At 36.6% G+C, this 144,179-nt stretch overlaps 5 protein-coding genes across 6 annotated transcripts; 4 read left to right on the forward strand and 1 right to left on the reverse strand.

Moving 5' to 3' along the window:
• The first annotated feature begins 9,913 nt into the window (after positions 1-9,913).
• Positions 9,914-14,726, forward strand: LOC594617 (nucleoside diphosphate kinase B). Its single transcript, XM_030980960.1, has 4 exons — positions 9,914-10,153; positions 11,678-11,779; positions 12,739-12,798; positions 13,365-14,726. The coding sequence occupies exons 1-4, from the start codon at positions 9,944-9,946 to the stop codon at positions 13,533-13,535; spliced, it is 543 nt and encodes a 180-aa protein (XP_030836820.1). The 5' UTR covers positions 9,914-9,943; the 3' UTR covers positions 13,536-14,726.
• Positions 14,727-18,501: 3,775 nt separating this feature from the next.
• On the reverse strand, positions 18,502-30,822 carry LOC594619 (kelch-like protein diablo). Its single transcript, XM_030980962.1, has 11 exons — positions 30,718-30,822; positions 29,574-29,962; positions 28,492-28,650; positions 27,515-27,643; positions 26,153-26,348; positions 24,837-25,072; positions 23,895-24,056; positions 22,987-23,193; positions 22,249-22,385; positions 20,584-20,723; positions 18,502-19,477 (listed from the first exon to the last, which is right to left on the reverse strand). Exons 2-11 carry the CDS (start codon positions 29,722-29,724, stop codon positions 19,252-19,254), a joined length of 1,743 nt encoding a protein of 580 aa, XP_030836822.1. The 5' UTR covers positions 29,725-29,962; positions 30,718-30,822; the 3' UTR covers positions 18,502-19,251.
• A 3,264-nt stretch (positions 30,823-34,086) lies between these two features.
• On the forward strand, positions 34,087-71,325 carry LOC585290 (myotubularin-related protein 8). The gene is made up of 15 exons (XM_030980963.1): positions 34,087-34,395; positions 44,160-44,276; positions 49,472-49,634; positions 52,605-52,762; positions 53,303-53,431; positions 54,560-54,694; positions 55,078-55,210; positions 56,209-56,318; positions 58,261-58,386; positions 59,069-59,319; positions 62,099-62,233; positions 62,926-63,052; positions 63,765-63,920; positions 64,714-64,929; positions 65,848-71,325. Exons 1-15 carry the CDS (start codon positions 34,336-34,338, stop codon positions 66,106-66,108), a joined length of 2,277 nt encoding a protein of 758 aa, XP_030836823.1. The 5' UTR covers positions 34,087-34,335; the 3' UTR covers positions 66,109-71,325.
• Positions 71,326-72,813: 1,488 nt separating this feature from the next.
• Positions 72,814-104,454, forward strand: LOC591416 (cyclin-dependent kinase-like 5). Its single transcript, XM_030980964.1, has 13 exons — positions 72,814-73,585; positions 76,576-76,610; positions 81,689-81,734; positions 91,646-91,727; positions 94,091-94,145; positions 95,133-95,188; positions 95,773-95,837; positions 96,825-96,884; positions 98,530-98,620; positions 99,397-99,586; positions 100,230-100,310; positions 100,579-100,745; positions 103,062-104,454. The coding sequence occupies exons 1-13, from the start codon at positions 73,549-73,551 to the stop codon at positions 104,338-104,340; spliced, it is 2,244 nt and encodes a 747-aa protein (XP_030836824.1). The 5' UTR covers positions 72,814-73,548; the 3' UTR covers positions 104,341-104,454.
• An 853-nt stretch (positions 104,455-105,307) lies between these two features.
• Positions 105,308-112,703, forward strand: LOC762557. 2 transcript variants are annotated; one of them, XM_030980965.1, is made up of 5 exons: positions 105,308-105,470; positions 106,236-106,368; positions 108,494-108,572; positions 111,041-111,193; positions 111,579-112,703. In XM_030980965.1, exons 2-5 carry the CDS (start codon positions 106,250-106,252, stop codon positions 111,921-111,923), a joined length of 696 nt encoding a protein of 231 aa, XP_030836825.1. In that variant the 5' UTR covers positions 105,308-105,470; positions 106,236-106,249; the 3' UTR covers positions 111,924-112,703. The 2 variants fall into 2 exon arrangements, with proteins under 2 accessions (XP_030836825.1, XP_030836826.1); XM_030980966.1 differs by having other exon boundaries at positions 111,044-111,193.
• Positions 112,704-144,179: the final 31,476 nt, after the last annotated feature.

Below are 144,179 nucleotides of genomic sequence, written 5' to 3' on the forward strand. Positions count from 1 at the left end.
CGGAAATTATATACCACAACCAGGGGCGTCGCCAAAGGGGGGGGGGGGGGGTGTGGGGGTTGCGACACCTGGCAGGATATTGTCGGTAAAATTGCGCAGCCGTCGGGAAAAAAGAGTAAAGGGGAGAGAAAAAAGAGAGGGAAAAGAGGGAAAGAAAGAAAAAAGAAAAGGAAAAGAAAAGAAAGAAAGGAAAAGAAAGGAAAGAAAAGAGAAAGGAAAGAAAGAGGAAAAAAGAGGGAGAAGAGGAAAGAAAGGAAAAGAAGAAAAGAAAGAAAAGGAAAAAAAAAGAAGAAAAAAGAGAAAAGGGAAACAAAAGAAACGGGGAGTGAAGAGAAGAGAGAGGGGGAGGTAAGAGCCTGAGAAAGGAGGAGTGGGAGTAAAAGAAAGGGGGGCTTGTGGGTGGAATCGTCTCGTCGAGGGAGCAAGAAAGACACGGGTAAATATGTTGCTATACCGTGTCAGCTGTGTCGGAATTCTTGCTCGATCCTCGTGTACTATATCAATGCAGAAGTTTGAAGTCGGTGAGATGTATATTGTCGGTCGGCCGACAAGTTTTTTCCCCTACAAACTGTGACTTTTTATCCGCTGTGACGACTTCGAGAGTGACTACAACTACAATACTTGTATTTTCTCGAAGTTTCACTTTCCTATAATATCAGCTAAAGAAATCAGAGGTTTAAAATTTTTGGAGAAACTAATTCAAACAAGGGTTAAGAGTCAACAACGGTACGACGAATCGTCTTCCTTTCTGTATATTTTGATGAAACGCAAAAATTTCAGCGCTTCGCGCGGGAGAGGAAAACTTCATTTAGACGAGTCGAGAACGGTTCAACGAATCGTCTTTTTTCTCTCATAATTTAAGGAAACGTCAAAGCTTCCGCGCTTCGCGCAAGAGGGGGGAAACTGAATTCAGATAAATGGAGCTTCATAAGAGTCGAAAACGGTGCAACGAATCGTCTTTTTTCTTTAATGATTAAATCAAACGTCTAAGCTTAAGGGGGAAACTGAATTCAGACAAGGATTAAGAGTCGAAAACGGTACAACGAATCTTCTGCTTTCTCTAATAATTTAAGGAAACGCCAAAGCTTTTGCGCTTCGCGCTAAAGGGGGAAACTGAATTCAGACAATTAGGGCTTATTAAGAGTCGAAAATGGTATAACGAATCGTCTTCTTTCTCTAATAATTAAATGATACGTCCAAGCTTCCGCGCTTTGCTCGGGAGGGGGAGAAACTGAATTCAGACAAGGGTTAAGAGTCGAGGACTGTTCAGCGAATCGTCTGCTTTCTCTAATAATTTAATGAAACGCCTTAACTTCCGCGCTTCGCGCGGAAGGGGTAGAACTGAATTCAGATAAGGATTAAGATGAATTCAGATAAGGATTAAAAGTCGAGAACGGTTCAACGAATCGTCTTTTTTCTCTCATAATTTAAGGAAACGTCAAAGCTTCCGCGCTTCGCGCAAGAGGGGGGAAACTGAATTCAAATAAATGGAGCTTCATAAGAGTCGAAAACGGTGCAACGACTCGTCTTCTTTCTTTAATGATTAAATCAAACGTCTAAGCTTAAGGGGGAAACTGAATTCAGACAAGGATTAAGAGTCGAAAACGGTACAACGAATCTTCTGCTTTCTCTAATAATTTAAGGAAACGCCAAAGCTTTCGCGCTTCGCGCTAAAGGGGGAAACTGAATTCAGACAATTAGGGCTTATTAAGAGTCGAAAACGGTGCAACGAATCGTCTTTTTTCTTTAATGATTAAATCAAACGTCTAAGCTTAAGGGGGAAACTGAATTCAGACAAGGATTAAGAGTCGAAAACGGTACAACGAATCTTCTGCTTTCTCTAATAATTTAAGGAAACGCCACAGCTTTTGCGCTTCGCGCTAAAGGGGGAAACTGAATTCAGACAATTAGGGCTTATTAAGAGTCGAAAATGGTATAACGAATCGTCTTCTTTCTCTAATAATTGAATGATACGTCCAAGCTTCCGCGCTTCGCTCGGGAGGGGGAGAAACTGAATTCAGACAAGGGTTAAGAGTCGAGGACTGTTCAGCGAATCGTCTGCTTTCTCTAATAATTTAATGAAACGCCTTAACTTCCGCGCTTCGCGCGGAAGGGGTAGAACTGAATTCAGATAAGGATTAAGATGAATTCAGATAAGGATTAAAAGTCGAGAACGGTTCAACGAATCGTCTTTTTTCTCTCATAATTTAAGGAAACGTCAAAGCTTCCGCGCTTCGCGCAAGAGGGGGGAAACTGAATTCAAATAAATGGAGCTTCATAAGAGTCGAAAACGGTGCAACGACTCGTCTTCTTTCTTTAATGATTAAATCAAACGTCTAAGCTTAAGGGGGAAACTGAATTCAGACAAGGATTAAGAGTCGAAAACGGTACAACGAATCTTCTGCTTTCTCTAATAATTTAAGGAAACGCCAAAGCTTTCGCGCTTCGCGCTAAAGGGGGAAACTGAATTCAGACAATTAGGGCTTATTAAGAGTCGAAAACGGTGCAACGAATCGTCTTTTTTCTTTAATGATTAAATCAAACGTCTAAGCTTAAGGGGGAAACTGAATTCAGACAAGGATTAAGAGTCGAAAACGGTACAACGAATCTTCTGCTTTCTCTAATAATTTAAGGAAACGCCAAAGCTTTTGCGCTTCGCGCTAAAGGGGGAAACTGAATTCAGACAATTAGGGCTTATTAAGAGTCGAAAATGGTATAACGAATCGTCTTCTTTCTCTAATAATTGAATGATACGTCCAAGCTTCCGCGCTTCGCTCGGGAGGGGGAGAAACTGAATTCAGACAAGGGTTAAGAGTCGAGGACTGTTCAGCGAATCGTCTGCTTTCTCTAATAATTTAATGAAACGCCTTAACTTCCGCGCTTCGCGCGGAAGGGGTAGAACTGAATTCAGATAAGGATTAAGATGAATTCAGATAAGGATTAAAAGTCGAGAACAGTACACCGAATCGTCTGCTTTTTCTCATAATTTATGAAACGTATAAAGCTTCCGCGCTTCGCGCGTGAGGGGGAGAAACTGAATTCAGACAAGGATTAAGAGTCGAGCACGGTTCAACGAATCGTCTACTTTCTAATAATTTAATGAAACGCCAAAACTTCATCGCTTCGCGCGGGAGGGGAAAAACTGAATTCAGATAAGGATTAAGAGTCAAGAACAGAACACCGAATCGTCTACATTTTATAATAATTTAATGAAACGTCAAAGCTTTCGCGCTTCGCGCGGGAGGGGGGAGACTTCATTCAGACAAGGATTCAGACAGTCGAGCTCGTTACAATAAATCGTCTTCTTTTCCTAAAATTTAAGGAATCGTCTAAGCTTCCACGCTTCGTGCGGGAGGCCTACCACCGACACCCCTATAATTTAATGAGCGCGCGAAGCGCGCTCTTTAAGGGATTCGCTTGCTCACTACTGCCCCTCCCTAAAATAAGATCCTAGCTCCGCACCTGCATTAAAATATATAGCTTTGATGTCCACTAAGTTGACAAAATAATCCGTATCTGTATGTCGTCGAGGAAAATTATCATTTGCGCATATGCATTTACTATAGATAGTCCATAGGAAAAACAATTTAGCCTTAGAAATTTGTAGATATTGGGACATTTAATTTTGTCGGTAATGGGTGGCTAGTTTTTCCTTAATCGTTGGCCTCTACACCCCCCCCCCCCCCCACTGAAAAAGGTCTAGCGACGCCCCTGGAATGGGGATGCGTTTTTAATTCCCCGACCAGAAGACGGAAACAAAAAGTGATAAACCTTTGCAAATGACGCAATCCTTTTTTTGAGGGGGAGCAGTTGCAGAAACTTTTAAGTAACAGATAAACTTTTTTCAACCTTGAGTCGACCTTCTTTCAACAAATAGTGATTTTTTTTCTTTCTTGGGCACAATCCTTTTTGGTAAGCGATGGTATATAGCGAGAGAGAGAGAGAGAGAGCTCAAAATGTAGACTTATCATTACTATTGAATAGCATCTTCCTGCTTAATTTCCTCCTTCGTTAAATGAGCATGGCAATACCATAAACTAGAGAGCGAGCATTAAACCAAAGAATTATTTTCAACAATAATGCGTATCAAACAGAGCCTGCTGCGGGACGGGTCGGGCACATTTATAGTTAAGCCGATGTCAATTTCATTTTTAGCGAACGGGCGGTTTTAAGCTTATTATATATTGAATAGCATCTATACCTGCCTTCCGCCCTTCTTCGTCTGACTTTTAGGAGCTGCACATTCGTCAAATAAATATGTTAAACATTATAATCACGAGTTAGCGTAGCGAGTGAGCGACTTTGTTTGCACTTCTCTTTTGATAATAATTATAGGCATATGTTTTACATAAGTAACTGTGTCTTCTTGTCTCGTGAAAGGGAGTGCACAAACACATTTAAGGATACGTTCTCTGTTTGTTTTTTATTTGTTAATTTGGCGAACAAGGAAGGTAGGTTATAATCTTGAATAGAATTTTTCTACATTACGCGCCTTAATTTGAATCAAATGGGCAAGTATTATTTCAGGATTTACTGTGTATTCCTTGTTGACGAACGAGGTTAGCGAATTTCCATCCTTTTCATATAATAACTGAAAACCATCTACCTGCTTACCACCCCTTTCCTTAATCAATGATTATTTCACGAGCATGTAGTATATTGCATACTCCATTTTATTTCTCATTTTCCCCGACGTGTCCCGACGCCGCGTCGCGACGGATTTACCGTCATTAATTATACCGACATCGCCCCGACACAAAGTTATAGGCCAATGCAAAAATATGGAAATATGTCGCGGAGCAATTGTCGGCGAAGCAAATGTCGGCGGAGTAAATGTCGGCGGAGCAAATGTCGGCGGAGCAATTGTCGGCGGAGCAACTGTCGGCGGAGCATTTGACGTCGGAGCAAATGTCGCGTAGCAAATGTCGCGGAGCAATTGTCGCTTTTTGCGGAGCATTTGTCGGCGGAGCAATCGTCGGCAGGAGCGTCGCCACCTGTCAGGATATTGTCGGTAAAATTGCGCTGCCGTCGGGAAAAAGAGAAAAGGGGAGGGAAAAAAAGAGAGGGAAAAAAAGAGAGGGAAAAACAGAGAGGGAAAAAAAGAGAGGGGAAGGGAAAGAAAAGAAAAAAAGAAAAGGAAAAGAAAAGAAAGAAAGGAAAAGAAAGGAAATAAAGGAAAAGAAAGGAAAGAAAAGAGAAGAAAGAAAGAGAAAAAAGAAAAGAGGGGGGAGAGGAAAGAAAGGAAAAGAAAGAAAACAAAGAAAAGGAAAAAAAGAAGGAAAAAAGAGTGAAAGGAAAACAAAAGAAACGGGGGATGAAAGAGAGGAGAGAGAGGGGAGGTAAGAGTCTGAGAGAGGAGGAGTGGGAGTAAAAGAGAAAAGGGGGTTGTTGGGTGGAGTCGTCTCGTCGAGGGAGCAAGAAAGACACGGGTAAATATGTTGCTGTGTCGGGTCAGCTGTGTCGGTATTCTTGCTCGATCCTCATCAATGCATAAGTTTGAAGTCGGTGAGATGAATATTGTCGGTCGGCCGACAAGTTTTTTTCCCTACGAACTGCGACTTCTTATCCGCTGTGACGACTTCGAGAGTGACTACAACTACAATACTTGTATTTTCTCGAAGTTTCACTTTCCTATAATATCAGCTAAAGAAATCAGAAATTGAAATTTTCGGGAAAACTAAATTCAGACAAGGTTTAAGAGTCAACAACGGTACGACGAATCATTTTCCTTTCTTTATATTGTGATGAAACGCCAAAAATTCCGCGCTTTGCGCGGAAGGGGAAACTTCGTTTAGACGAATCGAGAACGGTACAACGAATCGTCTTCTTTCTCTAATAATTTAAGGAAACGTCAAAGCTTCCGCGCTTCGCGCGAAAGTGGGAAACTGAATTCAGACAAATAGGGCTTACTAAAAGTCGAAAACGTTACAACGAATCGTGTTCTTTCTCTTATAACTTGAGGAAACGTCAAAGCTTTCGAGCTTCGCGCGAGAGGGGGAAACTGAATTCAGATGAATAGGGCTTAATAATAATAAGATTCGAAAACGGTATGAGGAATCGTCTTCCTTTCTCTATATTGTGATGAAATACCAAAAATTCCGGAAGGGGAAACTTCATTTAGACGAGTCGAGAACGGAACGACGAATCGTCTTCTTTCTCTAATAATTTAAGGAAACGTCAAAGCTTCCGCGCTTCGCGCGAAAGTGGGAAACTGAATTCAGACAAATAGGGCTTACTAAAAGTCGAAAACGTTACAACGAATCGTGTTCTTTCTCTAATACTTGAGGAAACGTCAAAGCTTTCGCGCTTCGCGCGAGAGGGGGAAACTGAATTCAGACAAAATTAATAGGGCTTATTTAGAGTCGAAAACGGTACAACGAATCGTGTTCTTTCTCTAATAATTTAAGGAAACGTCAAAGCTTCCGCGCTTCGCACGAGAGGGGGAAACTGAATTCAGACAAAATTAATAGGGTTTATTAAAAGTCGAAAACGGTACAACGAATCGTCTTCTTTCTCTAATAATTTAATAAAACCAAAACTTCCGGGCTTCGCGCGGGAGGGGGAAGTGACTCTCTTGCTCACTACCGCCCCTCCCTAAAATAAGATCCTAGCTCCGCGCCTGCATTAAAATATATAGCTATGATGCTGACTAAAATTAAGAAATAATTCGTATATTAATGTCGTCGAGGAAAATGACCATTTTGCGCATATGCAAGTCCTATAGATATAGTCCATAGGAAAAACAATTTAGCCTTCGGCCCCAGGTTTATAGGGTTGACTTTGTAGATATTGGAAATTTAATTTTGTCGGTAATTGGTGGCTGCTTTTGTCGGTAATCGTTGGCCTCTACACCCCCCCCCCCCCACTGAAAAAGGTCTAGCCCCTGATCGTCGGCGGAGCATGTGTCATGGAACCATTCTGACCCCCTCCTAGACCCATTCCCGCTTGCATGGTCGCTCTGCTCCCTCGCCGCTTACGCTTCGCTCCATCGTTTTTCGTTATATTTCAGCCCGTGTGATTTTGTGCCCCCCCCCCCGTTAAGAAATTCCTGGATCCGCCACTGATACGTGACAAACAAGCGAGGGGAAACAGTATGATGACGTTACGGTATGCTAATAGGAAAGCACCCATATTGTATTGATATAGCCTGATGAGCCTGTTGAGATTGTCTACCCTGAATTTTCTCATTTACAGGTTCATAGAATGTTGTCTGCTTGTGATCTTCTTCTATTTCATCTTCCATCGTGCTACTTGGTTTGATTTATGTCACATAAAAATTATATATACTATTGATATTATATTTTTGAATATATATTATCATCCTGATATGTGTATGATCAGAAAAGTGGCAGGGCAGACTTTCAATGTAGACGAGCTACATATGCTATTATTTGACTCCTTTCGTCACCTTAACTTGTCTGATGTTTTGCATATAAATACAATGCTATCGAGACATATATTTTCCCGGAATAAACCCCCATTTTTTTCACTCGTTTAATTTGTACTTAGTTTAATTAATTATCACAAGACGATGTATTATTTATTTTGTAAACGCTGTGATGTAGTTGTATAGTTATGTAGAGCATTATGTGCTATAGTTATGATGATCAATGTTATCATTGTCCATGAATTACATGTTCAAGATTTTACCATAAACATAATTCTGTATTGAGAAATGTATTATTGCTGGTGTTATTGCTGAAGATGATAACATTACAAACTTCTGTCATATATGCCCCCCAAAAGTTTTATAGCACACTAGACTATTCTTGTTTGACTGATTTTGATTCCTACATAAAAAATTATAGAAGTTAATAAATATACACTGCCTTGAGAGATTCTGGTTAAAACTATGCGCAAGAGGTGACTCCAATAGCACTATTTGCTGAGGGGCGCAGCCCCGAAGCAAATGGTACTTTTGGAGTCACCGAGGCCCATAGTTTAACCAGTACCTCGAATAGAAGGCATGGTATATTTGTTTTATATCCTGCATCAAAAAATTATTTAAAAAAAAAAAAACATTTTTTGGAGAAAAAAAAATTAGAACAAAAAAATGTCAATTCTAAAAAAATTAAAATATTTTATTTTCATTAAATTAAGATTTGAAAAAAAAAATTGATTCAATTCAAAACAAAACAAAATCACATTTTTTTTCAACTCTCAAATAGTAAACCAAAATAGTACTCTCATATAGTACTTTCTAAAAATAAGTCAAATATTTTTGGTCATGTGACGAGCTCTCAACCAATCAAAAGCCAACAAATTTTTGATGCAGGATATAAAAGTTAATACCATATAGATAATGATCATATAGCACCGTTCGAAATTAGAAACACCCTATACAATCGGTATTATATCCTGCATCAAAAAAAAAAATCATCAGTCCAAGGATGCCTCTTTATTTCCTTCTTTTTTCTTTTCTTTTTTTTTTCTTCATTCCTTTTTTATGACCCTTTATATCCTTACTTTATTCTTTCCTCCTTTTTCTGCCCCTTTCCCTTCCCCCTTTTTCTGTCATTATTTCTCCCAGATTTGTTCCCCTTCTTTTTGCCGGTCGGGAGGGGGGGGGCGGCCGGAGGGACTCGGGCAAGTGGCCCCTGAAACGCTGGATCCGCCACTGAAATGTGAAAGGTGCGGAAAGAGGCGAGGTGTCATTATTATATTGTCATAAAGAGAGTTTTGTTTAAAGATAAAGACCAGTTATGGTCATGCGATTGCATTGTGAAAGGAACGTTGTGGAATCGATCAGAAAAGGTTGATCATCTAGCATATAAGTATTGGTGTGTACTGCAAGGTTCTGGAATCATCAAAATGATAAGAAATTTGGCCCAGTCTTCGTAAAGTTACAAGTACTGTACACAGAAAGATGTAATATGGGACTATGCACACGTGCGCGAAACGTGCGTTTATCTCTCACAGGCCAATAGATAAACTAATTTACCAAATATATCAATACTTAGTAGGCGGTTTCCCGGTAAAATTGTTATCATCATGTATTAGTCAAAACATATTCTTTCACATTATTGGTAATAATTGAGCTTCCATTTCATTTTTTGAAATTGGAGCGTTTCCAATACTGGTCTTTACCTTTAAGCCTCAAAAAATTTCCATATACCGGGTCGCGCATATTTTTTAACACAACTGTTTAGCAGTTTTGCGAAAATATTCCAAAAAGTGCTCTGGTGAAAGAGTCTAAATCGTCAGCGCATTATGTATGCGTCGTGCAAGCACGTACCTAGGGAAGGGAAGATGATAGAAAAGGGGAAAACAAGGATAGTGGAGAGGAAATGGAGAAGGAAAAACAAGGAAATACATAAGGAAAGAGAAGAAGATTAGTCAAAGTAAGAACATAGAAATACATAATTGAAGAGCTCAGAGGATCATAGATCTAACCTAAGGAAAAACAGAGAAATTCATAAAGAAGGAGAAAGGGAATCTATCAGATTAAAACAAAGAAATCGCATAACGAAGGAGAACTGGGGGATAGATTGAAGAAAAAAACAAAGAAATATAATTATAACGAAGGAAAACAAGGATAGATTGAAGAAAAAGAAGAAATACATGACAAAAGAGAAGAGAATACATTAAAGGAGAACACAGAAATACATAATGAAAGAGAAGACAAAATATAACGAGTATGTACACATGTACAGCTCCAGCAATCCAACAAAACTGCTAAGGATAATGCTAGACTCTGTCTCTAGTCGTTTGCACAGTATATTTGACTGAAGTGGCTAAACAGTTGTGTAAATAAAATATGCGCTACCGGTCGCTTTGCGGCGGTCAAAAATACCAATTAGGGGTCACGTTTATACAAAAATCCCTACAAGACTATCTGCAATGACGTCACTTCAATGCACAAGCGCATTCCACGTGTGTACTACGTACGCACGCATACGACGTACACACAAAGACGTACCTATCGATCTCTTCCGGGTTTCTCATGATCTTCATGTTCCACGTATTCCACATGGTCTGTACTCTTCTCTCAGTATTTTCTGCATTTTTTAACACGATGGCTGAAGTACCAAAGAATGGCGAGAGGACTTTCATAATGGTGAAGCCTGACGGGGTACAGCGTGGACTTGTCGGGGACATCGTCCATCGCTTTGAGAAGCGTGGATATAAAATGGTCGCTGGGAAGATGATGAAGGTAATACAATTTACATACATAACATGTGGTATGGGATCACATGGGAAGGAAGGGGGTGACGCGTGGCCAGACTCGCCGGCTAGTCTGGCGGCTGTTCTCGCTTGGCTAGAAATAGTAGAATCGGAACTAGCAAGGGCTGGGTGATATGATAGAAACGGCAGTAATGAAGAAAATCAATTGGGTATAAATTGATTTTTCATCTTATCTAATTTTTAAATGCCCCCCAGTGACCCCACACTAATAATAGGGCGCTGGTCCGAGAATGAGGATCGTCCTCATAAACGCGGACAAAATGCGTCCTCATAAACAAGGATCGTCTGCATTTTCGCCGACGTTTTTTTTTCATCGGCGCCCTGCGGGTTTCGGGTTACCGGACCGCCCGCTGGCAATGCCAAATTTGGATTCCCCAGGGGAAATTAAGCTTAGATTCTAGGTCTAGTTGACCGTCTACTTTTATGGGTTGTCCGTCTTTCCAAGCATTTATTGCTCATAATGTGAAGGTCTCTGTACAAAGTCAATGTAAAATAGTCTACATCAAGAAAATCATCCTGTAATCCATTTTTTGCATCGCCAATGTGCCGATCAAAAATATGGAACATCTGCTTTTTTGCAGACGAGCCTTGTTTTTGAAGACGCATTAGTCCGGGTTTACAAAGACGATCTTCGTTTATGAAGACGATCCTTATTCTCGAACCAGCGCCGCGCCCCTACTGAATATAGACTTTAGAAAAATTAATAGAGTCTACGGTAGTCTATAGTTAATCAACTGATCAATGCTTATCATCATGATCATTTATAATTTTTCACATATTATTGAAAACATGCCGTTGATATTTGTGGCGCTAGTTCAGAAGCACATCCAGACTTTGACCCGTAAATCTGGCGTGGAGATACCCTACTAAAACAGGTCCATATAATATCTACTAAATCTTCATCAATTGTTAAAACGTGCTGTTAATGGCCATGATTTAAAAGTTGATGTGTTTGTAATATTGTTTTATGTCAAATTTCTCCTATTTTTTGGAGTATTATTTCTAAAAGTGAAGACTTATAATATTCATCTTGTGGGATTCACTGCAAACTACTGCACAATACAATTGCATACCGTACCTATGGACGCGCGTGTGTGTAATGTAAGCGCCCGTAATGATGAATTGCTTAGATCCTCATTAAAAGTTGAAAAGCAATTCATCATTACGGCGCGGTCGCTAACTTCACACAGGCCAACCCGCACCCCACCGTCGGTACAGTATGCAATTGCGAATTTAAGAACCAGCGAATATGTTTTGGGGTCGCTCAGCACGAAAAATTAATCACACGAAAATAACAGCATTTACAGTAAAGGGCTAAAGAAAATCCCTGATAAAATACAAAGAAGTTAGACTGCCACTATTACCTCGTCATGAGGATATTTTACTATACTGGAGTTTTCAGCAGGGTAAGAACAAAAGTAAAAACCCTTTTTTCTTCGTTCATGAACTTGTTTGAAAAACTTATTTAAAAAATTGTTCTTTCTTCCAACAGCCCGATGAGGAACTCCTTAACGTTCACTATGGTGACCTCAAAACTAAGAAATTCTTCCCTGGACTTATCAAGTTCATCTCCAGTGGACCAGTCTTTGCAATGGTAAAAACCTTTATAGACTACATGTATTTACAATGAAAAGGAGGGAGGCAAGTGGGGGGGGGGGGGGGGGGGGGGGGGGGGAGGAGGGGGGCCTAGCGTAAGTGAACTAAGTGAGGAGCACTACTAAAATCTAAACTAGACACAGGGTTAAGACCTTTGTTCAAAATTGGGTTTAACAAAGGAAGATGGACTGAAATCCATTTCCTTTGTTGTTTAAAGTGATTTTAGACGCACGGTCAGGGTTTAAATTATTTGAATAGGTATCAAACGGACCATTGATTTGACTTAAACTAAATTACCCATAGGAAGAAAATATTAATTTTTCTTCAAAGGAAAACCTCAGGTGCTACAAAGGTCTAATAATCATCTGATGATTATTATCATTTATGATTAAATGATTATTAGACTATATGGAAAGAAGACGAAATGGGCATTAGACAAACTGATAATTAGACGAAATGAGCAATAGACCAAATGGGTAGTAGACTTATTGTTGATTAGACCAAATGAGTACATGTATTAGCCTAAAATCCTAAATGGTCATCAGACCATATTATGAGACCATGTGGATTGTAGATGGGCTGGGTGTAGACCATATGAAAATAAACTAATTGGGTAGTAGACAAACTGGTTGCAGACCAATGGCTACAAACCCTATGACTCAGCCCCACCCACCATTTTCAGATGTTGAGTTAGTGCAGGCAAAGAAATTAGTATTTCTGAAGCTTGCATAAATTATATGAGTCCTACTACGACTTGCATCAGATGAAACGTTGAGGATAATGATCATACACTGTGCTTTTACTATTAATCAATGTCATTTTCCATGATACTTGGTGATGTAGGGGCATACACAGAGCAGATACATGTACCTTGGACTTGTGATTATTCATGTTTAATTTCTGTTTACCTGGCTGATGTTTCACTGTTTCATTTAAAACTTCTTGTTTCATGATCAGGTATGGGAAGGAAAGAATGTCGTGAAGCAGGGTCGTGTAATGCTTGGAGAGACTGACCCTGTGAGTAGAAAACTATTTCATTATTTCCAGTTTTTTTTAATATCATTTTCATAGAAATCACAGAAGAAGTCATAAAGCGAAGATAGAAAGTTGGTTGAAGGGAGAGGAAGTAAATAAAGTTCAAATTGTATGTGTCTGGGTATAGAGGGCAGGGGGCACAAATTAATATTCTGGTAATGATTGATAAAGAGAACTTGTAGTAATGAATCATGCTTAACTTTTCCCCCCAGTTTCAATATACAGTCAACCTTGTATAAGTTGACCTTCATGGGACTGAATGAAATTTGTTGCTCAATGGCATACATTAAATTATTGCCAGGTAGGACAAACATTATGGCTTGTTCTACCAAACAACATGGACTTTATGCAATTCGCATTCTGAGTAGTAAAATATAATCATTCATACCGGGTTTATGAGATAATTTGTAATAGCTTAATTTGTAACGAGGCACTTCACAAAGACTTGTGTTTTAAATTTGATTACCTTACAAAAATGGCCTATTACATGTACTTGTATATTACAAGCCTTCTGTGATGTCTCCTTCTTTTTCCCTTGTTTCCAACAGCTTCTTTCAAAGCCTGGATCCATCCGTGGGGACTACTCAATCGACCTCGGTCGCAACATCTGCCACGGCTCAGACAGCGTGGAGTCGGCCGACAAGGAGATCAACCTCTGGTTCAAGAAAGATGAAGTCATGGACTACAAACTCTGCACCGAGGGAAATGTATATGAATAGATCTAATGCCGTCTGGGCCCCATCTTACAAAGAGTTGTGATTGATCATTCAATCGCAACTTTGCAGTCTCCCATCTCTTAACTACATAGTTGCGATTGATATCAATCGTAAATAAGTTGCGATTGATATCAGCTCTTTGTAGGACGGGACTTTGGTCTATACAATTCCTTGTTAAATTTATGTTCCCTGTCACAATGTCATTCACAGGACTTGCACTATTTAAAGATAATCATGTGCTCAATGTAATTCTGCTGTCAATATATGATTCCACTTGTAGAATGTTATGTTGTGTTTAAAGCACAATTTGATGTAATCTCTGTGCCTAATTTAATTTGTGTTAGACACAAACCAAAATTCATTCCAAATGGATTCATGTACATTGAGATAGACTACAATGGATTTTTTGTGCAAATGTAGCGAACAATTACCGTGATTCTTGAATACATGTACATGTACAGTATGCCACTACAAGCTGTGTGGATGTGGGAATTTTATCGCCCAGAAAATCATCATGAATTAGACAATGACGGTCACAGTACAGTATATACCACAGTCTGCCATTTTTTGTTAGATATCTTGTTTAAGAGAGAGAAAATACATGAGAAAGTACACCAAAAAAAATTGTAGTATTTGATTTTCATTTATTTCTTTGTGCTTAGCCTCTTCAGAGATAGTAACTATCTATACATGGGTAGATAAAGGTCATTAGTACAAAACTTTAAAACCCATCAGGACGACTTCTAAAAGTTATTTAATCATTATTCATATATGCCTTGGCGGTACATTATATGACACACGGGTGGAAGTATTCTTTTCAAGAGGGCAAACAAAATGTATTGATGAAGCACCTCCATCACTTTGGCAGTGATTATTCTAAAATGCAAAAAGCAGGAAGTCTACATGTGTAAAAAAAAATCTGTGGATATTTGGACGTCATTTGTAGAATTGCTATCTCTGAAGTGGCTTATTACGTTGAGATGGTTTGAGAGGGTCTGAGCAACATTTGTGGGGTACTGAAGCAAGCTCAATCCATATTGTTCAGGTCAGCAAGATAATTAGAAGGAAAAAACACAGTAGGATTCATCTCTCAAAATATTGTATTTTATAGTCACAATTTCCTTGTGTTGTGCATTTTGTAACTGATTATAAAGCTGAGGAATACATTAGCCAGTTGAGAGTTCTCTCTGTGAACATTGAAGTTTTGTTTAAAAGTTTCTGTGTGAAAATATCCATTATGGTCCGTCAGTTATAAACAAAATGGGGGGGGGGGGGGGATAGAACATTTGAATTCCTGTTGTCTTCACCCAAATGAATCAATTAGTAGCTTTGAGCTAAGCTATTCTGTTTGAGAGAATGAGCGTGTGTGTGTGTGTGTGTGTGTGTGTGTGTATCTTCTAAAGGGAGTTATGAGCTCTGGTAATAAGGCCTAAAATAAAAACTTGTATAGAGTACAGAAGCTGTGACGTCATAAGAATCTATTTTTAGAATTTCTCAATTTGTTCTTCATTTTCCGAAAGGGCATAAAAAATAATGTCCAAATGTCGAAAACCAATTGAATATGTTAAGTATTGGCTGAGATATGACCATCTGAATAAATATATGTCCTATGTGAACTCAGTGTTATATACTCTGGCTCCTAGTGGTTAGGAGCCAGAGCATATGCAACACTGAGCTCCTATGGGGAGTATATTTAATCAGATGGTCATATCTCGGACAATACTTAACATATTGAATTGGCTTTCAACATTTGGACATTATTTTTGATGCTCTTTCGGAAAATGAAGAAAAAATTGAAAAATTCTAAAATTAGATTTTCGATGACGTCACACTTCACCACTCTATTGCTCTTTGCGACCGACCCAAAAATCTGAAAATCTACGGTCGTCATTTTAAAAAGGTTTTTTTTTTTTAACCGTTTTTTATTCAAATCTTACAAAATATCGGTCCAAAATGGGTGACAAAAAAAAAAGTTCTGACAGACAGACCCATGTTTTGGCACCCAAAGGGCAATACAACAAGTTTTTATTTTAGGCCTAATAGAAATATTGCCTTTATACATAATCAAACAAATTAAATTAAAGCAAACAATGGTTTTGAAAGAAATTAGCAAACTAGAGGTAATGTTGATGCAAGTTGTCCCTCTCATATATATTGGTGTGTGTGGTGTGTATATTGAAACTTATATATTTCGCCCTAGAAGATCTTTATAATGCTGCGATTCAGATTGACTCGTGTTATTTTAATATGAACTCGATATAAGTGCTGCTGAGGGGGATTTTTTTTTCTAATTTCAAAGTAGTGTTCTGCCACTGAGCATCATTATAAAGTGAGAACAAAGTGAGAACTAGTATATTATAAAGATGTAAGAAATCTACGTTCTTGAAATTTACTCTCAATAAAGGACTACAGACATCAACATTTTCTACAAATTTGCCTCAAATTTTATTACAAAAAGCAAATCGACAAATGACATACAAGACCAAAACTTATGTCGGAAAAAAGGGACATTTATTAATTCATCATTTTGACAAATTAATAAACAAGTCGATGGTATCTGTGAAATACACATATGCAGGCAGTACATGACATGTACATGGATAAATGCATTATCTTTTTTTTATATTATGCCAACGTGTAATAAATATTATGACTCCTCAATACTGAAATATAACAATAATTTTAATAGCACTTAAACAAATTATGTTAATATGACAGACATAACATTTAAGAATGATTGAATGATAATTTCATAGCAATTTAATATGAATCCATGATTTCATATTTGGAAAATGTTTTTGTACTCGCATAATGCAAGATAGTACAAATACACATGAACTATACTTTTAAAGCAGCACACAGTCATAATAAAAAAAAAATGGGAGCATCAAACGATGTTAAATTATCACAAAATAGCTTGACAAATAGCCAGTCATCAGGAGACACACAAACTAAAGAGGCAAATGGTAGTTTACAATAGTTTGTCCATCTTATTTTACATCTCTTTAAATTGCATAAAACTTGATTTCTAGACGATTATAAATTACATATAACATACATTTACATGTTCTTTATTGTACATTTTACACAATTCAACGTCCCCCAAATAGAAATAATGCTGACGAGGATAGATGAATAGCACTCTTTATATTCATGTACATTCACTCTGTTTCAAGGAAGCTCCTTTCTCTAGGGAAGTGGAATGCTCTTGCACAGATATCAATCGAAGACAGAACAGCGATAAACACCGTTCCCAGATAAGCCTTAACATTTCTAATAAGGGAGGGGAACCTTGGTATAAACAGCTCTAATATAACAAGGTGATTTCGCTGGTCCCCGCTCTGACATGATGGCTCAGTGGATAGAGCGCCTGCTTCATGAACGGGAGGTCTTGGGTTCGAACCCTGGCCGAGTCATACCAAAGACTTATAACAATGGGACCTTCTGCCTTCTAGCTAGGTGCTCAGCATATTAGATTGAAGAAGGGTAGTAATAACATATTATGTTATGCAGGGCCCGCTGTAAGAACAGTTTCATAACTGAAGTGGCTACCCTGGGTAAATAAAACGTTAATATTCTTTGTTTTCTTACCCTGATATAACAAGATAATTACCTTGGTCCCAAGATTTGCACTGGACATGTAGTATGGTGATTAAGGATTCTACACCAAATGTTATAATTCAGTCATAACGCTTGTGTGATGTTATTCAACAAAAGCAAATGACAGCCTCGGTGCCCATGCCCACTAGGTGTATTTTTTATCAGGTTTGTTGCTTATTTCTTGACTTCATACTCATACTGGAGTCCGTTAAGTCACAGAGAGCTGGATAATGAACTTGATAAGTCTTGTTTGTTATCAAATTATTCCGTGACGTGTGTGCAAAGCTTATTCACGACTGCACTTGCAAACATGACTTAATTGCATAATATCATGTGTCATCTTGATGGAAAGACTAAATGATTAAATTTCTATAAAACATCTTCCAAGGATGCTTGGAAAATCATATCATTTGCAAGGATCATCTACTTTTGTTCTGCTTTTGATTTAGAAAGATTTAGTTAAGCTCTGGGAATTTTCAGATTAAATATTGAAAACATCAGTCTATTCATCATTCAAAAGAATTTGTCTTCTTACTGAGCTACATGTACATGTATTTCCACACTTCTTATGAATGATCACGGCAGACCTCAATACACAATCGTCAATACAAGTTGTCAAGTTGGAGAGCAAAACAAAAATGCTCAATGTACAAAATATAGACAAAGTTAAATTAATTACAAAATACACTCCACTTGGCAAGTACAAGCTAATACAAATTAAGCTCCATTCACACACAATGTGGAAACCCATCAACAACAAAAAAATATTTTAAAAAAAACACTGCAGCAAATCTTTGCCTGTAAATGAATAACAAGAGACAACATCCAGTGGGACCCTGTAACAACAATTTTTTTGTATTCAAGATAGCTTGTTAAAGGCCCACTGCACTACTTGTAGCTACTTGCGCCCTCTATATAACAAACAATGCCCAATCGGTGACCACTGGTCCCCCATGATCCTCTTTTTCTTATGTTAACTGAGAGCTGAGTTGATGAGATAACCATCTGTCCAGTGACCTTGCAGGGCAGTCTAATCCCTCATGTAAACTACGCCAGATAAGCTTTAAATCATGATGGCTATAAACAATACCGGTAGTAAGAATGTAATGTATGGGACATTCCTTGAAATAGCTAACAAATTTGAATTTGTAAGCAACTTCTAAGCTCTATGCTCATCTTATTTGATTTTGCAGTAGTGTTTTTTTTGGTAGTGAGTTTCGGCTTTATGTGTGAATGGGCCTTTACCATCGCCTCAAAGATAGGAATTGCATACTGGTATCAAATGGAAGAATAGTGAAAGACATGACATCTCGCCTCTTCCTCAAACTGATATTCATCAGGATATAATAACACAATAATATTAGAAATAGAGCACCATACATTTATCATAATATATTCAAACAATTCATATATGACATGTTGGGTGGTCAAAAATAAAATGAATACTGACCAATCCACAATAATACTCAAATAGGAACATAGCATCCAATCTACTGGTATACAAGCCACTGCCCTAGTTACCACTATCATTGAATGAAATACACACAACTTAAAGATTGCAGTCGTAATTCTGTGTTAGTACACTCTGGTGGCAATATGGTACATGTATATGAGAAGAAGTTCAACAATCTGAAACACTTCGGACTTTTGCAACGTTTCCTGTGTGCAAGTTGTACAGTTTCTCTCCTTCTGATGGCATGTGAGTAGAATGGCTAATTGTGCAAAGGACCTGATAATAGCAGATCTCCTCACGTGAGGCGTGATGGCTCAGCAGTAGATCAAAGGTCTTGTAACTGGGAGGTCTCGAGCTGAAAACTAAGTTGATGCGCTAGTGCCCTTTGGTAAGGCATTAATCCTTATTACCAAGTCCCCCGGAGAGGGCTTAAAGCTGTCGGTCCCCTGGTTGCTTACTTACAAGCATACACATGCTTTCTTAGCAGTCAGGTAAAACCAACCAACCAACAACATGACGTTTTAATGGATCTGGACCACTGGCTATTCTGTGAAGGGTTTCTTGCACTCAGAATTTGTCTGGTCATATCCTACCCTCCTGGAACTTCATCTTGTTCCTTGCAGATACAAATTATTTCAAAGAAGCCAATATGATAGACAAGTAGAATCAAACGTTCGTAACAGGAATGTTGGTAAGTATTGCGATTCCAACCACGGCTCGACTCGTGCCCATGGGTTTGTTCCGGTGCCACTCCCCCGAATGATCGTCGAACGCCTCCACCGTGTTCAGGTAGTGCACCCCGTCATGACCCCCTACCGCATACATGGTAGAGCCCAGGACGCTGACGCCATGCCCACTCCGACACTCTAACATTGGAGCCATAAATGTCCACCTGAAGTGGGTGAAAATCATGGAAGAAATTTTTAAATGAACAAATCTGAAGAAGAATTGCCAGAGTAATTTTCCTTCTATAAGTTAATTAAAAACTTTGATTGGAGATAAAAATGTGCATAACTGTGCCAAAATCGTTACAAAATTTGTGCACAGACGATACTGTAGATTGCTGTATTCCATACCTGCCAACATTTGAAAATGAGAATTAAGAATTTTTAGCACGGTATGTCTTCGAAAATAAGAAATCTGTACCCTTAACAGGCGTTTGGATATGCAGCGGCAGTGTAACTGGCAATACGCGGTAAATCTGTGCAAAAAAGCGAATACAAATTCGCTGCTTAATCATGCAGCCCTTCAACGCACGCAATACGTGAACTCTCACATCGCGGCATATGATAAAACAAGCTTAATTTGGCTTAAGCAACCCAACAACAACAACAACAACAAAACAAAAAACAAAACAAAACAAAAAAAAAAATCGAAATTTTGAAAAAAAATGAATATTCCGGATTTTGGGGTCCTAAAAATCTAGAAAAACAGAATATCCGGATTATTCGGAAGGGTTGGCAGGTATGGCATTCCTATTACATACTAGAAACATTAAAGAAGTAAATTTCAGGTTCAGGAACCCAAAGCTAACCCAGATATATTAGAATATTGGTGGTAATTGTGTTCTTTCAACTGGTGGCAATTAAAAGCAGTGTTTTTTAAAGTAGCCGGTCTATAAAAGAAACATCTGATAAAACTAACGTCATCCTGGGCCCTGTCCTCAAAGGAGTTATAAATGATCCAGCTATATCACAAGACTTTCAATCAATCACAAAACTTACAAACTTCTGTATTTATGTAAATCTTTAGTACAGACTTGCAATTGATTAATTCAATTGTGATTAATTTGAACAAAATCACAACTCTTTATAAGACAGGACCCCCTATTCCCCTATAATAATAATAATAGTTATTTCTTATAAAGCACTTTTCAGGACCAAAGGTCCTCTCAAAGCGCTTTACAGATATATTATTACCCCGGTCATCGGATTCAGGCTTACCCGCACACAATATATGCACATTCTCCACTCCCTGGGGAGCATTCACTTTTCTCACCTGTCTTCCTCTGGGTAGTATCTTTCGACTGTGTTGAGGTTTGCCTGGCCATCGTAGCCTCCAGAAGCATACAGTCTGCCCCCTACTGCTCCCAGGCCTCCTCCACCTCTCTTGGAACTCAAACTGGCGATGGGTAACCACTGCAAACAAAACCACACAACAGTTTCATTAATAGTCTTAGCAATCTGTAAGGGAGGGGTGATAGGGAGCACTAAAAATATATATTTTTTTTTTCTTTTCCTCAACCACCCAACCCAAAATTCTGGGGAAAAAGAAGGCATCTTAAAACATTCCCCCACTTTTGGTTAAGAATAGGGAAAAATAGGGAAAATAAGGAAAACATTTGGAAAACAGGGGTAAAATCGGGAAGTAAAAAAAAAAGGAGAAAAAAATCTATTTAAATTGGCTAATTATTAGGCCTACTGTAAGGTATTCCTCTGCACTCTTTGAACTCAAACTGGCAATGGGTAACCACTGCCAACAAAACCACACAACAGTTTCATATAGTCTTAGCATTCCGTAAGATTTGCCTTGACATGATAATATGCGTATCTGAACACCTACCCCCTGGACATTCACCCCCCGGATAACCACCCCCCAGTCCACTACCCCCTAGGACAACTACCCCCTAGGATAGTTGTCCAGGGGTAGGTGTCCAAGAGGATGATTGTCGTAGGTAGTAGTTGTCCTATGGGGTGGTTATCCGGGGGGTGGATGTCCAGGGGGTAGGTGTTCTACAACCGATAATGTGTGTAGATAAAACAATGATTGAACATATCGATCTATACCCTTCTGCAATGAAGAGCATGTATAAAATTGCTCAAACAGTTTCAGGCTTTTACCAACAAATTTCAGGTTGTGTCACAGCTCTGTTTCGAGTGTATTTAACCGATTATTGAGGATACAAACTTTCTGCACCTCTTTTTGAATGATGGGAGAAGTTTCAATTGCTGTAGAGAACTGTTTGGCTTGTACCCAGTAGATAAAGATTGTAATTGAAAACAAGTCAGAAGAAATCTTGAAGCCAGCAGGATTGAACCTGCCATCTACTGCTTGCCGGGCAGTGACTCTACCACCAGGCCATCACTGGTCCATGACACAGTCACAATGAATAGAAACAAATACCCAAGCTCTCCTAACTCATTCTGACTTATTAAAGTGACTTGGTAACATTGCCTCAGATTCTGAAACAAAATCCTGGATTTAGCTCATGCTGCAATCATAATTATAAACCTTTAGGTCAGTCAGGAATCCCATGACTTTTACAAGCCGATCGTCTGTCTGATTATCAAGATATTTATGATTGGAAATCAAAATTTTATTTTTTGTTTTTATAACAGTTTTTATGACACTACAGTCTATTGGGGAAAATGAGTATGGTAAAACCGGGCACTCAAAGATTTGTACTTTTTTGAGGCACTTCATGATCATTTTGTAGTACAATTTTTTTAGGGCTTCAATATTAGACCATATCACAGACACTGATAATACATAGGAACATCTCAGATTTAACATTGTTAAACGATGCCTTTATTTTTATATTCATGATTCCCCATTAGGACAATAACTTTGAATTGTTAGGCTTACAAATAGAGGAAAACCAATTGGTACGCCTCAAAGGAGATGTGCTAGTCATGTCACAGAGGCAATCATACAGGTTCTTACCTTGTTCATTCTGAGGTCATATTTCTCGCATTCCTGAAGATAGAGAGTACCGTTGCTACCTCCTGTAGCATACATGCAGTCATGGAGAGCCGCTACACCTGCATGGCGACGCTTGCCCTCAAGACTTGCTATCCTTCCTGAATTCACAACATAATTACAGTGAATAATTTGAACAGATAGATAAAAAGAAAGGCATCTTTTGATACGTCACAAGGTTGCCAATTCAATAACAGGGTAAACTTCCACTTGAAGCCCATCTGTAATAGTTTACAGGAGGGATTAGACCACCCTGCATGGTCACTGACAGGTAGTTATCTCATCAAATCAGCTCTCAATTAACAAAAGAAAAAGAGGATCATGGGAGACCAATGGTCACCGATTAGGCATTGTTTGCTATACAGAGGGCGCAAGTAGCTATAAGTAGTGCAGAGGGGCTTCAAAATATAAACATAACAGAAGCATGCATTCTGCTGAATTTTAATGTGTGTTTGTCTCCGAAGTAACTTCTATGACTCAGAAATCAAGCCCATACCCAGTTACGCACAAGTAAAGATAAAAGATCAAAATATCTTTTGCTATGGTGGTTGAATTTTCCTCTAATTTGATTTTCATGCTGCTTTCTTCTTTCTGCAATAATTCTGCAACATTAGTTGAAAGAGCTTCAGAAAGAATCATATTAGAACAAACAGATAGTGCAGACAAGGTAAAAGTCATAAAATGTAAGTATAGTCTACTCACTCCAGCGGTTTGTACGGGGATCATAAGCCTCTACTGTATCAAGGACAGTGGACCCGTCGTAGCCACCCACTGCAAACAGCTGTCTATCAAGAATAGCCACCGAGTGATAGCGTCTGACCTGGTGCATAGATGCTACTCTATGCCACATCCTGGTGGCTGGGTCAAACATCTCCACTGTGCTCAGGTATTTGCCTCCATCGTTTCCACCTACATGACAAAAAAAAAAAAGCAAGATTTCAAAGAAATAATGAGTTCCAGTGTATATTTTGGTTCCTGCAAACCCAGTTCTGCTCTAGGTCATTATACTATAACAAGAGACATTCACATGTCAAAAAGAGCATACTAATTAGTCAAGGTTTAAACCCGGACTAAGAGTAGATCAAGGTAGTTGGTTAAATGTGTCCCAACTTCTTCATCCCTTTAAAATTAACATAATGCTGTAGCAAAATAAACAATCACAATCACATCATCAGAAAATCATTTTATATTCATACCATGACTTTATTAATTCCAGTTAATATAAAGAAGTTGACATTTAACATGAAAAATTGAATATGCACAATTTAATTTGCAATGCTCAACAAAAAGGACCTGTATATTAAAGATAAAGACCAGTTATGGTCATGCAATTGCATTGAGAAAGAAACGTTGTGGAATTGATCAGATGCGCGACACGTGTGTTTATCTCTCACAGTCCAATAGATAAACTAATTTACCAAATATATCAATTAGTAAGCGGTTTCCCAGCAAAATTCTTATCATCATGTATTAGTCAAAACATATTCTTTCACATGATTGGTAATAAGAGCTTCCATTTCATTTTTTGAAATTGTGGCGTTTCCAATACTGGTCTTTACCTTTAACAAACATGGGAGATATGTGTATGTATTTATCAAGTGCATACTCACCTATTGCATATAGCTTGCCATCTAAGGCAGCCACTCCCACTCCACTCCGAGGGGTGTTCATACTTGCTTCAATGCTCACCCTCCCACTCAGCAGATTGAGTCTCTCTACATGACTGAGGGAGTGTCCTGTGCTGTCCATCCCTCCAACACAATAGATTGATCCTAGTAAAATATAATACACACACACAAGATAAATAATAACATGCAATTTGTGTACGGGCCACATTACAAAATGTGATATCTTAATGCAAGATACATCATTGAGAGTGTAATCCCCTGACAAAAAGATATGATCGTGACATCATCATGTGGCTAACTAGCCTTCAATAATTTTATCCATGATTTTCAGAGGTAATGCTCAACTAGTCAATCTTGTTGTCTTTGTTAGTGTTTTTTGCTACTTGTTATTTATTCATTTATATGTTTATCCATTCATTTATTTATTTCTTCATTTTATGTTTTAACTTCATTCATTAATTATATCTCAATTCTACTCATACAGGATACAGACAGGAAATAGAACACAATGAAAAATGAAAATCTTCTCTTACAAAAATGACATAGGTAATTATTACATTTTCAAAAGTATGTATATGTTTACAAAATTGTAGTCAACATACAAAAAAAGACATAGATCAAAATTAGCTCTTCAACACACAAAATGTCCATCACTTTGCTTTAAAAAAATTGAAAATAAAACAGAAATTTTCATAGAGTTGACGGAGTGGTATACATCGAGGGGTCAGTGACACAAAGACATAACTCCATATTTTGCCAAAAAATAATCAGAAAAATGTGGGCTTTCCAGGAAACACAAAGACTTAACTCCACCCAACACCCCATTGAAGTCAATCGCTACTGAAACATAGACAAAATGGCCAAAATGGAGTTACGTCTTTGTGTCACTGACCCCTCAAAATGTAGGCCCTGTGGAACACTCACCTACTGTTGACTTCCTAGGAGTGATCTGTGAGGGCCTCAGTGAGTTCCTTCTCTCTGGTAGCATGTAGTAGTTCTTAGCTTCATCCAGGAGGTCCCTACACTTCATGTCTTGCTTGATAAGATCTTCGGCCTCGACGATGTCCACAAGGAACCTTGGAGACAACAGAGGCATCCGCATCTCCTGAAGGAGTTCAGCAATGTGGTCACCTCGGCTGGCTTTGTCATGATAAACCCATCTTAATATAAAGTATAAAGAAATGAGTGAATGTAATTTGAACATGTATGCATTTTCATTTCTTGAAGGTATCCAGTAAAGATAATTTCCACTTTTATTTGTAGTTATGAACCTGTCTGATATAAAAGCTACAATAGACCAGTTTGTCATTAGCACATGGTTCAGATGACCCCAAATATCCACAGATCTTTTAAACATAGATACATCCCACTTTGTGTTTTTTGGAATAATCACAGCTAAAGTCATGGAGGCAATTCTTTGTTTGCCCTCTCAAAAGGATTACTTCCACCTCTGTTCAATAGAATGTATCACAGGTGCATGCATGGATAATGATTACATAACTTTCGTGAGCATATATCCAGTATTAGTCTCATGGGTTTTACAATTTTGTAAAAGTGACCTTTATCTGCGCATGCGCAGATTGTATCTACAAACTGGTCTATTAAAGAAATTGTTGTTCTCAGCTCTTGACGGAGTTCTCCAATGTGGTCCCCTTGACTGGTTTTTTCATGTTGAACCCATGTGAAATAGAATAATTGTAAAGGAATAATTTGTTCGTCTCTATGACTGGCTTCTCTTTTACAAATACGCAGGCAATAATCATATTTTCTTGAAGAAGTTCAACAAAAGTTACCCAACCTGCTTTGTCATTGATAAACCCAGATGATTTTACAGTCATCAGGGAATAATTTTCCTCAAATTTTTTGATTAGCAATTTCAGCCGATGGATAAATATTTCAAATGAAATTCTGTACATTTCTATGGAAGAAAACTGCTACACAAAAGATATTTTGTATAGCAGTCATGCAAAAATGCATAGCAAATTGCGATGCGATACCAGGAAAATTATTCCCTGGTCATGTATTATAAAAATGGTCCTTCTCATCTCTTGAAAACTTGAAAACGGTCATTAATGTGGTAATTTTAACTGACTGTTTCATGGTAAACCCATGTGATAGAATCATTACATATAGATCAGTAATCAGCAGTCTATCTGTAACTCTGGTCATCAGGGACGATTCGTTGACACCTAACAACGACACATTTGATTACGAACACAACTGGGCATACAATTACATACCTTATTATTGCATTATAGACTTCCTCCTCGCTTGCCACATTTAAATCCTCGCTTTGTAGCAGCTCTGAGAGTTGCTCCTTGGTGAGTTGTAGGAACTCTTCTTCATACGCCACCTCATTGAAGTGCGTCACTGCGTAGTGTCCCGAGGCCAGCTTGAGATCTGTACACGTGTGAGCATCTGCAAAGTTTCTTATACCTACAGTGACAAAAAAAAAAAAAATCACAGATGGTTATAAAGAGCACACATTTAGACTAGGCCATTAAACATGTAATGTGATCATGGCTTCCATTATGCCTTATGCTAGAGTAGGGTGATAGTGAGCACTGAGCAGTATAACTTTTTTTTCTTTTTTTCCCTTAATCACCCTCCCCCTTGACTTAAATATTCTTTTGTAGGGTACAGGGGGAAAAAAGGCTAACAACATTCCCCCCCCCCCCCCTTTTTGAGTAAGAAAATTGGGAAAAATTCAGAAAAATAGGGGAAAAAGGGGTAAAATCTGAAAAAATCAGGAGAAAAAAATATATATCAGGAAATCCATTTAAATCTGGTAATTATCAGGCCTGAATCTAATCAGTTCATTGGCTCTGCAAGATACATGTCCTGAGTTGGATGATAATCCGTCCATCGGTTCTAATGATAATGTGCTATTTTTGCATACATAATGAGCCCTGTGACCTTTGACCTCATGACTCCAAAATCTAAGCAGTACATTGACTCTGCAAGATACATACTGTACATGACCCAATTTTGGCGGGAATCCATCAATCGGTTCTTGAGAAAACGTGATCGAGAGAACGGGACGTACGGACGGACGGACGGACAAATGGAAAACATAATGCATCTGGCTACTTCGTTGCGGAGGCATAAAAACACCAGACTAGCAGTATAATACAGAATGTTCTGATATAAGCAGTGACAAGTAACATGGATACAAAGATATTGCTTCAGAAAACCCAAAAGGGTGTGTTAGAGACAACCACAAAGGTGTTATCAAGCATAGCTCTATTCAATGGACAGCCGAGGATTAAGAATCATCCTATTCAATCGATCCTTTGAGAAAGTAGTCTAATCTTTGCTTAGTTGTACAGTGACTAACAATTGAGGATGTACCATGAGATGGGATCAATCATCAAGGTCTCCCCATGAAATTACAAAAATCATTTAATCCAGTACAGCTTAAGTTGAGATTTTACTCTAATCTTTACTTACTCATACACTAGCTAACAAATGGGTATGTTTCATGAGAAAGGCCCCCAGTCTTACCAACAGTGGAGGCTAAGATGAAAATGTTCTTAAATTTGTGCCTAATCATACCATGGCTAAAATGAAGCATGTTTCATGAGAAAGGATTACGGTCTTACCCAGACAGTTTGCAGGATGGAGCTGTTTCTTGAGGAACTCTGAGCAGGAGGCTTGTACGTCAGGGAGCTGCAACATGGATGCCGTGTTAAGCAAGGCTTGCACAGTGTCTATGTGAATCATTAACTCACCTGCAAGCAAAACATTGCAATATCATATGATATGTGATTCCACAGAGAAGCATACTTTGAGGGGTCAGTGACACAAAGACGTAACTCCATTTTTGCCATTTTGAGAATGAGAGGTTTTATGTAACACTGAGCACTTGGGCCTTAAGGAGTTAAGTCTATGTTTCACTTGCCATTGACTTCAATGGGGTGTGGAGTGGAGTTAAGTCTTTGTGTTTCCTGAAAAGCCCACATTTTTCTGAACATTTTGATATCAAATACTCATTTTGGCAAAATATGGAGTTACGTCTTTGAGTTACTGAACCCTCGACTTGATAAATAACAAAATTTGTGAAAGACTTCTTCACTCAGGGGTTTTTGTTTCTCATTTTGCATTGAAGCTAAAAACAAATTAAATACACTCTTATTATAGGACTATCTGTGTTACCTACATGTAATAGTTGATGCATATTTTTCTGCAATACTACCAATCAGGAACGTGTTTAAATAAGGCATTCTCAATAAGTTTATAATCAGTTTGCCCCCCAATATAATAGTTACTGATTATAACTACTTCTTTCCAACCAAATATTGAATCACTTCCATATTCATGAAGATAAAATTTTAAAGTAAGATTCTTTTTAATTCACACTTGATTTAAATTTTTATGAATTTCATTGAATGAAAAACATCTAAAAAACATTTTACTCCCCTCAATACATGGAATATAAAGTACAATTACAGCACTATGTTGTATTGCCTTCTGCAGTGTTTTCCTTTTTCAATTTTCCTATTCAACTTAATTATTGCACAAATTCTAGCGATCCCCTTTTTTCCCCTGACATGATGAATCAGATGTAAGATGTTCTTACCTGAGTATGCATAGTCTATGAGTTGTTCCATTGCCCTTGGTTTGACCTCCTTCATGGTGATCTCTGCTAGACCGGCCTCTTTCATCTCACCCGTGAACATGGTATAGAAATACTGGCAGAAGGATGCCAGAACAATCCGATGCGCAGGTATCCGCGTTCCTGCCAGGGTATAAGGAAAATAGGAGATTTATACGGGGATGCCAGTTAGAATTTATCAGAGGGCCTGAAAATTACCAAGAATGAGCTATTTGTTCACAAAAAGCCTTAACTATGGTCTGAAAATAACTCGGCAGGGCCTGAATTCAGGCTATTGCCTGAAAACTGGCATTGTGGCGTGCGCCACAACTATGCGTTGTGGTGTGCGCCTGTAATCCAGCTAACAGTGGAAGTTACAAACTGATTCAGCCGAGAACGCAGGTTCGAAACTGAGTCACGTCTTTCAGATGGTGACGTTTAAAGGTCGGTCCCCAGACGTAAATAATCATATCTGATTGATAGTTGATGCACGTCTGTAAAAAACCCAGTACACTCACTCACTCACTCACTCGCATCCCTGGTTATACATTTTGAAGTCACAACAAAAGCTTGTAATTATTTTCTAAGTCTAAACACCCCATGAATGACCCCAAACGACCTACGCAATTAAAGTCAGAGAGTGGAATATGCAGAAAAGTGGGAAATTGGGGTAAAAGAGAGAGAGAAGAAAGAAGAAGAAAGAAAAAAAAAGAAAAAAAGAAAGAGAGAGCAATAGGAAAGATCTGTGGATAATTAGGGGTCATTTGTACAAGTGATCTCTCTGATTTGGCGTATTCAGTCAAGAGAAGATTAAAATACAGACCAACAGACGGATATAATGTATGTACATGTATCCTACAAAAATAAACTACTTTTGAATTCAAGAAGTGTCTCAAAAAAATATATGAGACATAGACCTACTTAATGCAATACCATTATAACTTGACAAAATGAAAAAAATTGTAAACATTACTTCAATGACTACCAGAGTAGATCTACCAGTTATTTTTTACCTGGACTAGATGGACATTGACTGTTCTACTGTTTATATCCATGAACCATCTTACCTTCAATATCTAAGATGACATCACATAGCTTTCCAACCTGCCTCAGATCATCCATGGTACGCAGAGCCTGGTTGCCATAGAAACTGTCCGCTCTGTGGATCATGACATCAGGACTGCCCCCATCTGCTGCTAGCTCATCAAAGTCCATCATGATGACAAAAATGTGTCTCTTTTTTTGTGGGTGTTTACCAAGCAAGACTAAACTTCATTTGCTTTCCCCCAATACAGTGCGTATCATCTAACACACATGTTGAACATCAGATTGACTTTGCACACAGATACATGTACATCAAAATACATGAAGAGCTTGTTGAATTCTGAACTCCTGATCGCAGTCTTTATACAAATACTACAATCTCTCCTTCTCCGCCATCCTTGCACTGGAAAATCTGAAAAATAATACAGGTTTTTCTTGTAAGTAGAAATAATTAGACCTCTGCATACAGGAAATAGGTAGCACTGAGCCGAGTACACGTACATTGTACATTCAAATGCCAAATATCTTGTTCTTATTCACTGGCTCTTTCCAGTCCTCTTTTCTTTATTATTACCGCAATACTGGTAATCAAAATACAACTAAGAATCGTGAACCCTACACCCGCCAAAGAAAAAAATGTTTGCAAAAATTACGAGGATATCCTTGTTTATGTGGACGATCCTCATTCTCAGACCAGAGCCCCAACTGATGACCCCTCCCCCCTCCCCAATCAACGCCGTTTGGCATTGCTACACTCTCCACTCCATTTTATTTAAAATTTTATTTTATTTCAATAAACAAAGATCTTCATGGACTTATTATTATTTCATCTTCTCAATGTACCAAAAATTATTAGAAAACTCTAAATAGCCTTTGACTAGTTGACTTCAGACCCATGCATTCATTTGCTATGAATCACAACACAAACAATGCCCCGCTTTATACACGCACAATGCATACCTTGTTGACATGTGTACTCGCTCGCTCATTCAACCGCAAACAATCCCATTTCTATCCAATGTAATGTGTACAATCAAGCTGGTCAGCATAGCTACACACTCGCAAGTAAAACCTTGTCTTTAAAATTACATTACATGCATGAAAATGATGCAATATAGACTAATATGTCTGGCAAACATAGGGCACCAGAAGATAAATTTAACTTACTTCTTATTTTCTGGAGACAGTATAAATCAAAGTTGTAGAAGTTGTGTCAAACTCAGCTCAAAGATACACCGTGGGATAGGAGCTCCCAACACTCGTCGCGTCGGACTGTACTGCTGCTGATTTCCGGTTTCGGTACAAAATAAGGGATAGTCTTACAATCTCTTCAATTTCATTTTTCTCACTTCATGAAAAATATACTCGTGTATTTGGCCTTTTCATCTGTTACAAAACAATTAAAGTTAAATTTATATAAAATTCAATATTATCAAAACATAAATATGATAATCCTTTTAAAACAAAACATTTTATAAGTTCTGAACATTACATGCCAGAAAATAATTAAAAATGAGTGTTTGTCCCTAAGTTTATATGATGGCGCTATTACAAAATTGATCATAGAAGAAGTGGCAGATGGTCGCTGTCATCTCAAACTATTGATTTCGGTTGTTAAAATCTAAACATATATCATAATATTAGATATATTATTATCATTCTGTCAAATATTATTTTGGACTTTTTTCAAATTTTGAAATAAAGATATTTTTTTTGATAGGCCTGAAATTATTGAGTCATCTAGAAACTTTATAAAACGAACAAAAGGAGGGAAAAGAAAAGAAAATAGACACAAGAACAAAACAAAACGAAAGACCAGAATAAAAAAGGAAAAAGAAAAAAAAAGGAAAGGAGAAGAGAGAAAAAAAAAGAAAAATTCAAAATAAAAATAAATGACTATAAACAAAGCAAAACAATATACAATGAGTGGTGTAGCATATGTCTCACGCGGCTTTTAATTTTTTTTTGGGGGGGGGGGGGACGGGGAGCTTGGAATTATTTGATAGAAGAAATGCGAGAAAACAAGGCCACAGAGTATGGACATAGTTATATTGGAAGTGATAATCTCTTTCTTTCAATTTTCACTTTGCCATCTTCCTTTCTTACCCCCCCCCCCCTCCCCCGCCCCCTCTCATCTCTCTCTCTCTCTCTCTCTCTCTCTCTCTCTCTCTCTCTCTCTCTCTCTTTCTCTCTTTCTCTCCTTCTCAAGTGGCACGTATTAAATACATTTTTTTTTCTGAGTGCGTACACAACATTAGAAGTTCAAAATTATTACATTATTTGTAATATTATACAAGCATTATCAGCTGTGGGATAGTGCCAAATTACCCATGAAGGGGCACTATAGATAGAGAGAGAGAGAGAGAGAGAGAGAGAGAGAGAGAGATAGAGAGGGGGATACACATTGGTCATTGGCCTATAAGATAATAATGTGAATATGTTATGAGACTGCTGATTATAAAGGAGATTGTCTAGGCGTCTTCTTTCCTTTTTCTTTTCACTTTCTCTCTTTTCCTTTCTGTATTTTCTAACCTTTTCCCCAGTAACCACGCGATGGGGGGGGGGGGGGGGGGGGTAAACATACATTGATGAAAATGTCACTAAAAGAAGTTTTACTTTTGCATGGGTTCTTTGGGGGATGTGTAGGGCATTCGAATTATTTCTTAACTGAGAGGGAAAATTTAAGTAATATGAAAAATATAATAGATTCCGATGTAGATAAGCATATTATGCAAATTTTACTAATTTCAGTTTATCTGAAAACATCACTATCCAATAATCACAGACTCAGATGCAGCGGCGGAGCGACTTCCAAAGCGGGGGGGGGGGGGGGGGCACGGACAAAAAAGGGACATTCTCTGGAAAAAAAGGGGCTCCTTCAAAGGGAAATCTCAAAGCTAAAATATACAATTATTTTAGACAATGTTATATACCCTATATTGTGATTACATTATCAGGGATGATTTAAATATCTGTTTCTCGTTATACATCATACAAGATATTCTTCAAGCGTTATACTTTGCAGTTGGATGTGATGGTCATCAAATTCATTTGCGAGCGAGGACAATTTTTAAGATTTGTGAGGTCGCAGTGCGAAAAATTACATCTTATAAAGAGTAAAAACCCAATTCTGATGGGGTTATAAGCACATTCTCATAACGGAAGACTGAAAAGACCTTTGATAAATTACATAATTATAACATCTATAACTACGAGCGAGCGTAGCGAGCGAGCTTTGGGTGAAATTACTTTCAGTCGCTTAAAATTAGGGACACAATTAATGATGACAGGAAAAGGGGACACTTATCGAAAGGGTTAAGACACTAATTAGAAATGAAAAAAGAGTACGTGTCAAAGTACCAAGGCTAATTATCAGAGGTGAAAATGGGGCACTTCTTACACCTTAAAAAATAGGCACGCACCAGGGATGAAAAGGGATTTTATGAGAATGGGAAATGGGCAGTTTTCGACGGAAAAGAGGCACCCATCAGATTTTTATAGGGGCATTTATGAAAAAGGGATAGGTTCCTCATCAGAAGGGAAAAAGTGCACATATCATTGTTAAAAGGGTAATTATCAGAGGTGAAAGGGGGCTTTTATGAGAAGGGGGAAGTGGCTCTTATTAAAAAGAAAAAGAGGCACATGTTAAAACAAACGGGGCACTCATCAAAGATGAAATGGGGTAATTATAAGAAGGGGAAGGGGCACTTAGTGAGAAGGAAAAAGAGCATTTATTAGGAAAGAAAAGGGGGACGCGTCAAAATAAAAGGGGCATTTATAAGAGATGAAAAGAGCACTTATCAGGAGGGGAAGGGACACTTGTCAAAGTAAAACGAATATCTCTCAGAATTGAATAGGGTCATCTATAGATATGAAAAGGGGCACTTATGAGAATGAAAAGGAACTATTTTCATAGATGAAATGGGGTATTTATGACAAGGGAAAGGGGCTCTTTTTATATGGGAGGAGGGCACTTATCATAAGGAAAAGGGGCACTTTTTAAAAAGGAAAGGGGGCCATGTGAAATATAAGGAGAACCTCTCAGATTTGAATAGGGCAATTATCAGAGGTGAAGGGGCGCTTACCATAAGTGAAAAGGGGCGATTCTCATATAGGCCTACCTGAAAAGGGGAACGTCCTGAGATTAAAAAAGACACTTATGAGAGTACACTTATTGCAAAGGAAAATGGGAACTTGTCAAAGGAAAAGGGGTACGTATCAAAATAAAAGGGGTTCTGAATGTACCAATGTTTTTGAAGTTTTGATGATCCTCGTAATTTCTGTGATCACGCCCCCTTCATCGCAATATGTTATGCACTGCTCGATCTGGGTTTGTTCCGGTAGTGCCAATCTAGCGATCTTATCTGGGATGGAAGTTAGGGAAATGTATCTAATCTTGATAAAAATACAATGTTGAATTGATGCAATTAAAAAATATATTTTCGGAATTTTAAAAATATTCAATGAAATTTTTTGAATAAACATCAGATATGTATTTATTTTTCTGTGTTTAAAAGAATAACAGTCATTTTGGTTAAAGCCATAGCGCCAGCAGGAGTTATCAGAAAAGAGCTGCTGTGAAGTGACTCTATGCGGTTTTTCAATGACATTAGCATACGTGGAAATCCTTACGGGAACCGGATAGGCCTTCACGCCGAACCTCTTCGCGTCGACGACAGCCAGCTACCTTGTGTATGTATGAATGCATGCACAGCTGCTTTGCGGATTGTGTGAAGCTGTCTTATCTGACCAGCACTTAGATTATAGACGTAAATTTCTCATGTAATGCCGAAGAGGAGGACCAGCCGAAGTAGTTCCGTTATGGAATATATAACAACGCCAAAGGTAACTATCAATTCGCTAAATGATATCAATAACTTCAAGTTCTATTTTTTTTGGAACAAACTTGATGTTGAAACTTCTTCTTCTTCTTCCCGAAAATACTCTAGATCTACCCAGAGGACTGTACTTGCACTGGAAGAAGAAGAAGAAGAAAGTGCAGGCTCTATGAAATGGAAGATTAATGCACTGTAATTACCACCTTTAATTTTATTCTTCATGTTCATGTCAAAAACTGTTAGACTGTTAACCAATTCAACACTTGCCTATTCAAAATTGCTTTAGGGGTCTAATATAATGTTATGATAATTAACTGACTCTGTTCACTATATTTCTTATGTATTGACTGTAATTTGTACTTTTTTGTAGGTTTATTTGCATTTGTTTTTGTTGTGTTTATTATGTAATTGTTTATCATTGTATTTTGTTTGTTATAATTTTATTAATAGTAGTAGTACTAACTAGCGCTTAGACTAGAGACTAGTCACTAGAGTAGAGTCAGTTAGAGACTTTGGTGGTAATTAAGCGCTTTACAAGCACAGTTTTTACTAGGCCTATTTTATTCTACCTTTTCTACCTGTCTTTTCGGGCTCCTTAGGAAGACAATGTCTTGTAATGCCCTCCCATAGTTCATCAGTACACCACTGCAAAGAGTTCGTTCCCAATAGATCCATTGCTGGATCTGTGGGAAGACTCACCAGGATTATCACCTGCTGGGCCTATAACTAAACTTGTCGAGCTGTGTTAAAAGATGGGCATCCACCTCTGATTTAAATCTGTTTATGGTTGGTGCATTCACTGCTGACATCGGTAGTTTGTATACTTGCGGATGTTGAGATGTGCACGCTCCTTGTGTTTTATTATTAGTCTAGTGATGACTGATAATTGATAACATTAATGTGATGATATGTCTGACTATGTCTGACTCTGGCTGAGTCTGAAGACTGATGCTTGATACCATTACAGTCTTCAAAATACTAAAGGGCTTAGTAATAGTAAGGCTGGACCCAAGTCACTTCTTCACCTTATCTCTCAATACTCAAACCCGAGGACAAAGATTTTCAAGGAAAGGTCTCGTCTAAACATATTATGGAAATGCTTTTCAGCAACAGAGTGGTGTCCGACTGGAATAGTCTCCCTCAAGAAATAATTGACTCGAACTCCATCGATATCTTCAAGATGAGACTGGATAAGCACTGGTGGTCTGAGCGATTCAAATTAAGTTAATTTGATATGATCAAAACCGTCCCAAATAGTGCTGTAGTCAAACGTTTAACCGTCCGGTATCCGACCGCCCATGGCGGATTCCGTTTTCGGTTTTGTTTTTCCTGTTTTTTTAAAATTTTTTTTTTTTTAAAGTTTCGATTATGCCCCTCCACCTGGCACTATGCCTGGCAATGTCTCCCAGCTTAGTAATCGGTGTGATGACTTACCACTTGGAAACTAGAACAACACTCCAATTTGTCTGTCATCTTGGTTTGAAAGTAATCTTTGTAATAGATTCTCAATATATATTCATCCAAGTTTAACACATGGTGTACCACAAGGTTCTATCCTAGGTCCTCTACTGTTTTTAATTTACATTAATGATCTTACACATTATTCTAAAACGACATTGTTACTACTATTTGTGACTAGTTCACAAGCACAAATCGGCGCCTTCAGTTAAATTACCTTGCAGTCCTTCCCGCTTTTTCACACGGCCCCCCCCCCCCCAAAAAAAAAAAAAAAAAAGTTTTTTTTTATTATTTTAAAAAAAAAGTTTTTAAAAAAAAAATTTCAAAAATTTATATAAATCGTTTAACCGAAAACCGTCCGGTTTTGACTGGCGGTTAAACGGAATTGGAGATATCCGTGATGTTACAGCACTAGTCCCAAATCTGCGCATGTGCAATAAGTTAACTCTAGAACGTAACCAACCCTGAAGAAGTGACCGAGGATTACAGGATGTACCTCTCCTCGTATCATGATGATGATGATGATGATGATGATGAGTGTTGTCAAAGACAAAGTCGACTAACACGAAGCTATACTAGAGTAGAGAGAAAGACACATTCTTTAGAGTTTATACTTTACTATTTAGTTTAAAACTAGCCTACCGGTAATTAACTACCTGATTTTTGCTGAAAATTGTGCCCTTGCTGGGTCATATCAGGATTGTCAATATTTGAAGTGTCTACTGGGAGAAGGGTGAATTATATTGCTTCTCTTCCAGTGTTTGTCAAGTCTGGCTTTAAAGCTGTTAAATCAAGGTTGCAGATACTACAGACTCAGGGAGGGAGTTCCAGGCGTTGAGGACTCTATGGCTAAATGAGTCTTGCCTGAGTTTGGCTATTGTGTGTGATGAGATCGGCAATCACATACAAACTGCTTTGCACTTTGCAATTGCATATGTTATGTATGAAGTCTGAAATTAAGACTACCGGTATGCATGTCTTGAGACATGATATTGTATGTACCGGTATACGCATTGCCCAATGTACCGTGCACAGTTTCCATTGATGCCATGAACAAATAAAGGCACACTACGATCATGTAGTTTCACAGAACTTTACGAATAAGTCTTTAATTGTCATCATCTTTTGGCTGAATGTTAACATTGAACATTGAGAAAACATAATTGCGTACAGTTGTTGTTGTTGTTGTTGTTGTTTTAGTTTTAAGGGCGTGTGTCATTCAATTATGAATATTTACGCCGAATTCAAGTTTTTTAATAATTTTGAATAATTTTAAATGGAAGCAAAACAAAAAGGAGGGAAAAAAAAAATTGACGCTGTTCAATTTTTCGCATTTTGCGAACCTTAACAGTAACCTCCCTTCACTAGCCTCTACTTCAGCCTGGGGCCCAGACAGCCTGACCCTGGACAACCGGACCGGTGGGGTGCTTCGGCCGACAGCTCATCCCACTTTTTTCCCTTAAAAAAGAATATGGGTACAGCTTACAATGATCTAATAATGTTAAAACAAAATAAAATAGGGTTAGGGGTAGGGTTACTGGGTTAGGTTCAGGCTGCTGTTGCAAAAGGAAGTCTTTTCAAACATGGGTCGAGCTGTCCGCCGAAGCACCCCACCCTGGACAACTCGACCTGGTCGAGTTGTCCAGGGTATTGGGTTGGGTTGTCGAGGGTCGGGTTGTCTAGGATTCTTAAGTCTCTGTATTAAATGTAAGACTGTATAGAGGCGGTCAGTGGAGCCAGACTCAAGAGTCGAGGAACAAACGTCGATATCAGAGACTGAAGCTTTTGGTCTAGGGGAAAATATGAAATTCGATATTGATATTAATATTACCAAGACTTTATTGGTACTCGTACCCTTGTGTGAAGAGTGATGTAACATATCCCAAAATGCATTCCTAATCACCCATTGGATTACAATTTACCTCAGAGTTTGCTAGTGGCCTCATCTTTCTACTCATACAAAGCACTTTAAAGTTTGAAGTAGGTCAAGAACTAGACCAAAAGCTTCAGTCTCTGACATCGACGGTTGTTCCGCTGAGTCTGAGATTACATCTGGCTCCTCTGACCGCCTCTATACATAGCCTGAAGTACGTTGTATGGGGTAGTGTGTGGAAGGAATGGCTCGGTTTAATCGAGTAACTCTTGTCGGTCATCTTGATTTGAGTTAATGAATATTCATTTTTTTTCTTCAAACGTCCAATAGCTACATGTACGTACAATTCGGTCTGGCTGACCCAGTGATATTTGAATATTCATAAACCCGATATCAAACGAATGATCTGATTGGCCATTGGCTTTGTTTTGGTGAGTTGACCCGGAAATATATCGACCCGGTTATGTCATAGATTACAGTTCAAATACATGAATCATTGGTTCTGAGATAAGTAAGCCCGTAAATTTCGCCATTGGAATTATGTAAACAAAATTTTATGAACTTCATATACATTTGTAAGACAGTTCTTACAGTTCCGGTATGTCTGATTTATTAATCAGACAATTAGATATACAGTGTGTAAATAAAGAAAAACAGGGAGAAAGTTTTTGTACCAGATGTTGTATTCTCAGCCTGGTAAAATGTAACTTCTAATTATACTGATATTCTTTTGAAAAGCCGCTTATCAATTGATTCTGACTGAAAAATGAAAATTTAGCTTGATTTTGGTAAAAAATAAATATAAATGATAATCCTGTTTGCCGAAAAGTGACAGAAATTACCATATTGATGTTGATACATGTAGGGGGTAATTTGACCATTTCTTTTTCATGTAGCATCAGGGCACAGTTTTGCGTAGACTAAGCCCATCAAATCTCCTTTCCTGATAATATCAATTGAAAAAAATCACCCATGGCCAAAAGTGACCATTATAGTAATTTTTAGCAAAAAAGTGACCCAAACAGCATGAGTATAGAGACTGATACTTTTGGAAAGAGTGCACAACTTTACCCTGTATAAGCTATTCAAATCTTCCCCACAAAAACTTCTGATAAACCTCCTTTCCTCCTATGGTACATGTATAACTATTAACTGTGCACAGCCAATATTTTGCTTTCGTTTTGTGAAGGATGTTTGTATTTGATTGAAGCTTGATCTATAGATTGAACAAGTACAATGCAGATTTACATATATGATTGGTCTGTAGATCAGATGTAACAGTCACATGATTGCACACAAAATGCAACTAAACAGGCCATGTTTCTCTCTGGCCATGTACATACATTGATCAGATGAAGGAAGATACTCAGGAGCGTAAGCCTACTTGTACATGATGTACATTATGATACAAAACATCAGGCTAGGCAGTAATATTAAAACAGGAAGTCCACCTGATGTTATCTTGGTTTTAATAGTTCTAAGCAGAAAAATGTGAGGAACAGTTCAGTGAAAGTTTGATCAAAAATCGATTGAAAATAAGAAAGTTATGAATTTTTTAAAGATATGATCAGTCTAACACAAATTGGCAACTCTGTGATATGTCTGTCAAGCTCACCTCACATACTGTTCATGTATGCTTTGTAGAAAAAAAAATTGGGGGGGGGGGGGATTTTCCCTCAATCATACATGCACCTAACAATAATTATTGTATGTTTCTATACAATCCCTGTATGGAAAAATCTATCCCATCATCAATAACAAAGAAAAAGGAAAGTTTATGAAATTTGTCTTCGTTAATTATGGTGTATTTAAATTGTATTATATGAAAACAATTGTGAAAGAAATATGATATGTTTTTAATAATAAATTATCATGCAATTCAGCCGAGGCTGCGAAATGATGATATTAATAAATTGAACACCTCTAAATATTCATAACTTTCCTATATTTGATTGTATTTTTTTGCTCAAACTTTCACTGACCTGTTTTTCTCAATTACTGCTCCTATCAAAACCAACTTTTTACATGTTACATTAGGGTGGACTTCCCTTTTACTGGCCACAAAGTGAACTTCAAACAAAGTACCAGTATTCTGCATCAGAAACCAATTTATTCAACATTAAATATGTACTGCTGTAGGCTTATTGGATCATTAATTCTTAGGGTAGTATAATGGATTCTTTCAAAAATACATTCAGCAAATGTATTCAACATAAAATGGGTTGGCTTACTGGTAAACTGGTTTATTCTGGGAGGGGGGGGGGGGGGTGGGAGCTATTATTAATGGGAGCTTTTAGAAAATGTATGACGAGATACAGTTTGCACATAAGAATACCCCAAATGTAGTGTACAGTTCATTCAATGTGATTACTGTATTGTGTGTATATTTTGTCTGCAGACCAGCCTGTTCATGATGCTGAGTCTCCCATGCGATGACTCACTAGCCGCATGCACCCAGGCTAATTTGTTTTTGTGTCATGGGGTAAAACAGTGTGACAATGAGAGAGAGCTAAAGAAGAGAGGCTGTATGAGTGATATGCTGCTAACGTACTGCTAATGGGCACATTTGTAGCTGTTTGAAATGTACAGTTGAACACTAGAGTGCTTTTGAGATAAAATGGGTCGGTAAATGTTCATGATTCAGCTTTCGATCAGAAAATATTGGAAAATTGGCACATAGAGGCCTTTACACAGTGTATTGGAGTGTTCATGTTTTTCAGAGTATGGCTATGAATTCATAATATTTTCAGGGTATTTTTGGATATCCTCCAGAAAATATAAAATGACAAGATCCAGAGCTATTTTTAAAGAAGCTATTTATGGACTTTATTGTGAGAGAAAGAGAGAAAAAGCATTTTTACGCATAAAATGTTGTTATGACTTTCACCTTCACACAATCTTCAAGTAACATACGGTACATGTACATACTTGTAAATGTTGCATGTTTTTTAGTTGATCGAGCTTGATAAATAGTTGAAAATGAGTGCCTAATTGTCCAGTTTGTTATCTTTATTAAACAAAAAGTGCACCAATAGTCAATACGTAATGAATTGATACATTAAGCTGTTTGTGAGATTTTATGTACAATTACTTGGGGGGGGGGGGGGGGGAAGGGAGTTGAAATATTATTAATTCTTTCGTGCATTTTTACTACATGTATTTCAGTGCCTAATTATTGGATTTACAATAAATGTACCGGTAGTCTGTTTAGAGCCAAAAGAGCATTGACTCTGCAAAAGTGTAGGGCCTACACATGTAATACTTTTTTTTTGGGGGGGGGGGGGGGGCTATTACATTGCAGTCTGTGTACAATACAATGTACACTGTACACACGCCGCATCCTGCCCAGTATAGTGAAACTACACTTGAAAATAATATTCATTTGATGAACATGTATTCAAAAATGTGACGTAATAATATACATAAATACCCCAATTTCATTTTCATTTGGAAATATCCAAACAGTTTCCCATTCTTTATATCTTTTCTCTCGCAATTATTATTGTTATTAGACAATTGTTGTTATTATTTGAAACATTTTAAAAATTTGGTTTCCAGTTTTTCATGTACATACTGTACATACAGAAGTTCCTCCAAACATGACAATAACAATAACAAAAAAGAAGAAGAAAAACAAAATTCAACTATAAACAACTCTAGATGCATTTAATAATATCCCTTGTCCTGTAGTATTTGGTTTTGATACAATTTTCTTCTATTCAAAACGGTTTCATTAGATCTTTATAATATCTTTCATCTTGCATCATTATTAAATATTTTTTGTGTGTGGTTTCCAGTTGTTCATGTACACCCGTACATGTACACATGAATGTACAGAAGTTTCTCCAAGCATGACAGAAAAATAGAAGAAGAAGAAGAAAAAACAGATCTTTCAAGTACATGTATTTGACTAACAACTCTAGTTTCATGTAATAAAATCCATTGTTCTTTAGTACTTGGTTTTGATATGATTTTCTTCTATTTAAAACCGTTTCGCTCTCTTAATATTATCTTTCCTCTTGCACTTCCTTTTTTCAGATCATGTACTATGGTTTTGAAAGGTCTGTCTCAAATTGAGAAAATGATTGCCTCATTGAAATTCACTTTCAGGTGGCAAACTCCAGAATTTATTTTTTTCCTATTTTACTGCATCTCAAAAGTATACTGTATACATTTGTAGGAGCATGAAAATCCAGACAGAACATAATGTGCATATGTTGTGTTACATTCACCTCAGAGTGATCTTTGTCTTCAACAAGGTTTATTTCAGGGGTTGTACGATACTTGCTCCTTCAACAGTTGCTCTGTGATAATTTCCTGACACTATTAAATCAAATTCCGAACTTGAAACCTGGACCCAACACTAAACATAACCTCAAACTTAACCTAATCCTCGGGCAACCCTAACCCTAACATTATTCTTTTGATAAAATGAGCCCAGAGCGGAAGCAGAAGCAGAAGCAGATGTCAGAGCCCCGTATTAGGGATTTGCGTGAATTTTCATTCTTTGATTTTGCTGGTAAACAATTATGGGATCAAAATTAGCAGAAAATGTGATTATTACATTACAAATGTGTATAGTAAGCATACCATTACATGACTAAATTATAACAAAAATTAAATTTTGTAATGAAAGTGTATAATCCAAAGTCTTTAATTGGACTGATTTTTCTAGATTTATGTTATTGAAGGCATATATTGTGAAACATGTTATTTTTCATGTTTAAATACCGGTAGTCAAATGTGTATTTCATGTACCTGTGTATACAACATGAAGTCTCTAAAGCAGATTGCTTAAATCCTTCTCATAAATTCAATGCCAATTATTAATTAGTTTTCGTTTCATACTACCCGGTATGTGCCTTTAATACACCGAACACTACATTGTATAACTAATGAGTCTACTGTACTCACTATGTAGAAAGCAGATGGCAGAGATTGCATGAGTATCCCACATGTGCATGTACAGTATGACTTTGTATAAAAAAGTACTGAGTGGAAATCATTATCAATAACAATCCTGACGATAAACAGAATTACAGTTTACAACTATATTATTCATACTCTAATACCGGTATGTGAAAAATTGATTTGTCCCGATTTATGTATCTTAAAAATGTGACATACATGTACCAAAGCTTTAATGTTCAAGTATTCAACAAAGGCCCTACATGTACAGTACATAAACCAGTCCACCTTTCATTTTTGACTCTCATCTTGAGTCACGAAAAACACAAAAAACATCAAATTTACAAGGGGTATGAATTTAGTTGTTAACTTTACACTGTACATGGAGCTCCACAAAATGCTCAAAATACCTGAACAAAGTACATGTACATGTATATCGGTATGCAGTATAATGTCTTGATTTACTCTCGACTTTTTCAACATTTAAATATATTTGACAATTAAAACAAGCATAAGTTAGCATATCCTTGAAAGATTATACCAGGTTTAGGAAATTGTATACCGGTACTTTCAGTCATGATCAAGCTCTTGCCAGGAGATAACAGAATGTGCACACTGAATGCAGGTACATGAACCTGTACATTTATAAATGTCTATTATTAGCCATGTTTCTGTAATGGGCCGCTCTGCTGCATGCCTGAAGCTATGAACAAATATGATGGGGGTTAAGATGATTTGCCTCTCAAGTCTTTAAAAAACATCTTGAGTGAAAAAAGGGGCCTCCAATGAATAAAGAATTCTATCAATGGGATGTATTCAGAGAGAAAATTACTTACATTGTATCACTTACATGTATGTTTGCCACCCTTGAAATATGCGGCCAGGAACCAGGGACAATTCATTTTCAAAAATTGCCCCTGGTTCATGGGGATTTAACCGTTTATTTCAAGGGTTACATGTTTGTAATACATGTGTAAGCCTCAAAAGAAAATTTGTTAAAGATAAAGACCAGTTATGGTCATGCGATTGCATTGTGAAGGAAACGTTGTGGAATCGATCAGAAAAGGTTTGATCATCTAGCATATAAGTATTGGTGTGTACTGCAAGGTTCTGGAATCATCAAAATGATAAGAAATTTGGCCCAATCTTCGTAAAGTTACAAGCACTGTACACAGAAAGATGTATATGGGACTAGGCACACATGCGTTTATCTCTCACAGTCCAATAGATAAACTAATTTACCAAAAAATATCAATTAGTAGGCGGTTTCCCGGCAAAATTTGTATCATCATGTATTAGTCAAAACATATTCTTTCACATGATTGGTAATATAGAGCTTCCATTTCATTTTTTGAAATTGGGGCGTTTCCAATACTGGTCTTTACCTTTAATAGTTCCGTAAGTAGCCTTTGGAGATGAAATTTTAATTTTCGCCTTGAGCTCCAAGTCTCCAACCTGTAAAGAAGATAGTCAACAACTCCTTGCACTTGACTTATTTATCACCAATTTTCCTCTCCGTTTTTTCATCTCAGATTGAGAACGTTCGCCTGTTGGATCGTTTCAACTCCCGCAAGCCGTCCTCGGGCACGCTCTATCTGACTGCTACCCATCTGATATTTGTGGATCCTGCCGGCAAGAAGGAAACATGGGTAAGTTTACACAGGACGGACAAGGCAGGTTGGATCATTTTTTTTTTTGCCCCTGTGTGGAGCCGGCCGGAGAAGGATTCATTGTGTTAAATCTTTCACCTTTGCAGCTGTCTTTGAGCAGATTTTTAATCTTTCTTTTTTACATGACATTTCCTTAATTTATAATATTAATAATAGTTGGTTCTTGTATAGCACTCATGTCTGTCAGACTTGACACTCCCTGGGTGCCCCTGATTATTACCCAGGCTTTTTGTTGTTGTATATATTAACATTTATTTCCTTCTCAACAGTACAATATGAAACACAATGTATATACATATGTATATAAATATGTAACATGGTTTCAACTTTCAACATAGAGTATACAGTAAATAATTCTGATACGGAAGGAGGCGAAAACCTGGAAAGCATAGCTTGAGTTGGGAACGCCCGTAATATTAAGTTAACACAGCTACCGAGAGAACATGATAGATATTATTATGAAAATTACATAACAGAACGTTGCTTTATAAAAGCAAGGGTACCATTTATGTGTTTTTTCTTTCATACACCCACATTGAAAGTGGATGCACCCAATGTAGAGCTCAAATATATAAAAACCAATTGGTACCCCCCCCCCCCTAGAAATAAAAACACCGTAATAATATTGATAATTAATAAAAGAAAGAAAGAAAGAATAGCAAATAAAGATGAAACAACAAGTCTTCTGTGTTGGCTTGAGTTAGTAGTCTAAAAGCACTTGGAGAGTATACTTCAAGTCAACATACAATGTATATGTACAGTCATGCTAAGGCCATGATTGATTTCTTCTCAACTCAAGTACATGTACACCCCACCCCCCCCCCCCCCCCACTAAAGGTATACCTGAAATGTGAAGGAGTGTGAAGTAGACTTGCAGCGAGCAGTAACCGTAAAATGGCACACAATTAACATTGTAATCAAATTTCAGACAATTACTGGGGAGAAGTTCTGCTTGTGGTTATATTTTTAGCTCAATGCTCTTGGAAACGATGATTAGCAGACGTGGCTAGTGTGGGGTAGAGAAGTAAGAGAATTGATTGACAGTATCCTGCAATATATTGATAGAGCTTTGCATTCATTAGTTATTAAAGTATTGTATCCCCCTGCATGTACAGTATGTAGGAAAGAGCCTACATTGTGCCTAATATGTACTGTGCATTGAAAAACAATCTGGCAATTTACAACACAAGGACATTTTATGGATGGAAGTTCTAAATATAATCTTAATAATATTTATATTAATAACAACAAGAATAACAAAGATTATGATGATGATGATGATGATGATGACAACAAAGAAGATGATTATGATGATGAAAATAATAATAATGATAATAATGATAATCTTAAAATCCTAAAATAAATGAGATAAACACATTTTCCATCTTTTGAAACGTGTCATCTTCTGTGATTGGCTGCTTTGAAGAGGCTAACCTCTGTTTTAGGAAACTGCCACATTTGGAGTAAAATGGTGTTTTTCCTGCAAAATATCCTTCCTTCATCACATTTTCACTTTGAAAGATGAATACCATGGAGACACCGACCTTTTATGAGGACTGTGTATCTCATTTGAATTTGAAATTACTTTGAAATTCCTTGTGCGATTCCTCTGCCTGCACACCTAAGTTGCTAACCTCTTCGGCTTGCACTTCGTATTATTAAATAGAATTCTTATTATGCTTCATTTTATTTATTTAACGTACATGGACATGTATGAATCATGCAGTTTGTATTTGTATTCTACTTCTTCCTTTATTCATCCTTCAATCAGCTGTGAATGCATGCATTTATATATCCTACAGTCGGGACAACTTAAAAACGACCATGAGGCATGTCACTTGCATTCAGGCTTTAAAACCACCAAAGTATCATGTTTCCTGTGTGATAATATGTGTAGTGCATCATTGATTATTAATGGGAAGGATAACAGGAATAGAAACATACTGTAGCCCTACAGTAGTATATGTACTGTACGTTCATACATCAGCAGTCAACAGGGATTTTGTATTTATAGTTGTGGCCTTCATGTAATGTATTTGAACAATGATACGTTGCATGTATACATGTACATACTTTACAACATTTATACAGTACAGTATGTGTATATGTGCATGTATTAAAATAAAATGTGAGATCTTCTGGCCTACATATTGGAGAAGAATACTGGCCTGTCTTAAATCTTGAAAACCATATAAGGAAGGGGGGGGGGGGGTAGCGGAATAAAGAATGCTCTTGTAGAAATGTCAAGTGTTCTACATATTACCGTGGTGTTTATAGAGACCGTGTTGGTTTTATGCATTTACTAAGCACCAGACACGTTTTATAACTGATATAAATATGATTATCATTATTATTATGATGATTATTATTAGTATTAGTAGTAGTTGTTATAATTATGATTTTCACTCTGTATAGCAATAACATGTTGTACATGTTTTATGATGTGAAAATACATTGTAGAAGAAGATGAACATTGTACTTCAGCTTGAAATTGAGTTGACGTCTAGCTGTGCGGCTGATTTTGTTTGTCAAAGCAAGACCAAGCCCGTAATGTAAGATGATACCATTTATCGATTGCACAGGGATGCAGTCAGACTCAGAGGATAGGAAAGAATGACCACATCAGAGTCAGCAGCACTAGCTGTGAATGATTCACCCCAGTACACTGATATGTACATGTGTATATTTCCAAAAGATTGCCTCGTTCTCTCTTTCCCTCATATCTCATCTCTCCCCTCTGCAGTTATTCGCACTTTCACAGCGCCTGCTTATTCACGTCTATTTTTTCATTTTTCCTGTTCATTCTCCCTCCTATTCTCTCCCTTTTTTTCCTCTCTCCTTTTTTATCCTTCTCTTTTTCTCCTCTGTTTATCTGTTACATGTACCATACATGTAAATACTTTCCCCTTCTATATCTCTCCATACGCCCCTCTCTATTAATAGCTCATTTTGTATCGTTCACTTGCAGTTAATAATTAGGCCAGATTCAAAGTACAGAGTCAAATAATTTATTGAAATCAAATCCTGACATAATAGGATTAAGATAGTAAAAAGTAGGAGTTGTATGCCATGAAATGAATGCAACAAAGCACAACACTGAATGTTTTTTATGAGAATTGCTTTCCACAAAAAGCAACTGTCATATTACTTTATAAAAGAGTCTGGTTAAAAAGGCTATATTTTGTATGAAAGACTTTCCTTCTGAACATAGTCGTTAAAGTGTCGCTCCAATATCCAAATACAATCTATTATTGCCAAGAGCTCCTTTCATTTTATTACCTTTAGAGGTTCATTGTTTCAGGCATTGAGACAAGCGATGGGCAATAAGCAAGAATCTTGAATCATGTTATGGGCAATAAGCAAGAAAGCACAAATTTGTATACAATGCCACATTGAAACTAGCTGCACTAGCGGTGAAAGTTACTGAGTATCAAGATCACCATCACTACTATTGAAACCTGTTATATTTGGAATCACCAATCCACTTCAATTTTAAGTGCAAATGAGGATATAAAAATAAATACAAAAAGAGGAATGACATTTAAAATGTACATTTTCTTTCCTAGGTAAGGGAGGGTTTTGGTGAAGAATGCCAACAATCTCGTTATTTTATTTTGTTAATGGTAGTGTAAAGGTAATACAAAGTTTTGGGAGATTTTGAAAATTGGGTGGATAGTGAGTCTTTACAATTTTGATATATTTGGATGCCCCTGTGGATGTATTATAAGCACTAACAAAAAATAGCCCCTAAAACACTTCTGTTTTCGTGAAAAATTGAATATAAAAATTTACCGGTGCTCCCGGTAAATTTTGATAAATTTCAAATAGCGCCTATGGCCGTACAATGGTAGCTGCGACCATGAAAATCTCAGAATATGTAGTTGGGATATATAATTTCCAAACGGGAATAGCTAATCGGTCGATTTTAGTCAAGAAACATTGTTTCATAGTTAAATTAATATCTTGACCTTGAGAGGGAGCTATACAACATAAAGAGTTTATTATTTATAATTTCATAACTTTAGACTCGATTTCAACCGCGACAACGATCAATGTATATTGTAGGAACGTATATGCTTCCAATATGTTAATTTGAACCAAATTCATGAACCCATACCAAAACTTTGTAATACCTTTAACTGCAAATATCTATCCATTATCTACAGTATCTATCTATGGATCTATCTACAATACATGTACATGTATATTTCTATCTATTTATATGAAGCTAAATATTGGAAATTTTTCCAGTTGATTGTTGGGGACTGTGAAGCTAAAATTATATTTGAATATTCTCTGTACCGTATAATAACACAAAATGTATGCATACTGTTTTCTTGGGAATATGTGGACTTTTGCGAGTACAAATCTAACCTGTCACATTTAGTAATGGTGTTGCACATTAAAAACTTTACCTTGCAGAAGGGCGCATACAATTTCTTGTCAAACTTTTTGAACTGTGTAATATTGATTACTGATGTTATGCTTTGGACAATTTATTGACTGTAAAGTATAGTGTTGATGGTGTCACAGAATGGTAAAAAAATGTACATGTATTATGTTTTAAAAATGTATGTCTTTTAGCTGGCTTGTTGCCATTCATTGACTCTCTTCAACTGGCTACACAACAATAAGTGTAAAATTTAGTTTAATTTACATTAGGTTATCATGGATTTGCTTTTAAAAGTACAAGCAGGATTTTATTGCAGTGATTTTATCACATCCATTTAATGTTCATAATACCGTACATATATATTTTATATTTTCCCAGAGTTTTTTTTTAGCCTTTTTGCCCTCTATGGATGGTAAAATCCTAGTTTATGTTGAGACATCAGATGGTTCAACGTCAAAAAAATAAATTTGTTGTAAAGATGAGCTTGATAATTTATAAAATATATGATAAAAAATACAATTTCATTGTAAGAATGATCTTGGTAATAAATTATATGATCAAAAATACAATTTTGTTGTACGAATGAGCTTGATAATTCAAAAATAATATTATCAAGCATGAACATTTCTAGCTTTCGAACGCTAAATTGCCAGTCGCTTGTCTCTATTTTTGTCACTGACAATATATTCCCTACATGAGATACGTACATGTACATGTACGTATCTCAATTAAATTCCATCCCTTTCTTTTGTGTTCTCTCCCCGCTATTGTAAACACACAGATCCTTCACATGCACATTGGCTTCGTGGAGAAGCTTCCCCTGACAACGGGGGGAGCCCCCCTCCAGATCCGATGCAAGACCTTCCAGGCGGCGACCTTTGTCATACCCAGAGAGAAAGATTGTCAGGAGATGTACAAGTCACTGCAGAAGCTCTCAAATCCAGGTGTGTATAAATAAAGAGTAATAATAATAAATTGGACATTTTAAAGAAGGCAGGCGTAATATACAAAGGGTTGCAGTTTAGTTTATTTCATATTTCACATTCATTTCATAAATCATTAAGCAATAGATAATAAGAATGAACAAAAATGATTCTTTCAAATGAGTGTAAAAATACATACATGTACAATAATATCAAGCCATGAAAGTAATAATATAGTCTAAATAATATACAGAGATATAAATGTAAGTACAATTGCGTGGTATTTAAACTGAAATTAGACAAAATATGTTTGACGTGAAATATGGGGGAATCTAGTAAAAAGCTAAGCTTGTAAATAATAAGAGCAGTCGATCTTCTTATCATTACAGTACGTTCAATAGAATTTTTTTTTTTTTTTAATTTAAAATAAAAATAATAAAAAATTGTCATGTGGTGTCCATATGTTAGGAAATATTGTAGGGTTATGAACATGACTTGACATCAGAGCCCTGCCTTATCTTAAAAGAGTTGTGATTGATCCCAATCAATCGCCTAATCAATCGCAAGTTTGCAGTCCTCTATCTCTAATAATTATGAACATAGTTGCCATTGATATCAATCGCAAATAAGTTCTGATTAATATCAACTCTTTATATAAGAAGGGTGGCCAAGGGCACTGTTTCATAAAATTTGTTATCAACAACAAATTTATGCTACATGTATATTCCTATGACAAATTTGCTCTTAGCCAATCAAATGCCACAATTTCATTAGCTTTTAACAGTATTTTGTAACTTGTTATTGATAACAAGTTTCATGTTTGGCCTCATCCGATTTGGAACAGGGCTATTACAATCATCAGATATATACAACATGTACATGTATGTACATTCATATGTGGTTGGCAATGCACGGGACAAAAGAGCTTGGACTCTGCCAGAAATAATAATTGAATGAGCATTGTATGAAGCACCTTTCAATAGGTCACGTGCACCATACATCACTTTTATTTGTAGAAGGATACAGGTTTGTTGAGATATTTTAAAGTAGTCAATTAAAATATACCAGTATTTTTTTTTAAATGCCAAGAAATAGCGAACATTATAGTTGCATCCGATTGAAAGGATTTAAAACTTACATGTACATGTACATGTCTGTATGATAACAAGAGGATGCTGATGTAGATTTTAGACAAGTGTACAGGTGTTATGTTTCTGGCTGCTAAAATGAAAGTGAAATATACTGAGAAAAAAATGTGGATAACATTGGTACATGTATTCCAGCAACTGTGAGTTGATGTATTATAGTATTTTTTACTGCAATGGGTCCATTTCGATTTCAACCCCAACGCAAATCCATCTTTGAAAAAAAATGAAAGTGAAATATACTGAGAAAAAAATGTGGATAACATTGGTACATGTATTCCAGCAACTGTGAGTTGATGTATTATAGTATTTTTACTGCAATGGGTCCATTTCGATTTCAACCCCAACGCAAATCCATCTTTGAAAAAAAATGAAAGTGAAATATACTGAGAAAAAAATGTGGATAACATTGGTACATGTATTCCAGCAACTGTGAGTTGATGTATTATAGTATTTTTACTGCAATGGGTCCATTTCGATTTCAACCCCAATGCAAATCCATCTTTGAAAATGGGATGGTTTTGTGTTCTGCAAATGATGCTCTTTGTGCAAGTCATAGTAGGAGCTGTTCAATGCAGGCCTGTAATACAATCCCAATTCCGGTTCAACTCTGAAAAAGCGATGGCGTGGTGTTTGGTCAATGCAAATTACAGCCACAGTCCTGGATGTACATGTATACTTTGCTCATGATACATTGTTTTTGTCTAAGAATACGGAGGTGGTTGATTACCTGTTGATCTTTTAGAGTGCTTTGTGCGAGCTATTGCTGAGGCATTATTTTCCTTCTAGTTGTGCTTGTTGGTGAGAATGGCTGAATGACTAAACCCTAGTCTTAACATATAATTACTGTTAGTGATTTTATCTTGTCAGAGTGTTTTTCAGTGAAGAAAATGTGCTGGAAATTTAAAAGAATACAGCTCTTGTTTGATATGAAGAAAGCTCTCAACAAAAAGATAATATTGAACTTTTGAACCAGGGATTGCATGGGATGATAACATTTCTCACGGTTGGATGATAACATTTCACAGACATTTTAAAAAGTTTCTCTTTGAAGAAAAAGTATAAAATTAAAATAAAATTCAAGTGATAACCATTAATGTTATGAATCCTAGATGCCTCTCTTTCTGTTAACGATGTAGACTGTATTGCTTTTTTCGTCTTTGTAATAATAATGATGATAATTGAACGCGCATAACACATAGGCATACTAGCACGTCTCTTTGCGCTTTACAAAACAGAATACAGAAAGAGTGGAAATGATGGAATTGTTTCATAATTGTGAGATTTTACAAAGTGCTTATTACTTATGTTTTAAAATACTTCTGAATTATAACTCTAAGGTTTTTCCGGCACGTTATTCCATAAAAAATAGTGGCTGCATGTGAAAATCACCTTTCCCTGTAAGATTTTGTCATAGTTTGTGGGGACATGAAAAAAGACTTTTGACTAGAGCCCAGCATTCTTTCTGGTTGGTTGCCGTGAAAGGTTGACAGGAATGTAGGATCTGTGTTTATTCCTAACAATCTACATGTATAAGAACAGGGCCCCGTATTATAAAGACTTACGATCAAGCGTAAGTTTAATAAATCAAGCGTAACTTTGACAAATCAAGCGTATATTTGATAACCCATGTTATAGAAAAGTTACGCTTGACATCAAGCGTAAAATCAAGCGTATCTTTTTAAATCGATCGTTATTTTACGCTTGATTTTTTAGCAAGCGTAAAGTTATAATAAAAAATGGCAATTGATTGTAAGTAAATGAATCAATCTTAAGATTGATCTTATGCTTGATCTTTATAATATGGGGCTCTGATTATCTGTGTTCTTTCCATCCATCCATACAGCTGAGCTGGAGGACCTGTATGCATTCCACTACAAGTCTGCTACCGTTGTACCCACCATGGTAACGGGTTGGGATCAGTTTGATCTGCAGGCAGAGTATGCACGCATGGGTATACCTAATGCACACTGGTGTAGCACAGCCATCAACAAGAACTATGAGGTGAGGCCAGCTGCCAACCATTCCTATTTAGTAATGAGGAATATAATGCTTTGTATTTTATTAGCATCAAACAAATGTCATTAAACCAAGATTCTTCTCTTCTATGGAAACTAAATACTCTGTATTCTTACTTTGTCTTGCTTCATACTGTGCTTAATACGTAGTAGGCTGTAGCTGAGCCGACATAAAAAGGCGCTAGAGCATTCAAGGAATTTCTTCCTACCGGGTACCCATTTACTTCAACTGGGAGATTAATGACTTGCCAAAGGATGTTAGTGCTGCAGCGGGACTTGAACCCCAAACCATGTGATCCACAGTCCGGTGAAATATCCACTAGACCACAAAACCTCTATATTTAGTAACTGCTCTTTATAACTGACATATTATTGTTTGTGATTATTATTATATTGGCAATTAAGAAGTGTTGAATGTCTTTTTTTGCATTGAAAGTCTATTCTTGCATAGAATCAGTGAACAATTATTGAAACTTAAATGTAGTTATCCTTTTGTGTTTCTTATCTTTTCCCCCCTGTAATGTAGATTTGCGACACGTATTCAAGAACTCTCTACGTCCCTACGCATGCCAGTCCACCAGTCTTAGTTGGTAGCTCTAGGTTCAGGAGTAGAGGCAGGTTACCAGTCTTATCATATCTACATCAAGAAAACAATGTGAGTTATCATCTTTTACCGTTAGCTCTAGAGAGAGAAACTAAAAGATTGAGGGGGGGGGGGGGGGGGTGTTTGCCAGCACACCAGTCTTAGTTGGTAGCTCTAGGTTGACTAATTTTGGGAGAATGAAGGGATACATACTTAGGGCTGTGCACAACAGTGTAATGAGGTACCCGAGTACACTCCCAGGCTCACAGGCGAATACTCGAATATTCGGACGCCATGTTTTTTTATAATTTTTTTTGAATTTTTTTGAATTTTTTTGATTTTTTTGAATTTTTTTTGAATTTTTGGATTTTTGGATTTTTTTTTTTGTTTTTTTTGTTGCCACTACCATACCACTCAGCAGTTTCTCAGGTCCCTCGCTGAAAACGCATGCAACTTTACTTTGAGTTGCAGTTGAAGGCGCCGATTTAATAAGAATAATAACAGTAAACAATGCCGTTTTAAAAACCAAAGATGGCAGAATAATCCATTTTCCTCCAAGTCCAAACAGAAATCTGGACTTTTGGTCCCATTTTCTGAAAGGTGAGTTTGACAGTGCTTGAGTTTGGAAACATTTTTACCGACGGTACCATGCCAGCGGACGCCGCTCTTCCTGGCACGGGTAAGCGTGGGCCTGGACATTTTTTTTTTTTTTTTTTTTTTTTTTTGTGGCCGAATATTCGGGTACAAGAAATCGTACCCGAGTAGTTGTCAACCGTGCGGGTACTCGAGCATTCGACTACCCGTCGCAGCCATACATGTATAAGAATGATGGAAGATGGTGGGTGGGGGTGGTTGAGAGAAATGATTAATTAAAATCAAGAAACAGATGGACAGGTGGATGTATAGATGTAAACAGATAATCAAATAGAGAGATTGACATTACAGTGTAAATACAGGGAACAAAGAAAGTTATACAGCCAAGTTAACCAAGTCTGTAAATCTTTATATTTATCATAATCTTTGTACATAACATGAAATTAGAAGGAAAAAAAATATAATCAGTTGCATTATATTGGGATTTTTGTGAGTTAAACATATACTTCCTCATATTTATTAGCAGCATCAATATTGCATCCTCACAATCGTTATTTGATGATCACGAACAAAAAATTGATGTGTCATTTTCTTTCCCCTCACCAGGCTGCCATGTGTCGATGTAGTCAGCCATTGGCAGGGTTCAGTGCTCGTTGTGTGGAAGATGAAGAGATGTTACAGGCTATCCTCAAGGCTAATCCAAAGTCAGATGTCATGTACATCGTTGATACAAGGCCAAAGGTAGGAAGGACAATGTCTGATTATAGACATCGTTTAACAATGTTAAATCTGAGATGCATGGCCCTACATCTTATCAGTCAGTGTCTGTGATATGGTGTAATATTGAAGCCCTAACAAAATTGCGCTTCAAAATGATCATGAAGTTCCCCCAAAAAGTGAAAATCTTTGAGTGATCAGTTTTACCATACTTCCTGATGATCGTTTCTTCATTTACTTGTTTACTGTTTGGAATGTGCAAATGATTTTCGTTTAGTTTTGTGCTTTGTATGTATTTTGTATTCGCTGTTTTCATTACTATGATTGCAAGGGGAATCGCTGTACTTTATTGCAAGCCCTAGCCTCTGGCCTTTTAATGCGTTTGAATAAATTGAATTTCTACTTAGATTAATGCTATGGTGAACAAAGCCTCAGGGAAAGGATACGAGTCTACAGAAGTCTACAACAACATCAAATTCAAATTTCTAGGAATAGAAAATATACACGTGATGAGGAACAGTTTGCAGAAGCTTATTGATGGTAAGTTATTCTTGCAATATGTTAACACTTTTAAAGGTTAATTTCCAGTTTGGGTAATTTGAATTCAGAATTAAAACAATATGTCTAGAAAAGCTGTTGTACCATTCCATTTAATCATTTTAATTCTAGTTTTTCTTATATAAGGTTATTTGGGGCTTGCTTTGACCAGATAGGCAGTACATGTATTAAAAAAATAGGAGTAGAAGAAAAAAAAACTGACAGAAAACCTCCTAGAGTAAAAAGCACGGACAGGGATAAAATGTAGGAAAAGGTACAGTTAAACCTGCTTTAGTGACCACCTGTCTAAAAAGAAAACCTGTCTACAAAAACCACATTATTTGTTTCCCTTGAAAATGGTTTCTCATTGAAAAATGAACTGAAGGAACCTGTCCACAAAGACTACTTTTTGGTAGAGTAGTGGTAGAGCAGTGGTCTCTTAACTGAGAGGTCCCAGGTTCGAAACCAAGTAACTGCGCTTCTGCCCTTCAGCAAGGCTTTAATCCTCATTACCAAGTCCCTTGGAGAGGACTTAAAACCACCCATCCCTTGGTTGCTTACTTGCAATCATATACATGCTTTCTACAGTCTGGTAAAGCAATCGCCAAACAAACATCATTACAAAAATATCATGAATACTATACATGCACCAAGAGTATCTGACAATGAGTGCTTCACACACTATGAACATGACTGACAATGAAAGCGGACAAAATATACAGTTCCCCAGGTACACAAAGGAACATCCCTTCACTGCTATTATATAAAAATGTGTAGAACAGGTGTCACATGCATATTCACCTTTTTACAAAATAGCAGTGAAGGGATGTTCCTTTGTCTACCTGAGGAACTGTATATTTTGTCCGCTTTCTTTGTTCGTCATATTCATAGTGACATGTACATTGTAGAATGACTAATATTACTCCTACTATAGTTTTGTCCTGCCAATACTTGATGACTATAACTACAAGTATTTAATGTATTTCTTTGTCCTTCTCCAGTGTGTGAGTTGAAGAATCCCTCCATGGAAGCATTCTTGAGTGGTCTAGAATCAAGTCAATGGATGAAACATATCAAGGCTGTACTAGACACATCATTATTCATTGCCAAGGTAAGTTATATAGTCAATGGATAGAACATACCAAGGCTATACATGTACCATACTATGGTATGGAATGAATCTTTGTATGCTAAAATGTCAGCTGATGAATCGTTAAGAGTGGTTTTCCTTTCAATTTCAGTATCAACGACACCAAATTTTCAACTACAATATTGTCACTGTCCCATTGGATAGAATTATACCACTCTGTTATTATTCTTTTATTCCCCCATCAGGAAAGAAAACTACCTGCCTCTATACCCCTTGTGAGAAGTACTTGACACATTGTTTGCAAATTCTGAGAGATTGTGAGAGAATGGTTTACATGTAGATATTTGGCATATTACTTCCTTTTTATACTTATTTGAGGGAGCTGCTCAGACTCTCGTTCGTCTTAAATTGGAAGTCGTCCCTGATACTAAGTTGCTTTTTATAGAAGCAAAAAAATTAGAGGAATGGGTCATGTAGTGATTGCTTGAGCAAATTCCGATCAAAGATAAGAAAGTCATGAATTTTGAAGGTGCGATCAGTCAAACACAAATAAGCAGCTCTGTGACGTATCTTGCAAGTTTGTCATTAAGTCACTACCGGTAGTCTGTTGTCTATGTATTATTTTTCTGGTTATTCTCCTGATGTATGTAGGCTATTGCTGATGAAGGACTGTCGGTGCTGGTACACTGTTCAGACGGCTAGGATAGCTATAGATGATGTATGTTTATCTGATTTACATGTTGCATCTTTTAATTTGTAGGCCATTGCTGATGAAGGACTGTCAGTGCTGGTACACTGTTCAGACGGCTGAGATAGCTACAGATGATGTATGTTTATCTGGTTTACATGTTGCATCTTTTGATTTGTAGGTCATTGCTGATGAAGGACTGTCAGTGCTGGTACACTATTCAGACAGCTGGGATAGCTACATAGGGTTATGTTTATCTGGTTTATATGTTGCTTCTTTTAATTTGTAGGCCATTGCTGATGAGGAACTGTCAGTGCTGGTACACTGTTCAGACGGCTGGGATGGCTACAGATGATGTATGTTTATCTGGTTTATTTGTTGCATCATTTAATTTGTAGGCCATTGCTGATGAAGAACTGTCAGTGCTGGTACACTGTTCAGACAGCTGGGACAGGACAGATTATGTATGTTTGTCTGATTTACATGTTGCATCTTTTAATTTGTAGGCCATTGCTGATGAAGGACTGTCAGTGCTGGTACAGTGTTCAGACGGCTGGGATGGCTACAGATGATGTATGTTTATCTGATTTACATGTTGCATCTTTTAACATGTAGGTCATTGCTGATGAAGGACTGTCAGTGCTGGTACACTGTTCAGACAGCTGGGATAGCTACAGATTATGTATGTTATCTGGTTTACATGTTGCATCTTTTGACTTGTAGGCCATTGCTGATGAAGGACTGTCAGTGCTGGTACACTGTTCAGACGGCTGGGATGGCTACAGAGGATGTATTTTTATCTGATTTTAATACATGTTGCATCTTTTAATTTGTAGGCTACTGCTGATGAAGAACTGTCAGTGCTGGTACACTGTTCAGACAGCTGGGGTAGCTACAGATGATGTATGTTTATCTGGTTTATATGTTGCATCTTTCAATTTGTAGGCCATTGCTGATGAAGGACTGTCAGTGCTGGTATACTGTTCAGAGGGCTGGGATAGCTACAGAGGATGTATGTTTATCTGATTTTAATACATGTTGCATCTTTTAATTTGTAGGCTACTGCTGATGAAGAACTGTCAGTGCTGGTACACTGTTCAGACAGCTGGGACAGGACAGATTATGTATGTTTGTCTGATTTACATGTTGTATCTTTTAATTTGTAGGCCATTGCTGATGAAGGACTGTCAGTGCTGGTACACTGTTCAGACGGCTGGGATAGCTACAGATGATATATGTTTATCTGATTTACATGTTGCATCTTTTAACTTGTAGGCCATTGCTGATGAAGGACTGTCAGTGCTGGTACACTGTTCAGACGGCTGGGATAGGACAGCTCAGACGTGCTCTCTGGCGAGTATCATACTGGATCCCTACTACAGAACTATACAAGGCTTCCAGGTAAGAAACAAATATTTCAGTTTGTGGGACTGTAGTTAGCAGGGTGACATTGAGATACATGTTATATTCAGACAGTTGCAGGTAGGTGCATCAGTTCAAACTCTGATATTAAAGAATTTCTAAACTAGTTTCAAGAATATTTAATGATTTTATTATCTCCTGGAGAACTGAACAGGGCAGCCTTTTGTGTACATTTACAAGGAGAGATAGTTTAAAAAAGAGGTAGGCAATGTTTCACCACTAAGTCCCAAAAGGCTCTGTATAAAGAATTGTTCAGGGAAGCATTGAAATACTTTTTTTGAGAGAGATATTGTAAGATTCCCCAATTTGTTTAAGTGTGTAGATGATACTACAGTCAAACCTGTCTAGAGCGACCACCCACAAAAACACAAAAAGTGGTCTTGTAGACAGGTTGGCATTGTTGGTCAATATCATGGGTTATCCTGGTCAACCACAATTGACAAAGAGTGGTATAGTGTTTAGTCAAAATAAAAATTAAAAATGATTCTAACATATTTCTATTTCTTTGGCCTCTGGTCGCATTAGGAAGGTGGTGGTTGTGGACAGGTGGCCACTATTAAAGACAGGTTTGACTGTACTTTCTAAAGTGTACTGAGCATCCCGGAGATGGATATATAGCGCAACAAAATATATATGTAGCTATTCTTTTTTTTAATCATAGGTGTTGATTGAAAAGGAGTGGTTGGCTTTCGGTCACAAGTTCCTGCACCGGTGTGGTCTGCTTGCGTACGACCCTCGGGAGGTGTCGCCAGTCTTCACCCAGTTCATTGAGTGTACCTGGCAGCTGTGCCAGCAGTTCCCCTGCGCGTTCCAGTTCAACGAGAGGTTCCTCCTGGAGCTCCACGACCATGTCTTCTCCAGCCAGTTTGGCAACTTCCTGGGCAATTGTGAGAGGGAGAGGCAGGATAAAAAGTGAGTCCAAGTGCAGTGCAGAGCTGCCAACCATTACTGTTTTCCTGGCATTATTCTGTTTTTTTCCTCCAAATTACGGTAGTACGTTTTTTTAATCATTATTTTTTTTTGACATTCTGTTTATCACACGACTGCCCTAAAATGTTGATTTGATCTCAAATTCAATAGAAAACTAAGGTTAAAACATACTTGAAAACATGGCAAAAACAGCATGAGGAATGGACATTTCTGCATTGAAAGTCTGTCGCGCGTTTTTGTAAGTTTTGTTTGATGAATCCCTTTTTTTTGCCATCACATTTCCTTTTTCAAGTCACAATGTCAACAGACTGAATACGTTTGAACTTGAAATTAATTATCCAATAATAAACACATAATAATAGGTATAAACAGTTTTGAACAATAACACTAAAAGACAAAGCCTGTTACCTTTGGACATATGAGAAACACCTTGTGGGTACATGGAATAAAGGAACAAACTTGAAATGTTAAATTTAGTAGAGTTAATTACAAACAAAACTTTAATACAATTATATGAATGGATCGAAGTATAAAGGTAAGTATCAGATACTTACCAGTTTATTACATTTTACTCATTTAAAAACATTACATTATTCCAAATGACCAATAACCAATTGATCAGGAGTTTGCAAGAAGTTGGTTTGGCAGTGAGACCGAGGTTTAAGCGTTCGTCAAAATCACAGAATCCACATGATCGATGTGTCTTATACCCAGTCATCTGGACTAGACCAGCACCAGACAGGGAACAGACTTAACAAAAATAATACATTAACCTTAATGACCAAGAACCTGTCAGTTGGGAGCTTGCAAGGAGTTGTTTTGGCAGTGAACCCCCCTTTGACCAGATTCAATCATGAATCTTCTTATGTGATTTCTTATTTCATCAGATTATAAAGAGTTGCATGAGTGGCAAATACCTCCAAACTAATCGAGTCAAGGGGGGAATTTAAAATTAAAAAAATTATGCAATTTTTCCTCGTTCAGACAAAAACACTTACACCAAACTTTACCTAGATACTATTTCAATGAAATAATGAAAGCATCAGTTCAATGAACACTCTGCACGTCAAGAGAAATTAGCATTCATTTGAAGCCTAAATTCTTTTGTTAGCAGACAACAGTCCTCTGAGCGGGGAATTTCTCCTTCTCGGTAGGTTTGCATGGAATTCCAGTTGTAAACTTGTATACAATTGGACCTTGTTAAAGAATAAAAATCCCAAGGGATTCCTATTGTTGCTGACCCAGTTTGGCTTTATTGAATAGAGTTGTAACAAAGTTGGCATGGATGCGTCCTATTGTCTGAATTGTGTAATTGAAACATCTGGAGGATATGTACCACATCCCCAGATAATGACCAGGGACCCGTTTCACAAAGCATTTTTTCAATGACAAATGACAAAAAAAAACAGTGGCAAATCTGCTGATAACCAATCAGAAGCAAGGATGTCAGTAGCTTATAACAAAAACTGTCATTTGTCACTGATGACAAGTTTTGTGAAACACCCCCTAGCTGAAACACTACTCATGTTAGATCATGGAAACCTCCAAGGACAGTAGTCCCTGGAAGATAATTACAGCCATCCTAGATCCATGGGTCATTGTCCTAGGGGTGGGGGGTATTTAGTTGGTTGTCGTCCAGGTGGGTTTTTTTTCTAGTGGGCTAGGGAAAGTCATGAGGAAGTAGTGGGTGGGGGGGGGGGTAGGGTCATTGTCCAGCTGATTATTAAGCTGAATTGTCAGTTGTCTATATGGTAACAGTCAGTGCGGTGTATGGAGAAAGACTAATACTGCTTTCAAACTGGCTTCTATCGGAGTCACACCGATGAAAATACCACTTGAATTTTCCTTAGGCAAACAAAGGTGAAACTGCCGTTTTCTCCCTGTCGCTTTCTAACTGCCGGTGAAATTCACTTGCTGTGGCGAGCCCTTGCCGGAAGTGAAGAATTATTGCGTAATTATTAAGCCCGCGCTCCATATAGCTAGCATGCAGCATGTTCAACCATAAGTCAACAAACACAGCTGGTTACGATAAAGCGCGCGTATACTGCGACCTTTGACCATTTTAATCGCTGTTTTAATCGCCTTTTTCTCCCGAACGCTTTCTAATTGGCCGTTTCATCGGTGTCACACCGATAGAATGAGAATTTAATCGCCTTTTTCTCTTCTTTTCATCGGCTATTTAATCGCCTCTTTCTCCTCCGTTGCTTTCTAACTGGCCATTTCATCGGATGCGTCCGGATGCATCCGATGAAAATCAGTGCAGTTAGAAAAGGGTATATAAATGGTGAACATCTGGATTGCTTATTTCTAAGTACATGTACTTACATAAAGTTAGACTTGTTTGATTTGGCCAATGATTGAATCCAAGCTATGCTACATCCACCTTGTCAACAGCAACAAAAGAGAGAAAAACACTTTTTGGATACCATCATCCTGCAATACACCCACAATATTTGAATGCCCAGACACACATTTTAACCCTACGCCCCAGCTCTCTTGAGTGTTTAACCTGTCTAATGAAGGGTACACCAGGGACCCGCTTCACAAAAATCAGTGTCAAAGCTGCTGATAACCAATCAGAAGCAAGGATTTCACTAGCTTATAACAAAAACTGTCATTTGTCACTCATGACAAGTTTTGTGAAATGGGGCCCAGATGCCCGATCTAGTTGCTTCTGTATTTTAAAGAAATTATTAACAGTTCTGACAAAACCTTAAAAGACTTGTTGAAGTTCACCTATGGCTGTTTTTTTGTTGCTTAGGTTGTCCCAGAAGACATTCTCTCTATGGCAGTACATGCAGGCTCGCATGTCAGACTACATCAACCCACTCTACAAAGCTAATCATCCAAGTGCCAATGGTATCCTCAAACCAAACTTCAGCCCTCAGATGCTCAAGTAAGTTTTTTTTTAAATTTTTTTAGCAGATGTTTCTGCAATTATTGATAAATCAAATATAAAACATTCCAATAACAATAATAGTATATAATATTGATTTACATAAAGATTGACAACTTAAATACACATATATAAAAATGCATATATATATATATAATTGAAAACTTAAAAGTATTGAGGTAAGTAAAATAATCAAGATAAATGCAGAGGCCAACTATCATAAGCATGAATATTTGAGTCATACTCTTCACATTATTAATATAAAGGTATTTGATTATGGACCCATTGCCTGCAAGAGCCAAGTGGCTGGCTCCCTGTATAAAAGCCTATAGGAATGAATTTAAAAAAAAACAGTAGTCAGTCTGGGGTTAAGAACAGAGTACATGTAAATATTTTGATGACTCTTTTTGCAGATATGTTAGAGATCTAGAATTTGTAAATGAATTTGAAGAAAGAAACCTGCCAATTTTTTTGAAGATTAATGGTTTTCGCCTTTGATTATTTTCCCTTCACACAATAAAACATTAATCTATATAACCTGCCCCTGGAATTTGTTTCTACATGTACAGTATCTATAAAAACTCCATTCTATTAAAATCATTCCCAGAAAAAGCTGCCTGAGTCTGCTACACTTAACCATGAAATTGGCTATTAAAATATGAATTTCCTTTGTTTAATTGTGAATGTTGTAGATTCTGGCGAGGGATGTACAATCGGTATGAGAATGGAGTCCATCCCAGGGAATCGGTCACAGATGTGTTGAGTGCCATGAAAGATCACAGTACTTCACTAGCAGACCATGTGCAGTTCTTGGAGAATGTAAGTGGACGGTGTTATGTAATGATTAGATAATTATCTAAACAATATGTATTGGTTACATATTGATTATTAAAACAATAATTATTGACTAGGTAATAATCATCCTACACCTGTAGGTTCAGCTCCACTTTCCACGGAATATGGGTTAAATATCATAGGTTGCGGACATTGTTATTTTCAAATTTCATGTATGAATTTATCATCATCATCATCATTTTCATCACCATGATCATCGTTTAAAGTCAGTATTTCCCATGCTGTGGAATTGGATGTCTTTTATATTCTTGATAGTCTTGATGGTTAACTTGTGATTTAAATGTTGCGATTGCATCTGTTTGCATCACTAAAATTTGATAAGTATTATTGTGCAAATACTGTCAATTATTTCAACCATTTCCTTATCTATATATTTGTATTTTCTATTGTTCATACTGAAATTCAACTTTTTTTGGTTGCAATTGATAAATCATTAAGTGATTGAAGTTTGTTAAAGCCCCACTGCACTACTTATAGCAACTTGTGCCCTCTATATAGCAAACAATGCCTAATCGGTGTCCATTGGTCCCCCATTATCCCCTTTTTCTTATCTTAATTGAGAGCTGATTTGATGAGATAACCACCTGTAAGTGACCATGCAGGGAGGTCTAATCCCTCCTGGCCAAACTAGTGCAGCGGGGCTTTAAATGAAGGGTTTTTATCATCATTGCTACAGCAAATCTCATCACTGAAGAGGATGCTGGCCTCTGAGAGTGTGAGCAGAGAAGAGAAACCCGATACCAATCACATCTTTGAGAACGGTAGCACCCAGAATTCCAATTCACTCGACAAAGACACCACAATATCAACCAAAGATGACATCTCTAATGAAGTAAGTCTTTTAAATCATGGTTGGTTGAGCCTAGCCATAGTACATAGATAATAGTATATCTGTAAAGCACTTAGAGACATCATAGATGTATTAAGCCCTATATAAAGTGGAATTATTATTATTATTAGCCATCACAAAACTCTAGGTTGGAATATATTTTTGATAAGTTCAAATAGTTTTCAATGATGATTTTCTTAATTGCAAATAATTATGGATGATAATTGTACTAGGAGCTTGTCTCTAGTTCTGACATTACATTTGGAGAGTAAATGGCTAAAATGGATTCTAACTTGTTTTGCAGATAATAGAAAGGTTGTACATGTATAAACCAACAAAAAAGAAAGAGAGTTATGAAAATGAGCTAGAAATCACATTCGCTGCATACTACAACTCTCATCGACATGTTGAACATGCATGTTATGCATCGGGTCTAATTATTTTTCTTTATTCAGTCTTGGATCGCGATAATTACTACACATTTTACATACAATCAATATGAAACATTGTAATCATTGTAAATGAGCTTATATCAATTTATTTGATAAAAATGTAATAATTTGATTGTAGCACATTGTTATTTATATATTTATGTATCAGACTTCACAGTTTATTTGACTTTATGTCAATCTGTTTGTATTTGTATTTTGTATTTGAAATCCTACCTAAGTTTGGTTGCAATAAACAAATAATACAAAATAAATAAGCTGGTAGAATCACTAAAAGCTGGAAGAATTACACAATCAAGAGAAGTTTGTAGTTATGCACTTGTGTCCTCTTGTACCCCTTTGACTAGAAATGTGACTCAAGTGCAATCAGCAGTGATGACACACCGGACAATGATGTGTCCTCCCTGAAGACCAGTCCATCTCTGAGAAGGGATGATAGCAGCGAGGTACTCTCTGCATCCCTCATGAACAATGCGGTGGAGAGTGTAGCTACGGAGTGGCAGAGCTTCAGGCATATAAGACAGTGCTCCTGCTCCTCTCCGTTTGACTACTTCAGCAGAAAGGTCAGCATTTTAAAGAATAATAATAAAAGTACAGTTCTTATAAAGCGCATAATACATTTGTTAACATCTCTATGCGCTGCAGAGGTGTCGTGGTCGAGTGGATATGTCAGCGAACTGTGGATCACAAGGTCCGCGGTTCAAGTCCCACTGCGGCACTAATGTCCTTTGGCAAGACATTGATCTACATTTGCCACTCTCCACCCAGGTGTTAATTGGGTACCCGGTAGGATGCGAAAGCTAAATGTGGTTTGATTAGCAATGGCGCTTGTAAAATGGCGACTGGCTGGAATGCTCCCCAGGGAGTGGAGAATGTGCATACCTTGTGTGCAGGTAAGCATGAATCCGATGACCGGGGTAATAATATATATCTGTAAAGCGCATTGAGAGGGCCTGCGGTCCTAAAATGCACTATATAAGGACGAACTATTATTATTATTATTATTATTATTAGGGAAAAATGAAAAACAAAAAGTAAATACTAGTAAGAAAAAAGAAAATATACTGCATGGTAATATTCTACACAGCATGGTCAAATTCTACACCGAAGTACCTGTGTGTAAGATTTATTCACCTCTTATTAAAGAGAATAGCTTGGTGTTGTGGTCTGTTCACTTAATTCTCAATTAGGAGGTTTGGGGTTCTTGTCCTTGTCTGGTGTGTATGTCCTAAGACCAGGCATCAAGCATATAAAGTTCTCTCCTATTAGTTGATTGGGTTTTAGGATATGTTTTAAGGTAAGTGTTAGGGTTAGGTAAACTGGGGGATCCAGGGTGGGAGTTAGAAATATGATGGGTGTTAGAATTTACCTTGGAGCAATTGTTGCTGGAGCATGTTTGATGCAATCAATATCGTTTGTCATTGTTGGAGTCTTGCATTCCTTCATATTCCTGATATTTGCATTTTTTTTTCCCTTCACAGTACCACTGTTGGAAGTGCGGTGAAGTCTTCTGCATCCGTTGTATAGACAAACAGACCCAGCTACCTGGTCACGAATCCCAGCGTCCTGTCCCCGTCTGTCGGCCCTGCTACCGGGAACTCAAAGCGGGTTGCTCGGAGCCCAGCACACCCTCACGCTCTCCGTCCGTGGGACTCTCACCCACGCGCATCTTAGCCGGGGGTCCATTATCGCCGTCGTCGCCCATCACAAACGCGTTAGGAGCCATCCAGATTCAGGAATAATGAGAGGCCGAGCTCCAGTCACATCGGAGAGACCGACACCGGACTGACAATAACTAAACAACGCATCACATCACCCCGATGTGCGAGATTCATCGATCATTGGTCTGTTTGGATTCAGGTTTTGAGATGTGCCTGGGGTATGAGTATCATCATGACATAAGGAAATCCTCAGCTGGTTATCTAATATTATCTATAGAATACAGCAGAGAGTAAATCAAATATATTTTTCTTCTTCTTTTTTTTTCTTTAGTGAGGCTTTCACATTAACTTTACAGTCTTTTCCATTCATTTTCGTTTACTTCTGCTTGAATATGAATACATGGTTAGAAGGCTCAGAAAATCTTGTATCTTCTTACTCATTAATAATGACATAGAATTTCGACTTTCTTTCAATGAACATCAGGATCCAATACATTTAGAATTGTTTTTATTTTTAGAAAATGTACAGACAATGCCAAAGTTTTGTTCAGAGGTTGCTATCAGAAGCATTTCTATTCTCTGAAGTTTTGAGGGATGAATTTATATCTGGTGCTCTTTCTTTTTGTAGGTAGTGAACAAAACAACTTTTCATTGATAAAAGATCCACCAACACTTTGAAACGTGTGCCAAAATAACGCAGGCAACCTGAGGGGTGTTTCACAAAGCCTTTTTTCAATGACAAATGACAAAATCAGTGACAAATCTGTTGATAACCAGTCAAAAGCAAGGGTTTTAGTAGCTTATAACAAAAGCTGTCATTTGTCACTGATGACAAGTTTTGTGAAACACCTCCCTGGTCAAGGTTTGCATTGAAATTCTAGAGGTCTTTTGCTTCCCTTCATGCTTGGCTTGCCAGGGGGTTGCCAGCTGGGCTACCTACACAGTTGCTTAGCTTGCCAAATTCAGTGTTTGAGGGCTTGTGCATTGCACAGTGGAGGATAACATTCATTTTGTCTTTATTTTGTTGGTGCAACTTGGAAATTGCCCTGTGATATATGTTAGATGGTTTACGGTGCCTGGGCTGCTGTGTATGTTATGCCTGGCTTTAAAGAGTTGTAACCTCATCAGTGTGTCTGTGTGCAGCACACAATTCTCGCTACCGTAACTAGGGTATTTGGCAATAAAGGGCAGTACCTGCCATGGGTATGTTAAGCAACGCCACTTTAGTTTCCCATACAGATGCAATGGGTCAAGAACTAGAAAGTCTAATACAAATTATAGTTTCAGAACCAATAAACTATAAGTAACAGATTATGATGGTGCCTACTTAGAGTGCATGAAACCTGAACCATAGTTCAGTAAAATAAGGAATTAGTTAACACTGCTGTGAATTCTCTTTGGAAGCTGGAAGAAACCTAGTCTTTAATATCATCTTCCCAAGTATTGTATCTGTGCATGTGATGACCCGCGCAGTGTGGGAGGAAGGTCGCCATCTACTGTCTAACATCATATTTGCGCTAGGGTCAATAGGTCAATAGGTCGATTCTACTTGGTTGATTGATTGGTTGGTTAGTTGATGGATAAACTGTGTACATGTACTTCATCTTATTGCGTATATCATTGGATAAATGTTTCACGCACAATTACTGAAAAAAGGACAGTTTGTTCTTTCACACTGTAGTTAGAAGCAAGGTAGGAAGGAGAATGTCTAATACGCAGTTGTTGTTTAACTTTTGGAGATGAATGGTGTTAAATCAGTCATAAAGGAAATGGGAAGCGCTGTTGTATGAAAGATGATAATGATGATGATGATTCCCATTAAAAATCTGCATGATTTTTTCTCACTAAAAATAAATAAGATTTGTTGAAAATGTTATCAATATTATTTTTACCCCCTTTCATTCAGATTAATAACAGTTCAACTTCCTTCTCAAGACGTCTCAAAAACTCAAGATTATCTTTAATTTCATTCGAGAATTCTTACATAGCAGATTAAAAACTGCTCACTAATTATGTGGCTGAAGATGGGAGATCACATGGCATTCAATATTAAATCTCTAGTGGGATAATTATTGTGATATTTTTGTATGAATCTAATGAAAAAAAACTTGCCAAGTCTTGTATGAATATGATGTAATGTGAATGTATAATAGATATTTGACTATCGATATGAGCTAACATTCCCAGTTTACAAATGAGTGAACCTGTAATAGATAAAAAAATATGTTGAATTTAAAGCAATGTTGCATTATTTTTGCAAACAAATAATTTTTCAAACTTTGGTCAAGTTTTGATTAAATATAATGACCTTGTTATAATGTTTATGAAGCCATGTGTGATATTGATAAAGTTTATGAGAGCGTAAGTAATATTAATGAGTGTGTGTTTGTATCAAAGCATCATTATGTCCTGTAGAAGAGCGCAAACACCAAAAAAGAAAAACAAATATACAGAGAGAAGTTATCACCATTCACTGTTAGCACTTTTCGGGCAACTTGTATGGAGTGGAATTCGATGTGCAGATGCAATGTAGAGTCATAGAAAGATAATTCTGTTAAAATGTGTATTTCTAGAAATGTCAACTGCTACTCGTCTGTCTGTTTGCACCCGCCAGCAGAGCACATTATTTGAATAGAGCCGTCCTGTATGTGAATAGCAAGTAAACATTCCCTAGCAAAGGATTGGAATTAAGTCTCATTTCCAGCCTGCATGCTAAATTATAGAAACATATTATTAGGTTAGAGCGAGATGGTCATCAGTGTCTATGTGCAGAAGGTCATTATTCACTGACACAAGACTTGGTGGGAATATCATGATGGGTGTACAAGTCTTGCACACAGCAAACACTTGGCCCCATTAAAACAAAACAGTCTCTCAATGAGTCTTTGGGTGTTGAAAATGAAAGATATTGACTTTAATGGGTGGAAAATGCAGAGCATTAAATAAGGCCTGTTGGTCATAAAACTGAAGGCTATTCCTGGCGATTGCCAACACCTTTTATTCGGTAAACTCCCAAATGGTGTCGAATTCCCCATGAGAGCCCACTACTGTACGTCATTAAGATTAAAAGTGGAAGAGCAACAAATTCAACAAATGATACTTTTTATTCAAATGGTACACTCTAAAGATGACAAATTTAATACATCTGTGTATCCACTTCAGTCGGTATAAAGTCTCTATGTTACCTTCAATGTGCATTTTTTATTTAACATGCACCAAATGCGCTCATGAATTATATGGACTGTGATCATGGTATGGATGGAATCCTGATCATAATCAAGAGTGTGCAGTAGGAGACATGATATCATGCTTTCTGTAATAGGTGGATCCACTCTAAATCTTTGCTCTCTCTCTCCAAGTATGTACTTTGAAATGAGTAAAGTCATAAGATTAGAACCATTCCTATCCTATGGGTACAAGTAAACCAGTAAAAAAACAGAAATTGCAACAAAAAGTTATTCTACGGTTTCCACCTTGGATGCCATTTTGAGAAAGAAAACAAAAACCTTCCAGGGGTTTGGTTTTCTTTGATTTTCTTATGTTGTCCCTGAATTTCAAACACTACTGGAAACCGTTGAAAAACCTTTTGTTGCAATTCATTTGGGAGTTGGATAGTTTTTCCATAAATTGACCGGATTCAAGTATATTGCCATAAGACCGTGTGTTACGGGTGAGATGAAATTTCACAAAGGAGTGGAGCATAGTCTCATTCATCTAACACGCATGCGACGGTCTTCTTGAATTGCATGTTCATTACCAGAACTGGAGATGTAAGATTATTTTCAAACACAGCACCCACTTTGGGGAACCACTTATTCTGTGCCAGATGATAATGGTTTTAGGTTAACACCGTACTTTAAAAGGGTGTTAACACCAAGCACCCAATGTGTATAAGTGTTGGTAGCCTTCCTTTTGGAACGCCTATTTTAGTGCAATGTAGCTAGAATTTGTTTTGGTCAATTAAGGATACATTTGTATTGTGCAAACAACCTTATTTTCATTTCAGTGTATTCATTAATGTAGCATTTGATGACACTCAGTCATTCTTATCTCTTTTTCTTCAGGTATTACTGTTCTTTCTCTGCGCAGTTTGAGCTTCAATGTTTTTTCTTTGCAATACTTATCATTGTAAAAATGTTAACATTTTCTCACCCATCAAATGCACAACAGATAATGCTTTGCTGCACATAACCGTGGCAAGCTTTGGAATAATCAATAATGTTTTAAGACACAAGGAAGATGGCCTACTTAATGTTGTCAATTCTTTGAATGAATTTGACTGAGGAAATTGAGATTGGTACATGTATGACATTGCATATCATTATAGAATTGCCAATTGGAGATTCCCATATCGATAGTAATCTTAACTTACCAAAATTCATAGCCTAATTACTTGTCTTATTTCTTTTTCTTCTAACAAAAACATTTATATTAAGTTATTTCACTGATTTGTCTGTTTCCTGTCTTTCTGAAATCATTTGTTGATTGATTGATTTCCATTCAACCCAAGACCTGTGCATATTGAAAGGGCAAGTTCTCTGTACCCTAATCATTCAGCATGCATGAAGGTTCATTGTTAGCCATTTAGAAGTGTGATGCATTTGTGTTCTCATGTCCAATACACACTTTTTCAGGTTTATTTGAGTCCATTGTGGATGTTTTAAACCATGTTTTATCATAAACTCCTTCATGAATTTGAGTTAGTTTAGTTGGAAGATATTCACTGATCAGTAAAGGAAGTGCTCGCATGAAGATAACCTTCTGTTCATTCTTTGGAATATGAATGATGTTACAATTCTTGTGCGCTATGCTATCTTCATTGTCAATTTAATATATTTTCATGTGATAATCTAAAAAAAGACCAAATAAAATAAAACCATAATGTATAAAAAAAAATATTAAAGAATGCATCCTTTGTTGATAAAGTAGGAAGTTTGATTATTTATTCCATGTAAATTGAAGAAAATGGCATTTTTCGGTTTGTCATGATTCTAATCAAAGAAGTGTATTTTAAAATATGTAAGATTGTGCAGTAACTTGTTGATATAATTGAACACTCATGACTCATGAGAGAATAGATATTCTTTGAAGCAGTGTCATTTGGTTTGTTGTAGACGTTTCTAGCATATCTTGCAGAGCAGTATGAATCGTTGTGTATGTATGCTTGTAAATAGAAATTTAAAAAAGATTATAAATATATATGTTCTATGGGATTCCTTAGTTGATGAAATCTGTGAGTTTACAGAAATTAAATGAATATGTCATAATATATATATATGTATAGCATATAAACCCTAACTGTCCTGATTTGTCATCATTAATTTGTCATGTTTGTGTTATAGTGATGTGAATTCATCAAGAGATGGTCGAAGGTCGAATGAAGAGTTGCTGCTTAACAAGAGAAGAGAAGGGGAGGAATAATATTTACAATAGGGTGAAAAGTGAAATTAAGACAGCATAGCAGATAGATAGATCAATGAATGTAGATGCTGATAAACACATGTATATATATATATATATATATATGTACAGTCTTGATTTCTGCTCGGAGTTTGAATGATGCTCCATGAACCAAATAAATTGTTTTACAAATTTTTTTTCCCTCAGGGCTTTGTCAAGTAATGATTTTATTTGACTTGGACAATTGTTATTGTTATGCTTCAATTTCTTCATGTATGGAGCGTAATTATTTCTTGTATTTTTGTATATATATATATATATATATATAGAGAGAGAGAGAGAGAGTGTGTGTGTGTGTGTGTGTGTGTGTGTGTGTGAGAGAGAGAGAGAGAGAGAGAGAGGGGGGGGGGAGACAGAGAGACAGACAGACAGACAAGGGAAGAGAGAGGGAGAGAAATGAGGAATAACTTCAGGAGGATAACCATGCATGGAATGACAAATGAAATGTGAAGAAGGTAGGAGAGTTATAGATTAGGAAAGCAAAACGACTAAGGTAATCACTGTGGGAATGAGAGAAGAAAAAAGAGATATATATATGTTTTTTTAAATACCGGTAAATATTTTAATGAAGATTATTGGGAGAACATTGGGAAAAACAGGCTGAAATAGTTGACGAAAGACCTAGGAGCGAGAAGAGAGATATGAGAATAAAAGTACGGGTAAAATTATAGAAAATTGTAAAAGAGTGAATGCGTAGTTTATGCAAGCAATAAGTGTAAAAGAATAGAAGGTGAATAGTGAAACGGATGAATTTGTGGGTTGCTTAAAATCTTAAATATTTATATTGGACATGAATACAATAATGGAATGAGGTGAGTTTAAAGCTAATTTTGAGCTTTGGTATGGGAATCGTATTTTGAGAGAAAATTGCTATGATTTCTTCTGGATTGTTTATCCTGCAGTAGATAGGTTGTTTGAAATAGTGTAATAAAAACAAACCACAAAATTAAACTAACCACACTGGGCATCATCTTCAATAAAATCCTTAACTCCCATTTGCACATAGTGACCTGGTGTCGTGCCTACTTAGGTACCCGGATTTCCTTTTCTATATTTACCAAAACTCAAGTACTGTATAATCTATAACTACAAGTATAAGGAGAAGTGAAAAGGGGTACAACAAGGGAACAGAAAAAGACATATTCATGGCGTGACAATTGAGCAGAGGATAGGATGAAGGCAAATCTTAATCTCGAATAAAGACACATATTTCCCAAAATCATTAATTTCTTTAAAATAATATTTCAATTTATAAATGTATAACAATTCTCTATTATCTTTGAAACTCTCAATGCACAAAATTAGGATTATTAAGCACGCCAACTGGAGTCGGACTATTGTACAGTGTTTGTTGGCAAGGCGGAGTTTTGCAACTAGGAACGCTTCGGCGTAGTAAAGTTCAAAGAATTACATTAAATATATTCTGGTATTTCACCATTTCATAATTTGGATTGAACAACACTCTTGTGGTTTTTTCCATTGAGAAGGAACGAAAGTTGGAAGTGAACTGAAACATATTGGATATCACACAGATTACCTGTTACTCGATGAAAACAACCGCCGTTTGGACTGCAAGTCCGCTTCAATCGTTGCCTGATCTGTGAGCCAGACTCAGCGGCGCGGAAATCGCCGTGAACTGGTAGCTCCGCCAAGACTCCGACAGACACAGGCCGTGTACTTCATCGACTGAGGTCGCCGGACGTGAGACTTTTAGATTTTGTGTTGGGCCACTTTAATTTATGAATGAAAATTCATACATGAAGCTAATGCGATGCAAGAAGTGTCTACAGATCTAAGTGTATAAAGACAGAGGAATCACATTGACATTTTCAACTTGTTTTGAGGGATATTCTTTCAATTCAAATAGAAACTGTCAAATAAAATTGTTTCTTCAAAATGGACAGTGCCAGAAAATGGCAACAGTTCGCTGACCACCCCGTCACAGATGGATTGATTTACTTTTACAGTGGAATTATCAATATTACAATGCAGAGGCATTTGTGAAACAAGACGTTCAAATAGATCTATCAGTATCAGAGACAGAAAGTGTCCACCAGAAAGATGAACAAGTATGAGGTGTTGGGCATTGTTGGGGAAGGTGAGTAAAGTTTACAGTTTCTTTTTTTTTTCCTTCTTTTTTCTTTCCTTCAGCTAGTATTAGTGACTGTTTAAATAGCAAATGTTCAATTGCTATTAAAACCAATCATTAAAATGGTAGTTCTTGTGCAATTGTGTAGACCTTAACTTGTGAAAATAAGAAATTCAATTGTATGAAGGGGTGACCAAAGTTTGTGAAGATTTTGACATATTATAAAATGAGATATTCAATCTATGATTTCTCATATTCTACACAAATTTATTTATTTAAATTATTACCAAATGGACGGCAAAGTTATTTTACTACAAATTGGTTCAAATAGAACATTTATCATCAAAGGATTACAGAGATTTTGGATTGGCGTGATGCTGCAACTAAAAAAGTCATCAAAACATCAAGACCTTACAGGGGTTTGTACAGGGATTTATACCAAAAAAGTGATCCTTAAAAAATAAGGTAATATCATCATTTGCAAGGCAAGATATATTATCATACAATTAGTTGGTAGAAGTCTACTAGGCCTACTTTTTACTTACCCCGGTACAATTTTGAGGAAATTTGCTCTAAAAATTAAGATTTTCAGACCCTGGCCATATCGGTAAGTTGATAATATTTTGGAGCGGATGCAATTTAGGACTGCAAAATTTGCTGATCTTTTGTCAATATTTTCACGATTTCGCAACAATTCCAAAGAAACTTTTGTCTCTGTTCCTCTTTCCATTGGTGATATCAGATTTTCAAAATCTTACTTCCTTTTGAGATTGCGAACTTAGGTCATGTGCGAATTATGGTCACACGTTCAAACTGAACATACTACATGTAGGCCTAGCACTTTGTAGTAGGCTCTGCTTGGAGGGAGTCAGGCTATAAACTCAGGCCCAGAGAGGCGGGGACAACTCCGCTCGCTGCAAAAACAGTCATTTTTTTGCAGGTATAGGGTTAGAGTTCAGGTAAAATGACCAAAAAATGCCTGCTTTTGCACCGGGCCGAGTTGTCCCCAGGTCCGAGTTAGCTTGGATCCGCTTGTAGCGTACTGTGCCCAGTCAGACTTTGGCAACTCAAATTTTAGTTACAGGTACGTTTAAAAAAAGCCTTAAAGGTCATGTAAAATTAATGGTCATCTTTGATTACACATTAGAGTTCAGAGTTAAAAGGCAAATTTAGATAAAATAATATTTCTTCAGTTATATTCTAGGTTTTATCATTCGTTTTGATATAAAATATCTATCATTTGACCCTAATGATTTTACAGACATTTAAAAATGTTGGTTAGAAATATGTTACAAGTTATTAACATTCACCTTTGAAAATCATGAAGTAATGGGGGTTTTAACACCTCTATGAATCTAACTTTTTTACACAATATTTAGTTCAGAACTTTACAAGCATTCATATAAACTACATACTCCTGAGTCTTAATATGAATTCTGATTTTATACTATTGCAATTTTGGGTTAGATTGTATTTCACAAATATGTGACCTGAATATAGTTTAAACAATAGGAAGCAGATGATATATGTGTTCTTCAGTTCTGTTAACACTGATACTGATTACTGAGGGCTTCTACTCATTCATATTAATTGTACTGAGGTAAACCAGTCTCCTCCCATCTCAAGGCCACGCCACTATCTACATGTATTGATACCTCACATCTAATCCATACCCCAGTCAACTCTTAGCAATCCCCTTTACACTAAATGAATTAGATTAAAAGAGTGGATCGTTTAGAAACCATGGGTGCAATGCCTGCGCCTATTGATTAATGCGGAGAGGCCCTGGATGGGTGCACATCTCAAATGGGGTGAGGGGATTAAGTGATCATTGTGTTATGACACGGGGGAGCGATACAGTACCCCTGTATGATGGAAGGGGATTGATTTAAATTGGAGTAAGAAAGTATTTGGAAGCCTTTATCAACATGTTGAATTGTTGATACTGTAGTGTGGAAGATTTTGAGCTACAGTGTAGGGCCTACTGTAGGGGCTTATCACGGAGACTGACATCCTTATTTTGGGATCAAAACATTCATACATGCCTACAGGAAGATTGATTGAAACATTATTTGTCATAAAACAACTTGTTATGAGCAGTTTCTCTTGGAACTCCCTTGCAAAAGAAATTATACAAAACATAAATTCAGCACTGCAGGTGTTTTTATAAAGTCTGTACCTTTTGAAAGATACAAGATTTTGCATTCGTTATCATTTTTGCAAAACTTCTCAATTCAGAGTAAGGAGGTTTTAAAGTTTTGGCAACAACAATAAAATTGTATCCTACAAAAAGTGATGGAACTTTAACCTACTAGAATTTGTTCTTAAAAGTGAGAAATATGTATACTGTATATACATACACACATATTGAGAGCTAAACCTGCTGTATCAAGTGAATCCTCAAGTATACCTACAAAAATATGTACATGTACACATGTACAAACCGACTCTATGTACCTAATTCGCTCGGTTTGATCCTACAGAGTATGAGATGTTTTGAAATTAACGATTTCGAAAACGTCCTTTCAAAATTTCCAGCCAATTCTTGCTCTTTATAGATCCTATGCCTACATGTACTTGGCTAGTATTATACATCTGCCAGTTCTACTTCCATTTACTGTTTCGCATTCTGAATATATCATTGTCTACTTGTGTGTTTCTAGAGACACTGAAATCTTTTGTTATTACTCTGGTATTGAAGAAATCTTTTCTTGAACAGAAATGATTGAAGTAGTCTTTGAGTATTTGTATTTAAAGAGATGTTGATGATTGGAGCAATTTCTTGAAATATAATTAGTCGGGCAATTGCCATGCATACATTGTGTACGGTACATTTACATGTACATGTACATGGAGATGTGTAATTTATGACCGACTGTACACTACAATTGGAGGGTAACAAAGAAACTGTAAGAGATATTAAATTATTGGTTGATTTTCTTGACCAAAAAGTGTATTCATCCATTCAATTTACTCTTTTATTCTACCCCTTTTTTCAGGAGCTTATGGAGTGGTCATGAAATGCAGACACAAGGTAAGATTGTTTTTTATTTTTATTTTTTAAAACACTTTTAGAGGCTTAATTAACACTTAAACACAATCCTTGGTTTGAGCATCTGACTTGAAATGCAAATGTCTCAGGTTCGATCCCTGACATGGATTTGGCTAGGCATTGATCTGGCATTTGTCACTCTATACCCAGGAGAGAAATGGGGACCTGGGTGGTGTTTCACAAAGATCCTAAGTAGAACTTAACTCTAAGTTGGACTTAAAAATTATGGAAAGCCATTAGCATCTTTGAAAATATTTTGTAAAAGTTATTTTGAAAGGCATAAAATGTTGATTCAAATCATTCATATTTTCTATCATCAAGGAGAGTTCATGTTCTGGATGTGGAATTTATAAAAAGTCTAAAATACTTGAATTTCTGCTTTTGAATATATTTCGTTTTAAGACTCCAATGGCTGTCCATAATTTTTAAGTCCAACTTAGAGATAAGCTCAACTTAGGATCTTTGTGAAACACCGCCCTGGTACTGCTGGTACGTACATTGTAGGATGACGAAATCCTCTGTTAAGCCATTATCGCATAGAGATATGAATTGTTATTTTCAGTCTTTGTCCCAATTAAATGTCATTTGGGGGCACTTATTTTTCCATGTATCATGGTAAAGTATAAGCAAGCTCCTGTAAATATTGCAATACAGTTAACGGTATTCACACTCTTTAGCACAATAGGTAGCCAGGCTTTGCTACTTTCACCAGGGCTTGTAATAAATGGATTCCGCATCTAAGAGGGCCCTTTGAAGCAGTCCGTTGCACCGAGAGTCTTTTTTCCCCCTATCATAATCCCGTTAATCCCCCACCCGGACCGCACAGCTCGTAAATCTCACTCCCGAAACTGAGTGACATAGGGCTCGCGAAATGCATTGTTGGAAATACACATCGGCTGCTATCGACAAAAATGGCGGCGTACAGTAGGGAAGAGTATTTGGTAGGCGACGATTTAGACTTTCTGACTGATTTTGAGGAAGATTTTCTTGAGCCTGGTGTATGGGAAGTTGGAGACCAATACAAGTTATGCACGTGTGAAATTCCATCAACGGAAAATCTTATTCGTTGCAGCGAACCAGAATGTACGGTTAAATGGTTTCATCGTGAATGCGTAGGCCGCTCCATGTAAATAGGCAGCATTTGAATACATGAATAGTCAATACACTCACAACATACAGTACAAATGCACATAATCATCCCGATGCGGTTGATCGGCAAGTTTGACAGTAGACTCACAATTTTAATTTTTAAATTATTCTTTCTAACATCAGAAAGTTGAACAAATTGTATTTTAATGCTCTTTAGGTGTCATCAATCGTCACTATAGTACTGCCTTTGAATGAAATCAGTTGAGTTTTGTACAGTGGTGTTTGAAATGTTGAGAATCAATAGCACAACTTTCAATACACGGCCAGGGTAGAAATGCAGCTATGTGTGTTTCCACCAACAACATCCAGCATGTACAGCCCAGCGAGCACGGCGGCTTTCGCGTCGCCGGCCCGTACTCGGGGTGAAAAGTGGTGATGAATTGACAACTTCTAACCCTCATTAAACCAAATGCGCAATTATACAACACAGTTTCATTTAGTTATTTTAAGAGATAAACTTATGGACTACCTTCCTAGCTATGTAAAAATTTCGGAAACTTTCGGAAAATGTCAATAATTAGAAGAGAACGTGATGATGATGAGAAACTTGCATTCACTCTAACTCACGATTTCCTTGGTCGATTTCGCTGGTTCAGATGGCTACGTCTTCAGAAGAGTTATCCGAGCACAGCGAAAGCATTTGATAACCAATAGCAGGTTGCCTTGTGCCATAAGTTGTCGATTTTGTATTTTTGTCTGTTATAGCTATATACATCTTCAATGAGTATGACGTCATTTTCTCGGTGACTCGCATGGCTTCAAAGCCTTTTTTTTACGACCATGTGTTTGGAGAGCTTAGGGAAGCAGGCCGCGTTGCGTAACACTTCGTAACATTTGGATCGCCAGAGGGCATCTGTGGTCTGATAAGGGCGGCTGTTGATGGATTTGATGGCTGAAGAGGGTTACATTACTTGTTGTTAAGCCAAGTTAATCTTGAATATCTTTCCCTCGGGAAATTCTTTCGAGACGGATTCTCCATTTAAAGTCTCACCTCCCTGCTTTCACCGACAACATCATGCCGTTATGTTTGCTTATCAGATTTATTTTCACCTGTGCTAGTATTTGCTAGTCTAGCTGCTAGGCTCACAGATGTTTCCCTTGCTTAATGAAAATTTTACATTCAGAGTTTGAAGAAAGTAGACTAATATTTAGCATCTCTGAGAGGCTATTGGATACTTGTGATTATTCTTTGAATCCAGACTCTCTTAAAAAGTTTGCATTTTCATTGGGAAGGGTGAGTGGTTGGAGAAATTTCACCTCACCTGAAAGTAAGGCTAGTACAATGTATATTGGCAAACTTTGGGCATACCGATGTGAGAGGGAATTTGCTTAAAGAGCAATCCAATCCTTGTAATAAGTTCATGTGTATTAAAGAAGAAAAATTACGATAAACAGAATGGCGAAAATTTGAATTATATCAGACCGATAATAAGAAATATATGAGAATGTTTGAAAAATCAGATCACTATTAAAGTCTATGGATGCAAATCTCAAATTGGCTGTTTGGTCAATAAATTGTGACAAAGTCACAGATATCTCCCCCGTTTGCCATTTGCAAAAATATCATTCAATTCTGCTTTTAAATACTCCCAAGTTCCTTCTCCCTTGGGGCACTGCTGAAAAGGTATTATGAAGAGTTTATTATTACAGGTCCTCTAAAAAGAAAAGACCCCATACATTTGTGAAATTTTTTAGTCATTTTGTGTCATGTATTGTATTTATTAAACTCCATTGATGTACATCAAAATTCTGTTTGGAAACACGTATATGGAACAAATGGGAAAGTTGTCCACCACACCATCACAGAGAAACGACAGATTCAGTCAATTTGAAGAGCCCATTACTTTCCCCTAGAGTAGTTTGCTATCAAGGTTAGATTTCCCTTTAAAAATAGACTAGTACTAGCCAAATGAACAGTCTGATACAAAGCTGGGAGAGTTTTGTAAATATTGGGTTGAGTAATTAGAGTTTGATTTAGAATCACTCAGCCTGGCCCTTTCGCTGAACGTCGTAGGATTGTCTAAGTACAAATATTAGACTCTTTATTTCTATATGGCCATTTTTCAGTATGGGCATCCTGATTTTTTTTTGGTGGGGGGGGGGGGGGGGGGTAGGGAGCATACAGTTTGTACACATTATTCAACTTTTTTGTTTGCAAATCCATTTTGGTGTTTGTTTTTCATTCTGATTTCCTTTGACCTTTCAAAGCAGCAATGATGAAATATATTTCACTAGTTATTGAGCGTTTAATGATAATATTTTGTTCTTTGTAAAATGGTGAATTCATGTGCAGTACATGAAGTTAGAATTAATTTGCTCGAAATTATTTGTAAATTCTGAATATTGAAAATGAAAAGTGCTACAATGTGGTAAATTTGCATACAGAACAGTACGTTGATGTGAAGGAGCTGTGTACAGTACAAGTTTATTACCTTCAATTTCATTTTGCTATCTTACATGTAAGTCCCTCAAGTAATTGATATTATGTAACTAACTGATAACAAACAACTGACACTGTGTGAAACAATATATGTTCATGTACCAGACACTCCACTTGCAAGACGCTGATTAAACAGTATTAAACATATACAGTATGTACTCTGTAGAAAACACTTTAAAATACATGTATCTCTTGTTTTTATACTTCTGTTATCTTTATTTCAGTGTGTTTGTACCTGAAGAATCATGTGTGCTTTTGATCTCACATGATTGCGATATTTTGCATCTTCGCATGTAATTGGAAGATAAAAGAAGTTGCCTAGCTACAGGCAGATAGCCTGTTGCTATATTTGTAGAATGGTTATCTCGGTAATTAAGTGATTATACAGTCCTTTGTGAAGTTTGTGCCATCCATATTTCTCAGATCAGATTAATTATACCGTTCTTCCATTGCTCAATAATTCACATCAAACAAATCTACTTTTCCACCAATTATAAAGCTTTACGGGTCCATGCACAAAATGAAAAATATATGCGTTCAAAAAGCTGTTCATAATGGGATAATTTATGCATTGATGTACATTTTACATACATGTACATACGTTCATTTCACCCTGCAGTAATTTTAATTTTGCGCAAATGGGTTGAAGACTCAAAAGGGTAGTTTGGAAATTATGCAAAGTGTGTGTTTATTGTTGCTATGGAGTTGATAAACAGTCAGTGTGTTCATATTCACTAGCATACTTTTGGGTTGGATTTAAGGATATGAAATTGCTCTGACCTAGATATTTTTGAAACAGTGTGAATACCTCTCGTTGTTTGGATAGTGGTCCATAATCACCCAATAACGACTATACGCAATTTCTTTTGAAAAATTCTAACATACATGTATGATGTTATTTCCCCCCTTCTTTACTCTATTTTCTTTATCTTCCTTTTTTTATGTAATCTTGATTTTAAGTAAATTATGTATCAAAGTTATTGTAATTTTGTATTTTCAATGGTCGGCAATACATCAACATGTTATGTCATGATAAAGGCCATATCAGCTCCAATACGCTACATCTTTTGGTTTTACACTAATCACTGTTGACTTTAATTGCTATTGTTTAAGGAGCTAGAGTATTTGTTTATGTCATTATGTAATGTACATGTAGGCCTACCTTACATTTATAGTTTGAAACGATAAATTAACTGAAGGTTAATGAATGATTTTAGTTACTGTAAGTAAGCTTGTAAATTTGTAATAAACTTTATTCTCTGACTCCCTTTCCTCTTTTATCATTTATTTCATGGTAATTTTGCATAGAATTTGCATAAAACAGGCATACGTGTAAAACTATGTAAATTTTCATCTTTTATTCCTTTTGTTACAAACCTCTTATAGTTTTCATTGTCTACATTGTATGTGTAAAGTGTTTGAGGAAATTTGACTATAATCCTTGATTTCTCTCAAATTTATTTTTCTGCAGGAATCCAAAGAAGTCATGGCTATCAAGAAATTCAAGGACAGTGAAGGTATTTAAGAAAAATGCTTCAAAAATTTGTTTGTATAGACAGCATTATGCAGTTGAAATATTGCATTTTAATACCACACTGTAGTACATGCTTAGAGTGTGTACCGTAGCTACTGACAATAATTACGCCGTTAATAAAAAATCAGGAAAAAGAACCCCTATTGTTAAAGGTGCTGTTGAATAATCAGAATAACATGTTTACATTCATAAATGACAGTTAAAAGTGTCTTAATGTATGTGTTGAGTAGTTATTAAACAGATCCTTACAAGCTCCCATGAAATAGGCAGCCCCCCCCCCCCTAACATGGAATTAAGTTCAATATGGGTTTCATGTGCTGGTTTTATGTTTTCCTTTATTTTCTTCACACTCCTTTAATAAATGTATACATACATTTTTTAAAGTGATTGGGAAACATTAATTTTATTTATACATCAGGGGCTGTTCAATTTGCATTTGATGAGCATTTTAAATGGGTTTTATTCCAGGTTACAGATACAGCAAGTTAATATCTGAATTATTCATACCCTTACCAAGATTTGTAATTTTTAAAGTATGTGAAAAACAGAATTGTCCTGACTTTATGTTCATTGAGAATGTGACATATTAGAGCTTACATCTAAAAGTATTCAACAAAAGCCCTAGTTCAACCAGTTCCTGTTTCATTCTTGATACGAAAAACACAAAAACATCAAATTTACAAGGGGTATGAGTAATTTAATTGCTGTACAGTGTACTTTGTATCTCTTCTTATACATCTGGTTAGGAAAAACTGCAAGAGAATGAAATGACCATTAGATTGCTAGTCTCCGTGATCTTTTTGGCTATTACCATGCTCTTCTAAGCCATAATTGATGACTTGTTATCATCACTTTTGCCAAGCAATAGCATTGTGGTATCAAAATAATATGCAACAGCTTGAAAAAATTCATTATCTGCATCATCATAATAAGTAATAATAATTTTCAATTTCAATGAAAACAAAAACGTTACTGTTATGTCACTTCTGGGAGATTTTCTATTCTTCTGCATTCTGTTTACTTGAAATCAGGTCTGTCATGTACAGAATTTATCTGAATAATGATTCATTTCAATATGCAAAAAAGTTGACATCACATTTAAAAGTACTCTTTATTAACTTATAACAGGATTTGATACAAAAGGTTGATTTTGTTATTCTATAGTAGCAAAACAAGAAAACAATCTATATGCGCGTCTTCATCATCTCGAGATTGCCAAATAGCCCGCTATTTCTGATTTGGGAAATAATCCTGAAGTAACTAATCGCGTCTTCACTATCTCGAGATTCGACCTCGAAACTTGAAACTCGACCTTGAGAAATTAGCTCAAGATATTTTACTCAGCGTTAGCGCGTATTGCGAATCTTCGGTCTAGTGAAGATGCACAGGACAAATAGCTGGATATTTTGCCAAATAGTGGGATATTATGTAAACTATCCCAAGATATCTTAGGATGACAATCCTGACCAAATATCCTTCTAATTGCTACTTCGGTCTGATGAAGACGCAAATTAGCTGGATAGTTTGCGATCGGGATAGTTCAAATAGCTGGATATTTGGCAATCTCGAGATAGTAAAGACAGGCCTTATGGCATTTTGACAAAAGTTTCCAGCCAGCTGATCATGCATATATAATAAGTGAACATTTTCCTCTCCAGTAATTATTTCTTTGTTACTGTAGATCATTTTGTGTAAACAGGAAAAGAATGCCACAGTGACAGGCAATTTTTTATTTTTTAGTGAAACATTTCATCCTGCGGGGTGTTTTTTAAAATTAAATTGTTAAATTAACCCATGTGCATGTACATGTTACGTACAATGTAAAAGGTCTTCTAATACATGGCAGACATTCCTATGCATATTTATGACCCTAAAATATGTAATACCCTACAGTATCTGTAAATTGATTGCAGAAATTGATATTGTAAGGCATTCCCAACTCTTATTATTATCACTTTTATGATAGTTGCCAAGCAAACTTGGCCTTCAGTATGGGTAGATTGATCTACTCAATAGGGAAAGGTAATTATGAGATGTTTGCTATGCCGAAAATTGTTTGCCGACATCTGCAGTTGTTTACGTTTGGACCATGCCATATTTGCTTTCCATACTGTTTAAAGGCTACCAACCACCCAATATATTTCCACATATACTTGTATTTTGGGGGTTTGGTACAACTACAGTGTACATATTTACATGCATAGTACTGTACATGTCCGAGCTTCTCTCAATGAAAAGCAAAAAAAGAGGATTCGTGATTGCACTAGTCGATACACATGAACATATACATGTATGTAGTCGCTTGCATAGAATATAGGGCCCACAGTGTGTGGGAACTGACATTGTGATAATCTTAGCACTTTTCTTCATAATCTGCAACTGTTAAGCCATAGATAACCAAGTCAAGTTGTTTTGAATTAAATTTTTGTTGAGGTCAATTCTATACTTTCTAGCAAGACACAAATCATTTTTGTAGATAATGGTACCCTTTAAATGAAAGGTACTCTTTAATTAGTACCCTTTAATTTCAGGCTACTTGGGTGAAGCATTATGATGGGACATCCTGTATACGCCAATCAAACAAACACAATGAAATTTGCGGAGCGTAGCAACTGCACATCAATGGAAGCTTCACTAAAGCGGCTACATTGTACATGTACTGTATGTGCAAGGGTGCGTTCATTGGCTATTATGAAGCCAGAATGTGGAAAGTGAAAGCCAATCGGAACTGTGGTTTAAAACTCACTTTATCCCATTTATACTTTTTTTTTAGGAAGGAGTGGAGAATCAGATTCTATAAGTATAATATTTGTAAATAAATCTCTTTCTATGAAACAATCTACTAGCACAGACTCTACTTCAAAGTCTAATGTAAGATATAAATTTTTTGGCTTAAGCCATGGTTTAGAAAGTTTATAGGTTTTTTTGGTGTACACAACAAAATATTCCTCTCTGGTTCTTTGTAGATGTCTAAAGCCAAAGTAATTCAGATGCTACAGTGTCACTGTGTATGATGAGAAATTTTCATGTAGGTTATGTGCCTGCAGAGTCTAGACTACATGTATATGTAGCTGCACCATAAAGTAATTGCTACATTTATTCATGAAATTTCATATTTCAGAAAATCTGATTTTGACCAAAGTATGAACAAAAATACTCAAAACTCAGTTCTATGATCTAAATCAATGATTTCAATATGTTTAAAGCTTAATGTGAGAATGCAGCTGTTTTTCAAACTAAACGTGCATCAGAACAATGAAACCTGGCTGAGAAAAAATTATGAACACAGCCTTATAGTCAACATTTTCTGCAGGATCAACTTAATGGAATCACAAAGCCTGATGAAGAGGAGGATGTCATTGCACTCTCTCTCTATCTTTCTCTCTCTCTCTCTCTCTCTCTCTCTCTCTCTCTCTCTTCCTCTCTCTATTCTCTCTCCTCTCGCTCTCTCTCTCTCTCTCCCTCTCTTTCTCTCTTTTTTCCTTTGAGAATAGAACGTAGACACTGCCTCTTTAAGAGAGATGAAAATATGAGTGATGATAAATAGTGTCAAGGCGACGGGTTATTGTGTTGTGAAATATGTCAATGATTTTAGTCCCGGCCACTGCTCTGGTATATGAATGAGAAGGAGAGAATAGTATACAATGTCCAAACTATAGAAAATGGAACTGGTTACAAAGGAAGATTATTTTACAATTTGTTTGCTTGGTGGGGGGTAGCACCACTAGGGCAGATTTCATGTACAAGTTATGTATACGTACACAAACTTGCCTTAAACATCTTGGGTAGAGCTAGTATCTAACATATGCAGACAAAGTTGCATTCTTGGAAATATTCAAATTCATCTTTTATATGAATATCTTTAACTAACAAACTCATTTTGATAGAGTAATAACATAACAAGCGTTTAATAAAACTGTATGTGTTTACCAGCGCTATATAAATGTTAGATATTGTGATTTTTAATTAACATTCCATTTTTCAAGAAATTATGATGATGAAAGGGTTATGCATGTGCATACCAGCATTTTAAAAGAGCCAAAGTACCAAAGAGAAGAAAGACAGCAGGTTGGTATAACGACTTGAAAAGGAAAAGATATGTTTAAAGATGTCGTCATAGCAACAGGATGCAACAGCAGCTGCTGTTTGTGCCTTACAAGGCAAATGATCTAATTAGCAATGGAAGGGGGCGATGACTGAGTGGCTAAGGATGAGCGGAATGAGTGATGATCGGTTTGCCTACGGAGTACTAGAAACCTGAGCTGATAGAGGGCTGAGAAAGAGCAGGGAGGTGGCAGGGATAGAGGCAAAGGTATACTCCAGATTCTGGAACGTGTTATTTTATTTCATGATCGCAAATCTCACCTGTTCCCTCCGAAAATAAAGAGAGCAAAAACAAAGAAGGAAAGGAAAGAGAGAGTGAAAAAGAGAGAGAGAAAGAACAAGAAAGAATGGAAAATAAGCAAGAAACAAACAAATGAAGAAATGATTCAGGCTATGAAAAAAATTGCTACACCAATAAGTATACTTTAACTTTTATTTTCAAATATTGGATTTTTAACTAAATAAGAAAATATTGGCAGTGATATGTGTTTCCAAAGGGTATAGAGAAGCAATAGGGTCTTTATTTTTATCTTATGAACTAAAGAGTCGGTGATTCAAGGGGAACCGGGCCCCTCATTCTCTTAAAAAGATTCGCCCATCTACCTGATACAAAAAGAGATGAGAAAAACTGTGAGCGTATAAACCTTCTGTTCAAAGTTGCAAGATTTATAACATCACGCACCACATAGTTTATTCTGACCCCATTCATAATTTCCTGGGACTATGTCAGACCCATTGGCCCGAATTCACAAAGGAGGTTTGTCGACAAACCAAGGTTTATGTACGTCATATGACGCGTTTTGACGCGTTTTTTACAAACCTGGTTTGTAAATAACAAAAGGAGGTTTGTCGACAAACCTCCTTTATGAATTCGGGCCATTATGGCTCTGTTAAAGGTAAAGACCAGTTATGTTCATGCCATTGCATTGTGAAAGAAACGTTGTGGAAAAGGTTGATCATCTAGCATCTAGCATCTGCAAGGTTCTGGAATCATCAAAATGATAAGAAATTTGGCCCATTCTTCGTAAAGTTACAAGCACTATACACAGAAAGATGTATATGGGACTACCCTATATCTCTCACAGTCCATGAGAGAAACAAATTTACCAAATATATGAATTAGTAGGCGGTTTCCTGGCAAATTTTTTATCATCATGTATTAATCAAAACATATTCTCTCACATGATTGGTAATGAGAGCTTCCATTTTATTTTTTTGAAATTGGGGCGTTTCCAATACTGGTCTTTACCTTTAATAGAAAATATTGAAATTAGAAACTAAAGAACTGTATTAAGTTCATTTTCTCCTCTGCACAAAGTTGTTTATTTACCATTTTAAGTTTTTAGAAGGTAACTGCCATCCTTCCACTCACTACTTTCATTATTACAAGCAGAAGCAGACTTAGTAAATATATTGCCCTTAAAGATAAAAAAAACATATTTGACATGTTTGTATTTCAAATTTAGCACTGTATAATTTCTTGCAAATTATATTGCTTTGTCTTGTCGGATAAAAATATAATTCAAAATTTCTTTTAAAAGAAAAGTTTAAATATGTGTTGAAACTTTGAAAAGAGCCAATTAGTAATTATTTTATGGTTGATGCTGTAAATGTAAAGGACGGAAAAATAAATCATGGACCGATATCTTAGTGTATACAGTAGGTCCATGAATAAAGGGAGCTGGACAAACAAAGACAGGTTAAATTTGAATAAAGTCTAAGGTGTTGATATCTAATTCCTGCCGAGTACCTAGATATCTATTTCGAGTGGAATTTTGACATGAAACAGCCCTCAACAAGTGACAACATAGCATGCAGTATGTACACATAGAGTAACAAAACATTGATGGATACTATAGTATAGGAACAATAAAGACCAGTTCATCTCACTTCATGATTGCTGGATCCATATGACACATGGTTTCATTGCTTGACATAGTATTAGTAATTCACTTGGCAACCTCTTTTTTTTATGAACTGCTAAATTATAAACCACATACAAGATTAGCAAGTACCTGGTGTAAATCAGCGCTTCTCAACCAATGCATATTTACCACACAATTCGTTCACCACTTTCTTATGTCATGTCAAGTATTATTGTTCCTCATGTTTTGTAAGGTGGGCCCCCAAATATTTATATTAGCCAAAGTGGGCCTCGAGTTTAAAAAGTTTGAGAATCAATGGTGTAAATCATATTTTAATGAAACTGTGTGATTGCATGATCGAGCGCTCACATGCAACATTCCTTACAATACACCAGATACTGGCAACCAACCATGTCATTAATAGATTTAAAAAATATATTCTGACTAGTTTCTGTTTCTAAAATATACCCCTAAAGCTCTATTAAAGGTACTATGTCCCTTTTGCAGCCAACCTCAAATTCTGTAGAACTTTGCAGGAATTATGAATATGTCATGTATGTCCTATCTGTGAAATGTAAACGTTAGCAGTGTCCTCATATTCAAATTATGCAAGGAAACCCGTTTACTTGCTAGACTTCACTGTCAGACACTAAGTGACTGACTGGCCTTTTTTCTTCTTTGGTAATAACATACATGAAAAAAGTTGTAAAGGGTACATGAGCATTTGTCTACATCAATAACCCACTTCTTGTGATGGCCAAGATTAAACTGATTGAATCTTTGCGCAGCATAAAACGTATGACCATTTGGTACAATTGTCTGAAAATCAAGACTATTACTTTTGGGCTCTATAGCCCTAAAGTCGATTTGACAACTAATAGTCATTATTTTCCCACTTGAAGACATTTTCAAGCCCCACCTTTTTTAGGGAATTTCTAAATTAGTATTATCTTTCAAATGCAGTTGGAATTTAACTTTTTCATTTTTTGGGCCTGCAAATGGGACATAGTACCTTTAATCTATTAAAAGATGACTTATGAAATATTGAGTAGTTGGTGAATAAACTACTTTAATTCAATTGGCAACCTCTTTTTATGAATTTCAAAATTATAAACGATAGGCTATATTACAAGCTTAGCAACGTTCATGGTGTAAATCATATTTTAAAGAGACTGCGTGACTGGGCGCACACATGCAGCATTCCTTATTCCTCCAATGCATATTTGCCATGCACTTGACATTATTTTTTATTTCATAAATAAATATTGATCGCTTGGATGATGGGACCAACCTGAAGAGACCCTGATTACACTGGAAGTAATTGCTAGTACAAGCGAGACTTACAAATGTATTTCGCCTCGCTTTATTTCATTGTTCACATCTCGTAAAGCGCATACAGTCTTGCATAATCACAAGGGCAGTTGTCTGAGAGATGGCGCAATGTTAGTAATTGATTTTGACAGAGGCTGTAAAGCGGGTGGCTTGTGGGTCATTTACACTAGATGGATAGTGCAATCTAGATCTTGTTATCTTGATGGTGTGAAGTGGGCTTTGACTTGATTTGATTTGATTTGATTTGTTTTTTGATAAAAATAATAATTTAGAATACAATAAGCATTTTTCTCACAATAAATCATAAATAAGCAAATACATACTGTATATATAAATTGTTATTTTCAAAAAACGAAATGATATACTGTCACAAAATACTTAATTTCCTCATACATTATAAAACATTATAAAATGATTTGCTTGGCTGATGAGCTTCCACCCATTCATGCAATGATTTAAAACTCATGTTGCAAGTAGCTCTTTATATGCCTTATTTTGGGCCCTGTTTCATAAAACTTGTTATCAATAACAAATGCTAAATTTCTATGACAAATTTGCTCTCAGCCTATCAAATGCCATGATTACACTAGCTTATAAAAGTTATTGTAACTTGTTATTAATTTTCATGAAACATGGCCCAGATCACTATTCACCACCAAGATGGTCTGATCTAGTGTGATCTAGATCGTGCTTTCTTAGTGTGAAAGGGGCCCTGAATTGACTTTCGGTCAGGGGATCTCAGATATCAATGTTTGATCTTAGATACTAACGTGCCTGTTTGCCTTGTAGCAAACATCATCATTACGAGGTTCTCAGAAGGATGCATGCCAATTAACAATGTAAAAGCTATAGGCTTAGTGAGGTACAAAATGCAAATACAGATTATTAAGATATGACCATTGTAGCTGTTTGAAGATCAAGTGTTAAAAATTTGATTTTTTTAAATCATCTACATGTATGTGATAATTGTATCCGATTCTTGAGTGAGCAAACATCCATCAATATCTGTGGGTGTTTCCCCCAATTTTATCTTTTTGCTACAGTTTACATAGTTACATTATCTGTGAATTGTAATTATATGAGATTGAATTGACTGTATGAATATGTATATCTCAAAGAGTAGACTTGGATGTATAGTTTAAGCAGATATACAGGTACATGTTTATGCCGCTGTTTACTTATTCAGTAGTTTAATATTCAATAAGTTATTGAATTATTTGTAGTTCTACTTTGATCTATTATATATATCTTTGTTCATATTATACATGTGGACCATTACATTGTAAATCATATTCATATCAATTTTATGCAAATATACATGAAATTAAATCATTTGATAAGACAAGGCTCTCTGTGTTCAATTTCTCAATATGATTAACAATAAATCATACGTGTACAATTAACTTCCATGCTTATTGACATTATCTTTAATCACAACTTTAACAAAAAATAACATTTAGCCCTTTATAGCATTGAGGGTGTGTTATTTTCTCAGCTGATTGGGCCATTTAATGGATAAGGTCAAAATAAAAAAAATAAAAACAATCATAAAGTTACACATTTTTGACTCACTTGGTTACAAGGTGATTCTCTCATTTTTTTCATGCAAATGAAAATTGAAGTGATCGACTGTCATTTAATATCAAAATTTCTATACACACCAGTCTAGATGGATTATATCTTTCATCCTCATGATATTGAACAAGTTTTTCTTCTTCATTACACCAATTACAGGAAACCCTGTTGCTCACCTTTACTGAGAAAATTTGATGCCATATCAATGTTAATAACTAAATATTGCAATTGAGTGCATCATTTCTCTTTTCATCGAAACCAAAATTTCAATTTCTCTTGCAAACTCAATCTGTGAACGTGAATGTTCATATAGCCATTGTGCTGTCTCATTCCAAACCTTTGTACTAAATTCACATTTAGAATAAAGTGCGCAATATCATCTAACTCTCTTTTACAAAACAAAGTTTTTCCATCTTTTGACTTTCGTCTTTAATCACAACTTAACTTTAGTTTGAGACCTTGACCTCTAAAGAGACGATACGATTTTCTGTTGATTGGAGGACGTATGATCGACTAAGGGCGCGTTCATGCTTGATTTTGACGGCCAGAATCAGGCATCTGTTACGCGTTTAGTTTAAAACACGCTTGCGTTCATGCTCACTTTTGTAGAATCACCGAAAAACGGCGATCACGATCGCCGATCGTAAACTCACAAAAAGATGCGTTTACAATTTGTAAACGCGTTTAAATGGGGTCAACGCACTGACCTCTAGTGGGTCTACGTAGCATGCACAGTGAAGGTTTGCGAATCCAGCTGGAAGACCAATTAAGGCCACACACTGAGAATTGCCTGGGGGAGCCAGAGAAGTAGTAAGCATGAACAGTGCATCGTGGAACTGCGATCACGATGAGCGTTTACGATGAGCGTTTCAGATCGCTCATTCTGCCTTCAAAATTTAAGCATGAACGCAGCCTAAGATCTGTCACACATCTTGATTTACATGTACCTGTAGGTAGCCCAGCCTACTGTGATTCTTTAAAGTTTGAATATCATATCATATCATTGTTTCACTTGCAGACAATGAAGATGTGAGAAGAACAATTCTGAGAGAACTCAAACTCCTACGACAACTGAAGCAAGAAAACATTGTAGAACTCAAGTAAGTACCGGCATGGTGATCTGACATTTGCTCTGCATATATATATATTATAAAGCTGTCATAAAAGTTATTGAGTTAGGATTAGGGTTGCAATTGGGATTTAGTTACGCTAGTGTTGAGGTTGAGTTTTCAGATTAGGGTTAGGATTAGGATTTGGATAATTAGGCTCCATGTTGTAGGAATATGGCCAATGTTAGAAATTGAAGGCGAAGCAACTATCAACAGAGTGTGTCATACAATCCAACCAACCTTTCTCTTGTGTGGGAGAATTTCTATTGGTCTAATTTCTCTTTGTGTCAGTATTGTATAAATCCTTGTTTTGGCTCTCTAAGGCCTTGTGATAATTATACCAACAAATAATTGCCTTCAAGAATGCCTCTACCTGCACGTACTACATGTATTTATATATTTTTTTTCTTTCATGCATAGAAATTTATGTAATAGCGTAATGAAAGTAGAGGGCAAATGATGGCCTATATACATGTATACAGTTATACAGCTATGATGCTCTGTTGAACACAGTTAAGTAATTTGATCAAACCATCATGAAACCATCATCACAGATATTAGAAAACACCTCAAAAGAAAAGAAAAAAAGTTTAAAAAACAACATTGTATACAAGTTCATCAATTTATCACATCATATATAAGAGATGATACCATGCCTTTTGAAAGAGTGTTTGAAAATTATTTATGTGGAGGTTGACAATTAGCTTGTTCCCAAGGCAACAATACTCTCATTCGGTTTCATCGCGGAAAAGGCATGTAGGAGCAGCAAATTTTTCACTTTTATGGTTTCTGTTTCTTGTGAATAAAACATGCATGAAGTGTTTGATAGTCATTGTAACTGCAATTCATGCTTTTCAAAATGGATATATTATCGAAGGTTTCCACACTTATTGTGGTCTTGAAAGATGAAAGAATACCAGTACAAAATTCATGTTTTCTGTGTACAACAGAAAACCCAAATTATGTTTTCAATATTTGTCTTCCAACACATTTTTGGGGGGAAATCTTTGCAGAAATGTGTCCTAAATGACACCCTCTTTCACATTATGATACAATTTAAGTTAAATTGTGGGGCTCCCAACACTTTAGAGGAGCTTTAAAGCAATTAGAATAAAAAGTGAATTTCATAAGTCTGTTGTAATAAGTTATGGATACAATTGATGATGAACTGAAAAGCATGAGAATGAATTCTTTCTAGAAAAAGGTCATATGATTCTCATTAACATTAGTTCATTCATAAAATGCAAAATAATTATTTGAATACAAGTACGTACATGTACTGTGTATTTTGATGTTAAGTATACCAGTATGGTAAATATCTGAATACAGGCTATTGATGACTGTGGAGATATAAAATGACAGTGCATCAAAAACAGTTCTATCATTTCAGTACTGGTACTATGGATACAGCAGCTCATTGATATCTGCGAGATATATAGCCCAAGTTGATTACCAATAAAAGCCAAATGCCAACCCCAACTGCCTGTGGCCTAATGCCTCATAGCCTTCCTGACATTTATTACATTATCCTTATGACTGGGCCATAAAAAGAAATCATTATTGGTTCCGGACATTTAATTGAAACAGGATTAATAATGTATATGGGACATTGTGAAGGCGCTGATTAAATTGTTCAGACCAGTGACGTAAAAATAATCAATTTAAGTGAGCAGCAGGATCAATAACCATGAGAAAATAATAGCAAACAAATTGTTTTGCCCTAAAAGAAGTCGTGGAAATTGATTACATTTTTTTTGGAATAAAGTATATATATTTCGACCAATGAATATAAAAAAACAAACAGATGAACAAACAAGCAAAGGTTTGTTTATGTATTCACACTGCATTTTTTGTATTTATTTATATATTGGTCGTTCCTTCACATATTTTATTCATGTAAAAATATTGTAGGGAGTGTCATTCTAATTGTTTTATTTATTCCATTAAAAAATATTATGTGTATCCAATCTTTCAAAACAAAGTCTTTCATTGTTGCTTAACCCATATTCAAATCTCATAGATCTGATTTAGCTTGTTTTAGCTTGTTTTATTAACATTTTTCTCTATTGAGCTATTTCCTCTGGTTTTGCTATCAAATTGATTCTGTCCATTATTCATTTCCATCCTTGCCTATAGGGCAGCAACTAATCAACGTTCTTTGTACACAAAAACCCTCAACTTGTAAGATTTCAATAGTGACTTGATAATTACTAATTAGTCGGATATGCATTCATTCCCACACAGACTGAGCTTCAAAATTGTTAATTAGGATTTGAAAAATCAGATTTCGAATCTCAGTAATGCTCTTTATGATGGCTTTGATATATATGCCTACAATTTCCTATTGTTTGCAGGGAAGCCTTCAGGCGGCGTGGGAAGCTCTATCTCGTCTTTGAATATGTAGAGAAGGTAAGTGGATCTCCCGGCGCCAGAGCTGATGAAGCAGATGCCAGGTGAAGCCAGCATGAATGATTAAAGCTCTGTTACCAAAAGAGCGGCCACGGGATAATTTGCACAACCAGCCTCAAACGTGCACTTTATGAATGATTGAAGAAGAATCAATTCCTTGTGAACGAATTCCCCCATATTCATAAGCCAAGTACAGAAACATGTATTGTACATGTACATATAGAGTTGTATTCCTTGGTTTGAGAATCATTGGATTTCGGTTTATAAAGTAAAAGCTTTATGAATTATTAAATGACTAAATGCTAAGATCCCTTTTCAGCAATATGAATGTAGTCATACCCCAAGTAATTAACTATGATAGATTTCCTATAAGCTTGTTTTGTGTCTATTTAGTAATTAATGTAGGAAATAGAAATGATTGTAAATAAATGTGCAGATCTGAATTACTTCTTCATATAATAATGCTAATTAATTCAACTTGATTTTAATACCCCCATATTCATAAGCCAAGTACAGAAACATGTATTGTACATGTACATATAGAGTTGTATTCCTTGGTTTGAGAATCATTGGATTTCGGTTTATAAAGTAAAAGCTTTATGAATTATTAAATGACTAAATGCTAAGATCCCTTTTCAGCAATATGAATGTAGTCATACCCCAAGTAATTAACTATGATAGATTTCCTATAAGCTTGTTTTGTGTCTATTTAGTAATTAATGTAGGAAATAGAAATGATTGTACATAAATGTGCAGATCTGAATTACTTCTTCATATAATAATGCTAATTAATTCAACTTGATTTTAATACCCATTGCATTCACATAGATATTTAAAGTGTGTATCTTTGAATGTAGGACTTACAGGAGTAAAGCAAGGCTGTTGATAAACAATATTAAATCAATCATTAGGTTCATATGAGAAACTTCAAACATGAAATTAAATGTTGTTGTATTTTTTGTATTTTTTCCTCTTTCCCTCAATCAGAATATGCTTGAACTATTAGAAGAGAATCCCAAAGGAGTACCGCCAGAAAAAGTCAGGTGAGTGGACGGAATACAGAATATATTTGTGTCACTAACTTCCATATGCCCTCACAGTGACCACATAGTAGAAATGCTCCCCAGGGAGTGGAGATGGTGTACCATTGTGCGTGAATGAATCTGATGACCGGGGTAATATATCTGTAAAGCGCAGCACTTACGACAGTATCTCTTATTCCAGTTTATTGTGTGTACATGTACCTATAAGAACAACTCAGGTAAACCTTGTCCAATCTAAAGGGTACCTCTTAATGCCTACATGTTTAATAGAAAAAACAACCACATGTTCATGCGATTATGACCCCATCTATGAAATGCGATGCCTTTTTCAATGAATTAAAGCAATTTGTATTTTAAATATTAGAATGAGTTTTGATAGGTATTTATTATGAAATGAAACATGCAGGGTGTTATAGATCACCAGATTGACTACAGGGGTAAGTTTTAAGTGTTTTTCTTTTTTTGGGGGGGTGGGGGGGGGGCTGTATTTATGTTTAGATGTGTGAAATAACATGTATATCGGGTCAGGAATTGAATGCCCTATTTAAACAATTTCTCTTTTTTCTTTCTTGTTCCATATCCAGGAGTTACATCTACCAGTTGATCAAGGCTATCCACTGGTGCCATAGGAATGATGTCATCCACAGAGGTAAGGGGGTGATGTGTCTCTACCATTTTAAATAGGATTTACGAGATCCAGTTGAATTTTAAATTTACTGTTAACAACTAAATTATTTGTACCCCTTGTTAATTTGATGTTGTTTTTTTTGTTGCTTTTTTCATGACTTAAAGCTTGTCTAAAGTGTTGGGAGCCCCAAAAATATGATGGCAAATTTTCACTTAAATTGTATCATAATGTGAAGAAGAATATCAGTTAAGACACATTTCTGCAAGGATTTTCAAAACAAATGTGTTTGAAGTCGAATATTGATGAAAAAATACGAAATTGAGGTTTTCTTCATCCAACAGAAAACTTTGTGATATTTCATTCGTAGAGTTGTTGTGATTAAGGTAGTTTATTTACTTGACTTTCGTTGGAATGGTTGAGGGCGATATTTGCCTGCTCTGCACTACTGTCGTCTAGCAAGATATTTTTTTCAAATCTTCTCTATTACAAATGGCATCCTGTGAAAGCATTACAATCAGAGCAGCATTGGTTGAAAGTTTCAAAGATATTGGGGTGATAAGAAAGTAAATAATCTTTGAAAGCTGAGATCACTAATCTATGTGAATCTTCAACTGGCCAATTCCACTGTCACACGATTAGGGACAAAACTGGAAAAGGACCATAAAGAAAAATCTTTAACTCAAATCAAATTAAAAATAAAGAATTATAATCATTAAAATAAAACTCACATTGACGCTAGTCCAGTTATTGTGTCTTTTACTCAGTTCAACTCAATTCAATTCAATCAAGGTTTGTTAAGACATGAACGGCAGTCAAGTATAAAATAACAATATGAGACCAGAAAAAAAGGAATAAATGTAATATGTACAACCATAATTTAAAATTTGATTGGGGAAATTATAGTAAAATATAAACAGAATTCAAAATGATTGATTGATATTGCCTCACTGTTAAAAATAACATAGTATTGCACAGTTTAAAATGAAACTTTGAATCACTTCATTGCAGATATCAAGCCTGAAAATCTACTCATCAGTGCGAAAGACACATTGAAACTCTGTGACTTTGGTAAGTATATGTACCTCTCACATAGAAATGTAAATGTACATGTATACGTATTACAATCAGTTTTGTTGTTAAGATCTACATCTACCTGGCAGGACGTAATTCCTTGAAATGCTAGAGCGCCATTATGGCAGCCATACAAAAGCCGGGTTAATAATTGCGGAGCGCCAGGAGTGTCAAGTCTGACCGATATGAGCGCTATACAAGAACCCACTTTTATTATTGTTACATAAAACAGTATAACAGTATTTCATTTCTGTATGAGTCTTATGAGCTGGAACCCGATATTACTCATTACAAAACTCTTCTTATCACCTTCAAATGCATCCATGCGAGAGCTCCTCCCTACCTATCTGAACTCATAACTATCAGGTGACCATCCTGGTACTCCCTTCACTCCTCTCAGCATCATGCTAAACCATCCGTCTCCCAAGATGCTACAGTCATACCTGTCTATAGCGACCGCCCAAGGGAAAAACAAAAAGTGGTCTTTTTAGACAGGTGGTTTTTGTAGACAGGTTCCTTTAGTACATTTTACAATGAGAAACCATTTTCAAGGGGGGAAAAAATATGGTCTTTGTAGACAGGTGGTCACTAAAGCAGGTTTGACTGTACTTACACTTGGTGAAAGAGCATTCACAACTGCTGCTTCCGAACTGTAGAAAAAACTACCCAAATTTCTTTGCAACCAGCAATCTCTCGATACCTTTTTTAAAAAAAATCAAAAAACTCATCTCTTCTGTTAAAGGTAATACAAAGTTTTGGTATGGGGTCTTGAATTTGGTTCAAATGAACATATTGGAAGCATATATGATCCTACAATATTCAGTGATCGTTGTCGTGGTCGAAATCGACGCTAAAGTTATGAAATTGTAAATAATAAACACTTTATTTTGAATAGCTCCCTCTCAAGGTCAAGATATTAATTAAGCTATAAAACAATTTTTATTGACTAAAATCGACCGATTAGCTATTTTCGTTCGGAAATTATATACCACAACGTCATACTCTGAGATTTTCATGGTCGCAGCTTCCATTGTACGGCCGTAGGAGCTATTTGAAATTTATCAAAATTTACCGGGAGCACCGGTAAATCTTTATATTGAATTTTTCTCGAAAGCAGAAGTGTTTTAGGGGCTAAAATTTCTGGTGATTTTAATACATCCACAGGGGCATCCAAATATATCAAAATTGTAAAGAATCACTATCCACCCATTTTTCAAAATTTCCCAAAACTTTGTAATACCTTTAATAACACAATTGTAAAGCGCATTTGAGCATGTATAAGGAAAAATGCTCTATATGAATTCATTATTATTAGTATTATCATTATTAAGTATGTTACTCATTGATCCTTCCATTAAAGCCCCTCTGTACTAGTTTGGCATGGAGGGATTAGACCTCCCTGCGAGGTCACTGACAGTTGGTTATCTCATCAACTCAGCTTTCAATTAAGATAAGAAAAAGGGCATCATGGAGATCAATGGGCACCACTTAGGCATTGTTGGCTGTATAGAGGGCGCAAGTAGCTATAAGTAGTGCAGTGGGGCTTTAAAGCTGTATTAGGTACAAGCTGATGAGCATAGGTCAATACTTCTTATTTTAGCATGGTGTATTAATTACTGTTCTCCTCATGTTTAACATTCAGGTTTTGCAAGAAATCTTGATGGGAATAGCTCGGCCAACTACACAGACTATGTAGCTACAAGATGGTATCGGTCTCCAGAACTTTTACTGGGGTGAGTATAAGCAAAGACTGTACACGAAAAGTCTCTCTATTAGTTCTACTTTGAAAAGAAAGTAAAAAACACCAACAACAATATAACAATCACCCTACACATGGAGATTGTGGGAGTAAGTAATTAGCAAGCAATGTAGTACACATGGACAAGCCAGGGGAGAAAACATTAAGTTTGCTCAGAAGCTAGTATTAAACAGTTCCAATATTAATTTTGAGGAATATTTATCAAATTTAAAAATGTGCATTGGATCTTTGTGGTGTCTTTCGCAAAATTGGAAATGCAAATTTTAAACTAAATGATAAAGGCCAACCAATTACAGTTGTGTTTTTTTTTATAGTGAAGCAGTAGCTTTTAATGCCAGTTATCTTATCTTATGCCAGTTCATATATTGCAACTGAGAAAAGTAGCCTCTTTAGAGGTATCAACAGAATATTGTTTACAGTTTGTCAAGCTGTATGAAAATTAGTTGGCCCCAAAATACCAATTAAAGTTATTTGTGATGCTAAGATAATGTTAATTTTTTTTATTCCATTAAAAATCAAAGAAAAAATGTTATTTATGTCGATAAACCAAGAGAATTTTGTAGAGTTTGCAAGTGTTTTAATTTACAAATTTGTCTAGCTGATTTGTCTATAGGTGTGTGTATGGGAAGGCAGTGGATGAATTTATCAAACTTTGCATTGAATGTATGTTATATATGTCTTCTGCAAGATTGGAAATGCAAATTATTCTTCATAAGAAATCATTTTTTTTTTAAACAAATTTTCTTATAGATCTGCATATGGTAAGGCAGTGGATGTATGGGCCATCGGCTGTATCTTAGGAGAACTCAGTGACGGCAATGCCATCTTCCCCGGGGAGAGTGAGATAGACCAACTCTACATGATCCAGAAGATCCTAGGTCCGCTACCCCACTACCAGATGGCCATCTTTGACAACAGTCCTCGGTTCTCTGGTCTGAAGGTAACAATCCTGTCGATTCAATTCAAAAGAAGTATTTTTAGAATTTTTTCTTGTTTGTTAGCTGTGCTGAAAAACAACCATATTCACATGTAAATGAAGGAGTAACATTGAATTTAAATAAAGTGTGCTTCCTTTGTAAAGTAGTGGGAATCAAACCCCTCTTTTCTAACTTCAGCCCTCTGCGTTGTTTATAGGAAAGGAGAGAGAAAGAGAGAAAGAGAGACAGAGAGAGAGAGAGGGAGAGGGGGGAGACAGCGAGAGGGGGAGAGACAGATAGAGAGACAAAGACAGAGAGATAAAGGGAGAGAGAGAGAGAGAGAGGGTGGGGGAGGGGGGAGGGGGGGGGGAAGAAAGAGAAAGAAAGTTAGAGAGAGAGAGAGAGAGAGAGAGAGAATGAATGAATGAGAGGAAGGAATTAAGGTAGAGATAAAGAGAGAGAGAAAGGGAGAGAGAGAGAATAGAGAGAGAAAGGGAGAGAGAGAACAAAAAAGGTAGGGAGATGAGAGGAGGAGAAAAGATAGAAAAAGAAAGCAATCAAATTGATCAAAGTGGTAGAATCTACTCTATTACATGTATGCCTTTGAATTTTAATAAAATGTAGAACTCAAATGATATAATTGTCTTTTGTTGTTGTTTGTTACAGTTTCCTAGCATGTCAGTCATAGAACCAATCGAGAAAAAGTATGCTGGCATCATTAATGGGGTCATGCTGGATTTCTTATCGGTAAGTAGATTGCTATGTTTGATGACGATGGTGGTTGTAATGATTGTAGAGTTTGAATGATGCTGATGGTGATGCCATTGTGTTTAATGTAATCACTGTAGTTAAATTTACTCTTTGCCCATTTGTTTTATCTTCTGAGAAATAATGAGTTAGAAATCCTATCAAAACTTCTCTATATTAAAGCCATCCATACCTAGTATCTCAGGACAATTAACACCAGTGCTCTGTGCTGAAGTATTGATTGAACCCCCTCTTTCTCCCTTCACAGCACATGCTGAGGTTAGACCCGTCTGAACGCTACACCATAGACCAATGCCTGGACCACAGGGCCTTTCACACTGAGAGGTTACTCCGGAACGAGATCCGGCCTAAGTCTGCATTCACTACCCGGCGGCAAGAAGAGGACAGCGATGGCACCGATGAGCTGTCACCTAGGTACGTAACCGGGGGATACAAGAGAAACAGGTGTTTTCAGGCCTGATGAGCTTACAGAGGTGTCTGAATGCATAGGGGAAGGGTGTAATCAATTTGTTTTCATTCAGTCTTGTATAGCCTGTGATTTTATTGATCTGGCCAGGACAGTTTACTGACAGGAAATCCTGGATTCAGAGTAGCCATTTCCATGATCAATTAACAATCAATGATAAAAAATCAATAATGATGCAGGATTTCTAGTTATAATGAGAAAATGCTTGTTCATGATTTTCTTTCAGATATTTATCCTTGAATCTTAGTGGGATACAGCCAACCAATGTGAACTATTCAGACATTTTAACTCGCTACAGTTGGCTCCATCTGTTTATTCCGAAATTAATTAAAATATTTTCATTTATGATAAAAGAAGGATTAAATTCACAAGAATTAAGTTTGAATGACAATTTGGAGAAACAAGAAAAATCTAATGTGGAGAAACAAGAAAAAATTTCTGAAAAGGAAAAAATTGAATTGAAAGAGATTCTGATTGAATAAAAATTCATTCATTATAGATCTAATTTGCCTTGAATAGAATGAGTTACCACAGGAATTAACTACAGAAATGCCTACATGTATCAGGTCAATTTTAAAACATAAGTTTTAGAATATTCTATGACAACTAAATGAATGGCTGCAACTACCTGCAACAAAGGGCTCACATGTATTCACTGAGCTCTGTGTTATAGATATAGAAATATGAGGCATATAACACTTTAACCCTATTTTAACTGGGGTATTTCAGACCAGCTTTTTACTGGGGGGGGGGGGTCATTTGACCCCCCCCCCCCCCCCAAGATCTTGGCCGTTTCACTGCCGATCGCCGCGAAAATTTGCATGCATGTCAAAGTGAAGTGTATAGAATACTATGGTAATTTCAATTTTTGAAAAATTCACTCATTTGCAGTAAGTAAGTTCATAAAATTCACATTTTTGCCCATAAATCATACATTATTCATATTTAAGCATTCTTTTTCAATACATATATTTGTTAGACCATTTGGAATAATAATACAACACAAAACATTGGAAGAGCCAGGTTATTCCTTATGTTATCTCTTGTTTTGATAATTTCTTATGTATTTCATTGTTTTTTTAACTTATGTATTTTATTGTTTTTGTTGTTTTATTTCATTTATAACTACAATTCACCATTTTTACCCCAAAACAAACACCTAAACTTTAAACAAGACTAAATAACCAATGATTTATCTCTTTTTAAGAAAAATGACATTTCCATATCGTCGGTGGGATGACAAAACCTTGTATCTCAAAAATCATGAATTTTCAGGAGAGCGCAAAAACCTTTCATGTCTCAACAGATTTAGTGCTGTGACACCGTCCTTTGTTTGGAATTTGTGAAAAAACCGAGACAGGAGGCGTTCCATGGATTTATCAGGTGGTGTCGTAGGCCATTAGGTACAAAATTATGCAAAAAAATAAAAATCTCAAAAAATTGAGATACAAGGTTTTGTCACCCCACCGATGATATGTTTTGTACACAAATCACAAAAATTAACGATTTTCGGGCTGACATGCGAAGACAAAAGGTCACGTGACTTTGTAACTATACATCCAATTTTTGAAAAAATTGTTTTAAAATATGCGTAAGACTAAAAAAATCTGCCGCGGTTTCGGAGTAGTCGCGAAATTTCTACGGGGGGGGGGGGGGGTCAAATTGACCCCCCCCCCCCCCAGTTAACGTAGGGAACTGCCACAATGTTTAGCGTCATATTAGAAGGAGCCTTTATAATAGGTAGTATAAACCATGGGGCTATCACTGCATGGATAAGATTTTGTGGAGGGGCAGGGGAGGGGAGTAGAAAGAGGTAGTATTAGGTGTTGAGGTGTCCCGGTCTAGTGGATACGTCCACGGACTGTGGATCGCATGGTTCGCCGTTTAAGAGTCCAGTCTCTGCACTAATGTCCTTTGGTAAGACATTAATCTACATTTTCCACACCTCAACCAGGTGAGGTAAATGGGTACCTGGCATGAATCAATTCCTTGATATTCTATAGCGCTTTAAGGCAGCCATGCTATACCCAGGGTATTAATAATGGAGCGCTATTTACAAGAACCAACTATTATTATTATTGGAAGTAGTAGTAATCCAACCAACTTACTTTGGAAATGAGACAAAATGATGATAGTATTAAGGTTGTATCATAGTATTGTTCAATGTGAAGTGTGATGGTACAGGAGCCATTTGTGCATCTATATCTAAGGTTGACAGTACCCTTTTTACACTATTTTTGTAATTTTGATTTGTGTAATTGCAGGGAGAGTAAGAGGAAGCCAAAGATAGTCTTCATGGAAAACCATGAATCCCAACAGTCCAGGAATGATGCCCCGGGACGATACCAGCAGCAGCTCCAGTCCAGGCTCCACATCTCTGAGACCAGGTCCGAAGCAGACATGGACATGAGTCCCTCAAACAGACCAGACATCATGTCCCAGATCCAAACACCGCAACTCAAGTTTCTCAAGTCCAAGTCCAAGAAGGCGTCCAAGGAGAACCGAGGAGAGGCAGAGCCACGCAACGATCCCTCGGGACATGCTCCGTTGCAGCCGTCGGGGAAGAACGTAGCAGGGTTCTTGAAGAGTTACACCCTTGGGGAGCGCAAGGAACAGATGATTGATATGTCTGGGTCAACCAGACAGTCTAAGTACTCTCAATATCACAAAGGATCCATCCTTGCTCTGTCGGAACGGAATCAAGGAGAGGAAACGAGCCACCACGGAACATCTCAGAAACATGAACAACACAAGAAACAGTACTCAATGGATGAAGAGTCGTTACCATACCATGAGCCGTCAAACAATAGGGTAGAACATGTTAAAAGCTCAAAGAATACGCTGAACAAGAAAAAGTCGGACACAGAGGATAGTGATAACGATCAGAGTAAGGTCATATCCCACTGGAGCATGGATGGCAGCCATGTTGGGTCACATAACCAGACCCCTGCAGGACAGCAGGACAACGAGGGGGTAAACCCTTTTGGCAAATACCTCAAAAGTGCCTACAAGAAACAAAGTAAGGACGCGGAAAGATCGCAGAGAGAGGCTCACAATCAAGATGTCTTGCAGAGTAAACGGGATTCAAACAAAGCCAATCAAAAAGACACCAGAATTCCTGGGAATGAAAATTCTGGTGATAGGGTCTCCGAATCAAATCAGGGTGTGGACACCAGGACAGTCAATCATGATCACGGTAGACTCCCTTTACCTCATAGGACAGAAAAGAAAGGTAGGGGTAGCGAGATCCAAGAAAGCATAAATCCATACGGCGCTAGAGACACTCCGGATCCGCAGGGTTATGGGAGTAGGGTATCCAACTATGACAGCAGTAAGCATCCACTCTCGATAACGGCTGAAACCCCTCGGACTGTGCTTCCTAACCAGACCAAACAGTTCGGTACCTCAGAGGGCCACATGGACGAAGATCGGGGTATGGACTACCAGACAGTAGGTGACACTGGTGATAGATGTGATGAGAGAGGCGGGATGGAAGAAGAGGATAAGGTCAGTGTTTTTTTCTTTCTCAAGATCCATTCGTAGCCATAAACAAATTTTTCAAAAAAGGGCATAAGTTGTAAATGTAATACATGTTTGGATATTTGCTTTTTTGACATTCTTTTCAATATTCTCAATGGCTTTTTTAATGCGTGAAACTTAATTCAAAAGAAAGTGAAATCTGAACAGTTCTTAGAGATTTTTATGCTGATTGTTAAATGAAGACATGGGCTTGTTGTGCACTTCCCAAGTACTCACTTCTACACCTTATCAAATTTACCTATTTGTTCATGGTATAGAAAGTTTGCAGAAATATTTCTGCTAAATAAAATTAGTCATGAAGGTGAAGTTTGAATTTAATCTCAATATTTGGTAATCAGAAATTTCCCCCCCAAAACCCCCATTAAATTTTTTTTTGCAATTTGAGTGATTAGGTACTGAAACATGCATGATATTTTGATGTTGAAAAGAAATTGTTCACAATGATATTGTATGGTAAGAACTAAAAGTGCCTCAATTCCTATTTTTTTTTATCACAAGCCTAACAACCTCCTGACTCTTAAATGACAATATTTGTTGACTTTTTCTTTTAAATTAAAGTATACTGCTAGGACCTGTTCACACTTGGATTTATGTTTATATAAGAGCATTTTACCCTGCAGGGAATGACGTTTGATCCAAAAGCAATTTTGCATTTGACATCTCCTTAAATGATATATTTTGAAAGTTCCTTTCAAAGAAATGTATACTTCTAGGACCTGTTCATGGTTGGATTTATATTAGAAAAGAGCTTTTTTTTTTCCCCGTGAGGAATGATGTTTGATCAATAACAAAAAATTGCATTTGAATTCTCTTTAAATGATATATTTTGAAGAAAAAAATTAAAAGAAATTTATACCGCTAGGACCTGTTCAACCTTGGATTTATGTTAGAAAAGATTTGTTTTTACCCCACAAGGAATGACATTTGATTAAAAAGCAATTTTGTATTTGACATCTCTTTAAATTCTAATGTATTCAATTTCTCATAACAGCACACTCAAGAGGATGCTCCGAGAACCAGTCATAATAGATCTAACCCTCCGCCGTACGGTGATAGAGGGCGACATGTACCTCCTGCTGCTCCTAGGGAACGACGAGGCAAGATAAACCTTCCACAACAGATACAAACAATAGGTAACACTTCAACCACTATTTTTGACAAATAAATATTGACTGTTATATATCCTATACTAAAGAAGTTATTTAAAACAAAATTGATGAAGGATGTAAATTAAATATAATATGTTCTTATTTTGAGGCACAGGTAAAATAACAGATGTCCTGTGACTGGCATAGTGACTATTTTCTGCTCCCCTCAGAAAATAGTGCTATGCCAGTTATTCACCTCAGGGAATCCATAATACCAACGGGAGCCTCTCAGTGCATGGTACATTTGATTACTATGAGAGGGTCTGGAAGATGACGTGACTATGATTGTTCATTTATGTGGTCATCTTCACGTCATCTTTAACTAAAGCCTAGATCTATGGATGATCATCTGAAAGTACCATACACACAAACAACTTTTGAAGAAGTGATAAATTTGTGCAGATATCAAATGCTTAATGGTCATTATATGTCTGTGCCTAAAACAATAGAAACACACACATTTATGACATCACGTTACAGGACTCACTTCTTGTGTGATGTCGTACGCTATGTACTCTATCCGTGGAGAGTACTAATGTACCCTGAGTGTAGTTGTTATCCTAGATGGCAATAAATAGAATATGTTAAGAAATATAAAACGCTCCACTTTTCCCCAAGGTGAAAGAAAGTTTTCAGATGATGGTGTGCATACATGGATTTCCTTCTTTGTTTTCAGACCATGTATTTTAGTTGCAAGCTTTTTCCTCTATTACATGTACCTTTATCTATATCCTCTCGTACTCTTACTAGAATTTGATGCTGTGATGGAAGCACCGGTTCCTGGTCCTGAAGTGGTTCCAGGTTCTACCGGCAAGCCGTCTCAATTCAGGAAGGAGGGTCCATTTGATCAGAAACCTGTCAGTCTTGTGGAGACACACACATGGTGAGAATTACTAACTGCAGTAGGTTTCCTTTCCTTCAGTCTTCTCTATAATGTTAAAGGTAATACAAAGTTTTGGTATGGGGTCATGAATTCGGTTCAAATGAACATATTGGAAGCATATGCGCTCCTACAATATTCATTGATCGTTGTCCTGGTTGAAATCGAGTTTAAAGTTATGAAATTGTAAATAATAAACTCTTTATGTTGTATAGCTCCCTCTCAAGGTCAAGATATTAATTAAGCTATAAACAAGGTTTCTTGACTAAAATCGACCTATTGCTATTTGCGTTTGGAAAATATATATCACAACTACATATTCTGAGAATTTCATGGTCGCAGCTACCATTGTACAGCCGTAGGCGCTATTTGAAATTTATCAAAATTTTCCGGGAGCACCGGTAAATTTTTATATTCAATTTTTCTCGAAAGCAGAAGTGTTTTAGGGGCTAAATTTTCTAGTGCTTATAATACATCCACATGGGTATCCAATTACACCAAAATTGTAAAGAATCATTATCCACCCAATTTCAAAATTTCCCAAAACTTTGTATTACCTTTAAAGGTAAAATGCAAAGTTTTGGGAAATTTTGAAAATTGGATTTTAGTAATTCTTTAAAATTTTGATATATTTGGATGCCCCTGTGGATGTATTATAAGCACTAGAAAATTTAGCCCCTAAAACACTTCTGCTTTCGAGAAATTGAATAATAACAAATTTGCCGGTGCACCCGGTAAATTTCAAATATTTCAAATAGCGCCTAAGGCCATTCCTTGGTAGCTGCGACCGTGAAAATCTCGGAATATGCAATTCTGATAATTTCCAAACGGGAATAGCAAATTTGTCGATCGTAGTCAAGAAACATTGTTTTAGAGCTAAAGTAATATCTGTCTTGAGAGGGCGCTATACAACATAAAGAGTTTATTATCTACAATTTCATCACTTTAGATTCGATTTCAACCGCGACAAAAAAATGGAATATTGTAAAATCGCATATACTTCCAATATGTTCATTTGAACCAAATTCATGACCCCATACCAAAACTTTGTAATACCTTTAAAGGCTGATAGAAGTGGGTTTTTATGGGGAATTTGACACCATTTGGGTGTTTACCCAATAGCAGGTGTTGTCAGTCACCAAGAGTGGACCTCGCTTTATGACAGACAGGTCCTGTGTAATGCACTGGGCCCTAGCCTACCACCATATGGAATTCTTATCATAATACCAAATTTCCCTCAGATATAGGAGCTAGTAGTTTGGAGCATTTTCTGGTGGGACAACAGGTTTGCTGCTTCAGAGACCTTTGCACACTCATACAAATTAATTGGTAACTCAACCAAATCTGGTGGTGTCAGCAAATTATAATGCAATACACATGGAAATTGACTCATATGTGGCTTTAACCCCTGCTCCATAAGTACTGAACACATTGGGTATCACAGTATGCTTAAGAAGGCTTAATACTTTCATTTATTGATATCTTGTGTATTTGATTAAAGGGAAATCCTACCCAAATAGACATCTACTCTAAAAGAAAGCAGAAAAGTCAGAGAAGCAAACTTATGAAAGTTTCAATTAGAAACTAACTAAATATGAGAAAGTTGTGAATTTTGAAATTTGTAGTCACCTCAAATTGGCTGAAGCGGTAATGGCAATATGGTGTAGTACCGTACTACTTTCCCCATCTGTTCAGACAGACTACAAATTTAAATTTTTCAAAAAATAATGGCTCAGAGGGGTCTAATCTGTTTAGAGGACCTATAATAATATGCTATCTATAATATATTTTGAGTAGTGCCCCAAGAGAGAAGGAACTTTTGAGAAAAACAGAAATTAGAGGTATTTTTTAACACAGCAAATGGGAGAGTAATCCATGTCCTACGTCACAATTCACTGACCAAACTACCAATTTGAAATCCACATAGACTTAGTGATCTAATATTTTAAGCATGCATAACTTCCTTACTATTGGTCTGATTCCTTTTAAACTTTTGCTATTCTGTCACTGTTATTTTTCTGTTTTCATACAAATCAACTTATTACAAGGGTTGGATTGCCTTTTGACCGACTGATTGATGGATGGATTGATTGACAATTTTGTATTTCTTTCTTGTGATTTATTGCAGGAAAACAATGGACAATACCTTCCCAACAGACCAGCAATGGAAAGAAGTGCAGAAGAGAAAGAAGAAGAAAAAGTCTTCGGTGAGTTTCATCTTTGTAGGTTTAAACTTTGAATGAAATTTCAGGTCATGTTTGTTATCTTAGCAAAGCTGCATAATTTATTCAATAGTCTTTTCAAAACTAAAGAAAATCCATAATGTCAATCATACATTAAATGTAGTGCAGGGGAAAAAACATTATTCATAATTGATTTTGCTTTCCTATTCTAACCTGACTTTATTTGATTATGAACAAATAATGAGTGTGATTTGAGTGGTGCAGTGATTTCAATACATTAAAGAAAACCATATATAAAATGATGAAAGGAGAACTGAAGGACAATTATGACCAAATTGTTCATTAAGTACTTTTGTTAGATGGCATCAGATTTCTAATGTGCGAAAAGTGAATGCATAATTATACCACCATTTTTTTAGTTGTGGCTTATTTGTACCATTTATGCTTGGATCAAAAATTTTGATGCCCTGGGACGGCTTCTTGTTGAGTTATCCCTCAATTTTAATACCTGTCTAGGTACCTTAGCCCTGTTAAATAGATCTGCCAATGCTGCAGCTGTGTCACCAGATAGTCGTTTGCTTCTTCAAAAGTCTGATCATATTTCTCCGTTTTCTCCATACTCCATTGCCTGAAGGCATTGTGCAGTGCATGTCACATCTGTTAATCAAAATTTTCCAATATTTAACCTATAAATCTAGATAATATGAAATTGTTGGCATATGAGAGGTGGCTGTACATACCTGATTTATGATGTAGGTGGTGTAAATGCTTCAGGGGGATAATGATTGCTCCAGATACTCTTTGTTGGTCATAAGGAGATGAAAAAAATCTGATATTTGTTAATGTTCAGACTTCTACTGTTTTTCTAGAAAGAAAGGAGAACAAAAAATGCATTTACTGAAGTATTGGCAAAAGAGATAAAGTGTGAATTTATTGCAAAGTCTGTCACCATAGGCCTGTTTTCATCAGCTTGGGTTTGCCAAATAACCCGCTATTTTTACTATCCCGATCGCAAAGTATCCAGCTAATTAGCGGGATATTTGGTCTTGAAAATATCTCGAGAATTCTTGGTCTTGTTTCCAAAATATCCCGCTATTTTGGATATAGCGGGCTAATTTGCGCCTGTCAGAGCTAGTTTGTGATGAGTTTGGTTTGGTGAAGACGCAATTTGGAGCTTCGGGATAATACCCGAGCCTGAAAATAGCGGATTATTTGGCAAACTTGAGCTGATGAAGATAGGTCTCCTGTCAAGTGTACTACATGTACAAGGAAAACAATTACGGGTTTTTCATTTTGGAGAGAATTTTCCGTACCGGCGCAGCCTAATGAGAATGTTTATCTTTTGATTGTGACCACGTCAGGCAGTGAGGCCCAGTTCTTGACGATCGGACTATTCTTATAGTATGCCTTGTATATATTTTGTTTGAGCACCCGTCTTCTGGAACATAGTCATCTAGTCAAGAGTTTGAACTCTCCACATGTTTATACAGCTATGTACACAATGTTGTCAGTTCATTCATTATTGCTTCGATCATATCCATCTCATGTTCAATTAATGTAGTGTCTTTAATTGATTGTCCTTCAATCAGATTGGATGAGACTCATCATTCAAGTACTTCATTAGATTATCAGTCAGAATTGGTATTGATTAATGTCTTTATCAATCCTAATAGTGAACTCGTGTAACCCACACCCAATTATACTGCATTCAGTGTTTTGTGCATACAAATAGTACCTGTACATCTCAGTCAGGATACAGGGAAGAGGGATCAGGGGATGAGAATGAAGAAGGTTGATCTTCACCTACCAGGCAGACAATGCTTATTTGATGATAATAATGATAATATTAATAGTAAAAGTTATAGTAATAGTAATAATAATGATAATAATAATAACATACCTGCCAACCCTTCCAAATCCGGAATATTCTGATTTTCTTGATTTTTAGGACCAAACATTCAGAAAATTCTGATTTTAGTGTTTGTTTTTTTTGTTTTTGTTTGTTGCTGAAGCCAAATTAAGCTTGTTTTATCCTGGGCCGCAATCTGAGAGTTAAAGTATTGCGTGCGTGGAATGGCTGCATGATCGAGCAGCGAATTTGTATACTGATTTACCTCGTATTGGCAGTTACACCGTCGCTGCATGTGCGACCCCCTGTTGAGGGTACAGATTTCTTATTTTCAAAGGCATACCATGCTAGAAATTCCCAATTCTTATTTAAAAATGTTGGCAGGTATGTAATAATGATAATTACGATAATATAAATAAATAGTATTAACTGTAGTAATAATAGCATTAGAAAAAATAATGATAATAGTACCAATAATAATAATAATAGTGACCTTTGCATTCCCAGCCAAATGATTAAATTCCTTTTCTTTGACATCTTTACCTCATTATGTCATAAAGAGAAAATATGCAAGAATGCAAAATGACACATGACTGACTGATGGTGGCTGTAACAATCATTTCAATTTCCCTTTGTGTGTTAGCAGTCCTTTCTGAGTACCGACACCCAGGATCGGATAGGGGTGCAGCGAGCCATCTACGGTGCCAGAGAGTGGGACAGAGACCGCGCCCCTCCAGATTACGTCAAGGCCCAGAAGTCACTCAGGAAAATTTCACAGACACCAAGTTCTGATAAGGTGAGAGACTTGAGATTTTCAACTCACATAATAAAGATCACTGTAGTTTTATTATAATTACCAGTGATAATGACATTTTTACTGTAAGTTATTATTACTCTGTTAATCGGATTGAATTATTCTGCTTTTTTAAAGCAGATGATGTCCAAGTCTCTAATTCCTATGATCCCTGTGTATCCTGTGTAAATGTACATCCTACTCATTTATGTAAATTTAAATATCAAATATAAAATAGAAAGAAAAGCTGTGTCACACATCAGTCTTTAATCTAATGCCATCTCCCTAAAAATAGTTCAGTTTTATTCAAAAAATTAGTGAGAGCTACAATATTCTTGATCATAATCATAATCATCTTCCTTTTTTTGTTTTTTGTTTGGTATTACAGATGTCTCGCCTCCAGCCTCTTACCAAACAACTGCCTCTACTCTCCCAGCAGAGATTATCTCCTCCTACTCTGCCCTCACCATCTCGTCTCCATGGAGATGAGACGGACAGTCACAGGCATCATCCCCACGCCCACCACCATCACTCCAAATCAGAGCCGGACCCCAGGACAGACCTCTTCACCTCCCACGCTCCCCTCAGGCCCATCACCCCTGGGAATGCCCTGGACACGCCCCGCCCTGCTGCGTCGCCGGAGCTACCCACCTACAGTCAGGCAATCAGTAGGGGCACCAGACCGAGCACAAGGGGGTCAGAGGTTCGTGTCGTTAAGGAGACGTCAATATGAAATATCCAATGTTGTGTGTTACCATGTTGCCTTCATAGACCCATTTACACTCACACTTAAAGAGCGGTATAAGCCATTGAGTGCCCTTAAGTGAGTATGAATCCTTAAGGCGTGCTCTACCTGACCACCATCCAAAAGTAGCCAGTGGGACTTTGTGCCTCTAAGATGGAATTGTTACAATGTCCTGACTATGAAATGTGACACTGAACAGGGTTCATTGCCAATGTGAAACACCCCCTCACCTCCCCCATCCGTGGTGTGAGAGGGGCATGAGCTGAACCAGTTTGTGAAAACCATGCTTGTATACTTCCACACAGCGGTAAGCCTACCAAAGAGTCTGTTCTAGAGCTGAATTAACCTCACTATTTTGTCAGTTGCCTTCTGCTAGAAAGTGTTGAATCTATCTAGAGCTAAATAACCCTGTCATTTAGAGTCTAGGATGATTCAGTAGGCAATCCAGCCATATATTTCAAATTGTTCTGTGAAAAGTTATATATTTTAGATTTGAACTGCTATAATTCCTGAAGAAAAATTCTTGTTCATGTGTTATCACGAATTGACAACTTCATTGTGTCATATGCATTTCTTATTTCATTATTTTTTATGAACAATTTTAGTACATGATTTAATTCACCATATTAATTTAACCAATTATAGGGATAATCTTTACGAAATCTTGGCGCAGAAACTAGTGTGATATGATTCATATAAAAAATGATACAACATTCATGATTGCCTTTGAAATGAAACAACAACAACAACAATGAAATAGAAATAAAACAATTTTGTATAGATATTGTGTCTTATAATTGGTATGTGGCTGACAGGAATTTAGTTCTTTCTATAGTTTTCTGGTTTAAACTAGAACAAAGAAACTGAGTGCCAAGAAGATCCAATCAAAATGTTCAAATAATCTCTGAACAACAATTTTCATGATGGTAAGGAGACAAACACTTGTGGAACAACATGACACTTTGAGAAACAAGTTCAAGCATTTTTTACGTAATTGCCGGTACTCTTTTTTTACACGTGGTATTCTTCAACTTTTGTGAATGTATATATGTAAATTTGTTATTATTCTACTTGTGTGGTCCAGTGCCTTGCCTGAATCTATCTTGTTTAACTTACACAAGAAATTATTTATATCAAGGCATACTGTGTGTACTTTTTACATTGATATATTATATTTTACCTACTGTGCGTATTTTCAGGTTTCGTAAAAAATATTGTGTGAAATATTGCCCTACTGTGCCTTGTAAAGTTCAACGTGGTGACAGTTCAGTTTGAATGAATGAAAGTCACTGAATTTGTGATTGTTTAATGAATATTTTGTGTTTTAGAACTCTTTAATCAGATTATATCTTAACCCTCTTTCTTGCAAGGTCTGGAGAACCTCTGCATGAGAAAGCAATATGAACTTTAAGCTGACCATTTTTATTAGCGTATATATGAAAGCATGAATCTATTATCAACCTGTGAAATAGCAAGCCTGTGATAACCCTGGTCAGAACCCATTAGGATTGTATTTTGAATGAAAATAAATGAAATCCAATGGGTTAAGACTGATGGAATGTGATGTTAGTTTGCTTAAAGGTAAAGACCAGTTATGGTCATGCGATTGCATTGTGAAAGAAACGTTGTGGAATCGATCAGAAAAGGTTGATCATCTAGCATCTAGCATCTGCAAGGTTCTGGAATCATCAAAATGATAAGAAATTTGGCCCATTCTTCGTAAAGTTACAAGCACTATACACAGAAAGATGTATATGGGACTACCCTACATGTATATCTCTCACAGACCATGAGAGAAACAAATTTACTAAATATATGAATTAGGAGGCGGTTTCCCGGCAAATTTGTTATCGTCATGTATTAGTCAAAACATATTCTTTCACATGATTGGTAATGAGAGCTTCCATTTCATTTTTTGAAATTGGGGCATTTCCAATACTGGTCTTTACCTTTAATCCTTGTTTATTCATATCAGAATCCCCAGAGGGTTAATATTATGAGGTAAAAAAACAAAAATAATAGCAGTAAAAGTGTTAACTTTAATAGTATAGATATATTGACTGCTGTGAGAGGCATCCCTGTTTTTATAGGCTCAAGGGGACATTACATCCTGATATAACCCTGAGTGTGCACCGGGCATCTTGAAAAAAAGTTTTGACCGGTAGGCGGGCATGGCTAAAATCACGACTCGATTAATCAGATGACTAGATTTCTTCAAGATACTAAAGAGAGATATATATAATGCTTTTAGAGTAGTAGAGCCTCTTAAGTTTTCGACAATAACCAATATCTGTCTCTGTCACATGACCAAATTTGTGTAATGGAAGTTGGACACTGACCAGAAGAAATGTGAAAGTAGATGCATTAATATTCCTTCATTATTTATAGACAATATAGACTATTCATTTAGTAGATAATAATTTCTTTTACTTTCATTTTAGTGGATATAAGTTGAAGACCCTGTCGAAAGTGAAAATTGAAACAGATGAATTATATAACAACAAAGAGCTTATAAGCCATATATTACATTATTTTAGTGTCTGTCAGAGGAGTAACACCTCTGAAAATTCAAAATCTAAAGCTTTGAAAACCAGAAGTTTTCGACCTAAAAACTAGCTGTCGACTTGAGGACAACATCTTATGTGGGGATTTTCCTAACAAGGAAAAGGTAATGATCTGATTGGTGTACAAGGCTAGAAAAGTACAACTTTGTGAACAAGTTTGTTAGCGATGGTATTAAAAGGGAAGGGAGTATGACAACCCCGAATCCACATCCAACAACACTCAAAATATAAAGCTTTGTAAATCAGAAGTTTTCAACCTAAAAACTAGCTGTCGACTTGATGACAACATCTTATGTGGGGATTTTCCTAAGAAGGAAAAGGTAATGATCTGATTGGTGTACAGGGATAGAAAAGTACAACTTTGTGAACAAGTTAGGATTTGTTAGCAATGGTATTAAAAGGGGAAGGGAGTATGACGACCCCGAATCCCCATTCAACGTCACCCTCGATCCACATCAAGCTTGAAATGTAATGGTTTTGAGGCATGCTACGCCCCCATGGGAGGTGAATGTCTTCCATTCCTACTCTTTAGGCCTGTCTTCATCAGTTCTAGATTGCCAAATATCCCGCTATTTGAACTATCCTGATCGCAAAATATCCAGTTCATTTGTGTTTTCATCAGCCCAAAGTTGCAATTAGCGGGATATTTGGTCGAGATAATCATCCTGAGATAAATTGGGCTAGTTTGCAAAATATCCTGCAATTTGTCCGGTCCGTCTTCACCAGCCCGAAGACTATGCGCGAATTCTGAGCAAAATATCTCAAGCTAATTTCTCGAGCTTGAGTTTTAAGTTTCGAGGTCAAGTCTCGAGCTGATGAAGTCGCAATTTGTAACTTCAGGATTATTTCCCAAATCACAAACAGCGGGCTTTTTGGCAATCTGGAGCTGATGAAGACGGGCCTTCTTATCTGTCTCATCCTGCAGGAGCAATACACTCCTCGTTTGATCATTCAAGCAGATCTTCTCTTCCTCCAAGGCATCGTATAGGTATTGCAAAGAATGGAAAGCGAGCCAGCGTCCTTAGGCACCCTCTATGTTGAATCACTTCGGCAAATGTCAAATTAGTTCACGGCTTTCCATGTCTCTCTTGATCCTTTGCAAAGAGGTCACGCTAGCTGGTGTTCGACAACAATGATCACGCCCGCAGCCATGGGATAAGAGCTAATTTAAATTCATGTGCTCTTAAGACCCTTGCTAGAGCTTTCTTATGTTCGTTTCTTGAAGCCTGATGTAAGATCCTGCTTGCTTTCAACTGTAAGAACATAAATAAATATATACCTCCATAGTCGGTGTGGGGGAAAATTGGGGACGGGTTGATGACCTGTTTTGATAAGTGATGGTAATGCAGGTAGACAAATGTACATAGATGGAATAAGATGATGGGAAGTATCTTTTAGCAGGGAGTAATGAACAAAGGAAAATGATGATTGTAAGGGTTACAGTCTCCGACGATTACGACAATTAACGTTTCTGGACACTGTAATCCTGTGAGGTATAAGATATTGAATAAGACATTCTCTTGAATGTCTCAAGATAAGCCTGCTTTCGTAAAGATGTGTGTTATGGAAAATGGTGAATATCAGTCGGAGCCATGCCCCTGTAGACGACAACTCCTAGTATTGAAATTTGACCTTGATGAAATGATCTGATAAAGGTTTTTTCCCTGAAGTGAACAGTAGTTTATTTCAGATGTTATGCTCATCGTGCTCTCGGTGTGCTAAGCTGTCGCTTCTCAACCCCCTGAAATCAGAAATTCTGGTTTTCCATGAAATACATAGAAATTGATGTAAGCACTGTCTTTAACAACCCAAATATGCAATCTATATAGCCAATCTGAGTTCTAGTTTGAAATGCCTTCATGAAAGATGCAAGGTTGAGATGTACCCGTGAGAGGTAACACAAGTTTGCTTTTTTAATGGCATTATTACCTGAGGTGTCAACCTTTTTATAATTCCAGCTTTTCCACTCAGAAGGTGATTCTACCCGCAATTATTATGTGGTATATTTCATGATCATGATAATTATTAGTAAAACTAACAATGATGATGATGATAATGATAATTATAATGTAATGATAATATTGAAAAATAATAATACAAATATTAATAATTATCATTTTCATTATGATCATAGTAACAATGCTGGTTTTATTATTATGATACCAATATATGTAATGACAATGATTATTGATAGTAATTACATATTGATGCAACCCTTTTTGGAGAAGCATACCCACCACATTGAATACCCCACAGCATTATTTAGAGGAGGAAGAGAAGTTTTGTAGGTTATTGATCAAATTGTTGAAAGGAAGAAGATGTTATGAAAGAGAGGGAACTTCAGGGAAGACATGGGTTTGTTGCTAGATGAATGGATGCGATAAATCACATTCAATAGATCTGGGTCAGAGTCAGGGTCACATTATGACAAAACAAACGATCATGTCACAAAAGGAGCAGCACCGGTGACACGTTCCTCATTAAGTTTGCATGTTCTGGGTACGTCATGTATAAGAGAATCTATCTGTCACAAGGTTGTTTCTGTGGACATCATTCATCTCTTGTTCTCCTGTACAAATTGATCTCTTCATTCCTTCTACCCTCCTTTTCTCTCTTTCTATCAATGCCACTGTCTCTCTCTCTCTCTTTCTCTCCGTCCCTTCTTATTCTCTTTATCTGCCCTTATGTTCTTATATTTTCCTCGAGGTCTTCCCTCATTTTCCCCTTCTTCTGATTCGTCATGATTGTTTCCTCTGTTTCCTCTTTATGTCTATAATGTCCCCCATTTATTTTTATTTCCCACTTTTATCTAGCTATCATTTTTTCCCTCTGTCTTACTAAAGTGCTTTCTTTCACTCTTTTCTGCCCCCTCTCTCTCCCTCTCTCTCTCTCTCTCTTTCTCTCACACTCTCTTTCCCCTCTCTCTCTCTCTGTCTCTCTCTCCCTGTCTCTCCTGTCTATTTATCTACCATATATTAAACATCAATATCCCCCACTGTACGATGTGCCCGTTATATTTCCCCTTGTCACTGTCACTATTAACCTTCTCTCTAAGTGATGTTGCTCTGAATTTGTTTGCACAAATCAAAAAGCTTCTGGATTTGTGTCAGTTAGATGTCACAGTATGAGAACGATTCGACGATTCGTTTCAATCCGCGCTTTCATTCTTTATATGCAAGAAATGTTCACAAGGCAAGATCCCCATTTAAGTATTGTCAAGAAAACATAATGATACTTCAATTTGTGAGGTATATTTATAGTAATGAATATGCTCAGATGAAATTCCATCCTCTATTTCCTTTACCAGTATGTCTTGAAATTTGTAAATGCATTTCCCGTGGATCTTATGTAAATTGAAATAGGCAACACCTCCTTTAAGGGACTTTTCAGTAAACAGTTATCACTTTCCAAATGAGATTTTGAAAGTGCAAAATTGATATTGTGGGTTTAATAGTAATGAAAAAGTATGATATGTTGCAGGTCGATTCCATGTTAGAACGTGAGAAATTCTAAAAATTATAATTTGCTTTAAGCATTAACATTTTAGATTAATGTCTCAACCAACTAAATTGAGTGAGTTTTCATTCTATGGGGACTTCAAATACTCCTTTTTAACAAGGAAATACCGGAAGTTTGATATTTTTTCACATATTTTCCCACTTTCCCCAAAAATATAATTTTTGGCATTTAAATTTACGAAACCATGTCGTCCAAGTACTATGAATCAATGGTCTGGGTCGTCATCTAGTGCACCACCCATTTTGAAAAAATAAAACATTCAAATGCAGACTTCAGGACCAATATTGGCCAAACTATTTCAACCATAATTATTGTCTTGTACACGATATATCGAGGTGAAAAAGTTTTTGCCAGGCTGCTGTTTTAGGATCTCTAACTTTGTAGCCCTGAATTATTTTACTTCATTCAAATTTCCACTGCTGATTCCTTTTCTTTAAAGGCTAGGAAATGTTGTCCAAATGTCACTTATAACATAATATGGAATTTCCCTCTAACATGGTGACAGGAATTTTTGTCCATCTTTTTTTTTGTTGACCTTTTCCCCCACTTCTCATTCTCCTGATGAGATTTTTTCTTGAACCCAAGCTAAGAGCATTCATCTATGTCGGTGCTAAAAAGCAGAATTTCTTCTGCTCTTAAATATTTTAAAATGTGTGCACATGGAAGTGCTTTTAATGTTCCCTTTGCCTTGGTATTTGCATGGCAAACAAGACCCTGTTGCCATCAAATTCAATTAACGGACCTTCGTTCAGTCGGAAAGGGTACTTTGCCTCTGCTTTCCAGCTGAAGAGCAAACTTCTAAAATGGTTCCTACTTGCGATGTCTTGATAACTGATGTGGGTGGGGTGGAGAACAGTAAAGGGATAGAGGATGAGGGGGGGGGGGGAGGAGGTTAAAAATAATTGTAAGAGGAGTGCAGTGGGAGAGGTATCGTGTTTGTTATTTTCATACCCATCCAGGACTGATGTCGACTAAAGGATTCATTACTGATTGGCATGGTTTAAGATTTCATTCATACATTTTTTAAAAACAAGCATTCTTTTGCCCTGTCACTATCTCCTTTCACTACATGAGTGTGTATCATCTGTAAAAACTGTTATGGTTCTCAGATAAAAACGCATCTCTAATTAGTAATAGCATAGCTCAATGGTTATAATAAGAACTTGGTTCCTGTGTACTATTTCTGAACATTTATTCATCCTAAATGTCATTCGGGTGTTGCATTGATGTTTGAGGCTGGAATAATATGTGCAAATTATAAGGACGGAAATAAACATGTTTACAAACGACATCCTCGAAAAATGACCTGCCGCATGAAAGAATAAATTGATCTTTCCATTTCTTGTACAAGTGTCCTTCGCTCTGTTGACTATTGAGAGGTCGTTCAGATTCATGTCAGCTGTAATAGACAAAACAGTAGATAAGAGGCCTCAAGTTTCCAACATTGACCAGGTAAAAAATAGAAGATGGAATAAACAAGCTTTGTTCTAATCAAAGTCGATAGGGTTTCGAAGATGTTATGATAAATCACATTCTGTGGACAAATTGATGGGCAGTGCTCAACATGGCAAGTTGTGTCTCATATTGCTGAGCTTTTCAAGATCTGACAGGTTTTGATGATGCTTTCTTTCGGAGGTAAAGACATTTGAAATTGGAGATGTTGTTTGTTTGGAAGGTCGTCATGCTTGTTTATCCGGAGGACATGAAGGATTCGGGAAGTTGACAAGAATTGCTTAAAGGAAAGGGGTCACAAATATTAGCATCTTTGCCTGTGCCAGGATGTTATCTGCGTTGGTCAAAATTGAAATGTCGCGCTTCTTGCTCCCTTCATGGCTATGCTACTTCAAGACTTGCTTCATCGCTTTAACTAGTTGACGATATTAAAAAATTGTTTTGTTATCATTGATTGAGGGGGTATCAAAATTTAGAGCATTAACATTTTAATGATCACTTTAGTAATGACTTTAAAAAAAAAGGATTTCAATTGAAAAATAGTCTTTGATCTTTTCTTTTATGAACGATATAAATAATTGTAAAACATGCGCAGGCAAAATATGATGCCATGGTTGCAAATTCACAAAATTAATATCTGTGTAGTTTATAATGGTGTTTCTTCTTTCTTTCTTTCTTTTTGAAAGGACAGAAAGTAAGAAGAAAGAAAGAAAGAAAGGAAAAAGAAGAAAGAAAGTAAGAAAGGAGAAATAAGGAAAGAAAGAAGAAAGAAAAGAAGGAAGGAAGGAAGGGAGGGAGGGAGGGAGGGAGGGAGGGAGGGAGGGAGGGAGGGAGGGAGGGAGGGAGGGAGGGAGGGAGGGAGGGAGGGAGGGAGGGAGGGAGGGAGGGGGGGAGGAAGGAAGGAAGGAAGGAAGGAAGGAAGGAAGGAAGGAAGGAAGGAAGGAAGGAAGGAAGGAGGGAGGGAGGGAGGGAGGGAGGGAGGGAGGGAGGGAGGGAGGGAGGGAGGGAGAGGAGGGAGGGAGGGAGGGAGAAAGGAAAAAAAGAAAGAAAGAAAAAAGAAAGAAAGAATAAAGAAAAAGAAATAAAGGAAAAAAGTAAGAAAGGAAGAAAGAAAAAGTAGCTTCTTGTACACGATGAACTTGACCTTGGCATGAACACGAAACAACAGTAGGTGTTTTTCGCCACTTGCAATTGAGAAAATTAAAAGCCTCTTGGCCCCCGGCTCGTTTACTCAGCTTGCCGATATTGCTTAAGTTTGCGAATGGAAGAAACGAAAGTGACGTCAAACCATTAGTCCCCTATTTCAGAAACCAAATATATTCGGCTATTGGACCCCTCGATCAAGTGCCAATGTCAACGCCGACTGGTTGTATCGACTACCTTCCTTCCTGACTCTGCTGGTAAACACTCTCTTTTGAAGATTAAAATGTTGATTATGGTTAGGGGATTGCATTGGCTTGCAAGCTAAGGGAGCGATCTTGTCTTGTTTAAGGTTCTGGTGTACTTGCTGTAAAGAGGAAGCATCACTCACCTCTGGAAATTGGTAAAACGGACACAATCTACAGAACTTGCTCAGTTCGATCTGCTTGTACTGACAAAATAATGAAGTCATTATGATGCTTCATAACATGATGTAATCATTCAATGGAGTAACTATTTGTGTATTATAATTAGATTTTATATATTTTGGAAAAAAAAGTCACATCACATCCATTTTTTGTAAGAAATTCCTTCAAATATTATCTCAAAAGAAAAACAATTTTTTATTAGATTTATCAGAAATGGTTAGGATTTGTTAATATTTTGTACCCATAGGTTAGTTTTTCTTCGATAGTGGATATTTCTCAATGAATAATGCAATTTTTCCATATGTTGCTTCTATTTCGTGACATCTCAGCCACTCTTGATAAATTCCCTTTATAAATCACAGTCACTTCAGTTAATCATATCTTCTCGTTATGAAAACGTTTTTTCTTTCAGGAATGCATATATGGGAAAGTTTTATTTATGACTTATAACCGCTGACGCATATTCCACTTAAGATTTGTATCTGGTGTAAAAACAAGATGGTAATCGTCCACGTCACTATTATTTTGGTGTTAATAGGATATGTAAGTTGGTGACAGTTCAATTAATCAGGCAAAGCTTGAACGAGAGTACAGCTTTCATGCAATGTCAATCTTCCTGAGAGATGATGAAGGGCATAATACATGTATATTACCTGCCCGGCAATTTTCAAAAGGAATCAAGTTAGTCGAAATGCGGTTGCCATTTAAAATTGAGAGAGACGGAAGCTAGGAGGGGGAACAGGTTAAATGGCAGATGACTGTGCGTGTGGGGGGGGGGGGGGGACAAATCATGGTCTAGGCCGGCCGCATCTCGCATCTGTAAATTTTACATCAGGATATAGGGGGATCATGACTGTATGAAATGTGCCTTTCTGTTCTCCTAAGACTTACCTCACAAGACAAGTGTCTCATTAATTTATGGAGTAAATATGAAAAATGTTTGTATTTTTTTTGTTGTTGCGACGTTTGCCTTTCAAACTGCCTGTATTATTAAAAGAAAAGGTACTCACAATAACAGGAAATTTATTTGACAGTCAAAAGGAAAAATCTCTCCAAACATCGGTGTCTCTCTCTCTCTCAAGGGGTATCTTTCCCATGGATGTACTTTTCGTTATCATTTGAATATCATTATTTCTCTCTCTGTCTCTCTCTGTCTGGCTGTGTGGGGCATTTTCGTCTCGGGATATTATGAATTCCGTGTAAGAGCGTGCTATGTTTCCATTTAGATGTCCTGATTTATGTAATCCGTCATCATTTCTTAACTCAAAATTCTCCAACCAAGCATTATACGCAATTGGTGGGTGATGCAAATATACGTCATCACTAAGTTTGTGTATTGCAAAGCTGGGGATCATGATATGCTTCATTTGTATACATGGAATGACTATTTTTGGACAACCTGCCTAGTTTTAGCTCGTCAAAAATAAGGTCATGATTCATGTTTCCAAAAAGAGAACGGAAGTTCATTACAGAACGCAGAATAATCTCTTTATATAGTTCTCTTTCATTAATGTTTAAAAAAAAGAGGCACATTGTTATAGTATAAAGATGGCAACATTTCTGTGTTTTTTTGTAGTAGACCTTTGGTATAATTTGTTCACTTGTGTTGAGTGAGAAGCCTTCATAAGTTCTCTCGTTTTTGGTTCATACAACATTCATTTCAGAAATACATCGCATGATTACAAAATTATAGAAATAAATGATTATAATAATAATTATAATATTAATAGTAATAATAATGATAATGATAACAATAATAATGTGTCTTGTTTACCCAGGGTAGCCTCATCAGTATTAATTCTGTTCTCCCTAAGGGCCCTGAAATCACAATTTAACCCCATTTAGTCAAATGTGAAATTTCACACCAAAAGATTGAACACCTTGAAGTTATGAGATTGGATATGAAGTTGGATGCTATTTCATGCATACATTAATGTCGCACATTCTTCCGGACACCCATACGATTTCGAGATATTACTGATGAGGAAAGGAATACATCATGCTCTTGATAGTGTGGCCTTCTACTGTTGGAAATGTTCATATTTCATATGTATATTTTGCAAACTCATGCAGGGTGTTTTGTGTCTGTTTTTTTTAAATATAAATTTCATTTCAATGTTCTCATAGAAGTATAATGTTATCTATCCTCATTACAATGTAAAGCCAAATTTGAATATACATGTAGGAATATTAACCACCTTTGGACAAATGTATCTTATGTGATATCATGTAATATTTTCCTGTATTAAAAATGGTATGGACCTTGTATATATTGGATATTTTATACCTCACCACGTATCCCACTGACAGCATTTTATAACTCTGACAATATCCGTCCATTTTTGTATTCACGAAATGTCTGAATATATATGTGTATTGATTGTCTACTTGAACAATGCATGGCCTTGATGTTGTACTTATTCAAGCAGTTCTGTTTTATTCAACGTTTGTTTTGTACATACCTCTGTAAATTGATATTATCTATATATATTAAACATTTAAGATATTGAGTGAAAACAATATATAAAATCAGTTGTCAATGTGTTTTCATGTTTGTTGCATACTTGATGTTTGATTTGTTGTAAAGGTACAGACAAATGTTAAAGACTTTGTTTAACAATGCGAAATCTGAGATGCATGGCCCTACGTGTTATCAGCGTCTGTGATGTGGTGTAATATTGAAACCTTAAACAAAATTGCGCTTCAAAATTATCATGAATTGCCTCGAAAAAGTAAAACATCTTTGAGTGACCGGTTTTCCCAAATAGACTGTAGTGTTATAAAAAATACGTTGGGAAAACGTTTTTTTTTTATTTCGAATTCTAATCATAAATATCTTGATAATCAGACGGGTGATCGGCTTGTAAACGTCATGGGACTACTGGCTGATCTAAAGGTTTATAATCATGATTGCAGCATGAGCTAAATCCAGGATCTTGTTTAGAATCTGAGACAAAGTTACTCAATCCCTTTGAATGAATTATGGCGGTCTAATCCAACATACATAAAGGGCAGTTGACTTTTGACAATACAATTTTTATTGTAAAGAAGGGAGAACAATAGAAGTCCGTCCAAAAATTAAGCAAAATATCTTTGGAAAGAAAAATTGTGACAGGGGTAAGATCATGTTTTTTTTGCGGTGACTGTTTGGAGTTGGTATATTTGTTCGAAACAGAATTGTTGGGGATTATTTGGACCAACTGGGTCTTCTCGTCGGGTCGGGCGATCGTTATACACGACCTTTTATGGAAACACGCCCCTTTATTCACAAAATGTGGGGTGCAGTGAATGTTTGGAGTTGGTATATTTGTTCGAAACAGAATTGTTGGGGCTTATTTGGATCAACTGGGTCTTCTCGTCGGGTAGGGCGATCGTTACACACGACCTTTTATGGAAACACGCCCCTTTATTCACAAAATGTTGGGTAAATCTAGTGGAAAATTCTCTTTTTTGGTGGAAAAGGTGTTGTTGGACATAAGGCTGATCTTTTTACGCGAATATTTGTGAATGAAGACCCTTCAAGTGTCGGGTGAAGTCTGAATGATATGTGTGTGTGTGTGTGTGTGTGTGTGTGTGTAGTGTCTTTCATCAACATCAATGAGAACAAAAGGTTTTTAATTTTGCATTGGATTAACAAGTGAAAAGACTTGTTAAAATTAATGTAATCAAATTATCAAGGAGATTAATATCAACAAAATGTGAACAAAAAGTTGTATATTAACCTGCCGAGCAATGTCTTTTTTTAAACACTTTATTGTATCTAATTATATATGAACAAATTCTAATTTACTGTGGCATAACACTTAAGTATTACAAATCAAAATTGCAGTCATATTTAAAAAGAAAAAGTACAATTCCAACAACCAGAAACAACAACAACAAACACCAATAATTATGCGGTTGCATGTCTCTAGTTGTACCTAAACCTGGCAAGATTTAAAGAATAAAATAAAGTATTTCAGCTAAAATTGAAGGACTAACATTTCTAACATACTGAACTTGGTGAACAAGTTAACAAAACATAAAAGTAGAGAGTTAGCGAAGTGAGAACAGAACTAGACAAGCTTATACGTTCCAATTGTATCTGTCGCATAAGCTCTCAGACCCTTGAGCATCGGATGAGCCAGTGGCGTACCTGGGGTACTCCGTCAGGGGGGGGGGGGGGGGGGGCAAGCGACCGAAACAAACAAAAAAGGCGATGCTAATTTTCACTTCTGGCGAGCGAGCGAGCAAAAAAAAATCTTTTAGTAACGTTTGGTATATAAACTGGTATTGTTGCAAGTTGGGGGTGGGAACATTCACTTGTTAGCGACGTTAATTTCATTTTTTTTGCAAACGAGTGTAGCGAGCAAGAAAAAAATCACTTCTTTTTTAATAATTGCCACTTAAACTTGGTTCAATTGTCCCATGCAGGGCGCAGGAACAATATTGTGTTTAGGGTGATTTTATACCCATTTTAGCTAGCGAGCGAAAATACATCTTTCTCTCAATGAATTGCTATATAAAATTTGTTTCATTGTTGCAGGTAGGGGCGGGCACAATCGTGTTTAAGGCAATGTCAATCCCATTTTGGCGGGCAGGCAACCCCCTACATTTCTCTTTTTAATGATATTGTAGCAGGTTTGTGGTGGGCACATAATTCCACGAGCTAGCGAGCGTAGCGAGCGAAAAAAAAAATCACTTTTCTTTTATAGGGAAAATATGGTACATAAAACTTGGGTTCATTGTTCCATGTCAGGGACGTGATTATTAAAAGCGGTGTTATTTCTATTTTGGCGAGCGAGCAAAAAAAATCACTTCTCTTTTATAGGGAAAATATGGTATATAAACTTGGGTTCATTGTTCCATGTCAGGGACGTGATTATTAAAAGCGGTGTTATTTCTATTTTGGCGAGCGAGCGTAGCGAGCGAGCAAAATTTTTGTAATGATAATTGGTTCATAAATTTCAGATTTTTTTGTTGCAGGGCAGGGCTTACACAATCATGTCTAAGGTGATGTTAATTCCGTTTTGGCGAGCACGAGCACACCAAAACTTCTTTGAATAACGTTTGGTACATAATTATTAACTGGTTGTTGCAGATTGGGGCGGGCACGTTAGCGGTGTCAATTCCATTTTGGCGAGCGAGCATAGCGAGCAAGCAAAAAAAATAAATTCTCTTTTAATAGAAATTAATAAATAAACTTGTTTTTATTGGTGCAGGTCAGGATGGACGCAATCGCGTTTAACGCGATTCAATTCCTTTTTGGCGAGAGGGCGAAAAAACTCTTCCATTTTTAATGATATTGTTGCAGGTCAAGGGTGGGCACAATTGTTTCCAAAGCAATGTCTATTCATTTATTCGCGAGCGAGTGTAGCGAGCGAGAAAAATGACTTAGTCTCTTTTAGGAATATTTGGTACATACATTGTGTGTTATTGTTGCCATGGTCGCAGGTCGGGGCCCGTCGGGGCAGGCACAATTGTATTCTAGGCAATACTAATCCTTTTCTTTTCTCAGGGGGACGAGCAAGTGAAAACATTTAATACAAAATAGGCTAGCAAGCAGTTTGCGCCAGCGAAGAGTTTCAAATTTGTTATATCACTTATATTTTCCTATTTTCATTTGTTTTAATTTTTCAGGGCCGTATGCGGAATATTTTTCTGGTGGGGGAGGGGGAAAGATGCGTTAAAAGTTTTCGAAGAATCTCAAAAGCAAAAGGAGTGAAGGGAGTTCGAGCGACCGAACTGGTAATGAGGGAACTTTTGCATTTTCAAAAGTAGAATTGAAGGATTTGGTATAGGCCTACACTACATTTTCAGGAAAAAAACTGTACGTTTTCAAAATATATCTGGGGTCAACTGCCCCCCCCCCCCCCTGGTGCGTACGGCCTTGGTCTTTTTTTAAAAAAAATTCCCCATTTTTATTCCTTTCCTTTTCTTTTCCCTTTTTCTTCCTTTTCTCTTCTTCCTTTTTTCTTTCCTTTTTTTCCTTTTTTCTCTTTCTTTCCTTTTTTCTTCCCTTTTCCTTTTTTCTTTTTCTTTCCTTTTCCTTTCTATTCTTTTCTTTCCCCTTTTTCTTTTTTTCCCCTGGAGCCCGTCAGGGGGCACTCTGCCCCCCCCCCCTGCCCCCCATAAGTACGCCAGTGAAGTGGGATGAGCTAACAAAGATTTCAAGAAAGAGCCATCTTTCTGATCAAAATATAAATGACATTTTGTTACCCAGTCTTTTAGACAAGAACTCTGATTCTTCACAATTATATTTGTTTTCTTAAAGAATCATAATTACCTTGAGAACATTTTAACAACAAATACTAACATGACATAACATTGTTACTGATTTAGAACATGAAGTACTAACCAATATAGTACAAAAAATGCTGAACAGTACAATTTTACTGTTAAAGGTCGGGTGCCTTCGAAATAATATTATAAGCTGATTCATGTTGATGTGCAGGGCTGCATACAACTCATATTTTGTTATTCAAACTTCGAAATATATTTTCTGTTTTTTTATATATTTTGTAAAATAATTTTCCTAGACCTGCTAAGCTCCACCCTAAAAAAATGCTTCAGATCTCATTCATCTTGTGACATCAACTATTTTGGATGTCACCAGAGATTTATTCAGGTATATACGTCTACAAACAGTCTACGGCTTGCATTCAAACTCGCATCGAAATGCCAGTTGTGGAATATGCCCTTTACAACTGTGTGTGAATATACATATAATTCAAATACTTTGGTTCTGTTGAATCAATGCCTTCTTTGGTCGGATGAGGAGGCTTAATCTGTTTACAGTTCCCATGAGCTGTCAGTCTTAATGCTGTTTTCTGTCCCTTCCATTCGTAACGTATTAAACGATTGGACAATTTTTTTTTACCTCCATATTTGTAAAACAAAATATTTATGTACCATAATTATGAATACATTTTTTAAATAATTACAAATGCAAATACACATGATTTGGGGTTTGAGTCACGCTTGCGGCACCAATGTTCTTTTCCAAAACATTGATCTACTTTTTGCCACTCTTCACCCAGGTGAAGTAAGTAATTATGTACCCGGTAAACTCTTTGAATGCTTATATATATATGGCGCATAATAAATAAATCTATTATAGATCCGTGCCATATACTTAAACGGTAGCTTCGATTATGGCAACACTATAATTTAATACTGCAAAGAAAAACATATCTTGGAACAACCATTTACTCACTATTTGCTAAATACTGATGAAGTATGCAAATGATTTCTTTGCTAAAACATCTATAAGTGAAATCACGCAAGGCACTGTATGAAAACTGATTGGCTAATTGCTTTAGCAAGGCTTCTTCATTTAATCATACTCCCTGTATAATAACCTTACAGTCTATTAAAGTGTGGGAGGATTTCAAGCTTAGGTCAGGTAATAAAAAAGCAATAATTCCGGCTGGACACTTACATTTGAAGCTATCACCAGATTGAAGTTTATAGAATGATTTCGGTGCTTTTTTTCCTATGAAACGGACTTCCGGAAATGAATAAACAACATAGTAAATAGGATTCGTCAATAACAAATCAAAATATTTTACAAACAATAACTGAAACCCGTTAAGATACCCCAATAAACATAACAAAAAATAACCTGCTTCTTAGAAAATCTAGATCCCTTAATCCGCGTGACGTCTTCATGCATCGAAGAGTAATAACAAATGGCAGAGAATTTTTTTAAGAAGCAAAGACAGTGCCGTCACAATAAATCAGAGAGAATGATTACGGTACGGATATTTCATGGAACGTAATAACCCCCTCGAGACTGTCAGCATGCGGATGAATTATTAGCCAGGTTCACACGACTGTTAAATTCAGTTAGTGGTTTTAAAGACGTATAGTATTGGGCTCTCATGGGGAATTCGACACCATTCGGGTGTTTATCCAATAACAGGCGCTGTCAATCAACATAATTAGCCTTCAGTTTTATGACTTGCATGTTTGTCCTACCTAACCAGTTGATCATCTAGGGTAATTAAACATAGCTGGGGTACTACCTGACCCGGGGGTTGCTAGCTTTGGAGTACCTCAAGGGTCAATTCTCGGACCGATCCGTTTCAGTATATATATCACCCCATATCTGACATCATTAATGAACATGGTTTACAGTATATTTTGCTATGCTGATGATATTCAGTTGTATACTTTCTTTGATCAACGCTCTCTGGAAAACATTAACGAAACACTTGACCAAATCTCACTGTGTATAATTGTAGAGATAAGCACTTGGATGTCGTCTAACTGTCTCCGATTAAATAATACCAAAACTGAGTTCTTGGCCTTTTGTCCTTCTGCTCGCCATCTGCAATACATATCAGATGTACGGCTTTATATTCCTCATTCTATTGTCCTCTCATGTAAACCACGTAGTGCGTAATTGTAATTACCATCTCTGCAAATCATGGAGGATTCGTAGTGAGCATTAATTGTTTTCCCTCGAAATTTAAAAATCGCACCCCCTCACCTTGAGTACCAGGGAAGGGGGCCCGTCTCCAAATTAACGTGTTTTTACCTATTTTTTTCCCAGGGGAGGGGCCCCCCTGGATCCGCCACTACATGCGGACGCATCCGTCGTTCCTGAAATGTAAGTTACTCAAAGTTGTAAGTCATCTGCAATCTTATTTTGGTAAAGGCGAAAACTACGATCCGGAGCTCGGGTAGAGGGTGTCCTCACTTGAAGCAACGTTCTGCGCAGATGCAATTAATTTCGAGTTTCGGACAGTTTGTAGTTAAAAACATCGAGCACTCGTTTTTTGGTACCGTGTGAAGCTGTTTAAAACTTCATGGTTTTGCACACTCAAAGTTGAACACTACAATTGTGCCGTGTGAACATATCTTTTGACAATGTGGAGAGTCTTAAACGTGACTAAATATTGGTGACCGAAAGCATATTTTTTCTATTCGACTGAATTTATTATTATTCGTTTGGGCCTATCTTCTTGCTCGTGTTGATTTATTGGGGGAGGGGGGGGGGGGGCATTCGGTGGGGAAAAGAGGTAGATTGAAGAGACTGATGTATCCAATATCACTGCTATTTTTAAGAATTTATAATTGAGGTCATCTGGGAATTGCAACTAATGGAAGAGATTCAAGTTTTTGATATCTTGGCTATTTTAAGGAATTCATAATTGATGTCAAGTGGGAATCGTGGGAGAAATTAAAGTATCTAATATCATCACTATTTTAAAGATGAAGTTTAATCATCAAATGCGGCATATGCCACGTTTCCGTTTTATATTAGCATTTGTCAGGGGTGTCACCAGACCACTTTCTCGAAGGGGTTCGATAACTAAGATTTGGAGATCTTTAAATAGATTTTTAATCTGATCCCCACTTAATTTATGTTACTTGTGCTGTCAACTACTGATTTTACTATGTCCATCTTTTTATATTTGTTATACATGTATGCGTTTATTCGCAATTCTATGTATATTTTTTTATAATTGAGTGAATAAATGATTTGATTTGATTCCTTCAGTGTGATGGTTATTCATTATCATTGATTACCATGACTTATTATCATTGAAGGCATATAATGTGTTTCTGGTTGAGTATGCGTGGGTGTGATTAGTTGTAGATGGTGGTAATCGCACGAGGGAGACTGAGGGTTTGGGTTATGTGTTTTTTCTCTCCTTTTCTAGTAACGGCCTTAGACCTGTTGTGTGCTTGACGCATTTTCTCCTTCGCGTGTATTTAAGGATTTAAAGATGATACAAATGTTTATCCTTGGGGCGTTCTCTGGGGGTTGTTACTATATTTATCATTATCCTTTTAATGACCATGGATTGTGAGAAGTTTGTGTTTCTTGATATCGTATTTCATAATGCGTGTTTACCACAAGTTTCTCTAGTAATCTCCGAAAGCCGTTTGTTTTAGAATATCGATCGTAAACAAAACAATATCTCATTATATTTGTTCCTCTAAACTTCTGTCAAAAAGCAAAACCATTTCATAGTTACATGTTCACTTCCTGTTATGAACCCCCATAGGATCAAGAAATTTCATCTTTATGAACCATAATATGAACCACAATATGAAGATCTGGGCCCTGTCTTTATAAATGTGCGATTACTTTTTTCCGACTGATATCAATCACAACGATGTAAATAATAAATGTGGGACTGCAAATTTTCGATTGATTAGAAGACTTGTGATTGGTTCAGTTCGATTGCGAATTTTTAAAGACGGGGCTCAGTGCTACATGTATTTTGTTTTTTCATCATGGCACATTAATCCTGACATAAAAAAATAAAAAAATCCAGTGGCTTAACGCTAAAAAGGCACGGTTATTTCGGTCTCTCTCACCCGAAGCGGATCCCATGCCCCTAAGAATCTTGGCCATGGAATAAGGGGAAATTCTGTTAAAAACTTGGCATACAAATAAATTACCATGACGTATTACAGCTATATCTCAAATACGTTTATTGAATTATTGCTAATTAACTATTTTAAAGCTATTTTTACACTGCTCAGACCCTTTGGTAACAACAGGAAAGGGGAGGGGTTGCTTTGGTCCTTTTAGGATTAAAAGGGAACATCAGTGGAATTCATTATGTTTGTTTTTATAAGGGGCTCAGCCGAAAGGAATAACCGACCGTTTGAAAAATAAAAGAAAAAAACATCCAGTATTGAGACTTATTCAACTTCCAGTCATGGCTCAAAAACACAAATGAATTTGCGGGGGGGGGGGGGGGGGAGGGGAATTAAATGAAAGGGAAAGGGGATCACATGTCCATTAATTTCTTTCGAAACGCTCTGAAAGGAATAACCGACCGTTTGAAAAATAAAAGAAAAAAACATCCAGTATTGAGACTTATTCAACTTCCAGTCATGGCTCAAAAACACAAATGAATTTGCGGGGGGGGGGGGGGAGGGGAATTAAATGAAAGGGAAAGGGGATCACATGTCCATTAATTTCTTTCGAAACGCTCTAGCCAGAGTTCATCAACCATATTATGAGTACATCTCAACAGATAATCCCTTCTAAGAAAACAGCATATTGAAGTATTGATGCCAGAAGAACCACATAATTGGCTGATTACTTCTGTCTTGGACCTAATTCTGTCTACATTTTTAAATCTTAATTTCTCAATTACGTCTTCATCTGGAAAAACACTTCGAGATATAGCCTATCCATTTTAATTAGGCGAAAGAAAACTTGTGATAACAGTTGACATTTCATGCAGCTCGACATCACCGGTACAGTGAAATAGTCTTTTACAGTTGGCACTTTGCATTCATTTGCAAGCGTGTAGATGGATATGGTTGCAATCCTTTAATAATTTGATGGTTATGTAATTCCTTATTTGTGAAAGGCATCAAGATCGAAATGATGTCAGTAACGAAATGAAAGAAAAGTTTCTTCTGCAACTCTTAACAAATTGCCCAACGTTGCTGTAGGACTATTGGCCTATAATTAGTATACAAATAATGAATGGTTATGAGTTCAATAGTGCGAATATTTTCATGAGTTGAAAGATTAACATTCTATTCAACGAGGCGTCAGCCGAGTTGAATAGAATTAATGTTAATCTTTCAACGAATGAAAATATTCGCACCATTGAACGAATGAATAACATTCATTATTTGTTTTATACAACATCGAAGAAGATCTAATAGAACGTCATTCAACAAATTATGCTTTACTCCTTATAAAAGATAAATTAAAGTTGGATTCAAGCCTTCTCGATTACATTCAGATTGCCTTCGCGTCAGATACACGCAGGGATACGCGCGCGCACGGCAGAGAGGTACGCAGTCTGCATATAACCAAAAATGCACGGCGCATATAACCAAAAATGCACGACCGTGCAATATACCATCTATTGAATATCATGTGACCAACAATCCTCCAATCAAATGACAGGGATTCACGTAGGTGTTGTATAATCCTTGTTATAGACATTTGTTGCACCATATACTTATCTGGTAAAGATGTTAACACATTTTCAAAATGGTGATTTTTTTTTTCTTCTCCCAGTAGCCACGATAATGTTGAGTGCTTGGCCAGGCATGTTTTGAAGAAGAATGTTTTGATAAAAAAATGCCTGAACCAAAAGTTGCACTTGTTATAATTTCTTATAATCGTTGGAAATTATTTTTAGCACCAATGTTTCTTATTTTATTACAACTATCTGCTATTTGTTTTTAGCTTTGTAATTTGCAACATACTTTGTTTCAATTTATGCAAATTTGAAACAACAGAAACCCTATTCACTGATGAGTGAAACTGATCTTCCCAAATAGCATCCTATAAGTTCGTACAAGTTATACAATAAAACAAACAAAACTGAACCAACAACAACGGCGAAAAAAATCCGACCTCCCCCTCCCTCCAAGGAAAAAACAAAAACAAACATACCAACAAACTGTCTATTTCCTTGCTTTTATTTGTTTGTCTGTATATCAAAAAGTGGTTCATCAATTGGCAACCAAATACAGAAGTAGATGAATCGAAAGTTGATGAAAAGAATAATAAAATTTGATAATTGAGACTCGGAGATGTTTTGTAATGATGTCTTTCTTTCAATAGAGATCTTGTTGATATTCACATTAAATTCACTGTTCTTTTCAGGACACCCTTTCTGGTAAACAAATGACATGGGTACAACATGTATATCAATACCAGAGAGAAGAGAGAGAGAGAGAGAGAGAGAGAGAGAGAGAGGGGGGGGGGGGGGGGAGAAAGAGAGATGAAGTACCCAATGAGATAAAGGGCCTTAATCAGAATTTTGATGGGGAAGGTTTGAATAGCATATCCGGGGTTAACAATTTTGCGTCTTATTGACGTCATTCTTGACGTCTTGGTTATTTTGGTCAAAAATTACCATTTGCATCATCTGTCGGGGATCCAACGTCAGAAATAAAAAATAACTCAGAACTAATAGATAGATGGGTTGAAACCAAAATGATATGTAGAAAGTTAGAAACGTGCACTGATACGAGAAAAATCCATACCAAGTACACTGTAAAAAAGAATTTGTTCATTGGTAATTTTTACGTATTTTTTCCATGTAGAATTTACTTGAAAACATTAGTTTTTCCACTTACGCACTAAATTTAAGTCTTGCTAACTCAAACTTTCAATTTAGTAGAACATACGTGGAATATTTAAGTAAAATCGAATACATAAGAACTTTAAGTAATTTCAGCTTGTATTAATTTAGTAATTTTAACTCAAAATCAGAAATTATACGTATTACTCAAACAATTTATGTTGATTATTCTTATCTTTTTAAAGTAAGGACCGAAGCAGTGCGTAATATAAATATTTACATAATTTATGAATATTCATTACGACCAAATTAAACTCTTTTTTAAATAAAACGATTCTTTTTTGTGGTTGAATGAAAATTTAAGGACTTTAAAACATTTACTAATTCATTTAACATGGCTAAGCAAAGACAAGACAATTTTTAATTGTTACCCAGTTCAAAACAAATCAAAACTTGATATTTCAGGAAATTGTTAACCAATTTTCCTTTTAAGATGCTACGATCAAGTATATATAAAATTTGGAGCCTTTCAATATAATTGTGTCGAATTGAAGCGTATGTAATAGTTTGTGATGGTGGTAGATATATATATATATATATATATATACGGTTAAATCTTAAATAGAAGTAGTGTTAGTGATTAGTGGATGTGACTTGTTAGATTAGATGGGTACCAAATCGTGCAATATGTAATCCTATCATAGCTTTTTTTTAATTATCTAAAATGATTACAGTACTAAAATTATTTACGTTAATGTAACTCGATTTAACTGAGTAAAAATGTATTCAGCAAAATAAGTAAATTCTACTTAAGATGCCGTAGGTAATATTTACTTAATAAAAATAAGGCAATTCTTTTCCTCAATTTTATTGAGTTATTTCGACTATTATTTTTTTACAGTGTAGTGAATTAACACCGTTTCGACCACTCTCGTCATTTAAGCTATTTTGACGCAAATTGACCATCAGTTTTGATTAATAATAATAATAATAATTGATTCTTATTGAGCGCTACTACAGACAAACTGATCAGAGCGCTATACAACAGAAAAGAGACATACAAATCATAACAATTAAACAAGGAACAGTAATTAAGATATTATGAACGAAAAGAAAATTTAGCTACTCAAAATGTACATTATGGATTCAAGATGGAAAGATGATTTCTGTAACAAACTTGTAATTCTGATGTACAGCAAGGATTCCATTTGGATTTAACTCAGTCATAATATATCATGGAGAAGATTTAGTTTAGCTGGTATTTTGGAATCAGCACATGACTATCCCGAGGATCAGTCTATTAAATCTTCCCCATCATAAACGGTAATACAACGTTTTGGTAATATTTCAACAGGATTGGATTCTGAAATGTTAAATGTGCATTACCATTGTAAAACCTTGTGTTAGAATAAGCAACTCTGAACAAATTGGGCTCTAAAACACTAAGAATTTTGCGAAATTAAAGTACCAAATATATGGGGGCTCGCGATTAAACCCACAGTTTAAACCCACCATCAGTTGATTCTGAATGAAAGTTTGGTCTGGTTTTGGACTAAAATCAATACAAAAGAATGACCTAAATGCCATATTAGTTCTTGATTGGGGTCAATTTAACCACTTTGTCTATAGCATCGTTGCATATTTTTACATATATGCCTATCAAATCTTCTGTTTTAAGAATAACGTTTGGGAAAAATACTACTGCCCAAAAGTTACCACAATGGTCGGTGTTGGCAAAAGAGGTTGCCAAAATTACCACAAAAAAAATCAAGAATAGGGTTAATAATACTGACATGTTCGGATTCAGCGCAAAAATGTTTACACCAGATAAGCTATTCAAATATTCCCCACCAAAAACTCTCTTAGGGTAAAGGTTTCACATTGTATTCTCATTAGATTTCCACCCAGAATACATGCCTTTCGTGAATTAGGTGTTTCTAAGAATGTCTACAACTCGGAAGTGTCATTTTGTTTAAATCCGATTGTTTAAGAATGATCTGTCTTACAGATTCCTTTATCTTTGCTAGTATTATAGTACAATTCATAATCGGATCAAGGAGGGTTCGGCCCAGAGACTAGAAGGCGGACACCGGGGACGATCCACTCGTAGACGAAGAATACTTGACTCAGATTTGTCAAATTTGATCACGTCGGAAAGTGGGCCATTCAAGTAGGAGCTGTTGAATAATCGGAGTATCATTTACTTCACGGTCGTATCAGGCCCATGTATCGAATTGAAAACAAATATCCCCGTCGGTGGCTTTATAAATTGCTTAATACCGTCATAAACATAATGTTATCTTACGCAAGGATAGGTTAACAGTTGTGGGCAGCTACAAAATTTTCCCGCCCCTCGCCCTCATGCACCTCTGTTTCTTCTGTTGTTCGACTTAACATCTCTTTGGTTACTTCCCGCCTTAAAGGTAAAGACCAGTTATAGTCATGCGATTGCATTGTGAAAGAAACGTTGTGGAATCGATCAGAAAAGGTTGATCATCTAGCATCTAGCATCTGCAAGGTTCTGGAATCATCAAAATGATAAGAAATTTGGCCCATTCTTTGTAAAGTTACAAGCACTATACACAGAAATATGTATATGGGACTACCCTATATCTCTCACAGACCATGAGAGAAACAAATTTACTAAATATATGAATTAGTAGGCGGTTTCCCGGCAAATTTTTTTATCATCATGTATTAGTCAAAACATATTCTTTCACATGATTGGTAATGAGAGCTTCCATTTCATTTTTTGAAATTAGGGCGTTTCCAATACTGGTCTTTACCTTTAATTTAATTCTTATTATCTCCTTTTCTGAATCTGCTTTTAACAGATCTTTCCATGACCTCATTTTCCTCGTCTCCCTCTCTCTTTCCGTTTCTATCTTTCCACCTCCTCTTCCACCTTCTCTCGATCCCTCTCATACTCCTCATCTTTACCCTTACCCCACATCTCGTTCTAGCCAATCTATTAGCCTTTTTTCCACATTGTCTTTTAGCGTTGTCTTTTAGCCTTTTTTCTACCTCATTCTTCTTTTTATATTGGTAACTGCGCTTTCACACATTTCATCCTATTTCAATATTCTTCTGCTTTTTTTTTCTTCATTTGTTACACTTTCCTTGTCTTCTTCTTCTTCTCTTTCAACAAAGTACAACAATTTTATCTCTTTTTCATCCCACTCTTTACAGAACATACGCCATAGTATTTTGTCCGTTGACAATTGACATCGAAATGTTTTCGTGAAAATGTACAATTTGTTATAGTTCTGGTGAGCGATTGCACTTTACTCTCCTCTGAATGCATGGCCCTATAAACCCATACAAATAAGCCTTCAACTCACATCATGGGGCTACCCATGACACAGTGAAAGATCAGGTGCCTATGAAGTCAAGTTCATTTCGCGACGCCCAAATCCCCTAGCATATCCAATTTGTTTTAGCGGAAAATCTGTGGCTTTGCTTGGTGTTTTGAGCAGAGTCTTCGGCGTAGCCAGGATGGGGGCGGAGCTGGCGCACACCCCCATTCGAGGGCTCGCAAAAGATCCATATAGCGTGCACTGTGTCTACGGCATGCGGAGCTGCCCAGAGACAAATACAACCCCCACACCCGTAAGGGGAGAAGGAAGCTATCTGAATTGTATATCATTTTGTTCTTATACACCACTGAAAGGAGAACTAAATAAAAACATCTGCATTATTTTCTTTTTCAAGATAGACACGGTGGGTTTCTTTTAAATATGTTGTCAGTAAAAGGAGCATGATCGACAGGGAACCCCCTTCTAATGAAGAGAGATAGAGAGAGAGAGAGAGAGAGAGAGAGAGAGAGAGAGAGAGGGCGGGGGAGGAGTGAGCGAGAGAAAGAAAGAAAGACAAAAAAAAGGAATAACTTTATTTAAACAGTGCCATTACCTTTTTGGGGTCCTTTTCCTGAACACAAGGGGTGGGGGCGTAGTACCCTTTCACGCCTTTGCTTTTCCGTAGCTTCGCTTATGCAAGAAATATTCTAGAGGTCGTCTATAATGACAATGCATGACACATTGATGCACTTATCGCGTTTGACAGAGAGGAATCGTCGCGGCAGACTCTCATATCACATTCATATCATTGGAATCCGAAAGTGGCAAAATTGCTTGTTATTAAGTTATGCGCACGGAATGTAGTGAATTCTAAAGTTCCTCCTAAATTGTATTTTTCTCAAGGCCGTTGCTCGGGTAGGATCATGTCTAATATGATTCATGAAAAGACTAGTGTGCTGTTATGAAAAGACGAATGTGCAAAAAGTAAAAAAAAATACTTAGAAATTGTATGTGCCGACGGATAACAAGTCCTCAATCATTACGATCGTAATTTTGTCAACCGAATTTACAAATTTACATCGATAACTCGTTCGAAGAAAATGTCTTTTCCAAGACCGAGTTTTCCCTCTGCCGCTTTTGAACTCACATTTCTGCCGCTTCGAAGGACATTTCTATTTTTAGGTGTCATCAAATAATCTAATTAAAGTATAACCAGTACATTTTTTTTGAGGGGGTAAGCACTGACAAATAGAAGGAAAAATAGTGTAATATTACGCAATCAATACGTTGTTGTCCAACATCTTGTGGCAAATACAATGCCATTTCTGATGAAAGAAATGATTAATAAATACCGAACAATAATGTTTTCTTTCAAATATCCACGTTTGATTTTAAAACACAGTAAGGTGGTGTGTATCTACATTTCAACCAAGACTTATCATTTTGTTCACAGTAAAGTTACGCTCGATTTCACGCCTATAGCCTCTAGCATAAAAGTATCGCAGCATGCGGTTATGGCGGTATCAGACAAATATAAAAGAGACAAGATAATGGTGCAATCTCCATATCGTTTATTGGTCGAAACATTTCAATAATTAGTGAAAATAATATCTTCATTTATCGGTGGTTATGTGTATCGATTTCAATATTTCAATTTCAATTATGTTATCGTCCGATGGAAACTCGCTTTCCTCACAGTTTACAATATAACTTTACATAAGATAATGTACACAGATGCATGGCACAGATAGATTTTATAACATGATAAAACAGAAACAGTATTCAGTATTTTACTTGACCTGCAGTGGGGGGGGGGGGGGGGGGGGGGAACTGGATATGTGACATGATCGGGAAAATACCAAAAACACTAGATATTACTTAGCAGACTGATTGTATGTATGGATAGAGAGAGGAAAAAAGAATTTTAGGACACGTTGCGTACGGTTTGATTAGAAACTGTGAATCCATACAATCAAATCAGATCTGGCATTCATTTGTTTCAACTTATCGACCAACACGTGATTTTGGATTGTATTAAACGCGGATGAAAAGTCTACGAAGGGGATGAGTGCATAATAACTCGCTTTATCAACATGTTGTTAGACCATGGTGTAAGTATGTCATCCTTTACACATTTCTTTGGTTGGTACGCATTGCATAATATCGAGATTACTTGTTTTTACACAATGGGAAACGCAGTACAATCCTCTCAAAATCTCAAAAATCACCAGGGATAGAAGTGAGTGCTATATTGGGCTGAAATCGTTGGCTGAGAAAATTGTGGTGTTGTTCCTCCTGGGATAACAACAGATGACTTCCAGCATTTGGTCACATAGTTCTGATCGAGAGATTACTAAAAAAGAGTGCATATGTTGTGAATAATGGAATACAAAATGCTAAACGCACCCTGTTATTAAATTTGTGTTGATAGAAGCAGGAGAACTTCTTCTTCTTCTTCAAGATAATCTGCCTCAATACTGAAGATTCTTGCAGATGCCGTATACTCGGCCTGGTTGGGGTATGCAGGTGGACCATTACAACGGGGTTTCCTCCTACTATTATAAGAATAGTGCAATGGGTTCTTAACGTGCAAGGGTTGTGACTCTCCTGTACACGGGTCCTCCATTTAACGTCCTATCCGAGGGACGGAGTGTTTTCCACTTGACATAACCTGCATCTATGAACAAGTGAAAGTTTGAGCAAAACTTCGATAACAATTAGAAATTGGTAACTCGTTAACGTATTATACAATGTCCTCTGCTTAATAGTAAAATATCGTGAATTCTATTTTCTCTAAAAAGGTTATTTAATTGTAGATCCAAATTAGAAATAATGATTTCAAATATGATTTATACACACACCTTATATGGAACAGATCAATTCCGTCATTATCTATTAAGAAAATTAATTGAAACAAATCTGTTCTGTCCAAAGCAAATGGAAGAGGACTCCGAAAGATGCGTCACGGTGTTGCCTATTTGACCTTGATTACAAGTTAAAATTCATAACTTTCGCATTTTTCAATTCACTTCAGTTCAAATAATTTTATTTTCATAACTCAATCAAGACATTATTTAAAAAATGCTTACATAAAATAAATATCGAATGACGTTTGCTATACAACATAGAAAATGAAACTTATACAATTTAGAATTTCGATAAGTAGGATCAAAAACATATAAGCATAAAAAAGGAGATAAAAAAGGGGGGATAAGCCATACGTATTTGATTAATAATTACATTTACAAATAGAAATAAGAAAATACACAACTCATGCACTTCTTGGAAATATGACCATTCACAGGCGTAAGAAAAATACAGTAGCGCAGTACATGTTAAGATAGAGGACTGCTCTATTTCTAACACCAACGAGCCGTCGAAGACTCCATAATTTTATAAATATATAGTTGTTGCATATTTTTATTGACTGATAAGTAGAAAATTGAAACATAATGATGTTAGACCGAACGACGGAAAGTCAAGACAACAACAAGGACATAGACATGGACAAGGAAAAGCATAAGGGTATGTCCAAAAACGAGGACTAAGGCAATGGCAAGGACGAAGCGAAGACTAGGACAATGGCAAGGACGAAGCGAAGACTAGGACAAGGGCAAGGACGAAAACGAGGACTAGAACAGGCGCAAGATAAAAACAAGGACTATGGCAGAGACAATAGGGACTTTTAGATTTGCAAGACGGCATAGTGGACTGCTACGTGTGACGGCCTTTTAAGGCACTGCCAGTGCCTTAAAAGGCCGTCACACGTGACTACCAGCGCCTTAAAAGAACGTCACACGTAGCAGTCCACGTAAAGCTAAACGGGAGAAAGACGTAGGGAGAGAACGACAGGTGGGGAGAGAGAGAACAAAAGATCACGAGAAATAAAAGGTCCACGATGAGTACCTACAGTTTAATTACCATGATGTAAATAAGAATTTATAGCAACTGGGGTGTATTTCATATAAATTAGGGAAATGTGATAAGGCTATATGATGCTAGCAGTAACCGTTTGAGTTTTGATTTTAAGGAAGGGAGGCTTGGTGAGTTTATGATGGTATCATTAAGGGTATTCAAAAATGTTGGGCTAGAATAATTCTCATTAACGGGAAATGAAATTGAAATGAAAAGGGCCGAGTGGGGTAGATATGACCATTTTTATACTATGATATATCTTATCAAATAATATAGGCAGATTTTTGTTATTGTAGCGAAACATAATTTGCCCATCCTGACAAAAGGAACAAATCTTTCACTTAAGCAATTTTTCGGTAAAAGGGCGCGCGGATTGAGGTTAAAAATTATTTCATTTGAAGCAATAATATTTTGTCTAAAAGCGACTGATGAGTGTTACCCCAAACTAGGATAGTTTAAATAAGGTAAAATGAGGCTGGAGTACAGCATATAAAAAGGGTGATAGAGGGAATTTATCGGATTTTCTCAGACTCAGTTTCGCTCATCTGTTACTCTGATCTTTCTGATTTTATAAAAACAACTTAAAAATAGGAGTGGACTTCCCATTTAACTTATGTATTTCAAAGTTGTAAGAAAGAACATTCGACAGCGTTATCAAATCATTATATCTTTTTTATGTAGTAGAATACGCAATAGGAGGATAATATTATTATTGAACAACACTTTAAGGTGCATATGGATGTTGGGAAATACAATAAGCCACTTTCGGCGCAAAACATAATCACAGGGAATAAATTCTACTAGCTGCACCCGGGGTGACAAGAACATCAACTCTTGATTAAAGAACATTTCCATGTATTTCTAAAAAAATACATTTTTCATTTATTCATTTGCTGGCATTTATCAGAAAGGGCACTACGACGAATAAGTTCGACGCGGGTACACATTGATTAAATTCGGGATGATAGAAATATGAGTGTCGAAAATAAAAACAATGCCTCGTCGTAGGACGTAGTGAACAAGGATTCGAACCATCACACTTTCAGTTAATAGTCAATTCAAGTGAATGAACTAATTCTTCCACAATGCTCCCAACTTATCACTACGCCTATTCTGTCCACTCTAGTCGTGGAATGGCGAATCAAAGGTTAGCGAGACCGAAGGCTGACGAGACGAACGGTTTCGCGGACTCTTTTACAACCGCTTAGCAGGCACATGTTACTATAAAGTCCGCGAGATCGGAAATTAGTCAAACGACAATGCCAAAAGCATTTCGGTATATCAACCTTGTTATTGAAATTGTACATTTGTAATATGTTATTGAAATTGCAAATTTGTAATATGTTATCTATAATTTCTATGTTGGCGTTACATATGCTCGTGCCTCGCCTTTCTTTATATTTTTATTGTTTATCCTTGATTTGTTACTGTCTTATTTGTCCTTATGCTATATTTTTACCAGTCTTCTGAGTGCATCAGTTCGTTGGGCGGAGGGACCTTCACGGTTACAGTAATTAAGTTTGCTCTCTTCTTCCCTGGCCGCCATCTTTTGCACTCAAAATATTGCTACAAAAATTTGTATTTGCACATTTTTTGTCATTCCAATTTTGTATTTACCATGTTTATATTGTTAAATTGTTATATTTCTTGAAAGTGCCGAATAAATAATACAATAATACAATACAATACAATCTTCTTATTACTTCAGAATCGCGATGGGCATTCGGTATCGCGTACATTTGGCCAACTGGGATAAAAAGATCCAATGTAGGAGAAGAACAACTGTTAAATCACATTATTCTTTTAACAAAACATATGATTTTTAAATATAGTTCAACTCAAAATAGACCCCCAATTCCTCAAGAAATTAAAAAAAGAATAATAGAAAATAGGCAAGAAGAAAAGGAATTAGCGGGGGAGAGAGGCACTTTAACACTTCACTTCAGAAAATGGGACAACTTCCACAGTTAAGGACGGCGAGGCAAATACTTCTTTTTCAGACTCAAACATTTTTTTTTGTTTAAATATATACTTTGGTCTTAAGGAAAAGGAAGAGACAGGATTTCCAACAAATGTGTAGATGTGAATGCTCGGGCAGGGAGGGGGGAATTTGTTTGACTTACTTTTTGACTTAAGCCGTCCACACCATCACTGGGATGTATGATGGCTTCTGTTTCACTATGGCTTGCCACACCTTCCTGTCTTCTGTTAACCTTGTAGCTTTAGTCAGGGAGTCAACTTGTCTGTTTTTGCAGTCCGCCTTGATGCAGTCTGTCCATCTCTTAGCTGGTCTTCCCCTTGGGCGTTTGCCATGTATATTTCCATTGAGAAGGATGTGGGGGTATCTTTTTGAATTCATTCGGTTGATATGTCCAAAGTATCTCAGTCTTTTTGTGGCAACCCTGTCGATGATAGTTTCTTCCATATTCAGTTGTGTTCGTATGTGTGTGTTCCTTAGCCTGTCAAATCTGGTCACACCCATGATTCTCCTGAGGCATGCCATCTCAAAAGTGTGAAGTCTATTTTCATCTACCTTCTTTAATGTCCATGTTTCTGCACCATATAACAGAATAGACAACACCAGGACTTTGTACAGATCTACCTTTGTTGAGCAGCGTATATCTTGTGATGCCCAGATTTTCTTGAGTGCTTGGAATGCTCCTATTGCCTTTCCAATGCGGTGCTTTACCTCTTCCGAGCAGGATCCTGTCTGACTTATTGTTCCTCCCAGGTACGTGAACTTATCTACTTGTTTTAGCTGTTCTCCTCCAACGTTTATATTCAATAGTTGAGGCTGTTTGCTTATGGCTTGTACTTCTGTTTTGGTAATGTTTATTTTCAGTCCAAAGTTTGAGCTGCTCTGATGTACTAGGTCAACTATTGTTTGGAGGTCTCTGTCATTGTCAGCTATAAGGACTATGTCATC

This window comes from Strongylocentrotus purpuratus, unplaced genomic scaffold (genome assembly GCF_000002235.5).
Source record: "Strongylocentrotus purpuratus isolate Spur 01 unplaced genomic scaffold, Spur_5.0 spur5_scaffold_11, whole genome shotgun sequence".
In the NCBI taxonomy this organism is placed as follows: Eukaryota; Metazoa; Echinodermata; class Echinoidea; order Camarodonta; family Strongylocentrotidae; genus Strongylocentrotus; species Strongylocentrotus purpuratus.

Bases quoted from the DNA above. Each gene is read 5' to 3' on its own strand.
- LOC594617 (XM_030980960.1), top strand. From the start codon at position 9,944: ATGATCTTCATGTTCCACGTATTCCACATGGTCTGTACTCTTCTCTCA. The intron at 10,154-11,677 runs GTAATACAATTT...TTCTTCCAACAG, and splicing joins TCGCTGGGAAGATGATGAAG to CCCGATGAGGAACTCCTTAA. The intron at 12,799-13,364 runs GTGAGTAGAAAA...TGTTTCCAACAG, and splicing joins TGCTTGGAGAGACTGACCCT to CTTCTTTCAAAGCCTGGATC.
- LOC594619 (XM_030980962.1), bottom strand. From the start codon at position 29,724: ATGATGGACTTTGATGAGCTAGCAGCAGATGGGGGCAGTCCTGATGTC. The intron at 28,651-29,573 runs GTAAGATGGTTC...ATACCCTGGCAG, and splicing joins TGTCATCTTAGATATTGAAG to GAACGCGGATACCTGCGCAT. The intron at 27,644-28,491 runs GTAAGAACATCT...TTTTGCTTGCAG, and splicing joins CATAGACTATGCATACTCAG to GTGAGTTAATGATTCACATA.
- LOC585290 (XM_030980963.1), top strand. From the start codon at position 34,336: ATGCCGAAGAGGAGGACCAGCCGAAGTAGTTCCGTTATGGAATATATA. The intron at 59,320-62,098 runs GTGAGTCCAAGT...TTTGTTGCTTAG, and splicing joins AGGGAGAGGCAGGATAAAAA to GTTGTCCCAGAAGACATTCT. The intron at 63,921-64,713 runs GTAAGTCTTTTA...CCCTTTGACTAG, and splicing joins AAGATGACATCTCTAATGAA to AAATGTGACTCAAGTGCAAT.
- LOC591416 (XM_030980964.1), top strand. From the start codon at position 73,549: ATGAACAAGTATGAGGTGTTGGGCATTGTTGGGGAAG. The intron at 81,735-91,645 runs GTATTTAAGAAA...TTTCACTTGCAG, and splicing joins GAAATTCAAGGACAGTGAAG to ACAATGAAGATGTGAGAAGA. The intron at 96,885-98,529 runs GTAAGTATATGT...TTTAACATTCAG, and splicing joins ATTGAAACTCTGTGACTTTG to GTTTTGCAAGAAATCTTGAT.
- LOC762557 (XM_030980965.1), top strand. From the start codon at position 106,250: ATGGAAGCACCGGTTCCTGGTCCTGAAGTGGTTCCAGGTTCTACCGGC. The intron at 106,369-108,493 runs GTGAGAATTACT...GATTTATTGCAG, and splicing joins CTTGTGGAGACACACACATG to GAAAACAATGGACAATACCT. The intron at 108,573-111,040 runs GTGAGTTTCATC...TTTGTGTGTTAG, and splicing joins AGAAGAAGAAAAAGTCTTCG to CAGTCCTTTCTGAGTACCGA.